The sequence below is a fragment of the Ambystoma mexicanum genome, chromosome 1p (genome assembly GCF_040938575.1).
Source record: "Ambystoma mexicanum isolate Mex_15411 chromosome 1p, UKY_AmexF1_1, whole genome shotgun sequence".
NCBI classification, from domain to species: domain Eukaryota; kingdom Metazoa; phylum Chordata; class Amphibia; order Caudata; family Ambystomatidae; genus Ambystoma; species Ambystoma mexicanum.
This window is the reverse complement of record NC_090921.1, coordinates 535,479,986-535,624,164: the sequence shown is the minus strand read 5'-3', so window position 1 is coordinate 535,624,164 and position 144,179 is coordinate 535,479,986. Positions and strand designations below refer to the sequence as shown.

The 144,179-nt window shown below is 47.3% G+C and overlaps 1 protein-coding gene across 4 annotated transcripts; it reads right to left on the bottom strand.

Moving 5' to 3' along the window:
- Nucleotides 1–24,320: 24,320 nt before the first annotated feature.
- On the bottom strand, nt 24,321–138,305 carry SMIM44 (small integral membrane protein 44). Of its 4 annotated transcripts, none has more exons than XM_069649454.1 (3): nt 138,033–138,295; nt 71,464–73,158; nt 24,321–26,123 (listed from the first exon to the last, which is right to left on the bottom strand). In XM_069649454.1, exons 2-3 carry the CDS (start codon nt 71,690–71,692, stop codon nt 25,864–25,866), a joined length of 489 nt encoding a protein of 162 aa, XP_069505555.1. In that variant the 5' UTR covers nt 71,693–73,158; nt 138,033–138,295; the 3' UTR covers nt 24,321–25,863. The 4 variants fall into 3 exon arrangements, with proteins under 4 accessions (XP_069505555.1, XP_069505556.1, XP_069505553.1 ...); XM_069649455.1 differs by having other exon boundaries at nt 137,898–138,034; XM_069649452.1 differs by lacking the exons at nt 24,321–26,123; nt 71,464–73,158 and adding an exon at nt 96,821–106,732 and having other exon boundaries at nt 138,033–138,305.
- Between the last annotated feature and the right edge of the window lie 5,874 nt (nt 138,306–144,179).

Genomic DNA, 144,179 nt, shown 5'->3' with positions numbered 1-144,179 from the left:
GTGACATTGGTTGGCTTGGTGAGGTTCCCATCACATCTTCACTCCCACCCTTACCCTGACAGTCTACTATTCTAGTGGGTAACATTGTGTGGCTTGGTGAGGTTCCCATCACATCTTCACTCTTAACCTTACCCTGCCAGTCTACTATTCTAGTGGGTGACATTACGTGGCTTGGTGAGGTTCCCATCACATCTTCACTCTCAGCCTTAATCTGCCAGTCTACTATTCTAATGGGTGACATTGCTTGACTCGTGAGGTACCCATCACATCTTCACTCTCACCCTTACGCTGCCAGTCTACTATTCTAGTGGGTGACATTGTGTGGCTTGGTGAGGTTCCCATCACATCTTCACTCTCACCCTAACCCTGCCAGTCTACTATTCTAGTGGGGGACATTACGTGGCTTGGTGAGGTTCCCATCACATCTTCACTCTCACCCTTACCCTGCCAGTCTACTATTCTAGTGGGTGACATTACGTGGCTTGGTGAGGTTCCCATCACATCTTCACTCTCATCCTTACCCTGCCAGGCTACTATTCTAGTGGGTGACATTGGTTGACTCGTGAGGTACCCATCACATCTTCACTCTCACCCTAACCCTGCCAGTCTACTATTCTAGTGGGGGACATTACGTGGCTTGGTGAGGTTCCCATCACATCTTCACTCTCACCCTTACCCTGCCAGTCTACTATTCTAGTGGGTGACATTACGTGGCTTGGTGAGGTTCCCATCACATCTTCACTCTGTCCCTTACCCTGCCAGTCTACTATTCTAGTGGGTGACATTGTGTGGCTTCGTGAGGTTCCCATCACATCTTCACTCTCACCCTTACCCTGCCAGTCTACTATTCTAGTGGGTGACATTGGTTGGCTTGGTGAGGTTCCCATCACATATTCACTCTCACCCTTACCCTGCCAGTCTACTATTCTAGTGGGTAACATTGTGTGGCTTGGTGAGGTTCCCATCACATCTTCACTCTTACCCTTACCCTGCCAGTCTACTATTCTAGTGGGTGACATTACGTGGCTTGGTGAGGTTCCCATCACATCTTCACTCTCAGCCTTAACCTGCCAGTCTACTATTCTGGTGGGTGACATTGCTTGCCTCGTGAGGTACCCATCACATCTTCACTCTCACCCTTACGCTGCCAGTCTACTATTCTAGTGGGTGACATTACGTGGCTTGGTGAGGTTCCCATCACATCTTCACTCTCAGCCTTAACCTGCCAGTCTACTATTCTGGTGGGTGACATTGCTTGCCTCGTGAGGTACCCATCACATCTTCACTCTCACCCTTACGCTGCCAGTCTACTATTCTAGTGGGTGACATTACGTGGCTTGGTGAGGTTCCCATCACATCTTCACTCTCATCCTTACCCTGCCAGGCTACTATTCTAGTGGGTGACATTGGTTGACTCGTGAGGTACCCATCACATCTTCACTCTCACCCTAACCCTGCCAGTCTACTATTCTAGTGGGGGACATTACGTGGCTTGGTGAGGTTCCCATCACATCTTCACTCTCACCCTTACCCTGCCAGTCTACTATTCTAGTGGGTGACATTACGTGGCTTGGTGAGGTTCCCATCACATCTTCACTCTGTCCCTTACCCTGCCAGTCTACTATTCTAGTGGGTGACATTGTGTGGCTTCGTGAGGTTCCCATCACATCTTCACTCTCACCCTTACCCTGCCAGTCTACTATTCTAGTGGGTGACATTGGTTGGCTTGGTGAGGTTCCCATCACATCTTCACTCTCACCCTTACCCTGCCAGTCTACTATTCTAGTGGGTAACATTGTGTGGCTTGGTGAGGTTCCCATCACATCTTCACTCTTACCCTTACCCTGCCAGTCTACTATTCTAGTGGGTGACATTACGTGGCTTGGTGAGGTTCCCATCACATCTTCACTCTCAGCCTTAACCTGCCAGTCTACTATTCTGGTGGGTGACATTGCTTGCCTCGTGAGGTACCCATCACATCTTCACTCTCACCCTTACGCTGCCAGTCTACTATTCTAGTGGGTGGCATTGTGTGGCTTGGTGATGTTCCCATCACATCTTCACTCTCACCCTAACCCTGCCAGTCTACTATTCTCGTGGGTGACATTGTGTGGCTTGGTGAGGTTCCCATCACATCTTCACTCTCACCCTTAACCTGCCAGTCTACTATTCTAGCAGGTGACATTGGTTGACTCGTGAGGTATCTATCACATCTTCACTCTCACCCTTACCCTGGCAGTCTACTATTCTAGTGGGTGACATTGGTTGGCTTGGTGAGGTTCCCATCACATCTTCACTCTCACCCTTAACCTGCCAGTCTACTATTCTAGTGGGTGACATTGGTTGGCTTGGTGAGGTTCCCATCACATCTTCACTCTCAGCCTTAACCTTCCAGTCTACTATTCTAGTGGGTGACATTACGTGGCTTGGTGAGGTTCCCATCACATCTTCACTCTCAGCCTTAACCTGCCAGTCTACTATTCTAGTGGGTGACATTGCTTGACTCGTGAGGTACCCATCACATCTTCACTCTCACCCTTACGCTGCCAGTCTACTCTTCTAGTGGGTGACATTGTGTGGCTTGGTGAGGTTCCCATCACATCTTCACTCTCACCCTAACCCTGCCAGTCTACTATTCTAGTGGGGGACATTACGTGGCTTGGTGAGGTTCCCATCACATCTTCACTCTCACCTTTACCCTGCCAGTCTACTATTCTAGTGGGTGACATTACGTGGCTTGGTGAGGTTCCCATCACATCTTCACTCTCACCCTTACCCTGCCAGTCTACTATTCTAGTGGGTGACATTGCTTGACTCTGTGAGGTTCGCCTCACATCTTCACTCTCACCCTTACCCTGCCAGTCTACTATTCTAGTGGGTGACATTACGTGGCTTGGTGAGATTCCCATCACATCTTCTCTCTCACCCTTACCCTGCCAGTCTACTATTCTAGTGGGTGACATTGCTTGACTCGGTGAGGTTCCCCTCACATCTTCACTCTCACCCTTACCCTGCCAGTCTACTATTCTAGTGGGTGACATTACGTGGTTTGGTGAGATTCCCATCACGTCTTCACTCTTACCCTTACCCTGCCAGTCTACTATTCTAGTGGGTGACATTGCTTGACTCGGCGAGGTTCCCATCACATCTTCACTCTCACCCTTACCCTGACAGTCTACTATTCTAGTGGGTGACATTGCTTGACTCGGTGAGGTTCCCATCACATCTTCACTCTCACCCTTACCCTGCCTGTCTACTATTCTAGTGGGTGACATTGCTTGACTCAGTGAGGTTCCCATCACATCTTCACTCTCACCCTTACCCTGCCAGTCTACTCTTCTAGTGGGTGACATTGGTTGGCTTGGTGAGGTTCCCATCACATCTTCACTTTCACCCTTACCCTGCCAGTCTACTATTCTAGTGGGTGACATTCGTTGGCTTGATGAGGTTCCCATCACATCTTCACTCTCACCCTTACCCTGCCAACTATTCTAGTGGGTGGCATTCCTTGACTCTGTGAGATTCCCATCACATCTTCACTCTCACCCTCACCCTGCCAGTCTACTATTCTAGCGGATGGCATTGCTTGACTCGTGAGGTACCCATCACATCTTCACTCTCACCCTTACCCTGCCAGTCTACTATTCTAGCGGGTGGCATTGCTTGACTCATGAGGTACCCATCTCATCTTCACTCTCACCCTTACCCTGCCAGTCTACTATTGTAGTGGGTGACATTACGTGGCTTGGTGAGGTTCCCATCACATCTTCACTCTCACCCTTACCCTGCCAGTCTACTATTCTAGTGGGTGACATTGGTTGGCTTGGTGAGGTTCCCATCACATCTTCACTCTCACCCTTAACCTGCCAGTCTACTATTCTAGCGGGTGGCATTGGTTGACTCGTGAGGTACCCATCACATCTTCACTCTCACCCTTACCCTACCAGTCTACTATTCTAGTGGGTGACATTGGTTGGCTTGGTGAGGTTCCCATCACATCTTCACTCTCAGCCTTAACCTGCCAGTCTACTATTCTAGTGGGTGACATTGGTTGACTCGTGAGGTACCCATCACATCTTCACTCTCACCCTTAACCTGCCAGTCTACTATTCTAGCGGGTGGCATTGGTTGACTCGTGAGGTACCCATCACATCTTCACTCTCACCCTTACCCTGCCAGTCTACTATTCTAGTGGGTAACATTGTGTGGCTTGGTGAGGTTCCCATCACATCTTCACTCTCACCCTTACCCTGCAAGTCTACTATTCTAGTGGGTGACATTGGGTGGCTTGGTGAGGTTCGCATCACATATTCACTCTCACCCTTACCCTGCCAGTCTACTATTCTAGTGGGTAACATTGTGTGGCTTGGTGAGGATCCCATCACATCTTCACTCTTACCCTTACCCTGCCAGTCTACTATTCTAGTGGGTGACATTACGTGGCTTGGTGAGGTTCCCATCACATCTTCACTCTCAGCCTAAAGCTGCCAGTCTACTATTCTAGTGGGTGACATTGCTTGACTCGTGAGGTACCCATCACATCTTCACTCTCACCCTTACGCTGCCAGTCTACTATTCTAGTGGGTGACATTGTGTGGCTTGGTGAGGTTCCCATCACATCTTCACTCTCACCCTAACCCTGCCAGTCTACTATTCTAGAGGGTGACATTGTGTGGCTTGGTGAGGTTCCCATCACATCTTCACTCTCACCCTTAACCTGCCAGTCTACTATTCTAGCAGGTGACATTGGTTGACTCGTGAGGTATCCATCACATCTTCACTCTCACTCTTACCCTGCCAGTCTACTATTCTAGTGGGTGACATTGGTTGGCTTGGTGAGGTTCCCATCACATCTTCACTCTCACCCTTACCCTGCCAGTCTACTATTCTAGTGGGTGACATTGGTTGGCTTGGTGAGGTTCCCATCACATCTTCACTCTCAGCCTTAACCTGCCAGTCTACTATTCTAGTGGGTGACATTGGTTGACTCGTGAGGTACCCATCACATCTTCACTCTCACCCTTACCCTGCCAGTCTACTATTCTAGTGGGTAACATTGTGTGGCTTGGTGAGGTTCCCATCACATCTTCACTCTCACCCGTACCCTGCAAGTCTACTATTCTAGTGGGTGACATTGGGTGGCTTGGTGAGGTTCGCATCACATATTCACTCTCACCCTTACCCTGCCAGTCTACTATTCTAGTGGGTAACATTGTGTGGCTTGGTGAGGTTCCCATCACATCTTCACTCTTACCCTTACCCTGCCAGTCTACTATTCTAGTGGGTGACATTACGTGGCTTGGTGAGGTTCCCATCACATCTTCACTCTCAGCCTTAACCTGCCAGTCTACTATTCTAGTGGGTGACATTGCTTGACTCGTGAGGTACCCATCACATCTTCACTCTCACCCTTACGCTGCCAGTCTACTATTCTAGTGGGTGACATTGTGTGGCTTGGTGAGGTTCCCATCACATCTTCACTCTCAGCCTTATCCTGCCAGTCTACTATTCTAGTGGGTGACATTGGTTGACTCGTGAGGTACCCATCACATCTTCACTCTCACCCTTACCCTGCCAGTCTACTATTCTAGTGGGTAACATTGTGTGGCTTGGTGAGGTTCCCATCACATCTTCACTCTCACCCTTACCCTGCAAGTCTACTATTCTAGTGGGTGACATTGGTTGGCTTGGTGAGGTTCCCATCACATCTTCACTCTCACCCTTACCCTGCCAGTCTACTATTCTAGTGGGTGACATTGGTTGGCTTGGTGAGGTTCCCATCACATCTTCACTCTCAGCCTTAACCTGCCAGTCTACTATTCTAGTGGGTGACATTGGTTGACTCGTGAGGTACCCATCACATCTTCACTCTCACCCTTACCCTGCCAGTCTACTATTCTAGTGGGTAACATTGTGTGGCTTGGTGAGGTTCCCATCACATCTTCACTCTTACCCTTACCCTGCCAGTCTACTATTCTAGTGGGTGACATTACGTGGCTTGGTGAGGTTCCCATCACATCTTCACTCTCAGCCTAAAGCTGCCAGTCTACTATTCTAGTGGGTGACATTGCTTGACTCGTGAGGTACCCATCACATCTTCACTCTCACCCTTACGCTGCCAGTCTACTATTCTAGTGGGTGACATTGTGTGGCTTGGTGAGGTTCCCATCACATCTTCACTCTCACCCTAACCCTGCAGTCTACTATTCTAGTGGGTGAAATTGTGTGGCTTGGTGAGGTTCCCATCACATCTTCACTCTCACCCTTAACCTGCCAGTCTACTATTCTAGCAGGTGACATTGGTTGACTCGTGAGGTATCCATCACATCTTCACTCTCACCCTTACCCTGCCAGTCTACTATTCTAGTGGGTGACATTGGTTGGCTTGGTGAGGTTCCCATCACATCTTCACTCTCACCCTTACCCTGCCAGTCTACTATTCTAGTGGGTGACATTGGTTGGCTTGGTGAGGTTCCCATCACATCTTCACTCTCAGCCTTAACCTGCCAGTCTACTATTCTAGTGGGTGACATTGGTTGACTCGTGAGGTACCCATCACATCTTCACTCTCACCCTTACCCTGCCAGTCTACTATTCTAGTGGGTAACATTGTGTGGCTTGGTGAGGTTCCCATCACATCTTCACTCTCACCCTTACCCTGCAAGTCTACTATTCTAGTGGGTGACATTGGGTGGCTTGGTGAGGTTCGCATCACATATTCACTCTCACCCTTACCCTGCCAGTCTACTATTCTAGTGGGTAACATTGTGTGGCTTGGTGAGGTTCCCATCACATCTTCACTCTTACCCTTACCCTGCCAGTCTACTATTCTAGTGGGTGACATTACGTGGCTTGGTGAGGTTCCCATCACATCTTCACTCTCAGCCTTAACCTGCCAGTCTACTATTCTAGTGGGTGACATTGCTTGACTCGTGAGGTACCCATCACATCTTCACTCTCACCCTTACGCTGCCAGTCTACTATTCTAGTGGGTGACATTGTGTGGCTTGGTGAGGTTCCCATCACATCTTCACTCTCAGCCTTATCCTGCCAGTCTACTATTCTAGTGGGTGACATTGGTTGACTCGTGAGGTACCCATCACATCTTCACTCTCACCCTTACCCTGCCAGTCTACTATTCTAGTGGGTAACATTGTGTGGCTTGGTGAGGTTCCCATCACATCTTCACTCTCACCCTTACCCTGCAAGTCTACTATTCTAGTGGGTGACATTGGTTGGCTTGGTGAGGTTTGCATCACATATTCACTCTCACCCTTACCCTGCCAGTCTACTATTCTAGTGGGTGACATTACGTGGCTTGGTGAGGTTCCCATCACATCTTCACTCTCAGCCTTAACCTGCCAGTCTACTATTCTAGTGGGTGACATTGCTTGACTCGTGAGGTACCCATCACATCTTCACTCTCACCCTTACGCTGCCAGTCTACTATTCTAGTGGGTGACATTGTGTGGCTTGGTGAGGTTCCCATCACATCTTCACTCTCACCCTAACCCTGCCTGTCTACTATTCTAGTGGGTGACATTGCTTGACTCTGTGAGGTTCCCATCACATCTTCACTCTCACCCTTACCCTGCCAGTCTACTATTCTAGTGGGTGACATTACGTGGCTTGGTGAGATTCCCATAACATCTTCAATCTCACCCTTACCCTGCCAGTCTACTATTCTAGTGGGTGACATTGCTTGACTCTGTGAGGTTCCCCTCACATCTTCACTCTCACCCTTACGCTGCCAGTCTACTATTCTAGTGGGTGATATTACGTGGCTTGGTGAGATTCCCATAACATCTTCACTCTCACCCTTACCCTGCCAGTCTACTATTCTAGTGGGTGACATTACGTGGCTTGGTGACATTCCCATAACATCTTCACTCTCACCCTTACCCTGCCAGTCTACTATTCTAGTGGGTGACATTACGTAGCTTGGTGAGATTCCCATCACGTCTTCACTCTTACCCTTACCCTGCCAGTCTACTATTCTAGTGGGTGACATTGCTTGACTCGGCGAGGTTCCCATCACATCTTCACTCTCACCCTTACCCTGCCAGTCTACTATTCTAGTGGGTGACATTGCTTGACTCGGTGAGGTTCCCATCACATCTTCACTCTCACCCTTAACCTGCCAGTCTACTATTCTAGTGGGTGACATTGCTTGACTCGGTGAGGTTCCCATCACATCTTCACTCTCACCCTTACCCTGCCAGTCTACTATTCTAGTGGGTGACATTGGTTAGCTTGGTGAGGTTCCCATCACATCTTCACTCTCACCCTTACCCTGCCAGTCTACTATTCTAGTGGGTGACATTGGTTGGCTTGATGAGGTTCCCATCACATGTTCACTCTCACCCTTACCCTGCCAACTATTCTAGTGGGTGGCATTCCTTGACTCTGTGAGATTCCCATCACATCTTCACTCTCACCCTCACCCTGCCAGTCTACTATTGTAGCGGATGGCATTGCTTGACTCGTGAGGTACCCATCACGTCTTCACTCTCACCCTTACCCTGCCAGTCTACTATTCTAGCGGGTGGCATTGCTTGACTCGTGAGGTACCCATCTCATCTTCACTCTCACCCTTACCCTGCCAGTCTACTATTCTAGTGGGTGACATTACATGGCTTGGTGAGGTTCCCATCACATCTTCACTCTCACCCTTACCCTGCCAGTCTACTATTCTAGTGGGTGACATTGGTTGGCTTGGTGAGGTTCCCATCACATCGTCACTCTCACCCTTACCCTGCCAGTCTACTATTCTAGTGGGTAACCTTGTGTGGCTTGGTGAGGTTCCCATCACATCTTCACTCTTACCCTTACCCTGCCAGTCTACTATTCTAGTGGGTGACATTACGTGGCTTGGTGAGGTTCCCATCACATCTTCAATCTCAGCCTTAACCTGCCATTCTACTATTCTAGTGGGTGGCATTGCTTGACTCGTGAGGTACCCATCACATCTTCACTCTCACGCTTACGCTGCCAGTCTACTATTCTAGTGGGTGACATTGTGTGGCTTGGTGAGATTCCCATCACATCTTCACTCTCACCCTTTCCCTGCCATCCTACTATTCTAGTGGGTGACATTGTGTGGCTTGGTGAGGTTCCCATCACATCTTCACTCTCACCCTGCCAGTCTACTATTCTAGTGGGTGACATTGCATGGCTTGGTGAGGTTCCCATCACATCTTCACTCTCACCCTTACCCTGCCAGTCTACTATTCTAGTGGGTGACATTATGTGGCTTGGTGAGGTTTCCATCACATCTTCACTCTCACCCTTACCCTGCCAGTCTACTATTCTAATGGGTGACATTGCTTGACTCGGTGAGGTTCGCCTCACATCTTCACTCTCACCCTTACCCTGCCAGTCTACTATTCTAGTGGGTGACATTACGTGGCTTGGTGAGATTCCCATAACATCTTCACTCTCACCCTTACCCTGCCAGTCTACTATTCTAGTGGGTGACATTACGTGGCTTGGTGAGATTCCCATAACATCTTCACTCTCACCCTTACCCTGCCAGTCTACTATTCTAGTGGGTGACATTACGTGGCTTGGTGAGATTCCCATAACATCTTCACTCTCACCCTTACCCTGCCTGTCTACTATTCTAGTGGGTGACATTGCTTGACTCGGTGAGGTTCCCCTCACATCTTCACTCTCACCCTTACCCTGCCAGCCTACTATTCTAGTGGGTGACATTACGTGGCTTGGTGAGATTCCCATAACATCTTCACTCTCACCCTTACCCTGCCAGTCTACTATTCTAGTGGGTGACATTACGTGGGTTGGTGAGATTCCCATCACGTCTTCACTCTTACCCTTACCCTGCCAGTCTACTATTCTATTGGGTGACATTGCTTGACTCGGTGAGGTTCCCATCACATCTTCACTCTCACCCTTACCCTGCCAGTCTACTATTCTAGTGGGTGACATTGCTTGACTCAGTGAGGTTCCCATTACATCTTCACTCTCACCCTTACCCTGCCAGTCTACTATTTTAGTGGGTGACATTGGTTGGCTTGGTGAGGTACCCATCACATCTTCACTCTCACCCTTACCCTGCCAGTCTACTATTCTAGTGGGTGACATTGCTTGACTTGGCGAGGTTCCCATCACATCTTCACTCTCACCCTTACCCTGCCAGTCTACTATTCTAGTGGGTGACATTGGTTGGCTTGGTGACATTACGTGGCTTGGTGAGATTCCCATAACATCTTCACTCTCACCCTTACCCTTCCAGTCTACTATTCTAGCGGGTGAGATTCCCATAACATCTTCACCCTCACCCTTAACCTGCCAGTCTACTATTCTAGTGGGTAACATTGTGTGGCTTGGTGAGGTTCCCATCACATCTCCACTCTTACCCTTACCCTGCCAGTCTACTATTCTAGTGGGTGATATTGTGTGGCTTGGTGAGATTCCCATCACATCTTCACTCTTACCCTTACCCTGCCAGTATACTATTCTAGTGGGTGACATTACGTGGCTTGGTGAGGTTCCCATCACATCTTCACTCTCACCCTTACCCTGCCAGTCTACTATTCTAGTGGGTGACATTGGTTAGCTTGGTGAGGTTCCCATCACATCTTCACTCTCACCCTTACCCTGCCAGTCTACTATTCTAGTGGGTAACATTGTGTGGCTTGGTGAGGTTCCCATCACATCTTCACTCTTACCCTTACCCTGCCAGTCTACTATTCTAGTGGGTGACATTACGTGGCTTGGTGAGGTTCCCATCACATCTTCACTCTCAGCCTTAACCTGCCAGTCTACTATTCTAGTGGGTGACATTGCTTGCCTCGTGAGGTACCCATCACATCTTCACTCTCACCCTTACGCTGCCAGTCTACTATTCTAGTGGGTGGCATTGTGTGGCTTGGTGAGGTTCCCATCACATCTTCACTCTCACCCTAACCCTGCCAGTCTACTATTCTAGTGGGTGACATTGTGTGGCTTGGTGAGGTTCCCATCACATCTTCACTCTCACCCTTAACCTGCCAGTCTACTATTCTAGCAGGTGATATTGGTTGACTCGTGAGGTATCTATCACATCTTCACTCTCACCCTTACCCTGCCAGTCTACTATTCTAGTGGGTGACATTGGTTGGCTTGGTGAGGTTCCCATCACATCTTCACTCTCACCCTTACCCTGCCAGTCTACTATTCTAGTGGGTGACATTGGTTGGCTTGGTGAGGTTCCCATCACATCTTCACTCTCAGCCTTAACCTGCCAGTCTACTATTCTGGTGGGTGACATTGGTTGACTCGTGAGGTACCCATCACATCTTCACTCTCACCCTTACCCTGCCAGTCTACTATTCTAGTGGGTGACATTGTGTGGCTTGGTGAGGTTCCCATCACATCTTCACTCTCACCCTTACCCTGCCAGTCTACTATTCTAGTGGGTGACATTGGTTGGCTTGGTGAGGTTCCCATCACATCTTCACTCTCACCCTTACCCTGCCAGTCTACTATTCTAGTGGGTAGCATTGTGTGGCTTGGTGAGGTTCCCATCACATCTTCACTCTTACCCTTACCCTGCCAGTCTACTATTCTAGTGGGTGACATTGTGGTGCTTGGTGAGGTTCCCATCACATCTTCACTCTCACCCTAACCCTGCCAGTCTACTATTCTAGTGGGGGACATTACGTGGCTTGTTGAGGTTCCCATCACATCTTCACTCTCACCCTTACCCTGCCAGTCTACTATTCTAGTGGGTGACATTACGTGGCTTGGTGAGGTTCCCATCACATCTTCACTCTCACCCTTACCCTGCCAGTCTACTATTCTAGTGGGTGACATTGCTTGACTCGGTGAGGTTCGCCTCACATCTTCACTCTCACCCACCCTTACCCTGCCAGTCTACTATTCTAGTGGGTGACATTACGTGGATTGGTGAGATTCCCATAACATCTTCACTCTCACCCTTCCTCTGCCAGTGTACTATTCTAGTGGGTGACATTGCTTGACTCGGTGAGGTTCCCCTCACATCTTCACTCTCACCCTTACCCTGCCAGTCTACTATTCTAGTGGGTGACATTACGTGGCTTGGTGAGATTCCCATAACATCTTCACTCTCACCCTTACCCTGCCAGTCTACTATTCTAGTGGGTGACATTACGTGGCTTGGTGAGATTCCCATCACGTCTTCACTCTTACCCTTACCCTGCCAGTCTACCATTCTAGTGGGTGACATTGCTTGACTCGGTGAGGTTCCCATCACATCTTCACTCTCACCCTTACCCTGCCAGTCTACTATTCTAGTGGGTGACATTGCTTGACTCGGTGAGGTTCCCATCACATCTTCACTCTCACCCTTACCCTGCCAGTCTACTATTCTAGTGGGTGACATTGCTTGACTCTGTGAGGTTCCCATCACATCTTCACTCTCACCCTTACCCTGCCAGTCTACTATTCTAGTGGGTGACATTGGTTGGCTTGGTGACATTACGTGGCTTGGTGAGATTCCCATAACATCTTCACTCTCACCCTTACCCTGCCAGTCTACTATTCTAGCGGGTGACATTATGTGGCTTGGTGAGATTCCCATAACATCTTCACTCTCACCCTTAACCTGCCAGTCTACTATTCTAGTGGGTAACATTATGTGGCTTGGTGAGGTTCCCATCACATCTTCACTCTTACCCTTACCCTGCCAGTCTACTATTCTAGTGGGTGACATTGTGTGGCTTGGTGAGATTCCCATCACATCTTCACTCTTACCCTTACCCTGCCAGTATACTATTCTAGTGGGTGACATTACGTGGCTTGGTGAGGTTCCCATCACATCATCACATCTTCACTCTCACCCTTACCCTGCCAGTCTACTATTCTAGTGGGTGACATTGCTTGACTCGGTGAGGTTCCCATCACATCTTCACTCTCACCCTTATCCTGCCAGTCTACTATTCTAGTGGGTGACATTACGTGGCTTGGTGAGGTTCCCATCACATCTTCACTCTCACCCTTACCCTGCCAGTCTACTATTCTAGTGGGTGACATTGCTTGACTCGGTGAGGTTCCCATCACATCTTCACTCTCACCCTTACCCTGGCAGTCTACTATTCTAGTGGGTGACATTGTGTGGCTTGGTGAGATTCCCATCACATCTTCACTCTTACCCTTACCCTGCCAGTCTACTATTCTAGTGGGTGACATTGTGTGGCTTGCTGAGATTCCCATAACATCTTCACTCTCACCCTTACCCTGCCAGTCTACTATTCTAGTGGGTGACATTACGTGGCTTGGTGAGATTACCATAACATCTTCACTCTTACCCTTACCCTGCCAGTCTACTATTCTAGTGGGTGACATTGTGTGGCTTGGTGAGATTCCCATCACATCTTTACTCTTTCCCTTACCCTGCCAGTCTACTATTCTAGTGGGTGACATTACGTGGCTTGGTGAGGTTCCCATCACATGTTCACTCTCACCCTTACCCTGCCAGTCTACTATTCTAGTGGGTGACATTGCTTGACTCGGTGAGGTTCCCATCACATCTTCACTCTCACCCTTACCCTGCCAGTCTACTATTCTAGTGGGTGACATTGTGTGGCTTGGTGAGATTCCCATCACATCTTCACTCTCACCCTTACCCTGCCAGTCTACTATTCTAGTGGGTGACATTGCTTGACTCTGTGAGGTTCCCCTCACATCTTCACTCTCACCCTTACCCTGCCAGTCTACTATTCTAGTGGGTGACATTACGTGGCTTGGTGAGATTCCCATAACATCTTCACTCTCACCCTTACCCTGCCAGTCTACTATTCTAGTGGGTGACATTACGTGGCTTGGTGACATTCCCATAACATCTTCACTCTCACCCTTACCCTGCCAGTCTACTATTCTAGTGGGTGACATTACGTAGCTTGGTGAGATTCCCATCACGTCTTCACTCTTACCCTTACCCTGCCAGTCTACTATTCTAGTGGGTGACATTGCTTGACTCGGCGAGGTTCCCATCACATCTTCACTCTCACCCTTACCCTGCCAGTCTACTATTCTAGTGGGTGACATTGCTTGACTCTGTGAGGTTCCCATCACATCTTCACTCTCACCCTTACCCTGCCAGTCTACTATTCTAGTGGGTGACATTGCTTGACTCGGTGAGGTTCCCATCACATCTTCACTCTCACCCTTACCCTGCCAGTCTACTATTCTAGTGGGTGACATTGGTTGGCTTGGTGAGGTTCCCATCACATCTTCACTCTCACCCTTACCCTGCCAGTCTACTATTCTAGTGGGTGACATTGGTTGGCTTGATGAGGTTCCCATCACATGTTCACTCTCACCCTTACCCTGCCAACTATTCTAGTGGGTGGCATTCCTTGACTCTGTGAGATTCCCATCACATCTTCACTCTCACCCTCACCCTGCCAGTCTACTATTGTAGCGGATGGCATTGCTTGACTCATGAGGTACCCATCACGTCTTCACTCTCACCCTTACCCTGCCAGTCTACTATTCTAGCGGGTGGCATTGCTTGACTCGTGAGGTACCCATCTCATCTTCACTCTCACCCTTACCCTTCCAGGCTACTATTCTAGTGGGTGACATTACATGGCTTGGTGAGGTTCCCATCACATCTTCACTCTCACCCTTCCCTGCCAGTCTACTATTCTAGTGGGTGACATTGGTTGGCTTGGTGAGGTTCCCATCACATCTTCACTCTCACCCTTACCCTGCCAGTCTACTATTCTAGTGGGTAACCTTGTGTGGCTTGGTGAGGTTCCCATCACATCTTCACTTTTACCCTTACCCTGCCAGTCTACTATTCTAGTGGGTGACATTACGTGGCTTGGTGAGGTTCCCATCACATATTCAATCTCAGCATTAACCTGACATTCTATTATTCTAGTGGGTGGCATTGCTTGACTCGTGAGGTACCCATAACATCTTCACTCTCACCCTTACCCTGCCAGTCTACTATTCTAGTGGGTGACATTGCTTGACTCGGTGAGGTTCGCCTCACATCTTCACTCTCACCCACCCTTACCCTGCCAGTCTACTATTCTAGTGGGTGACATTACGTGGCTTGGTGAGATTCCCATAACATCTTCACTCTCACCCTTCCTCTGCCAGTGTACTATTCTAGTGGGTGACATTGCTTGACTCGGTGAGGTTCCCCTCACATCTTCACTCTCACCCTTACCCTGCCAGTCTACTATTCTAGTGGGTGACATTACGTGGCTTGGTGAGATTCCCATAACATCTTCACTCTCACCCTTACCCTGCCAGTCTACTATTCTAGTGGGTGACATTACGTGGCTTGGTGAGATTCCCATCACGTCTTCACTCTTACCCTTACCCTGCCAGTCTACTATTCTAGTGGGTGACATTGCTTGACTCGGTGAGGTTCCCATCACATCTTCACTCTCACCCTTACCCTGCCAGTCTACTATTCTAGTGGGTGACATTGCTTGACTCGGTGAGGTTCCCTTCACATCTTCACTCTCACCCTTACCCTGCCAGTCTACTATTCTAGTGGGTGACATTGCTTGACTCGGTGAGGTTCCCATCACATCTTCACTCTCACCCTTACCCTGCCAGTCTAGTGGGTGACATTGGTTGGCTTGGTGACATTACGTGGCTTGGTGAGATTCCCATAACATCTTCACTCTCACCCTTACCCTGCCAGTCTACTATTCTAGCGGGTGACATTATGTGGCTTGGTGAGATTCCCATAACATCTTCACTCTCACCCTTAACCTGCCAGTCTACTATTCTAGTGGGTAACATTGTGTGGCTTGGTGAGGATCCCATCACATCTTCACTCTTACCCTTACCCTGCCAGTCTACTATTCTAGTGGGTGACATTGTGTGGCTTGGTGAGATTCCCATCACATCTTCACTCTTACACTTACCCTGCCAGTATACTATTCTAGTGGGTGACATTACGTGGCTTGGTGAGGTTCCCATCACATCATCACATCTTCACTCTCACCCTTACCCTGCCAGTCTACTATTCTAGTGGGTGACATTGCTTGACTCGGTGAGGTTCCCATCACATCTTCACTCTCACCCTTATCCTGCCAGTCTACTATTCTAGTGGGTGACATTACGTGGCTTGGTGAGGTTCCCATCACATCTTCACTCTCACCCTTACCCTGCCAGTCTACTATTCTAGTGGGTGACATTGCTTGACTCAGTGAGGTTCCCATCACATCTTCACTCTCGCCCTTACCCTGGCAGTCTACTATTCTAGTGGGTGACATTGTGTGGCTTGGTGAGATTCCCATCACATCTTCACTCTTACCCTTACCCTGCCCCTGCCAGTCTACTATTCTAGTGGGTGACATTGTGTGGCTTGCTGAGATTCCCATAACATCTTCACTCTCACCCTTACCCTGCCAGTCTACTATTCTAGTGGGTGACATTACGTGGCTTGGTGAGATTACCATAACATCTTCACTCTTACCCTTACCCTGCCAGTCTACTATTCTAGTGGGTGACATTGTGTGTCTTGGTGAGATTCCCATCACATCTTCACTCTTTCCCTTACCCTGCCAGTCTACTATTCTAGTGGGTGACATTACGTGGCTTGGTGAGGTTCCCATCACATCTTCACTCTCACCCTTACCCTGCCAGACTACTATTCTAGTGGGTGACATTGCTTGACTCGGTGAGGTTCCCATCACATCTTCACTCTCACCCTTACCCTGCCAGTCTACTATTCTAGTGGGTGACATTGTGTGGCTTGGTGAGATTCCCATCACATTTTCACTCTCACCCTTACCCTGCCAGTCTACTATTCTAGTGGGTGACATTGCTTGACTCGGTGAGGTTCCCATCACGTCTTCACTCTCACCCTTCCCCTGACAGTCTACTATTCTAGTGGGAGACATTGGTTAGCTTGGTGAGGTTCCCATCACGTCTTCACTCTCACCCTTACCCTGCCAGTCTACTATTCTAGTGGGTGACATTGCTTGACTCGGTGAGGTTCCCATCGCATCTTCACTCTCACCCTTACCCTGCCAGTCTACTATTCTAGTGGGTGACATTGTGTGGCTTGGTGAGATTCCCATCACATCTTCACTCTCACCCTTACCCTGCCAGTCTACTATTCTAGTGGGTGACATTGCTTGACTCTGTGAGGTTCTCCTCACATCTTCACTCTCACCCTTACCCTGCCAGTCTACTATTCTAGTGGGTGACATTACGTGGCTTGGTGAGATTCCCATAACATCTTCACTCTCACCCTTACCCTGCCAGTCTACTATTCTAGTGGGTGACATTACGTGGCTTGGTGACATTCCCATAACATCTTCACTCTCACCCTTACCCTGCCAGTCTACTATTCTAGTGGGTGACATTACGTAGCTTGGTGAGATTCCCATCACGTCTTCACTCTTACCCTTACCCTGCCAGTCTACTATTCTAGTGGGTGACATTGCTTGACTCGGCGAGGTTCCCATCACATCTTCACTCTCACCCTTACCCTGCCAGTCTACTATTCTAGTGGGTGACATTGCTTGACTCTGTGAGGTTCCCATCACATCTTCACTCTCACCCTTACCCTGCCAGTCTACTATTCTAGTGGGTGACATTGCTTGACTCGGTGAGGTTCCCATCACATCTTCACTCTCACCCTTACCCTGCCAGTCTACTATTCTAGTGGGTGACATTGGTTGGCTTGGTGAGGTTCCCATCACATCTTCACTCTCACCCTTACCCTGCCAGTCTACTATTCTAGTGGGTGACATTGGTTGGCTTGATGAGGTTCCCATCACATGTTCACTCTCACCCTTACCCTGCCAACTATTCTAGTGGGTGGCATTCCTTGACTCTGTGAGATTCCCATCACATCTTCACTCTCACCCTCACCCTGCCAGTCTACTATTGTAGCGGATGGCATTGCTTGACTCGTGAGGTACCCATCACGTCTTCACTCTCACCCTTACCCTGCCAGTCTACTATTCTAGCGGGTGGCATTGCTTGACTCGTGAGGTACCCATCTCATCTTCACTCTCACCCTTACCCTGCCAGTCTACTATTCTAGTGGGTGACATTACATGGCTTGGTGAGGTTCCCATCACATCTTCACTCTCACCCTTACCCTGCCAGTCTACTATTCTAGTGGGTGACATTGGTTGGCTTGGTGAGGTTCCCATCACATCTTCACTCTCACCCTTACCCTGCCCGTCTACTATTCTAGTGGGTAACCTTGTGTGGCTTGGTGAGGTTCCCATCACATCTTCACTTTTACCCTTACTCTGCCAGTCTACTATTCTAGTGGGTGACATTACGTGGCTTGGTGAGGTTCCCATCACATATTCAATCTCAGCATTAACCTGACATTCTATTATTCTAGTGGGTGGCATTGCTTGACTCGTGAGGTACCCATCACATCTTCACTCTCACCCTTACGCTGCCAGTCTACTATTCTAGTGGGTGACATTGTGTGGCTTGGTGAGATTCCCATCACATCTTCACTCTCACCCTTTCCCTGCCATCCTACTATTCTAGTGGGTGACATTGTGTGGCTTGGTGAGGTTCCCATCACATCTTCACTCTCACCCTAACCCTGCCAGTCTACTATTCTAGTGGGTGACATTGCGTGGCTTGGTGAGGTTCCCATCACATCTTCACTCTCACCCTTACCCTGCCAGTCTACTATTCTAATGGGTGACATTGCTTGACTCGGTGAGGTTCGCCTCACATCTTCACTCTCACCCTTACCCTGCCAGTCTACTATTCTAGTGGATGACATTACGTGGCTTGGTGAGATTCCCATAACATCTTCACTCTCACCCTTACCCTGCCAGTCTACTATTCTAGTGGGTGACATTACGTGGCTTGGTGAGATTCCCATAACATCTTCACTCTCACCCTCACCCTGCCAGTCTACTATTCTAGTGGGTGACATTACGTGGCTTGGTGAGATTCCCATAACATCTTCACTCTCACCCTTACCCTGCCTGTCTACTATTCTAGTGGGTGACATTGCTTGACTCGGTGAGGTTCCCCTCACATCTTCACTCTCACCCTTACCCTGCCAGTCTACTATTCTAGTGGGTGACATTACGTGGCTTGGTGAGATTCCCATAACATCTTCACTCTCACCCTTACCCTGCCAGTCTACTATTCTAGTGGGTAACATTACGTGGCTTGGTGAGATTCCCATCACGTCTTCACTCTTACCCTTACCCTGCCAGTCTACTATTCTATTGGGTGACATTGCTTGACCCGGCGAGGTTCCCATCACATCTTCACTCTCACCCTTTCCCTGCCAGTCTACTATTCTAGTGGGTGACATTGCTTGACTCGGTGAGGTTCCCATCACATCTTCACTCTCACCCTTACCCTGCCAGTCTACTATTCTAGTGGGTGACATTGCTTGACTCAGTGAGGTTCCCATCACATCTTCACTCTCACCCTTACCCTGCCAGTCTACTATTTTAGTGGGTGACATTGGTTGGCTTGGTGAGGTTCCCATCACATCTTCACTCTCACCCTTACCCTGCCAGTCTACTATTCTAGTGGGTGACATTGCGTGGCTTGGTGAGATTCCCATAACATCTTCACTCTCACCCTTACCCTGCCAGTCTACTATTCTAGTGGGTGACATTACGTGGCTTGGTGACATTCCCATAACATCTTCACTCTCACCCTTACCCTGCCAGTCTACTATTCTAGTGGGTGACATTACGTAGCTTGGTGAGATTCCCATCACGTCTTCACTCTTACCCTTACCCTGCCAGTCTACTATTCTAGTGGGTGACATTGCTTGACTCGGCGAGGTTCCCATCACATCTTCACTCTCACCCTTACCCTGCCAGTCTACTATTCTAGTGGGTGACATTGCTTGACTCTGTGAGGTTCCCATCACATCTTCACTCTCACCCTTACCCTGCCAGTCTACTATTCTAGTGGGTGACATTGCTTGACTCGGTGAGGTTCCCATCACATCTTCACTCTCACCCTTACCCTGCCAGTCTACTATTCTAGTGGGTGACATTGGTTGGCTTGGTGAGGTTCCCATCACATCTTCACTCTCACCCTTACCCTGCCAGTCTACTATTCTAGTGGGTGACATTGGTTGGCTTGATGAGGTTCCCATCACATCTTCACTCTCACCCTTACCCTGCCAACTATTCTAGTGGGTGGCATTCCTTGACTCTGTGAGATTCCCATCACATCTTCACTCTCACCCTCACCCTGCCAGTCTACTATTGTAGCGGATGGCATTGCTTGACTCGTGAGGTACCCATCACGTCTTCACTCTCACCCTTACCCTGCCAGTCTACTATTCTAGCGGGTGGCATTGCTTGACTCGTGAGGTACCCATCTCATCTTCACTCTCACCCTTACCCTGCCAGTCTACTATTCTAGTGGGTGACATTACATGGCTTGGTGAGGTTCCCATCACATCTTCACTCTCACCCTTACCCTGCCAGTCTACTATTCTAGTGGGTGACATTGGTTGGCTTGGTGAGGTTCCCATCACATCTTCACTCTCACCCTTACCCTGCCCGTCTACTATTCTAGTGGGTAACCTTGTGTGGCTTGGTGAGGTTCCCATCACATCTTCACTTTTACCCTTACTCTGCCAGTCTACTATTCTAGTGGGTGACATTACGTGGCTTGGTGAGGTTCCCATCACATATTCAATCTCAGCATTAACCTGACATTCTATTATTCTAGTGGGTGGCATTGCTTGACTCGTGAGGTACCCATCACATCTTCACTCTCACCCTTACGCTGCCAGTCTACTATTCTAGTGGGTGACATTGTGTGGCTTGGTGAGATTCCCATCACATCTTCACTCTCACCCTTTCCCTGCCATCCTACTATTCTAGTGGGTGACATTGTGTGGCTTGGTGAGGTTCCCATCACATCTTCACTCTCACCCTAACCCTGCCAGTCTACTATTCTAGTGGGTGACATTGCGTGGCTTGGTGAGGTTCCCATCACATCTTCACTCTCGCCCTTACCCTGCCAGTCTACTATTCTAATGGGTGACATTGCTTGACTCGGTGAGGTTCGCCTCACATCTTCACTCTCACCCTTACCCTGCCAGTCTACTATTCTAGTGGATGACATTACGTGGCTTGGTGAGATTCCCATAACATCTTCACTCTCACCCTTACCCTGCCAGTCTACTATTCTAGTGGGTGACATTACGTGGCTTGGTGAGATTCCCATAACATCTTCACTCTCACCCTCACCCTGCCAGTCTACTATTCTAGTGGGTGACATTACGTGGCTTGGTGAGATTCCCATAACATCTTCACTCTCACCCTTACCCTGCCTGTCTACTATTCTAGTGGGTGACATTGCTTGACTCGGTGAGGTTCCCCTCACATCTTCACTCTCACCCTTACCCTGCCAGTCTACTATTCTAGTGGGTGACATTACGTGGCTTGGTGAGATTCCCATAACATCTTCACTCTCACCCTTACCCTGCCAGTCTACTATTCTAGTGGGTAACATTACGTGGCTTGGTGAGATTCCCATCACGTCTTCACTCTTACCCTTACCCTGCCAGTCTACTATTCTATTGGGTGACATTGCTTGACCCGGCGAGGTTCCCATCACATCTTCACTCTCACCCTTTCCCTGCCAGTCTACTATTCTAGTGGGTGACATTGCTTGACTCGGTGAGGTTCCCATCACATCTTCACTCTCACCCTTACCCTGCCAGTCTACTATTCTAGTGGGTGACATTGCTTGACTCAGTGAGGTTCCCATCACATCTTCACTCTCACCCTTACCCTGCCAGTCTACTATTTTAGTGGGTGACATTGGTTGGCTTGGTGAGGTTCCCATCACATCTTCACTCTCACCCTTACCCTGCCAGTCTACTATTCTAGTGGGTGACATTGGTTGGCTTGGTGAGGTTCCCATCACATCTTCACTCTCACCCTTACCCTGCCAGTCTACTATTCTAGTGGGTAACATTGTGTGGCTTGGTGAGGTTCCCATCACATCTTCACTCTTACCCTTACCCTGCCAGTCTACTATTCTAGTGGGTGACATTACGTGGCTTGGTGAGGTTCCCATCACATCTTCACTCTCAGCCTTAACCTGCCAGTCTACTATTCTAGTGGGTGACATTGGTTGACTCGTGAGGTACCCATCACATCTTCACTCTCACCCTTACCCTGCCAGTCTACTATTCTAGTGGGTGACATTGTGTGGCTTGGTGAGGTTCCCATCACATCTTCACTCTCACCCTTACCCTGCCAGTCTACTATTCTAGTGGGTGACATTGGTTGGCTTGGTGAGGTTCCCATCACATCTTCACTCTCACCCTTACCCTGCCAGTCTACTATTCTAGTGGGTAACATTGTGTGGCTTGGTGAGGTTCCCATCACATCTTCACTCTTACCCTTACCCTGCCAGTCTACTATTCTAGTGGGTGACATTGTGGTGCTTGGTGAGGTTCCCATCACATCTTCACTCTCACCCTAACCCTGCCAGTCTACTATTCTAGTGGGGGACATTACGTGGCTTGGTGAGGTTCCCATCACATCTTCACTCTCACCCTTACCCTGCCAGTCTACTATTCTAGTGGGTGACATTACGTGGCTTGGTGAAGTTCCCATCACATCTTCACTCTCACCCTTACCCTGCCAGTCTACTATTCTAGTGGGTGACATTGCTTGACTCGGTGAGGTTCGCCTCACATCTTCACTCTCACCCTTACCCTGCCAGTCTACTATTCTAGTGGGTGACATTACGTGGCTTGGTGAGATTCCCATAACATCTTCACTCTCACCCTTCCTCTGCCAGTCTACTATTCTAGTGGGTGACATTACGTGGCTTGGTGAGGTTCCCATCACATCTTCACTCTCACCCTTACCCTGCCAGTCTACTATTCTAGTGGGTGACATTGCTTGACTCGGTGAGGTTCCCATCACATCTTCACTCTCACCCTTACCCTGCCAGTCTACTATTCTAGTGGGTGACATTGTGTGGCTTGGTGAGATTCCCATCACATCTTCACTCTTACCCTTACCCTGCCAGTCTACTATTCTAGTGGGTGACATTGTGTGGCTTGCTGAGATTCCCATAACATCTTCACTCTCACCCTTACCCTGCCAGTCTACTATTCTAGTGGGTGACATTACGTGGCTTGGTGAGATTACCATAACATCTTCACTCTTACCCTTACCCTGCCAGTCTACTATTCTAGTGGGTGACATTGTGTGGCTTGGTGAGATTCCCATCACATCTTCACTCTTACCCTTACCCTGCCAGTCTACTATTCTAGTGGGTGATATTACGTGGCTTGGTGAGGTTCCCATCACATGTTCACTCTCACCCTTACCCTGCCAGTCTACTATTCTAGTGGGTGACATTGCTTGACTCGGTGAGGTTCCCATCACATCTTCACTCTCACCCTTACCCTGCCAGTCTACTATTCTAGTGGGTGACATTACGTGGCTTGGTGAGGTTCCCATCACATCTTCACTCTCACCCTTACCCTGCCAGACTACTATTCTAGTGGGTGACATTGCTTGACTCGGTGAGGTTCCCATCACATCTTCACTCTCACCCTTACCCTGCCAGTCTACTATTCTAGTGGGTGACATTGTGTGGCTTGGTGAGATTCCCATCACATTTTCACTCTCACCCTTACCCTGCCAGTCTACTATTCTAGTGGGTGACATTGCTTGACTCGGTGAGGTTCCCATCACGTCTTCACTCTCACCCTTCCCCTGACAGTCTACTATTCTAGTGGGAGACATTGGTTGGCTTGGTGAGGTTCCCATCACGTCTTCACTCTCACCCTGACCCTGCCAGTCTACTATTCTAGTGGGCGACATTGTGTGGCTTGGTGAGGTTCCCATCACATCTTCACTCTCGCCCTTCCCCTGCCAGTCTACTATTCTAGCAGAAACATTGCTTGTTTTGGTGAAGTCCCCATCAGGTCCTGTGTCAGGCCTACAACCCAGCTCTGGTGAGAAGTACTGGTTCTGCCCCATGAAAATTACACTAGCCCTGGTGTACAGATACCTATTGGAGTTTAGGGATTGTACTCCAATAGGTATCGCAAACCCATCTGTAAAGGTCTGTGTCTGACGCTATTACCCATTACTCCCCAGATCTACCTAGAGTAATATAGATGGCCACATTGTTTGTTCTATGAAAAAATGAGTTGTTAGGAAGTGTGCGCCATTCATGCCCAGTCTCTCCAACTGAGTGAAATAAGAACAAATGGCTAATGGGAATGCGGCCATCCTGGATGGTGTGTTGCGCTGCACACATTTGCCAACATGAAGAGATTCTACCCTCCCCATCTTTTTTTGTCATTTACTGTTATCACCCACATGTGCTAGTAGATGTGATTACTGCAGCAGTCATGAAAAACAATACTCATTTAATAATAGTGTGGTATAGCATATATGGTGAGTCATTGCTCTGTCTGTCGCACTAGATTCTGATAATACATGATAAAGACGCCGCCTTTTCAGTCCAATTAGAAGTCAGGGCAGGTGATTTTCCTTTTCCCTCGCCACACTGCCCAATCACCTTCAGGACGCCACACATGGCCCAATCGCCTACAGGGAGCCACACACCGACCAATCACCTTCAGAGTCATCACTCGCGTACAGGACGGAGCTCAAGGGGAACACTTCTTCAGGTTTTGAGGAGATCCTCAATAAGAATGTACTAGAAATGACATGCAATGACATCAGTAATATAAAGACTATCTTTTTTTTCTGACAGTCCAACTAGATTTGACGAAGTGATGGGTCAGGGGTCAACTGGCCCATCCATAGCCGCATTGCATTCCATCCACGCCTAGCATCCATTGAGGAAATGTCGCTTTCCTGGCAAAATGGGATCCATGCTATCTTTGAGGGTTGATTTACAAGACTCGTGAACTAGAGCTTTGATGAGAAAACATTTCACAGGATGGACAATAACCTTACAGAGGAAACAATAGCAAAGTGATAGCAGAAAACCAGCGGCAGCACATGACCCCCCCCAACACATCATAGACAAATAAAATCAAAGAGACAAAAAAGAAAGGAAGAAAGACAAAGTGGATCTGGCCTGCTTTGTCACAGTCCTGAGGAAAGATGGATATGTGGCTGCAGGGGCTCAACCCACACCAGGAACCCCTCCCGGCTTGGAATAGACGCGGCCAGTAGCATATTGCACATAAAGTTTGGGGCTAAAGCAGAACGCACCAACATTACATGCCAGGGTGTATTTGAAAGGTGATCTGGACTGAACAGGTGCTTCTACCATGGTTGGGCCCTCTGCTTCTGAACATTCTGAGCGTTTTCATCATATTAGTCACCATCCTACAAAAGAGCATAGCCAATCAAAGACACTGGCAGGGGAAATGGCTAGGGGTTGCTTACCAGAATTCAGAGAATGCTCTTGATACATAACACAGTGCATGGGGCGCTTACTATCCAAAAGAAGGTTACAGCACATTGTAAAACTCTGGAGGAAGCTGTGTCCCAGGCAGCAGAGTACATGTCGCACGGTTCCTTATCATCCTGCTTCAATATACATTCTTAGCTGGCTCAAGGCCTGCCTTGATGACTTTCAAATGTTTGATCTGGGAATGAAAACTGCAAATGTGTAGGTAGAACGTGCCTGATTGCTCCGGAGCTTGACACATACCTTCATGAATCTCTGGCAATTTTTAATTCTAGATTGCCCTTCCTAACAGCAAGGGCTCACGCTGGCACACTGTTCTGAACTGTCCCTCTGTATTAACCAAAAATGGGTGCATGAATCAACAAACATCAAGGGAGGCCACGCACCCTTCCTCGCTAGCTTGGACTCTCCAAAATGTAATACTGAGCGGTTCACTGGGTAGATAATTGTGTGCACAGTCTGAATTCTCCTGATGAAGTCGTATTCCCATTCCCCCTTTTGTGCCTAGAAGAACTTGTTCCGGCTGGTCTCCTTGGCAAATGAAATGGAGGCGCGATGGCCAGAGCGGCGCGGCAGGGGATCGCTGTCCAGGAGTGGTAGGAAGCTGCTGCTGTGGGGGAACTCTCCCATCTGATCCCCCATGATGATCGAGATCTCCTCGCCTCTCAGGTTTTCATGCGCCGCCGCGCTGTGCGGCTTATCCTCAGAAGAACTCAGAGCAGTCGGTGCTTTGCCCTCGCCGGCCTTTGGACCAAACGCCCAGTCTGAAATTGTATGGGAAAAAAAAGAGGACAATGAGGGCTGGTGCTTTCATGCTGAGAAAATCTATGTTACTCATGGGAGGAGCTGAGGGGGTACAAGTGAGCAGGCATGCTTGCAAAGGGGTCAAATGTGGTGGTGCGCGTGAAAGGCATTATGTGAAGGTGTGCAGGTGTCGTGGGGCGCATAAGAAGGTGCATGTGAGAAGACGAAAGTGAGGAGGATTCAGCAGGAGACACACATGAGGAACTGCGTGGGGGGATGACTGCCAGACATCAAATGCAGTTCACCCGACCCTTCTTTCAGGCACAGCCTACTACAGTCAGGGGAAATATCAGTGCACAAACATGCGCAGAAAGGACGTGCGCGGTATCTAGGTAACGGGAGGGGTCACTGAACAGAGTAAAGGACCATGAGGTATCTGCATGGATTGAGGAAAGAAGTGCGTGTAAGGTATCCATCGGGGGTTGATGTGTAACTGCACAGATCCTAGCTGAGGTGGTGCGCACGAGGAATGCAGTTCCATGGAGGAGCCCCCTCCATCGATCAGAGGGTGGGGTTTGCATGAGGGATTTACTGCAAAGATTGAGGCAAAAGTAGACATGAAGTATCCTTCTCAGGGGAAGAGTCTCTGCACAAACTGGGGGATGATGTGCACATTAGGTATGCGGCAATGTAGAGGAGTCGCTGTATAGAGTGGGAGGTGGGAGATCATCTGAGGTGTCCAGCTCAGAAGGAGCAGCGACTGCACATACAGGCCAGGAACACAGGAGGTGTCCAGCTCAGAAGGAGCAGCGACTGCACATAAAGGCGAGGAACACAGGAGGTGTCCAGCTCAGAAGGAGGAGTCACTGCACATAAAGGCCAGGAACACAGGAGGTGTCCAGCTCAGAAGGAGCAGCCAATGCACATACAGGCCAGGAGGACAGGAGGTGTCCAGCTCAGAAGGAGGAGTCACTGCACATACAGGCCAGGAACACAGGAGGTGTCCAGCTCAGAAGGAGCAGCCAATGCACATACAGACCGGGAGGACAGGAGGTGTCCAGCTCAGAAGAAGCAGCGACTGCACATACAGGCCAGGAACACAGGAGGTGTCCAGCTCAGAAGGAGCAGCGACTGCACATACAGGCCAGGAACACAGGAGGTGTCCAGCTCAGAAGGAGGAGTCACAGCACATAAAGGCGAGCAACACAGGAGGTGTCCAGCTCAGAAGGAGGAGTCACTGCACATAAAGGCCAGGAACACAGGAGGTGTCCAGCTAAGAAGGAGCAGCCAATGCACATACAGGCCAGGAGGACAGGAGGTGTCCAGCTCAGAAGGAGGAGTCACTGCACATACAGACCAGGAACACAGGAGGTGTCCAGCTCAGAAGGAGCAGCCAATGCACATACAGGCCAGGAGGACAGGAGGTGTCCAGCTCAGAAGGAGGAGTCACTGCACATACAGGCCAAGTACACAGGAGGTGCCAGCTTAGAAGAAGTTACTGCACATACAGGCCAGGTACACAGGAGGTGCCCAGCTCAGGAGAAGAGTCACTTCACATACAGGCCAGGTACACAGGAGGTGTCCAGCTCAGAAGGAGTCACTGCACATACAGGCCATGTGCGCAGGAGGTGTCCAGCTCAGAAAGAGGAGTCACTGCACATACAGGCCAGGTACACAAGAGTTGTCCAGCTCAGGAGAGGAGTCACTGCACATAGAGACCAGGTACACAGGAGGTGTCCATCTCAGAAGGAGGTGTCACAGCACATAAAGGCGAGGAACACAGGAGGTGTCCAGCTCAGAAGGAGGAGTCACTGCACATAAAGGCAAGGAACACAGGAGGTGTCCAGCTCAGAAGGAGGAGTCACTGCACATACAGGCCAGGAACACAGGAGGTGCCCAGCTCAGAAGGAGCAGCCAATGCACATACAGGCCAGGAGGACAGGAGGTGTCCAGCTCAGAAGGAGGAGTCACTGCACATACAGGCCAGGAACACAGGAGGTGTCCAGTTCAGAAGGAGCAGCCAATGCACATACAGGCCAGGAGGACAGGAGGTGTCCAGCTCAGAAGGAGGAGTCACTGCACATACAGGCCAGGTACATAGGAGGTGCCAACTTAGAACAAGTTACTGCACGTACAGGCCAGGTACACAGGAGGTGCCCAGCTCAGGAGAAGAGTCACTTCACATACAGGCCAGGTACACAGGAGGTGTCCAGCTCAGAAGGAGTCACTGCACATACAGGCCATGTGCGCAGGAGGTGTCCAGCTCAGAAAGAGGAGTCACTGCACATACAGGCCAGGTACACAAGAGTTGTCCAGCTCAGGAGAGGAGTCACTGCACATACAGACCAGGTACACAGGAGGTGTCCAGCTCAGAAGGAGGAGTCACAGCACATAAAGGCGAGGAACACAGAAGGTGTCCAGCTCAGAAGGAGGAGTCACTGCACATAAAGGCAAGGAACACAGGAGGTGTCCAGCTCAGAAGGAGGAGTCACTGCACATACAGGCCAGGAACACAGGAGGTGTCCAGCTGAGAAGGAGCAGCCAATGCACATACAGGCCAGGAAGACAGGAGGTGTCCAGCTCAGAAGGAGGAGTCACTGCACATACAGGCCAGGAACACAGGAGGTGTCCAGCTCAGAAGGAGCAGCCAATGCACATACAGGCCAGGAGGACAGGAGGTGTCCAGCTCAGAAGGAGGAGTCACTGCACATACAGGCCAGGTACACAGGAGGTGCCAGCTTAGAAGAAGTTACTGCACATACAGGCCAGGTACACAGGAGGTGCCCAGCTCAGGAGAAGAGTCACTTCACATACAGGCCAGGTACACAGGAGGTGTCCAGCTCAGAAGGAGTCAATGCACATACAGGCCATGTGCGCAGGAGGTGTCCAGCTCAGAAAGAGGAGTCATTGCACATACAGGCCAGGTACACAAGAGTTGTCCAGCTCAGGAGAGGAGTTACTGCACATACAGACCAGGTACACAGGAGGTGTACAGCTCAGAAGGAGGAATCACTGCACATACAGGCCATGTGCGCAGGAGGTGTCCAGCTCAGAAGGAGGAGTCACTGCACATACAGGCCAGGTACACAGGAGGTGTCCAGCTCAGGAGAAGAGTCTCTGCACATACATACCAGGTACACAGGAGGTGCCCAGCTCAGAAGGAGGAGTCACTGCACATACAGGCCAGGTACACAGGAGGTGTCCAGCTCAGGAAAGGAAAAGAGTCACTGCACATACATGCCAGGTACACAGGGGGTGTCAAGCTTAGAAGAAGTCACTGCACACACAGACCAGGTACACAGGAGGAGCCCAGCTAGGGGAAGAGTCACTGCACATACAGACCAGGTACAAAGGAGGTGTCCAGCTCAGAAGGAGGCGTCACTGCACCTACAGGCCAAGTACACAGGAGGTGTCCAGCTCAGGAGAAGAGTCCCTGCACATACAGACCAGGTACACAGGAGGTGTCCAGCTCAGGAGAGGAGTCACTGTAGATACAGGCCAGGTACACAGGAGGTATCCAGCTCAGAACAAGGAGTCACTGCACATACAGGCCAGGTACACAGAAGGTGTCCAACTCAGAAGAAGTCGTCACTGCACATACAGGCCAGGTACACAGGAGGTGTCCAGCTTAGAAGAAGAAGTCACTGCACATACAGACCAGGTACACAGGAGGTGCCCATCTCAAAGAAGAGTCACTGCACATATAGACCAGGTACACAGGAGGTATCCAGCTCGGAAGAAGAGTCAGTGCACATACAGGCCAGGTACACAGGAGTTGTCCAGCTCAGAAGAAGGAGTCACTGCACATACAGGCCAAGTACACAGAAGGTGTCCAGCTTAGAAGAAGAAGTCACTGCACATACAAGCCAGGTACACAGGAGGTGTCCAGCTCAGAAGGAGGAGTCACTGCACCTACAGGCCAGGTACACAGGAGGTATCTCGCTCAGCTGAAGAGCCAAAGCACAGCCTGGGGGAGGAGGTGCACATTACGTAGCTATCTGATGGGGAGTCTCTGCACAATGGAGCAGTGGTGCACTTGAGGGGAAAGAGGTGCTCGGAAGAAAGGGTTATTACACATACCAGCTACACATAGCTGCACACGAGGTATCTACCTAAGGGCCAGAGTCAATACCTCCCTCGGCAGGAACGCTGGCCCAATTCTGGATATCATTTCCGATCCTCCAAGGGACAGGATGCTCAGCAGGGCCTAAAGCCTGAATTTCAGGGCAACCCCATACCTGTCACACAACCTTAATTCATGTGCAATCAAACATTATCAGTGAATTCGCATGCTGTCTCTCAAGCAAGGATAACACACACTTGTGGGGCTCAGAGGGCCCCTTTTCTCCATCTAACATCTCTTTCTCCCTAACATAAACAGGGAAAATAAGACCTTTTCTTACATATCACAGAGCTAATCTCTTCCGGTAAACCTTTGTTTTGCAACTAAAATGCCACTATTCTATAGGAAATCAAAAACACAGCAGTTTTCCACAATTCTATCCCTCTATACTTTGCATTTTTCTATAAATAATCTGCCTCACACATGTGTCTCAAAATATGTATTGCTTTACCTTCCCCTGCTGTTTTGTGTTGTTCTTCACTATGATTTCTGATCTTTCCGAAGCCAGTCATCTCATTTGTATTCCTTCAGATTATACAGTGCTGTGCTCCATGCTTTATAAAAAGAGGTTAAGTAAAAATAAATAATGTATCGTATTATTAACCTTAACAGTGGCTCCTCATTGGCTCATTGTGTTATCACTTCCTACAGTTGCATTATGCACCCTGGTGGGCGAAGTAGTAGACCATTTTAATTCTAAAGCAGTTCATTGGGCTGTTTGGGTCAGGCCAATTTATTTAAAGGCAACCGCTGTCTGGGTTTGATTAAGACATGAAATTAGGAAGTATTATCTTCCCAATAGTATTTTTCTTTGTCTTTTCCCTGAAAGGAATACAAAAATGTGGGTGGACCAAACTTTATTCAGACTTCCAACTTTTAGCATTGTGTACGCTGAAAGCAAAAAAGTGCAAATTAAGGTTTTATGAATGTCTGAAAGACACAAATAAGTGCACGTTATGCATACTCCATTCACTTGTGCATGACTGAAGGATAACTCAATGAGACTTTTGGATCTGTGACGACAAACCAACCCCCACTCATGGTTTCCATGGCGCGATAACAACTTAATTTCCATCAGACTGGCTCACTCAGGGTCCTGGCAAAGCAAGTATACAATGTTAATTGAAGTTCAGGTTTATAAAAGCATGATTTCTTTCCTTTCTGAAAATGTAAAAACGAGCTCAACTGTATCCTGGAGTTTCTCACTTCCCCCTGTCATTCAATCATCTGCCCTTTGGGGCAAGCGTGGAGCATACAGCATTCAGGTTCAAAAGAGACTGCGTTGACTATTGCTCTCACGATATTACTAAATCAGTCCCCTCCTGTCTTCTATAGATATCATATTGTCTTGCCTTGAATTATCATATGTATAATATTTCAGGGAAATTGTTTAAAAAAATCTGTATATGTCATTGAGCATTTTCCAAAACCAAAAAAGGAAGGCCATCGTGGAAAGGAAGGAAACACAACTGCTCAGTGTGTAGGAGAGTTAAGCCTTAAACATTACACAGTTAAGTAACCTCGCAGTGAAGGGTGTGGAAAGAATGGGAAGAGGAGTAAAGGATGCAGGGAAAAGGCAGCGAACATAAGTGGGGAAGAAAAAGAGAAAGTCCTAAGGAACACGAACTGTACAAACAACGATTGCATAATCCCCTGATACAGGCCCATTTCTATCAGCCCGCATTCCCGTATTGCTAACTTGCAATCGAGAAACATCGAGAACGACTACAGTCTGCTGGGCCAGTTCCAAGAGCGCACGCTGAGCACTGCTAGTCATCAGAACAGGGTTTTGGCACAAACCGTCTATGGAGATTTTTAAGACACTCCAGCATCTGTCAAACCATATCTCTTGCTATTATAGAGACCCTTAAATTATTCTGGGGTCCAAGCCGAGGCCTAGACCTCTGGAGGGGCCATGCTTCTCTGCACCTCTAGAAGGGGTCAATGGCTGTGCATAGACTCCAGATGAAGTCTGTGAAGAGAGGTCTCTCCTTCTGTCCATGTACAACGCCACTTTAGCAGAAGTTCTCTTTAAAATCACTCCCAACTCATCAGGGTTTCAAAGGACCATTATGACTACGGCTCCACTGTCTTTCCCCATCGCTTTGGCCACCCTAGAGGCAGATCACACCCTTTTTTTCATAGAAATTGAACTCAGATTCCAATGATAGGTCAAAGTGGAGCCCAGCCAGGAATACAATCTGGTGCACAGGTCTGACACAATAGCCCCCGGCATCCATAGCAATCGAATGTTTGCAACATAATAAACAGTAAAAAAAAAAGTGACTCAAAGTAAAAGTAAACGTTAATGTCGGTTACGATAACCTGAGAAAGCCTAAGCCATGGGAGAGGTCACCGAAATTATTATACATAACACATCAAGAGGGTGAGGAACGCCCTACCAGAGACAGTGTGAAACTTAACGAATCTGAAGCATTAAGAGTGAGAAAGAGAAGACAGAAAGAACTGTGTGAAAAGGGGGTGAGAGAGGGGTGCAAGAAAGATGCCTATCCCAATATAATGGAACCGTTGAAATATATATTATAAGAAGTGTGAAGTTGTACGAGAAGTATTCTGAGAAAATGAAGAGCCTTTTTTTTATTGTCTTTAACAACTTTTCGGAACAACAAGAGACTTTGTTTGTCTTAGTCTTACCCTGAGAAGAAGCCCAATGAGTCCAGCTAAAAAGGGAAGTTATCAGAAGCTGAACATTCTGGTCTTTTTAGTTTATTATTGTGGGGTGAAATAGCCCTGGATGCGAGAAATAAAAAGGTCTGAGTCAGTGGTGGACATGCCCCTAAGAAAAAAGGCCTTCCCTGAATTAATGTGGAAAACGAGGACTAGGAAATCCAAGCAAAAAGGAGTGAAAATGGGCCTAAATAAATCAAGAGAACTTAAAGATGCCAACTGCCTTGCATAAGGGAAAGACATAGCAAGGTTTGACAAAGTCTTGGAGAGCTGAAGTATCAGAAACAGCAGTGTCCAGAATAGTAAAGAAAAATGCCGGGTTTGTGTTTCCAACCTTCGCAGCAAAATGAAGTAATTTTACTGTAAAAAAAAACCAATGCATGAATATTCGTTTTCCCCATTAAACTAAAGTAATGTTTATGTCGTGCTGGGAGTCTGAACTGGGTTTAAAATGCTGTAGTAAAATGAAGGCCTTTCACGGCTGAAATCAACCAAAATGACATTTCGATTTTGCCTCTAAAGTGACACTCTGCCAAGCCAAATGTGCACCAAAGACTTTAAAAATATAATTATGATGCCCTCATTTAAACCCTGTAAGCAGGGGACAATTTTACAGTGGCTCTTTTATGAGTTGTAACTGGTTGGTTTCTAAAAAAGCTTATTTAAGGGTAAAGTGCAAGTTAAAAGAACATTTTGGCTAAGTGGGGGAAGGCTTTGGGTTTTTCTCTCTGCTTGTGGTTTCTTCAAATTTGAAACTAGATCCCAAGGCCCCTGGTGCCATGGGGATTTAGGCCTGGCTCACTTCAAACATGAGGGCCTTCTCTTACAAACACAACTTTAAATTCCATCATAGATCGAATTTGCTGGCTGGACAAGATAAAGGAGGTCTGTTCCCCAGTCTTTATGGCCACAGGTCCCCAAGCTGCAATAAAACAGTGCATTAGTGGTATTTAGCCTTTGGAATTTGCAGGCTAACCTAACTACAGGCCTCTCTGCTGATGCCATGTGCTCCAGGAAAGTGGGGCCAGGGTCAGGGAGTGGCTTGACTGTCAATTGTGTAATAGGGGAGAAATGGTTTTCATCGTGTAAAATCAATTATATTATCCCACACTAGTCATGGCAGGATTTTTGAAAAAGTGAACGTTAACCGCTTCTCGCCACGATATTGGTGGTAGCTATACAACCCAAATTATTCAGGAAAACATAATGTGTCCCTCCTTGTGTGGTTTAGAGATATGAAAAGTTGATTTAAACATGCAAAATATGATCCATATACCGCCCCCACCAAGGGCCAAATTGTTAGAAAGTTACAAGGTTAACTATTTCATGCATAACATAGGCAAAATGATACTCGGCACAATGAATTGCATGATTTAGTGAAGTGAACAAATGTAACACAGTCAATTCCTGGATCCAATCAGTTTTTTGACAATATATGCAAGGATTTTTCTTATTATTTGCACAATGGTTTAATTATTAATAAGATACTCTGTCTTGATAAAGATCGGATGGTCGAAACACGTGTCGGCAGGAATGTTATTTAGTTAAAACAGATTTCTAAACACAGTTTTCGTGTAATACTTAGAGACTTGGAGTGTACTAAAGATTCAATTATATTTCCTTGAAAATTTATAATTTGTGGCAAGCAAAAATAGAAGCCCCTGATGAAGGACCCACGGGCCGAAATGCATAGGCCTTTTCTCGGGATGCTAGACATTTCATTATTTACCGAAATAAACTTGTGATTTACAGACCATTAAATGATTCAATCATTTGCAACTTGGAAAATATTGTGTATAACATGATCTATAATTACGCTTAAAGTGAATAAACCCCCCGTGGGTATTAGGGTGTGCTGCCCAAACCGATGGCTAACTGGCCTTGGTCTTTTTTTTTGTGGCTCATGGAGTTCTGTCTCCATCCACTCCCACACAGGAGAGGTTTGGGAGTAACAGTTTGAATTCCAATGGTCCTGGGGTATACATTCCCTTTGGGAAGTTGGAATTTCCTGCAAGAGAGTGGAGAATGCAGGGAAGTCCCTTCCCACAATGACATCTTTGTGGAGCCCAGGAATGATGGCTGATGATACCAAATATGACTCCCCCCTGATGTTGATATACAAGGTATCTTGGGGTATATTTTGTTATCCTTGTGTACACATGTAACTCTAACTAAGGTTGCATTCTCGAGGTCTGTTGTTGTAATCAAATTGGTCCTTCTAGCGGTCTGTTTGCTGCCTGAGTCAATAAATGCCTTCCCTTGTTTTCCATTTACCATGGCCTTTTCATACGTAAAGTCAGCAGACGTCTGACATAAACATATACTAAAGGTTTGCAGATCTTCATTGAGTTCCTCTCATTCTTCCCCTTTTAGACAGCCTATTTCCATGGGTTCTTTCTTTAGATTTTTAGGACAGTTTCTGGCCAGATGGCCAGTTTCTCTACATGAAAAGCAGAGAGGAGGAGAGGATTGGATTCCTTTATGTTCTTCTCTTTTGTTTTCCTTTCTACCCCTTGGGTCAGTTCTTTTAACTTCCATTCTTTCTTTCGGTATCCATTCCTTGGATTTATAGGATGCTCCCCCTCTATCTAGTACCTGGTGTTTGGAGTGGAAAGTAAGTTTGTGATCTTTCCGCTCCTCGCTTTGATGTACCAAGTGAAAGTGTTTGACTGCATCCGAGTGGTTTTGGGCAGTCTCAATAGCCATGATTAGAGTGGGTCGATTCAGCTGTATTACTGCCTTTTGCAAAAAGGGTGGTAAAGAATTGGTGAATTGCTCCAAACTTATATTTTATACCAATTCTTTAATTGTTGTGTTGTTAATCCAGAGGATGACTGTGTTTTTAATTTGTTCTCCTAGTTCAAGGGGGGTTTCCCCAGGGTTGAGTCTAATGGCCCTTAATTTCTGCCGATAGAAGTTACAGGTTTATGATATGATCATTTATTTATATCACGCTCATACAAAAGTGTTTCAGAGCACGACGAGGGAAGGGAGAACAAAAACAATGATCTTACTAGGCCCAGTGACATTGAGAATGCGCAAGTGCAAGGGAGATATAGGAGGGAAAGTGCAAGGGCAGGGGAGGAGTGGAATGTGCTGGACACATGATCAAAACAACAACAGGTAGTGAGGCCAGCAGGTGGTAAGTGCAAGAATAAGGCACAGACAACGGGTGTCTAATAAGTGCAGGAGGGGGACTGTAGGTTTACAGATACAGTCACAAGTGCAAGAGTTGCCAGGAGGCAGTGCGGGTATGCAGCCGGGTGGGCAGGGATCTGGGCCCAAAATCAGATGGTAGCCAGGTTCCCAATGCCGACGCAGACAGAGATCAGCAGGGGAGAGGAATAGCGAAGGCAGAAGCAAAGAGAAAAGCTTTGAGGTGCTTACGGAACCGAAGATGGTTCTCCTCAAGCTTCAAAGAGGCAGGAAGGCTGTTCCAGAGGGATGTCCCAGCTGAAGAAAGAGATCTACCCCCAACTTGTTGCTTGGAGAAGCAGCTGACCCTGGGGGAGTTGGAGGGGGAGGAGCAAAGAGCTCGAGTAGGAAGGTAGTTCCGATGGGAGAGTTGAAGGTATTGTGGACCCAGGCCCAAGAAGGCCTTGTGGACAATTCAAAGGGTCTTGTACTTAATCCTTGCAGCCACGGGGAGTCAATTAAGAGGTTGCAGGGCTGGAGAAATACGATCCCCGGGCTTGAGGGCAAGGACAAGTCTTGCAGTGCTGTTCTGGATGAGTTGAAGAGGGCGGAGCGTAGTTGCAGGCAGATTTAGAAAGAGGCTTTTCCAATAGTCCAGCCTAGAAAGAACCAGAGCTCTAGAGACAGTGAGCTCCTGGGGGAAGGAGAGGAAAGGAAGAATACCTCTAAGGAGGTGCAGTTGATAGTTTGACTTAACCTTTGGCCTACCCTTTTTAGAAACCCCTCTTTTATGGATATAAAGGTAGCCCCCTCGGCAAGGTTAAGTAGCTGGTAGGCTGTCTGTAGCTCATCTTTCAGCAGAGGCCCCAAATAACATTTGTTTAGGTTTCATTCCCATCCTAATGGCTTGGCTAATCGCTGAAAATTCAAAACAAAATTCCCTAGGTCTTCGCCCTCTTGGTATGGTTGTAGTAGCCCTTGAGGTAGTAGGGGTCTTGCCTGTAAACCAACCAATTTCATTAAATTCTCTTGAAACCGGGCTTCGGCTTGAATCCAATGGGTGGCCAGCTGGGCCATGATGGCTGTCGTGTCTGCCATGTCTTCCAGCGGGATAAGGCTTCCTACTGTAGTATTTTCTGAATCAGAAAAAACAGGTCTCGACTCCTGATAGGGTTTTGAAGTTTTCTGATTCCTCCGAGTCTGATTCCAACTGAAAGGAAGATCTGGATAGGTTAACTGCTAAACCTGATGGACCAGGGACCGAAGATAATTTGGTATCTAAAGGAAACATTTCGGGAAGAGGTGGATTTAGAGCGCTGGGTCTAATAAAGATGTGTGTTGGTCGTATTTTTAAGATTATTCGATCCCATTGTTGGATGCTATAGCGGGAAAGTGGAAGGGTATCTAATAACAGCTGAGATTTGAAAAATAACTCTTGTTGACCAGTTGGGACGTGAAGCTTGGAAAACAAAACCTCTTTAGGAGTTGATACACAATCAGAATCGAGGAGTTCAACAATTCTATTTTCCCCTTCTGGTGGTATGACGATTTTCAGCATGGATTCTGAATTCTTGCCAATTGAATCAAATCCCACCCCTGACACCACATGTAAGGAAGGCATGGTATTAAACAGTGAACACAGACACAAATGATCACAGTTCAAGGGTGTTTATTGAACTTCAATTGGGTTTGAAAAACACCTATCTAATCCTAAGTCTAAAGATGGACGCAAGCTAAGACCATCAAATAATAAAGAACTCAGTCGTATTAGAGTGTGGACAAAATAAAAGGGACTATACTAATAAACCCAGTGCTAATCCTTACTTCTAAATACAAATGGTGTGGGAACCAATGTTATACAAAAGGAAAGTGTTCAAGAAATATGTCAGGATAGTTGAGCTGTTAGCTTCCCTTACCCACGTTTTGAGCACGGGACAAGGCAGCACACTCTAGCTCAGCACATACTCTGGCTTTTCTAGCACAAGGATGCAGTTCAGAATCTCAGCACTAGCACCTTCTGTGACAAAGTCTCTTTGCCATTCAAAGTCTCTTATTTCAAAGGGCCTGATGCGACAAACAAACATTCAAAGTTCCTTTCATTTCAGAATTCTCCTATGCACAACTTCTCTGGTGATTCACTGTTCACCACGGGTACCCCTCCGCAGGGCTCAGACCCACTTTAACACAAAACCTTCAATTTGGCTCCCTCCGCCTGGCTTGGGCCAAATTTCTCTCATTTTCCAAACTTTCTCTACAATATCAAAATTGAAGACTTTCCACTGTGCGCAGGATTTTGCATGTCATGTCGCAGGACCACTTTCGATTCACAATTCTTTGTTCTCTTCTTAATGTGTCCCTTTTAACTTTCACTTCTGCCACTTCTCAGCTGGAGACCTTACAGAGACCTTTGATGGAGCACCCTCACTGTGCCGGACCACTATGTCAAAGCTATCATATCAAAGTCTCTTCTAAGTTAAAACACTCATCAGCAGTTCAAATTAACTTGCGTCTTTTATCACACGCGTTTTAACAATGCTCACACCAGCGCTCGCCCTACAATATTGCTGCTTGGAACAATGGCTTCAACACAGACCAGTCTTGTATCGGTCTCCCCAACTCATCGCCTGTGTTGATTTCAATGACGCTGGTTTGTTCGTGGAGCCAAGGACGGTACCAGGGCGGCTGCTGCTTCTCCCCGCCTTGATTAGTGACGATGGATGGCCAGGGGTATCACAAACACCCAATACATTATTATTCCGCTTCTTTTCCTGGTCTTATGCTTTCTAATCTCAAGGGCTCTTGAAAGTAACAGTTTCTTGTTGGAAAGGTCAAGGGAACGTCCCTCCTTGCGATCCCCTCCTGTTTTGCCATCTTTCCTCTCTCGTTCAGCTGTCACCTCAAAACTGCTGGTTCCTCGTGTGCTTTGCCTCGCTCAACGTGTGCTTTCGTGCTCTGCATTTTATCTGTGTGGGGCATCTCAATGGAAGTCAGGTGTGAGTAATGGTCAGTAATTCCCTGACCTCACCTGACCATTATATTGGGACACGTCAGGTATACTGTTCGGGTGTTAGTCTGTTTTCTCCCAGAGCGGCCTGTCCATGTGAAGTGTTTGTGCAGGAAAGGGAGGTGGGGTAGAGTTCCTACGTATACTATCTGATAGGATGGGGTAAAGGTCTTACAGGAAAGAAAGGCATACAGCGTCTCACCATCCAGTGTCCCACTGCCACTCCCTGAGGACTCCTCACCTAGGTGATCCTTCAGCACTGGTCCACCCCCAGAAACTTGATCCAAAAGCGATGGCCGTGTCCTGGTCAACTGGATGACAGATCCTCAGGGACCAGTGGGTGAGACAACTTCTGGTTTCTCACACCAGTTAGCTAATTACAGTTAGCAGGACTGCTTTATCAGAGATACCCAGTTAATAAAAGTCAAGCCAAACTAAGAAATGACTAGACTGGCTGCCCCAAAATGCCTCTCTAGCTACTAATACCACATATCATGCCTGCTTACCCTGGAGATGGATTACCATTATGATTTATCGCACAATCCCCTCCCCATCCCCACACATCCCCTCTCCTCCTGACTCCCTGACCCCTTGCCCCCAAAATCAGCACATTTGCCCAGAATTCCCTCCACGTCCCTCTTCTTTGTCCCAGTGCTGACGTATGAGGCACCTTGTGTCATAGGTAAGTACTGGGATGAGTGGAGCTAGGAGTAATGAAGATTACAGGTAACTAAGCCAGGCATTACCTCCATGTCCCGCTACCTCATCCCAGTACTTGAGTATGGGGCAAAGTGCCTCATACACAAGTACTGGGACAAGGAAGAATGGGGCTACGATTAATGAAGATTACCAATAACTAATTATGGTATAAAACACAAGCAGTTGATCTGACTGGGCTTCAGTCCTCTCCCCCAACCCCTGAAATTTTAGGTTATGTTGACTTGACCTGGCTGACCTACAAACCCTTAGCCAGACAGAACGGAACACAAATGTTAAACGGCACCCGTGTTTTCGCCATTAAAAAAGGCCCAGCAATGACTAACGTAAAGCATTTCACTGTTCGTTTTTAGGCAGTTGAAATCATGAAGTGGGTTTAGTACTTGTATGCCAGGAGAGTGATTGGAAGGGTAGAAAGGGGACAGGATATCGCTCATTCTCACAGCAGTCCTACCACTTGTGCTTGTGCTACCACTTCCTTTGAAAAGAAATCACCCTGGAAGGAGCAGGAGCTCCCCTGATGTACACTGCAGGAGCAGTGCAACCACCATGAATCCGTTGGAAGCAACTATCCAGTTGCAAGGTAGGCCAATAGGCTTATTGTGCTACCACTTCCTTTGAAAAGAAAGAAATTAATAATTATCCCGTGACGCTGGAATCGCGGGCATTATTTTCGCCATAAGACCACAGTAGTTTCTACTATAACCTTACTGCCTGCATACTACCAGTAACTTCCATCTGCAAAGTGATCCTCCATTAGATGCTACGAGGCTTCCACCATTCCAAGATGGCCGCCTGCCGGATTGAACCTTCACCATCACTGTTTGCCTAGTGCTGCTGCCTTTTGTGTCGCCGGATTGGCTGCTGCCCTGTTATTGTCAGCTAATCCAAACCGGGAGGCGAGAGCCAGCCCTCTCCACGAAGGCTCGACTCACAAAGGCTCCCTGTCCCTTGCCTGTCCTCAGCCTTCCTCGCCGTTCGCCTATACTCTCTGCCCGTTCTCCTGGTGTTACCTCTCCGACCACTGCAAGCTCCTCGTGTCTGTGGCACGGATTGGAAGATAACGACCTTCCACCTTCAAAACTGTAAGACTTTGCACAATTGTAATGTTATTTGAACTGCCTGTACATCGCATTACACCGGGATGTTCCGCTTGATTCTCGGACATATCTTCGTCCGCATGTACCTCTGTGCTTAACTGAGTTCTTACTGCTCGCCTTTGTTCTGCCTGTTTGTGAAAGCGGCATTACCGACTATTATTTGCTAACCGGTAATATATTACCTAACATTATATTTTGCAGCCACCTTGCCCCGATGTGTAATCGCCTTGCCTTCACACGGACTAGCCGTGCGTGCTCACTGTGCTTACTGCTAGCCAACTGCCTGTATTTCCTCACCTACTCCTTTACGCAATGTGTTATTTCTCTCACCTACCCCCACTTAGCCTCTAAGCTGTGTACACGGCTTGCCGACCTGCCCATATTGCCCTGGTACAATCCTCCTCTTGTGTCTCTTGCCTTGCTGTACCACCAATTAACGCGGATGTAGCTGCTCCACGTGTGTCTATGCCCTCTGCTCTGCGCCTTTTGCCTGATGCTCATGCCTGCTCGCAAACTTCTCATTAGCCTTGCCGTATGGTAGATTGCTAATTTACGTGCATGCAGCTGACACACATATGTTCAAACCTTTTGCTTTGCTGCCCTACCGCACTGTTAATTGCGAACTCACGTATATGCAGCTGATTTACATATGTTAGATCCTTTTGCTCTGCTGCTCAGGCCTGTATGCAAACCTCTTAGGAGTCCTGCCTCACTGCCAACTTACACTTATATGCTTATTTAGCCCTCGCTCTGCACCCCTGCCACATAGCTGTCACTGCCCTATATGGCAATAGCTTTAATATCTTGGCATATACAGTTAAATTGAATCTACCCACCCTTGATCCATTGCAGAATACTCTGTATACAGTGCATATTGTACTAGCCTCAGCCAGAGTTCAACCTGCCCACCGAGACCCTCCTTTCAATACTAATATGCAAGGCCACTGCATCTCACTTATCCTTAGGTCTCTTAACACTTTTCAACTGCTCATCAGTGCAGCATCGTACCCCAACACCACCTGCCCAGTTGAGAAGAAATCACCTCTTGATATTCCCTTTAACATGACACCGAATCCGAGCAATACTGTCCAGCCTAACTACCTACATACAGGAGATTATACTATGATCCCATGTACTACGCACATCAGAAATCTTAAACTACGTAGTAGACTTCCTAAAATCTATGAGCCACTGACCAGATCTCTTCCTCCTTCTAATAAGAAAACATATGGCTACCATACTACGGCAACTACCAATGCCAAACAGCCCATCACCCTACCCACCTGCAGGACTTCTGTTACTCAGACTCCCATACCCATCTCCAAGTCAACAGTCCCCAAGAGCTTTGATACTTTTGAAGCAAATAATCAACCCCTCAAAGGAGCTCTCCTGAACACTAGGTCGCTGGTGGCCCACGCCATCGATATAGCCGATCTAATCTCAGAAGACAGCTTAGATTTAATTGCCATAACAGAATCATGGTTACACAAGGCCGCAGGACCGGCACTCACGTTAGCCATCCCAGAAGGATATACTATCCTCAGACAAGACAGAACTGGTTCCCGAGGCGGTGGGATAGCTATCATAGCCAGAGTCAGCTTATCTTTTAGACTAGCAGACCCACACAACCTACAATCTTGGGAATCCCTCTCTATTAAATTACCATTAAAGAACTCCCAATCACTCACCATGCATATAGTCTACAGACCCCCTTACCTATTGGTACTTTCGAAGAGGACTTGCATAACCTAATTGCTGGTAATCTCAAACACACCTCGCAAGTTTTGGTGCTTAGTGATTTTAACCTAGGCCTGAATGATCCTTCAGATAAACAGGCTGTGCAAATAGCAGATTCCCTCAATGCATTAGGACTAACTCAAAAGGTGAATGCTTCCACCGATACTAAGGGTAGAACCTTGGACTGGGTGGCTGACCACAATTGTACTGCCACTATCACCTCTATCTCTCCATTATCTTGGACCGATCATTACCTTGTGTCCTTGACACTCTCCACTACCAGACAGAAACTGATAGCACAAGTAGCCCCACCCAGTCTAACCAGGTTAAAAAAGAATATAACAGTAGACAGTGTGATCCCCAACATTCTACCTATCGTAAATCCTCTGCCAGACAACCTTGACCCAAGTACCATGGTACAAGAATATACTAAGATTATGTTCTCCACCTTGGACAAAGTCGCCCTCTCAAACTGAGAGCTAGTAAAGCTAAACTACATCTCAACAAATGGTTCACCCCACAGTTAAAGGACATGAGACTTTTAAAAAGAAAATGTGAAACTGACTGGCGTGCCTGCCCCTCCCACGAGAACAAAAAGAAGCTAGCGACCACTGCATCACTCTATAAAAAAGAAATATGCCAGGCTAAAAGAAATTCTTACAATGAACGAATATCAAACTCTAATTCTAGCATGAAAGAATTATTTACAATCCTCAAAGAACTAGAGTCCCCTATCTCTCCCCCAGATATCTGCATTAAAGATAAGAATTGGTGCTCAGAAATACAACAAGCACTAACTAATAAAATTAACACTTTCCAAACTAAAATAAAAAACAAGAAAGATTCTCTGAACCTATTTCAACCCGACAACCACCACTCCCCTATAAATCAAACTGTCTATGACACAAATACCACATTCTGTTTCACCAAAACAACAATCTGGGAAGTGGAAAAAAAACATCCTCTCTCTCAAACCATCTAATTGCAAAGGAGACATCTGCCCTGCGCACATCATAAAAGAAGCTGCTAGAGACCTCTCCCTCTTTATCTCTAAATTGATTAATGCTTCCTTCGCCTCTGGCACCGTCCCAGATAATCTCAACCAATCTTGGGTGCTCCGGCTCCTCAAGAAGCAAACATTACACCCACTTATCGCTACCAATTACCGCCCCATCACAACGGTACCATTTTTACTCAAGATCTTAGATGAAATTGCTTATCTACAGATCCAGAAACACCTCGAAAAGCACAAACTTCTTGGAGTCCGACAGTAAGGTTTCCGACCACTGCATGGGACAGAGACTGCACTGATAGACTTGAAGACTCGGATCGATGAGCTGAGGGATCAAGGGAAAACAGCACTATTGCTGCTACTTGATCTTTCGGCTGCATTCGACCTGGTCGACCACAAGGTCCTCTGTAGGGACCTAATTACAGCAGCCCACTTCTCCACAGGCACTGTTAAGTGGATAGAATCATTCTTGAGTGATAGAACTAGTAGAGAATTCTCACCCTCTGCAGCTGCAGATCCTACCCCTATTATGTGTGGGGTCCCTCAGGGCTCTTGCGTGTCCCCTACTCTCTACAATATATTTACCAAGCCATTGTTCGATTATCTGGACCTTCTGGGTGTCACCTACACTAACTATGCAGATGACACTCAGATTCAGCTCCCTCTTTCTGGGGATCATGGCAGGGACCTGGCCTTGGTGAATAGAATGTATCTCATCATTCAGGCATGGATGACCACCCACGGCCTATGCCTGAATGATGATAAGACAGAGTTGATAATCCTCGGCTCTCCCTCCAACATCTCCAAACTAGGGCAAGAATATGCCTCCTTCATTATTGACGGTAACAATACCATTGTCTCTAAGGAGGTAAAAACATTGGGTTTCTACCTTGACGCAACTATGTCCTTTACCAAACAACTAAACTCCCTGGCGTCTACTACAGCATACGCTTGTAAACTGATTAGAGCAGGTAGACCCTTCCTTTCTAATGACAACTGCCTCATACTGGCCAGAGCATTAATTCTATCAAGACTAGACTATTGCAACGCCCTCTACAGTAGTGCCAATAAAACTATTATCCAAAAACTCCAAATATTACAAAATAATGCCATTAGAGCCGCTCTAGGCATTAACAAAATAGTTCACATCTCCGCCATCAGACGTCACCACAAATGGCTATCTACCCACAACAAAATACAACTAAAAATCGCCTCTCTGACTTATAAGGCACTACATAACGCGGCACCGAGTTACCTAATTGACAGATTATCTAGAAGAACCTCCAGTAGACCGTCTAGAACCATTAACACAAACTGCCTGGTAGTATCCAGATTTAAATCCTCCAAGATTGACAGCAATAGTTTCCCTGTTAAGGCCGCCAAACTTTGGAACTCACTACCTCACCAGTTGAGAGCTGACCTCCCCTACTCTGTCTTCAGAAAAAACCTCATCACTCACCTCAACCTGACTGAAAACTAGCTCTCCTTGTATCTGTGCTACGCTAGCTTGACTGTAGCTAGATTGTATATTTGTTAATTGTGTACATCCTTTAGTTACTAAGATATAATTAACTTTGCCCTTTTGCGCAATTTAAGCCTGTATATTGTATTATTTCCTGTGTAATGTGACTTTTCATTTTTGCCTGTACACTATGTAACACTTGTAAGCTTCGTATATCCTTCGGCGCCCTGCTACTCTCGGGTCTGGCGCGCTTTATAAATGCAATAAACAAACAAACAAACAGTCCATAAGTGGGTGCTTTCAGACTTAAAGGGGAGAGTTAACTGCTTGTAACATTGAAGCTGCACTAGAATAGTCTCACTAGAATGCGTAAAGAAGTTAGATCTGCCTGGAACATCACTACAAGACTCCTAGCCATTCTTGTTTACCTTCATTCTGGCCCACGGGTTAAAGTCAGACTGGACCAATCCGGCAGCACCACCACATGGATCCCACCGACCTGTGGTCTGAAACAAGGGTGTAGATTAGCTCTCTTCTTTTTTAACTTGTATATGGCAGATATGGGTGAAGCCTTGTCTAACCTTGTGTCGATTCCTCCCAAGTTGGGCGTAACCCCACTCCAATAGATGGGATACATGGATGATATCATCTTGCTGGACATGACTCCCTTTGGTTTGCAGGCTGCCCCCGAGTCATTGAAGCAATACTCAGACTCCTTGGACCTTGAGATTAATATCCAGAAAACGAAGGCCAGAAAAAGGTCATCATCCCATGGCATTTGGAAGGTGAAACCCTGGAGGTGGTCAGGGAGTATAAATACTTGGGTATCTTATTTGACGAGGCCTTACATGGTGGATCCCATTGTGATCAGATTATATTGGGGTGCTCACAGGCCACTTGGGCCCTGGGTAAAATGTCTCAAATTGGAGGAGGTTACTCTCTTGGGATCCTTGCTAAATTATTTCAAACTACAATTAGCCCCATTATAATGTATGGGGCAGTGCTTGGCACCTGGGAAATTTGGCGGATATCTCCAAATTGGAGGCTTTCCTCTTTAAAAGGTTGTTTCGGCTCACCAAACGCAACCCTGTCCAGTCTTTCCTGCTTGAACTCTGCAAAGTCTCATCCACGGCAACGCTTAAACTTATTTCTTTTTATATTCTATGGCAACTTAACAACTCTGAGGCTGGTTCTTTGAACTCCCTTATTTTAAACGCTGGTTTGACCAAGGTTCATCGTATGCAGGGCAGTGCCATTCATCATGTCCTTTCGGCTGGCGATGGATGCACTTCTCTGGCCTTAGATGGACTTGCTCGCGATTTAAAGTTTCTATGAAAAGGAGTGTCCACTGTTTTTTTAGGGAGAAATACATTATACAATTGGCCGCAGTGTCAAATAGTGCCTTGTTCACTGGTCATACTCTCCCCAGATATATCAACAGCTCTGTGGCTAACTCATTGGTATGGGATTACCTAAAAATCAAACTCAATGCTGTTAAGACTTTTGAAATCACAGGTGCCTGGTTCAAGATTGCAAGGCCTAGCCGCACGTGTCGTATTTGTGATGATGGTGTTCTCGAGTCTCCTCAGCACTTGTTGTTTTATTGCATGTCATTGCAACCCTTCAGGAATGTGGCCCTTGTTGCAGCTGGGTTGAATACGCAACTTGCCACCCCTTTGCGACACATTCATGGGGGGAAATCACAAAGCTTGCATCATATACTTCATTATATTTTGGGGAAAAAAAGTTATGCCCAGTCATGAGAACATTCTATAATTGTGTGTTGGTGGGAGGATGAAGTGTTATTAGCTTGGAATCTGCTTCCTTTTTATCTTGTTGTCAAAAAGCTGTTATTATATACTGCTCTAAGACTTGAAATAAAACAAAAATAAGTTAGATGGCCCCACACAAATAAGTTTGCCCCCCCCACCGCCCGTGATGTTAGCGCCTCTCCCAACATTTGAAGGGTTAGCCCCCCCGAAATGTAGGTTTTGTTGAGCCCCTGAACATAAGCACACACGCCATTACCATGCACATACACGCACACACATCGACACCCAGTCACCCATATATTTAAGTGTGCACCCTTTCACCATACAGGCACACCCAGGCAGCCATCCATACATTTGAGTGTGCACCCTTTCACCATACAGGCACACCCAGGCAGCCACCCATACATTTAAGTGTGCACCTTTTCACCATACACTCACATACGCACACCCAGCCACCCATACATTTGAGTGTGCACCCTTTCATCATACAATCACACAAGCATACCCAGGCCTCATCATGCACGCACACATTAATGCACATTACATTATATGCATATATATATCCCCGCAGCAGCCAGGAATGCTTGTTCCTGTCATCTGCAGATGATCTGGAGGCCTCTGTGGTATAGAGTGGAGGGGAGCCCCATTACGTCAAAAAGAAACCATTTCTTTTTGACCTAATGGGGGTCCCCTCCACTTCATAAAGAAATTATTTCCGTTAAAGGACTGAACGGAACAGAAATAATGGGCTTCATTAGGAGTTTGCCAGTCCAGAAACAAAGATGCTGGTAAGCTCACCAGCACCCTTGTTTCCAGATCGGCAAACTCTGAGTCTGCCTGGCGTGGCTGCTGTGCCCGACAAGTCTGACCCTGCTGGGCTCAGCGGCCACCGTAGGCAGTCCGGTCACGGAAGCACCAGCACTGGTAGCAACGGTGCCATTGCTTCCGTGTCCCCACTCCGATGGAGTCCTTTGAGACTCTTTGGGAATGGGGACTTATATTTTACCGGCGTCTGACTTCCCGGGCCGCCAGAGTTGTAATCTCCAGGTGGCACCAGGAAGTCAGGTGCCGGTAAAATATTACGGTCCAGCGGCAACCGCCGGTAGCACGGGCAGGGTTACTGCCGAACCCGTAATGAGGCCCAATGTCTTTATGAAGGCAGAGTGACTTCAAACAAATTATTTCTTTTTGAAGTCATAGGGCTCTCCCCGACCCATGACATGGAGGACTCCAGCCTGTAGGGTGGGGGAGCCCTCGGACCTCATAAAGAAATCTTTTTGTAATCACTGCCTTCATAAAGAAAGTATTTCTGTTACCCTGTAACAGAAATAATCTCTTTATGAAGGCAGAGTGACTTCAAATAGAAACAATTTTTTTTCTGTTTATTAATTTCTTTTTTAAAATGTTTGTTTTTTGTTTTGTTTGAGGGGCCCCCTCCCAGGACTTATGCGGGCCCCCCATTATGCTACTGCTGTTACCCCCACAGAGGGCTCCCTGCTCAACACCCCAAGGCAGCGTTCACTGCCAGGGAGCAGGCCCCCAAGGGCAAGAGGACCAGGAAAATACATTTGGGCACTGCATGTGTGTACTGATGGCGGTTGATTGGGGAGGGTGATTTTGTGGGGAGGGTGATTTTAGGATTTGGTGTTTTGGGGAGGGTGATTTTGAGGGTGGGTGTTTTGAGGAGGGTGATTTTGAGTGTGGGGTTTTGTGGGGGGTGATTTTGAGGGTGGGTGTTTTGGTGAGAATCATTTTGAGGGTGGGTGTTTTGGGGAGGGCGATTTTGAGGGTGGGGTAAATGGGGAGGGTGTTTTTGAGGGTGGGTGTTTTGAGGTCAGTGTGTTTGAGGGTGGGTGTTTTGGGGTGGGTGGTTTTTAGGATGAGTGTTTTGGGGAGGGTGATGCTGCAGCAGGGATGGTAGTTATATGTTGCACGTTGCAAGATTTAAAAAATGTCACTTGAAGCAATGACAGGCCATTCCTTATTAATGTGCACAGAAAAACTTTAAAAACGTGCAAGGGGAGTGCAATTTGGTGGCCTCATCCAGAGAAGTTGTCAATATGTTCCTGAGCCTGGCCTCTACATGCTCAGTGCGTTCATGTGTGGCACCTGCAGCCATCGAGTCATCCTCCTCAGGGGGTGGCATTGCCACAACCAGTGGTAGGGAAATGTTGCGCAGGATACATATGTTGTGCGACATTGCACATGTCAGCACTATCTTGCCCACCTTATCCGGCCTGTACATGAGCACACCCCCAGTCGAGTGTAGACATCGGAAACAGGCCTTCCACAAGCCAAAGGTAATTGACACCCTAGTGCGGATATGGGCCTGGTTGTATGTCACCTCCTGTGCCATCAGGGGAGTCATCAGAGGAGTCATGAGCCATGGAAGATGTGGGTTTTCAGAGTTACCTGCAAGGTGGATAGACATAGGTGCACATCGTAGGGATCTGTGGAAGCATTGCATGTAACAGCAGCATCTCAAATGACAGTCCATGCATGTAGTGGGATGTGTGATGTTGCATTCTGGTACCTGTAGTCCATTCTGTTGGACTGGCCTGTTAGGAAGCATGTCATGGACATTCAGTGATGAATTGTGGGTCATGCCCTACTCCTCTGGGTTGCTGCCTGTCATGTGTTGGGTGTGTGCAGGGGTCCTGCATGTATGGAACATTGTTAGGGCATGCAATCTCTATGTGTGCGTCTCCCGCCATTGCATTTCTCCAGTTCAGCAAGGTTAGTGTGATGATACATGTACTCACCCAATATTCAGATCGGTTGGCCTCTATGCCCCTCTATGTATGCTGGCAGCATGTTGTTCTGCAGGGCAATGGCTTTATTGGTTGCTCCTGAGAACCGGGCACGGGAGCGGGTGATCGTGAGGTCAGAATCACAGGTGACCTGGACATTTAGTGAATGAAACTGCTTCCAGTTCCGGTAGACTTCTTCCGAGGCCTGGGGTGCCACCAGTTCTACATGGGCATGCGGGCAATGGTATGAAACCATGCCTTTGTGGCATTTACCTCTGCCAGGGTGGTGGGGAGTGCAATGTGCTGTCCCACATGTCCAGCACATGGGCATGAACTCTGCAGAACGCAGGCTATGAAATGCCATGCAGCTGGCACACTGTGTGTTGGAAAGTGCCTGTGCCGAGGAGTGCTGGACCAATATCAGCTTTACTAGCAATGGTATGGCTGTCCTGATGCCAATCCTGCTCCCTATGTCTTCCTGGATCAGGTTGAGAAGATCTGCAATGCTCTCCTTGTCGAGGCGGTACAGGTTGAGGATTTGAATGTCAGTGAAGGTCCATGGTGTGGCACTTACACTAGGTATGGGCACACACCTTGTGTTGCGTCACCTCCTCGCAATCCTCCTCCTCCTCTCCAATGCTGACTGCGATCTGTGGAAGTGTGTTTGGGGAAGGTGTGGCCCCTTTTGTACTCTTCCAGGGAGAATTGGTTGCACCTGGGCGCATTGGGTGTAACTGTGGCCTCATTCTCCACACCTGTATGCATTTACTGCCTGCTTTCAGGTGTAGGTATCTCTGCCTTGGTTTTGCCGTTATTACTGGCAAATTTCAGCTGGTATAACCGGCAAATCCAATCTCGTAATATGCCGTATGTGCCAGTACTACCGGTGCAGTTTTCCAGACCATTCGATATTTTCATTGGTGGTATTAACAACAACAACGGTAATTCTGGATGAGGTGATGCCGGCACAGGTAATTCTGGCAGCTGTGTTCTGGCATACCTGTACTTGAACCAGTAAAAGTACCAACACATTTACCGTATACTGGCCAACTCATAATGAGCACCAATGTCTTCTTCCATTATAAACAACCAAGTTTTGGACCAAGCAGAATAAAAAAACAATACTGCTGGATACCAGAGAAGATGGCCTCCAAAATGTAGATGCCAACCAACCTTTAATCATCGTCCTATTGGATCCATCAGTGGCATATGACACTGAGGACCACAGCATCCTCCCAGCCAGACTGGAAACCTAAATGGGCATCTATGGTATGACCTAAAATTCATATAATCGTTCCCCAAAGACTGTTCAGAAAGTATGACGAGTGGTCATTTCCGATGGAAATCCTTCAACATGATGTGTGGGATTCCCCAGAGATGATCTCTCTCCCTCCCTCTGGCTCTTTAATGTGTATATGAACCCTCGTAAATGTCCTCAACCAGTGTGGAATACACTTCAATATATGCACTGAGTATACCTAACTAAGAATACAACTGGACACCCAACACCAACCCTACAACCTAAACTTTACCAATAGTCTATCAGCTATCCAAGCTTGGATACTGTAAAACGACTATGCCATAACCCAGATAAAACTGGTCTATGATCCTGTCATAATCCCAACCACCCCAAATGGTGGCCTAGTAATGTCAACACAGCACCAACCCATTTGGCAACTATGAAGAATATGGGAGAAAACCATTTGACCAATCCCCATCCCTCTCCAAACACAAATCAGCAATGCTAAATTAAGATCTATTACATGAGGCCTTTCCACTACTGGACTTCTCACAAACGATTCCAATGCTACTGGTATCAATACTCCGAAAACTGTATTATTGCATTAGTCTTTTATCAGATCAGCCAAAAAAAAGAGATTAATATACTATTGTCACTACAAAACAGGACAGCTCACATAATCCTAAACTTGAAGAAACAAGATCACACCTCATTAAGAGCCTCGACTGGCTACCCATGCAATGTCGAGGAGAGCTCAAGAACCTCTGTATCAGCAGAGAAGCATATTTGAATATGGTCTTAAAGTATCTTGGACACCAGCTTTCCAAGTTCATTTTGAAGTTAATCTTCAGGGTCAGCACTGCCAACAACCTGGCCCCCAACCTGTTCAAGCATACCAGATTCGGTAAGAGAACACTAACAGTGCCATGGTCGACAATGTGGCATGTTCTCACACAAGAAAGGGAACCGGACCATATGAAATTCAGAAAACTCTATGTAAAAAATCCTACCAAGACCGATAATGTTATGTTATTGGGATTTGTACCGACCACTTCTGCCATTTTCACGGTCTTCTGGTGCCCCCGTGGATCTGAAAGGGGAAAAGGGGCACAGGGGGAATGGTTAGAGGAATAATAGCAAAGAATACAAGGGGCCTCATTCCGAGTTTGGTGGTATCTGGGTGGTAAATCCACCCAAATGCCACCAAACTGTTTTACCGTTACTGCCACTTGGTTCTGTGGTATTACCACCAGATTACAAGTGGCGATGTAAATACCTTTTTCTTAGTCCATAGGACTCAATGGAGCATTCTTGCTGGAATTACCACACCAGTAATTCTGCTGAGGTTATTCTAGCAACATTTGGTGGAAAGTAGACTGATTTACCTCCAATTTATAGCTGGAGGTGAATCCTCCAACTTTACACCAAAGTTGTAGTTGGCCAGTGGTATATGGTAATACCACTGCATTTTACCCACACCGCCCAACTTGTAATGTGCAGCACAGCGTTTTGCTCAACCCTTGGTACTGATAGAGCCAGGAGGTACTGGCTTCTGTGTGAGCCTGTTCTCTAGGTAGTTTGGTGTTTCCTGGGAGCTCTATGTTTCCAGATGAGAGACCTGAGGGTGCACATAAATCTGTGCATTTTGAGGAGGTTTTAACAGTTGGTTGGAGAGGTGTAGAGTTTTTACTATGTTGTGATGGGTCGAAGTGTAAGTATATGTTTTAGCCAAATATTGTGCCCGCTAATAGATGAGTGTGTGTTGAGTGAGGTGTTTGAAAAGTGAGAGTTGTTAGTCAGTTGGATTATTTGAGTCTCGCGCTATCTAGCATTGACGGCTCTGGGGAGAAAACGCTCGCTTGGATGCATTTGTGGCATCATTGTGGTGGCCCATTGTTTCCTATCTTAGGGTTGTGGCTATATCTGTGGCTTGCTTTGTTGAATAGGCAGGTTTTTAACAGTTTCTGAAATGTCAGATGTTCTTCTGTTCTCCGGATTTCTTTTTGGATTGAGTTCCAGAGTTTTGCTATGAGGAGAGAGAAAGCAGTACCTCAGTACTTGTTTTTCTCTTAGCCCTTGATTCTAAAAGTATGTTGCGGCTTGTTCCCAATGTCCTTCTTGGGTGATAGGGGTGATTTTTGATTGGTGTAATTCCACTCCCTGTCCATTCAGTGGACTGTGAGCAATACAGATTGCTTTGAAGCAGATTTGTTTTGTAGACAGTGTAGGCTTTTCAAGGCTGAGGGAACCTCCTGTTTATTCTTACTGGATGTCTTGCTGCCATGTTTTGAATGTGTTGTATTTTCTTGGATGAGGTAGTCAGGCATTCCTAGGTAGTTTCCTTGACACAGTTTGTGAGATTATGGCGAGTGCCTGGTGTGGAAAGCGTAGTTATGGAGAGATGCATCTGATTGACCGTAGGTGGTAGAAGCATTTTGATATTGCATTGTTCTGTAGTTCTAGTGTAAGGCCACTGCCCATGAGTATTCCTAGATTTTGTATTACTGTTGATGAACAAGTTACTTACCAAACTGGTAACGTTCTTTCGACTGGATGTTCCTGCAACATATTACACATCTTTGACATGTAATGTCCACAGCTGTGAACTTCGGAAACTTTTTCGGCAGAGGGCGTCCTGTGTCGATGACATCGGGTCGATGTCCCTCGAAGGCCTCTGTTGAGGGCGACGTGACAGCATGTTATAAATAGGACGCACGGCGACCGTAGCCTCAGTTTAAGTTTTTTCCCTCAGAACGTGTGGCACCAGTCTCATGCCTGCTTGACTGCACTTAGCCTTGCGGAAACGGAAACTGCAATCGCATAGGAAATGCTCCAGAGGGGCATGCCGGTTGTCTATGTGGAATACGTTGGAGGAACATCCAGTCGAAAGAACGTTACCAGTTTGGTAAGTAACTTGTTCTTAGAATGGATTGTGTCCTCCAACGTATTCCACATCTTTGACAGACTCCCAAAGCAGTACCAGTAAATGGAGGAGAGAAAATAATTTAGACTACCCAATTAGATTGCGGAATAAAGAACCGCCTTCCCAAAGGCCATATCCTGACCATGGATTGTATCCAGGGAATAATGTTTGACAAAGATGTGTATTGAAGCCCATGTAGCGGCATCACAAATATTCCTAAGAGGAACACCCCGCTGGAGGGCGGTGGAAGTAGCTACGCCCCTAGTGGAGTGAGCTTGCTACCCTTCAGGAGGGTCCTTACCCGCCAATCGGTAACACTCCGTAATGGTGAGGATAATCCACCTGGACAAGGTCTGTTTGGTAACAGCCAGGCCCAATCGGTGTCCAGCATATCCCACAAAGAGCTGATCGTCGACTCTGACCCTGGACATCCTTGAAATGTAAAAGCTCAGAGCTCTCCTAGGATCCAACCGATGGAGTCGCTCCTCTTCCTTAACAGGATGAGTAGGAGGGTAGAAAGATGGAAGAACCACCTTTTGACTCAAATGATATTCAGAAACTACCTTAGGTAGAAAAGAGGGATGTACTCGCAGTACAACCCTGTCCTTGTGAAACACAGTAAAGGGTGGCTTAGATGAAAGTGCCTGCAATTCACTCACTCGAGCGGAAGTAACTGCAACCAAGAACACAGTCTTGAAGGACAGTAATCTCAAAGGACAAGAGTGCAAAGGTTCAAACGGGGCACCCATGAGAAATTTCAAAACCAAATTCAAATCCCAAACCGGCAACTGGAAAGGGGACGGCGGGAAAACATTAGTCAGTCCTTTAAGAAACTGAGAAATCAAAGGAATCTTAAAGTAAGAACATTCTTCAGACGAGCGCTTAAAGATAGACAGCGCCGCCAGGTAACATTTAATGGTACCCATTTGAAGGCCTCTGTGGGCCAAAGAAAGCAAGAAAGACAAAACCATAGGAATGGAGCACTGAAAAGGATCAAAATTGTGACCTCTGCACCAGTCGCAGAATTTATGCCAACGGTACAGGGATTTTGTTGCAGGCCGCCTGGCCGAAAGCAACACCTCCATCACGTCATCAGGCAGGTCCCAATCCTTATAGCTCAACCTTTCAGATACCAAGCGTGAAGGTTGAAAGTCTTGACCTCTGGATGGAGAACCTGACCACCCCCAAGCCCCTCGTGCGAGACCAGATCCAGCGTGGAGGGCAGATAGACATTTCTATAAGGTCTCCTGGCCCAATCCGGAGCAATGAGGATCATGTGTGAACCAAACCTCCGTAACCTCCGCTAAAACTTGAGGAATGACGGGGGCTGGAGGAAACGCGTACAGCAGAGGGAATGACCAATCCACCACAAACGCATCCCCTAAGGCTCCTCTCGGAGGAAATTCCCTTGAGCAGAATCTCTTGCACTTCCGGTTGACTCTGCTGGCGAAGAGATCCACTTGCAGGGTTCCCAAAGGGCGAAGATCTCCTGAAGGACTTCCTGAGCCAACTCCCACTTGTGGGAGACCGTGCTCTGCCTGCTTAGAGCATCCACCGCTGCATTTCCGTCTCTGGCCAGATGAACTGCCGAGATTGAAATTTCCTGCTGGTTGGCCCAGAACCAGAGCTGCATTGACTCTCTGCACAACAGATGTGACCCTACCCTCCGCCATTTCTGTTGAGGTCATTCATGGCCACTGTGTTGTCCGTCATGATCAGGACACTCTTACCCCATACAGAAGGCAGAAACGCCTTCAGGGCTAGCCTGATGGCCCTCAGCTCTAAAAAATTGATTTGAAGTCTGGACTCTGACGGAGACCAACGACCGCTGGCATGAGCGCCCCATCCTGTGAGGGAAGCATCCGTCACTATGTCACCTCTGGCCACGGTTGCCAAACTGTTCCCCCCTCATCAGGTTCACTTTGTTGGGAGACCGAGAGTGGAATCTGAACGGGATCTGACATCTTACCGAAGTACTGTGACCACTGCATCTTGAGAGCCCACTGCAGGGATCTCATCCGCAGCTGAGTCTCTGGCACCAGAAAAATGCAGGATGCCATGAGGCTGAGCAAACCTAAGAATTCGAAAGCCGGGAGACTCTGGGCATGTTGAAACTTGTCCACCATCTGCACAATGTGATGAGCCCTTACCTTGGGAGGCGAACAGTTCCCCAAGGATGTATCTAACACAGCCTCAATGTACTGGAGCTGAGGGGAAGGTGTCAGGTGCGACTTCTTGAAATTCAGGGAGAAGCCCAGCCTGTGGAGGGTGCGGCAGGTGACACAGAGATGATCCAACGCTAGCTCAGGAGAGTGCGCCCGGATCAGCCAGTCGTCCAGGTAGGGGTAGACGTGAATTCCCCCTCACCTGAGGTACGCTGCCACCACCACCATGAGCTTGGTGAAGACCCTCGGCTGGAGGTCAATCCAAACGGCAGGACCCGAAACTGAAAGTGCGAGTCGCCAGCCGCAAACCTTAGGTACTTCCTGTGCGCGGGATGGATTGGCACATGAACGTAAGCATCCTTGAGGTCCAGAGACACCAACCAATCCTGAAGTTGACGGGCCTGGAGGACTTGGGAAAGAGTGACCATCTTGAACTTGTCCTTCCGGAGAAGTTTGTTCAACCAACACAAGTCCATGATGGGTCTCAATCCCCCGTCTTTCTTTGGGATCAAAAAATAAGGGGAATACCATCCCTTGTTCCACTGTGCTACAGGCACGTTCTATAGTGCCTTTCTCCAGCAGGGAAAAGATTTCCTGAGCAAGGAGCAGATCCAGAAGCTTCAAAGAGAGTTTCCCCGGTGGATTGTCATGAGGCCGCTGAAGGAAGGGAAGGCAGTAGCCGTGGACGATGGTATCCAGAACCCATGCATCTGAAGTAATGGGCTGCCACTCTTCGAGATGCTGAGACAGTCAGCCCCCAACCGGCAAACCATTGGACATGGCCTCATGACTGTTTGGAAGCGGCTGCGGCAGTGCCTAAAGGCAAAGGGGCAGCTGCCTGAGCGGCTTTGGCACCACGATTTCCCCGACCACCACGGGTAATTTTTTCGCTGGCCCCTTTGACTGGCGGCCCCTCTCGTTCTACCAAAGGAGGAGTAGAAATGAAAAGAACCTCCCCTCCACTGCTGTCCCCTAGGATGAAAAGGCAGAGGTTGACGCACCGCAGCGCTTAAAGATTTCACTGCAGCTTTTGAGGTCTGCAACCTCTCAAGGCTTTTGTCAGCCTTGCTGCCAAACAAATGTGCGCCATCAAAGGGCATGTTCAGAATACGGGCCTGCACATCGGGAGCAAACCCCGACTTCCGCAACTACGCAAATCTGCATATAACGGTGCTCGCAGCCATGGATCGGCTAACACTGTCGGCCATATCCAAACCCGACTGAAGGAATTTGCACATGGCATCCTTGCCGTCCTACACAAGAGCAAGGAACCCATCCCTTTCTTCCCCCTCGCGAATATGCTCAACCGCCAAAGAAACACAATTCCACAGAGTGTGTGAAAACCTTGCCAAGGCACACGTGGAGTTGGCCAATTTCAAGGCCATGCTCTCAGCAGAAAATACCTTCCGGGCCAAACCGTTAAAGCGCTTCTCGTCCCTATCCGCAGGGATGGTAGGGTACGCCGCCTGCCGCAAGGTGGCCGTAGCCGCCTGAACCACCAAACTCTTGGGAGTGGGGTGAGTAGATAAATAGCTGGGGTCGCTAACGGAAGGGCAGTATTTCTTGGTCAAAGACCTATTAACAGCTGGAAGAGATTCCGGGGACTGCCAAGCAGATGCCACACTTTTCTGCAAGGTAAGATGAAATGGCAAAACAGGGTCAGAGGACGGACCTTGATCTAAGATGTCCGTTAGGTCATCCTGCACAAAGTCTTCAGGAGGACTGTACCAGCACAGATACTCCGAGACCCGTGCCATGAGCCTCCTGTGCAAAGACTCCGCATGAGCCCCAGGCTCAGGTCTACCAAATTCCACTTCTGGGGAAGTGTCCAACCCACCGGCATCATGGAGGGTTTGCCATAACTCCTTGAACTGACTGTCTCCAGAAGAAAAGTGGAGCCTCATCAAGGTCACCAGGGTCTTCAACCTCAGACCTTTCTTCCTCTTCATGAATGTCATCCAGAGGGAGTTGAAACCCAGGTCTGGGGACAGACAGAAGAGGGCCAGGAGGCCATAACTGGCCGCACAGACTTCCCAGTAGGCTTCCTTGGAGGATCCATGAGATCCGGGTACTCCAAAGGCAAATTTCGAGAAAAAATCCCTGAAGGCGCCGATAGCGCCAAAGGCTTCGACGTTGAGAGCGTCGTCAACCTCGACGTCGTGAGCACCGAAGGTTTCAGCGTCGATGTCAACACAGGTGCCGATGGCACCGTGGGCTGGTACGAGGGTAAAGCGTCAACATCCGAGTCGGACGGACATGGCGCTGACCGAGTCGACACCGGCACCTCAGTAGGTAACTGCGGTCTCGCTGGGGACGAGGACCGAGACCTAGAGACACGTCTCTTGCGACTCTTCGAATCCGGGTCCGTACGGAACCTCAAAGGCTCCCGATGCGAGTCACGTCGTGGACCCGAGCCCAAAGGCATGCGAGCCACGGTACGAGACCAATCCTGGCCGGCTTCGTGAGAAGGCGCGACTGGACCCGTGCCCTGCAATTGAAAAATCGCTAACATGGATTCTTTAAACGCTGCACATTCCTCTGGAGTCGAGGACTTCGTTAGGCACGTAACCTTCCTCGAGGCACCCTCCTCCGAGGAGGACGGGGAAAGCGACCGGTGTCTGCGCTTCCTAGAGTGCCGGGACAAGGAAGACGAGTGGCGGGAACCACTCCGGGACCGAGATCCCCAGGACTCCTTCCAATGCAGAGAGTCACCCCTCAAGTCGTCGGTGGAAACCCCCTTGGACATGGACTTGGAAGTCCAGACTTAACAGGCTTAGAGCACCAACCTACCTGGAGCTTCCCCTTCCACTCCCGCAAGGCATGGGCAGTCAGCGACTGGCATTTCGAGCAGTCAGTGTCATGCGACTCGCCCAGGCACCACAAACAAATGCAGTGTGGGTCGGTAAGCAACATTTTCGACTTACAGTCCCAGCAGGTCTTGAAACCAGACCGTGGAGTCGGAGGGGTCGAAGAGAAATACATCGTAATGATGAACACACAAGGTGCGCCGAGTCTCACGAAGTTAGCACGTTCGCGGAAAAAACAGAACTGATGCTACGGGCGCCGTGCATCCTATTTATAACATCCTGTGATGTCGCCCTCGACGGAGGCCTTTGAGGGACATCGATCCGACGTCATCAACGCAGGACGCCCTCTGCCAAAAAAGTTTCCGAAGTGCACAGCTGTGGACATTACATGTCAAAGATGTGGAATACTTTGCAGGACACAGTCTATTCGGAATTTCTGTTCTTATTCCCACTTCTAGGGGCTAAGGAAGTGGAGTCTGAGATTCGTTGTCCTTGCTTGGGGAGATCAGTATATCTGTTTTGTTTGGGTTTAGTTGTAGGTTTCTGTTGGTCATTCAGAGGCTTATCTCACTGAGGCATGTGTTGAGGGAGTTATTTGTGTCAGTGCTAGCAATCGTCTTGTAACCTGTTAATCTGTATGTTTAGATTCATTTAATAAGATCTGTCATGTATATATTGAAAAGAAGTGGTGAGAGACTTCATCCTTTTAGGCCACTGCAGTTGTTTGTTCTGGTTGTTGAGGTGTAGGGGGGTAAATTGACAATTTCAGTTCTGTATGAAAGGAAGGATGTTTACCATTGTAATGCAGAGCCCTGAATACCAGATTATTGGTATGGGAGCGTTGGTAGGGCTAAGTCCATCACTGCAGAAGATCGCATGTAGAGTGTGTCCAGCCAGGTGGGTTGCCCCATTGACTATTCATTTTAGATGAAGGCTTGCCAGGTGAGTGCTCAGAGAATTTGATGATGTTTCATTTTCTTTCTCAAACCAGATTTTAAAATCTTCCAGTACAATGATATAAATGTGTTTCACCGCTAAGATGGCATTGGCATCTGTCAGTTTCATAGCAAAGTTTAGGTTGAATATGGGTGTTCCATACATAAGTAGGAAAATATGTTTGCTTGCTCGCTGAGTTTGAAGTTTGCAAATCTCTTCTTGTCAACTTCAATGTCCATAGAGATGAGGTGGACATGTGATTGTTGGGGGCCATAGTCAAGCTTCCGCCTCTTCTACCTTCTCTGTTTGCTTGTAGAAATGTAAAGTAGTTTGTGGGGGAGCTGTCGTTGGCTATTACCTTGTAGTCATCCAATAGCCATGTTTCTGCAGTGTATAGTGCTCTTTTCGGAAGATGCATTGGTGAATAGTTCTCTGGCTGGCATCAGTGGGGTGGAGTTCATGGGTTGTTGGTCGGTGGATTGAGCATTGCTTCCAGTGGTTGGGGTCGTTTCCCCCGTTTCCTTGTTGAGAAGTTCCAATATAATGTGTGTGGGATCAATATGACTTGGATTGTTGTCTGTGGCGTCTATGGCATGGTTTTTCCAGTCTCTTGTTATGAGTGGTGTATTTGCTGTTCTATTTAATGTGCCTAGATCAAAGCTGTGGGGTGATGTGAGATTAAGAGGGAGATTGTCAGGGTTCATCAAGTATCTTGTGTTTCATTCCTTTGAGGCAGAGCTGAAGGTCCTTAGCGTAGACATAGTTCTGTCGTTTGTCGGCTGCATCTCTTAGTCTATTATTGGTTGCTGTTGTTGCAGTGAAAGAAATTGCACTACTCTCTGTTTTTTTGCAGTGTTCCTGTTTTGCGAAGAAGGTATCATGTACACCTGCAATTTGTATGGGGAATACTGAGTTTCCATTGCTGTGAGGAGTCGATGTGGATTGGAGGCAATTGGGGTGTAGCTTGCCCTGTTTGATGCTGTTTGGTATCTCAAAGTTTAGGCTAATGTGAGGTTCATGCTATACTGTGGCAACGCGATGCGCTTGAGTCTGGGAAGTTATGGCAATGCAAAACACTTGAGTCTGGGGAAGGACTTGGTTGGGAACCTAGTTTGGAACAACCATTGAGGCTGGGGTAATGCAGGGGTTATAATAGAAAATAGCCCAGATATGTACAGGGTATGTAGACAGATTCTGGTAAAGTAAGCCTGCTGTATTCTAGGTGTTGAATCGTTACAATGCAAGTGCCCAGCTATGTACTTGGTATCCAGACATTGGGCCTCATTACGACCCTGGCGCTAAGGGGTCTGCGCCAGCGTTAGCTACGCGGACCCCTTACCGCCAACTACGAGTTCCTGGAGCGCCATGGTCATTTTTCCGCCCGCTATTGCGGGCGGAAAAATCCATGGCGCTCTGGGACCTTGGTGTTAATTACGCCACCGTATTTTACGGTGGCGTAATTAACTCCTTCCCCACTCCCATTGAGCCCTATGGGGCCGAAATGGGAATGGGGAAGGGTAAATGGGTCAATGGGGACTTACCGCCCCGCCGACCTCGGAATGGGGCGGTAAGTCCGCCATCCGCCATGGCGTAAAGGGACTTTGCGCCATGGCCGGAAAGTCCGTCGATGGCGGAAAAAATCTGCCAGGGTCGTAATGAGGGCCATTGTGTGAAAGCAAGTGAGATGTGAACAGCCAACCTATGGACTAAGTTTACATACAGATTATGGTAGGTAGCACAGCTATGTGGTGTGAATGCAAATGGCTGAGATAGAACAACCCAGATGTGTGCTGGGTATTGTAAGGAACTCATGGTGGCAAGAGTAAAGACAGACACAAATGATCACAGTTCAAGGGTGTTTACTGAACTATAAATGCAGGGTGGAAAAAAACCTAACCTAAATCTAAGATGGGAGCAAGCGTCGACCATCAAATGAAAAATAAGGTAGTCCTAGTGGCGCTGTGTCAAAATAAAAGGGCCTATACTAAGCAAAAACCTATTGGCAATTCCTTACAACTATTTACAGAAAGAGTGTGGGATAGGGTATCAAAATAAAGGTAACAGTGTTCAAATAATAAGTCAGTATGTGAATTCCATGAGGCCTCCCTTCCCCTCGTTTTTAGCATGAAACAAGGTGGGACTTTGGAGCACAGCACACGCTCAGGCTTTCTTAGTACGAGCCAATAGTTCCGTTCCAGCTGGCACAGCACACGCTTGAGATTTCTCGGCACGAACCAACAGTTCCGTTCCAGCTATCAGGTTCTTCGATGGTAAAGTCTCTTTTCATTAAAAAAAAGTCTCTTGCCTTCGAGGCCTGATGTGTTCCACAACAAACAAACAAACAAAAAATTATTTTTGACAGTTAACGTTGGGTGATGGCTTCACCCCTAGGTCCCCCTGTTCCAGGCATAGACCCCTAAAACAGTTCTTTATCGATATCAGAACCTTCGGGGATGGAGTCTCCTGCTTCCGAGCGTCTGATAGCTCCAAAAGAAATGAAACAAAACAACAAACAAAAGCTCCTTTTGGATTGTACTTGAGGTGAGGATTTGTCCCCCCTGGACCCCCTCTTCCGGGCGTAGACCCTTTCTAAATCTCAGCCTCCCTCTGCCGGGTTCACTATCACTTATTCTCTCTTTCTAGGGTGATGGTTCTTCACCCCTGGGTCCCCCTATTCCGGGCATAGACCCCATTCAAATATTTGTCTTGGCTATTAGCCTCCCTCTTCCGGGTTCACTATGGCTTTGCACAAAGGCAGTTCACCTTTTAACTTTTTAGCAGTCTTAATGTCTTTATAAACAGTTCACCCTGGACATCCCTCTAGCGGGTTCACTCTTGCTACTTCTCAATTTCCTCTTACTTTTTATGATTGCAGGATTCACTTCCCTTACTTTCTCAACAGCTTGACGGTCAAAGACTTTCGATTGTACAGGGATTTTGCTAGACCTAATGTCTGACCACTTTCGCCTATCTTGGCGGCTCTCCAACAGCCTTCTGGTATCTGTAGTCATAATCGACATGGGATCGTCCAGGGTTTCTCCAGTTAGCACCCACGTGGTGCTGGTTCCCTCTGCAGATGGTCTTACCTTAACACTTTTACAGTTCTTTGAACTCTTCTTCATATGCCAATTTGCAACTCTCATTCAACACAGCCCGGTTCTTTTTGGTTCTTCCTTTGACTCACCGCCTGTGATGAGCCACTTGGCTTTCCCTGGATCCAGGGTCAAGGCCGGTACCACGGTAGCAGACGTTTCCCTCGCTCCGGCTTATCAGCGTAGGCACGCTGTGTGTACCATTGTCATCTACTGCAAGACACTTGGGCTATTGTCCATGGCCTTACGATTCCCTCTGCAGAGGTTTCGCGAGTCTGAGTCGAAAAGGGCAAGGGTGCGTCGCTCCTTGTCAGCCTCTCGATATTTGCCACCTTTCTCCTCCTTTTGAATTGCTGGGTCTGGATAGCTGTCTCTTCGTGCTGTCTGCCTCGCTCTCACGGTACTCTCGTGCTTCACCTTTTATCCCTGTGAAGGGAAAGGGACATCAGGTGTGCGTGTGATTTTGGTCAATTGCCTGACTTTGGCTGACCCTTGTATTGGGAAATGTCGGGTAAACGGCTCTTGTGTTAGTCCGTTGTCTTCCGGGAAAGAGGGGTGCAGTGTTTTCAAGTATTCTATGTGACAGGAAGGAGAAGAGGTTTTAAGTTAAACACTTGTGTATAGGCGCGTTATAAATGTCATATCATATCATAGGGAATTATAGTGTTTGTACCAGGAGGTTTGATATACTTGGAAGGGTGAAACTGATAGGATTTGTGAGACAGATGGGAATGACCAGATTTACCATCTTGAAATAAACAAGGGGGATTGTGGGAAGTGTAGTTTTTCATCTGAGTAGACTGGGTGTTCAGGAAAGAATACCCAGAGGGATTGGCAAAAGAATGTTCGGGACTGTTCAGGTAGGGAAAAGGGAAACAGGGATTCTGGGAGAGATGGTTTCTGGGTGAGATAGATTCAACGGGAGGAAGGGGGGTATTCCTCCAAGCACAACCCCGGGTTCCCCTACAGAGTAGGGATGTAGCGGTATTACGGTATACCGTTAAAGATACCGTGAACCACTTAATTGAACAATAATAACCGTCACATTGTTTATACCGGTATACCGTTCATACCGTTAAGTGTGCTTTTCAATCTGATTTGGAAAGGCTGCAGTAAGCAAGTTCTGCGCAGTCTTGGTCTTGCACTGTTGGATGTGCCGTCTGCCAAGTAGTTTCAGTTTGAGCAGTTTTTAATGCTATTCCATAAACTACACGTGCCTGACACAAAATCAACATGTTAGCAATAGGAAGAATAAATACAGTGCCAAGAAGGAAAGGGGTTTACTTTTTTTTATTTACATTTTTTTTTAAAGCGCTCACACAGCCCCAGGGCATCGAGGCGCTGTTAAAGAAATTGGTTTTGTTTATTTTGTTGCGTAATTGTTTTTGTCTTAGTTGCGTATTTATAACATGCTTAAACACCCAGAGGTTTCTAAGCGCGGACCCAGGGACCGAACCTGTGTTGCTTCGTGGGGTCTTGCTTCCAAGGCACACACGTTGCCACTGAGCTATCCTCCCGGGACTTTGGGTTGGAGGCTTTGGGGTTTATATATTTATAATGGATAATGTTTTCTAAACATATGACAATGGCGGATTTCCCCGGTTCTATCATTGAATTTACATATAATAAGTCACACTGCGAAATTGAATCATCTCTGTGGGTATTCCCTGCTGCCATACCAAAGGGTAACATGTCCGTGATTACTGAACACCTTTTGGCCCAGAAGTAAACTGAAGGCTGTAACGTAAAGAGAGAGTGTGTGTGTGTGTGTGTGTGTATGTGCACAAGCGTATACTACCATCAGACTCCATTGATCTGTGGCATGCAGATTATCAATTTGGCAACATGTTCATCTTCACCAGTAGCCAGTGGGGGAGCTAAAAGCCTAAATGACCACTTAAGAAAAGCTATTCAGTTTGCTTTGCCAGTCGCAGCAGGGCCCCACCTCCCCCTCCTCTCCACACGTGCGTTTGTGTTTGGTGCAAGCAAGGGGTGGCATTTCAGTGGAAAGTATGTTGAAAAGCCCAATTCTGGCCCTGGGTGCCTGGTTTTGTTTGTGATGATAAATCTGACAATTTATGACCTTTTAGAAAATATTTGTTAAGATTAGTTAACTCCACCTGCTATACCGCGATAACCATGATATACCGTCATTTGGCAAGAAGGTTATTGTACCGTCATAAAACTAATACCGTGACACCCCTACTACAGAGGTGATCCTCCGTAGCTCGTCCGCCCCCCAGGGTTGGGATCTGAGAGCGCCAGCCCTTCCCTGGCCACCTGAATAGGGGATTCTCAGGGTCTACTCGGAGAATACCCTCAGGTTTCGCACATTTTTGCAGTCGGGTATGGGAGAAAAACAGTCCAGCTAAGTGCTAGGTTCGCTAAATTCTAGTTGCTAGTTATGCAGATAGGTTATGATAAAGGAGTGCAGCTATGTTCTAGATATGAATATTCTCATTAGTATAGAGAAGTGTGGCTATATGCTAAATATGCAGAGGGTTACAATAAAACTGCCCAGCTAGGTGTTACGCATGGAAGCGATTATGGTAAAACAGCCCATCTATGTGCTAGCTTTGCAGACGGTTACAGCAAAATAGCCCAGCTATCTGTTAGGTATTAATTTAGTTGTGGTAGAGTAGCCCAGAAATGTACTAGGTATGAAGGCAGTTATGGTATGATAGCCCATATGTGTGCTAGGTATGCAGACAGTTACGGTCAAACAGCCTAGCGATATGTTAGATATGCACACAGTTATGGTAAGAAAAACCAACTATGTTCTAGTAATGCAGACAGTTATGGTGATAATTATTTCTTTGGATCATGACCTTACCCTGCACTTATGTCTGTACCATGTTCGTAAAATGCAACTTCTAGCCAAAGTCCTGAATCTATGTTCCCGTCACATCATTAATAAAGTCTTCATTATGATGATCTCCTGACCGAACCCTTTCCTCAAACCCCCTCTTTCTGTAAAATCATGGGAACTAGCTGCACGCTATAAATTACCAAATAAAGATGCGGTTAAGCACAAGCATGATCCGTTTAAGGGACCTGCTGATTTCAGGCAGGTGGTGGGTTCAGCTGTCATTCTTAAGCAAATACATCTATTTGGTGAAAATAACCAAAGTGGTGGAAGGATATTTGTATGGGATGTGTGAGTGTTGAGTGGGACAGTAAAGCTCCATCTGGGGAGGGTTCAGCTGGTTGAAGAAGGAGTGACAAATAAGCAGTATTTTATAGAAAATGTTCAACAATAAGCAATCTTATTGGCTGTTAGGTTTGGCACAAGGGTAAGAACTAGGGGTGCCTAGTCAAGGGTTGTGTAGGTAATCCAGAGAAGAAACAGAGATAAATACCCGTCTGCCCATGGGATTTGAGACAAAAAGCAGAATATGAATATCATTAATGTTATTATTTATTGAGCGCAGAGCTAGCTTCAGTAGGCAACAGAACGCTGGACAAGTCATGGGGGGAAGGGACCGGAGAGTGAAGCCGAGAATACAATTGGAAAATTAATCTGCCCTGAATAAAGCGGCATTTTTTAAACTAAAAAAAGAATCAGAGTGCCGTCCTCCCCCAAAGGGCACTGCAGGATGGATACGCATCTGCGTCTGGTCTGCAGCGGGAATGTGAACATGATGATACGAAGGGGGTGACGCACTAGTCTTCGGATCAGCTCACTGACTGACGAACGACTCCTGGCATAGCACGTTAGCACTAGGGGAAAGATATTCTTGACAGGGTGGCAAGCAAGATTTCCCGCCACCACCCTGTGGCTTAAGAATTAGGATCAGTTAAGTATACACATGGAGCTTTGGAAAGTTGGGGTTATACTAAACTAAGGAAAAGGGAGTAATTGCAATACCTTTCATTAGTGTTTTATTGTTGCTAAAGAGAGCAGTGACTGAAAACCACAGTTTTATTTAAAAAATAATATCAATATTAAAAAAAACTTTTAATTGCTGGAAACAAAGTGGAGAAGTTATGTTATACCATGTTATTGGGATTTATATCATACTCCACTACCGTTTGTGTGGTCTCCAGGTGGTGGATCTGAAAAAGAAGGGGTGGGTAATATGAGAAACCTGAAGGTGTCTCACTCACTAGTCCCCGGGGATCTGTCATACAGGTGGCCAGGACACGGCCATGGCTATTGGATCCAGTTCCTGGGGGGAACCAGTGCGGGAGGAATACCTGGATGAGGGGTCTTCGGGAAGTGGAAGTGGGACACTAAAGGGTGAGACGCGGCATCCCCTTCCTTGTGACACCTGCTCCACATCCTGCCCAGTAGGATATTTAGAATCTCTATCCCCCCACTTTCCAACATGAACACTGTCTCACACTGTGAGCGACAACGGACTAAAACCAGATCCGTTTATCTGACATGTCTCAACACAAGGGTCAGGCAGAGTCAGGCAATTGCCGACAACTACACACACCTGACTGCCATTTCCCTTCCCCATAGGGATAAAAGGTGGAGCACGAGAACACACTCTGAGCAAGGCCGAATGCACGCGTAAGCAGCTATTCCAGGATGTCAGTTCAAACGAAGGCGAAAGGCGGCGAGACCTGAAAGGACATCAAGAAAACATTTGCCATTGTTCAACCCAGACCCGCAAAGCCACCTACAAAAGAAACATAACACCGGGAATCGCAGCTGGCGAATGTTGTGACGGATGTCAGCTGTACATGGAACCTTCAAGCACTGATAGCCAGGGCAGGGAGACACGGTTACCATTGTGGTACTATCCTTGACTCCAGCGGCAAAAGAAACACCAACGAGTTCAGCACAGCCGGTGAGTCAGAAGAACCTGATAAGTGGACCAGACGGTGTTAGGCTCAAGGTTGCAATGGAAACATTAAGAAGAATAGACAGAGTTCTTTTTGTGAATGAACTTGGTACCAGAGATAGAGTGGTCTGGCGTCACGTGGGCGCTCATTCGAAGGTCTAGCTGATATCCCTCTCCTGAACAAAGAGAATGTGGAGTTACAAAAGTAGTGACACTACAAGTTCCAAGAGGGCATAGGGAAGGCCGGCGTGAGGAGTCAAGGTGGTTATACAAGGGTAAAGCCAAACCCCTTCTACAATCGAAAGTCTTTGACACGTTGCAGAAGTTTTCACTATTGTGGAATTGTGAAACAGGCGTTTGCGCCCGGCTCAGGGGAATGCCTTGTTTTTGTGAAGCCCGCACTTGCCATGGGCTAACAAAGTGACCCGGCGAATCATGATAACCCTTCGGAAGTCTTTGTTTAAAATTGGCAAGTGCTTTGGAAGGTCTGAGCCCCGATGAGGGGGACCTAACTAAAATTAAAAAGACATTGAGACTTTTGAATATTACAAATGAGGAGATTGTAATTGAAAGGCAGTAGTGAACCCGTCTGAGTGATATCAAGAGAAAAGCTAAGGGAAGTGACTCCCACATTGTGAAGAAGCTAAGTGAACTACATTGTGATGACAAATATGAACCCGAATGAGGAATGTCCACAGTGAGTAGTTGGTCTGAGCCTGACTGAGGGAGGCTGACGATTGAGAGAAGGATCGGAGCCCGGCTGAGGGGAATCCAAGGGTGAAGAGTAATCACCCGATGTAACAGAAGGAACTTTTGTTTTGTCGTTTATGGCATATCATGCCCTCTGAAGCAAGCAACTTTGCATGAGAAGAGACCTGGACACAGAAGGCCCCGATATAAAGAAAAGGAACTGCAAGCTCGTGCCAGAGGAGGCCAGGAGTGTGCTGTGCTCAAGGGTCCCGCCTTGTCCCATGCTAAAAAAGGTGGAGAAGGGAGACCCCGGCCATAACCTCCTGACTTATGTTGTGAACACTCCTTTCTTTTCTTGTGAACATTATACCACACTATTTTGCAGCATAGCAGTAAGGATTGGCAATAGGTATTTTTGGTATAGACCCTTTTTATCTGACTAGAGTCCACTAGGACTGGATTATCATTATTTGATGGTTGTAGCTTGCTCCGATCTTAGATTTAGGTTTAGATTAGGCATTTATCTCGCCCATTTTACAGTTTAATAAACACCCTTGAACTGTGATCACTTGTGTCTGTCTTACTTTGATACCATGCCTTTCTTACATATGGTGTCTGCAGTGGGAGTTGACTCAACTGAAAAGAATTGAAATCCATGCTGATAATTGTTGAACCACCAGAAATGGAAAACAGAATTGTTGAACTCCTTGACTCTGACCATGTATCCACATTAAAAAAGGTGTTGTTCTGTCAACTTCAGGTCCCGACTGGTCCACAGGGTCTGTTCTTTAAGACTCAAGTGTTATTGGACATCCTTCCTCTCTTGCATTATAATATACAACAGTGGGATCAAATTATACTGAAAGTACAACCCGTCTTTACTTTTATTAGACCTAGTGCTCTGAATCCCCACCCCCTTTCTGACCTTTTTTTGGTACTCAATTGTCATCCATCACAGGGCCATCAGGGTTAGAGATTAATTTACTAAAGCCCATTCCTTCAGCAGACTCAGAATCAAAAGAATCAGAGGAATTCGAAACCCTGTCCAAGGGAGTCGAGAGTTGTTCCTTTTCTGATTCAGAACCATCCAATGAAGGAACCCTTACACCCCCGGAAGAAATGGCTGACCTACCTAATGTCATCGCCCTGTTACTGGCCCATCAGATGCAGGCCCAAGGTAGACTCCAAGGAAATGTAACTAAATTGATTGAATTGAAACCAAAACCCTTACTACCACAGGGGGTACTTCTACCATATCTTGAAGGTGAAGATTTAGGAAACTTTTTCTTGAACTTCGAACGCCTAGCTGAACAACTAGGATGGGAAGAGAACCTCAAAAGGTGCTGCTATTTGGCCCCGTTGTTGAAAGCCGAACTACAAACCTCCTATCAACTACTTAGTGTAGCACAAGGTGCCACCTTTCTATCCATCAAAGAGGGGCTGTTAAAAAGAGTGGGGAAAACCTGATATAGAGAAAAGGAACTGCAAGCTTGTGCCAGAGAAGCGCAGGTGTTTGCTGTCTTCAAGAGCCCTGCCTTGTCCTGTGCTAAAAAACGTGGGGAAGGGAGACCCCAGCCATAAAATCCTGACTTATTATGTTGTGAACACTTCTTTCTTTTGATGTGAACATCAGAGGCGTTGCTGGGGGGGGGAGTGGGGAGCTGAGGGGGCTATAGCCCTGGATCTTTTGATTGTAGCCCCGGATAGAAGCTGAGAGGCTACAACCAAAAGGCTATAGCTAGCCCCGAGTCACGCCAGTACCTAAATTAGCTTAGCCATGATCTTTTACAGACCTACCACCATCCCTGGTGAACATTATCCCACACTATTTTGTAGCATAGCGGTAAGGAGTGGCAACAGTTTTCGATGTCCCGAAGGATCAGCGGGGTATCTAAAGGAGGATACAGCCTATTTGTGGGACGGGTAGTGTAAGGAAGGGGGATGTAGGATATCAAATGTATTAGAAAAATGACAGGGCCTGGATAAAAAGGAAGGCAAAACCTTGATGACAAATAACTTTGGAAAACAAACCTTCCTTGAATAAAGTGGCTGTTTATGAAACTAAAGAAGAGTGTCATTCATGCCATCCTTCCCAAAGGATATCCAAGCACTACCTGGTGAAACAAGAACTGAATTTCAAGGAAGCAAGCCAAACAAGAGCATAGGCCATCTGGGCACTCTTAAAACTGCTTAAATACACTCCACCCAGGTTATTAAATTATAAAATATTTCAATGGCACTTAGACCACCATTCAGCAATTTCTAAATGCTGAAGGCTAGTCTCAGTACCGAGGATTACCAGACTGAAGCAAACTGGTCCTAGAGGATAGTAGTAGGTTTTTATCAAGAAGTGGTGGGGAGAGGTGAGGCCGGAAGGAAATCTGGGATAGAAATAAGTGAGTCTGCAAAGTCATAGTTCATCAAAGGTTGCTACACTATCCAAGTACTCTTCCTAACTGGGAAAACAAAAACAACATGTGTGCACCTTTCAGATCTCCCCCTCCCAAAGCAACATACGGGGTACCCCAAGGCACCAGCCTCTCACTTCTTCTGTTAAACATATAGATGGCCCCTTCCTGGAGCTAACCAGCAACAAGGGCCTCACACTCTTCAACTATGCAGATGGCATGCAACTTGCTTTCTGACTCACCAATCAACCAGTAACAAATACAACGTCCCTTCAGGCTTGGCTCACACGTGGATTCCTGAATGACTACTAACACACAAGCTCAACGCTTACAAAACTGCTGTTCAGCAACCCAGTGTCATCAAACACTGCAGAAATCCCATGGCTGGAATTAATGGTGCCACGCTTCAACCTTCAAAATATTAAACTTGTGTTACAATCACTAGACGTTATTTGTTGTTCAAGTACTGCAGTCTGTGCTTTTAACATGGAGGAAATTTTGTTACCACGTGGTGTCTGCATCTGTAGCATACCCTAGCTCTGTTTGATTTGGTTGTGTGCAGGAGAGAATGTGGATGTGGCAGAGATAGGAGGGAATGCAGTGGAATATGCCATGTCTATGACTTTGAAGGGAGGTTCAATCCCATAGCCTGGCACAGTGGTGAATTGTCTCTGTGAATTGATTGTTGGCAGCTGGATTGGCAACACGCCTGTCCTGGTGATCAGCCATACTTGTGGGCACTGAAAGCACTAAAGACTAACACATCACAAACCATGCTTTGCAAGCGGCAGGTGCCAGGGTCTTACCTGCAAAGTCATGCATCAAGTCCTTAATTAGGTGGCCCACAATGGCATATGCCACCGCCACCACGACCAGTGCCGCCATGAGCAGGTAGATGAGGTACTTGGGTAGACGGATCGCATCCAGAGCTGGGGGCTTGTAGTCTGTATACAGGGGTTCCTCCTCCTCCTTTGCCGACTGGAAAAGGCGTTGCGCCTCTGGTGTGTGGCTAGCACCCCAGCTGTGCAGGTCCATTGTTCTACATTAGCTGCACCACCCTCAACCCACAAGCTGGAGTCCTTCCCTGTCACCTTGTTGCTCCGTCTAGGCACCTTCGAGTAATGCCAATGACCTTTCAGTGTCCCAATGATCAATCACACATAAAATGTTTGGGGTTTTTAGTCCACATATATTCCAGTTCTCCCGATCAAAAGGAGTCCAGGTGATCCTCAAGCTCATGTATCCCTGCCCAGTGTTTCAAAGGTCAGTTATGTGGGGCATCATTCCAGATCCATAAATATTTATTGATGTCTGTTGCCAACTGCTATAGGAGCCTCGCCAGAGATGGGGAAGTGGGTCTCTGGGAGGTGAGGATTGTTCTTGAATGCTAGTTCAATGTGTACAAATATGTACTTCATTATTTCTATCTTAGTTTAATATGGATGTTTTTTATTGCTTTTTCATTGCCATTTTCTCTTCTCCAATTCAGCCGTTTAGTCTTTTAGTGGTTCTCCTTCCTCTCCTTGTGAGCTTTCTAACCCTCGCCCTATTTGCCTTCTTTTTCTTCCCTCCTCTGGTACCTTTCTGTTGATCTCTTCTTTAGTTTGATTTGTTCTTCCTGTTTTTCCTTCTTTTTCTCAGTCTTTTGATCTCTTGCTTTCCCGTCCTCCCTGCTTCCCTCCTTCTCTATTGTTTCTATTACCTCTCCATTTCTGAGGGATGTGGTATATTAACACATTGCATAATTGCAGATTGAACTGCCCCACACTGTCCACTCTTTTTAACATTCACTATTCCACATCCTGTTTTCTGTGAAACCAAAATCTCACAGCCAAATCTTTTCCAAAATGATTCAACTTTCAGCTGTTCTTGGGTGCGTTGGAAGTCATTGTAACGATGGTTCTGTGGGGATCTTGGAAAGAGAATTTTTGAAAGGATCTGGGGATTTAAAGGTTACTCGAAAGATCCAGTTTATGTGACTTGGAAAACTTGTTCGATCCAAATGTCATAGGAAAAGTGAACAATGTGACAACGCCCAATTTTGGGAAATGTTTCAATGAGACGATATAAGAACATGAGTACGGGATTATGCAAAATCTTGCGGTTCGGGACCATGCAACGATATGGAGATGCTTCGAGGACTTGAAGAGGAATGATAACTAAAGATCCCTAGAAGCTGGGCAATAGACATTTTGAAGTGGTTGTAACCTTAAAAGATCTCGAGAGTAGCTGAGGATCATCGGAAGACAGATACTGAAAGGTGCTAAGAAGCTCAAAATGGCGGCATCCTGAGGTGGCTGAAAGCTGAGAAGATCTTGAGCTGAAGTGGCCAGCCGGGAGACCTTAGGGTGCTGTATTCTGGGAAAACAAGTGCTGGGGAGACGTTAAGGAGACTTTTGGCAGCAAAGCACTTGGGGGGGTGTTGCAGAAAAATTATGCTCTAAAGGTCTTTCCTTCCAAAGGAATGTCACTGGCAGAGAGAGTCTACCTTGAACTTTGCTCTGTGATGAAAATGGAGAGAAAATGTGTTATGAACAAAGCCATGCAAAGACATTGTGAAATGCAAAACACTACTTACATTTCGTATAAGAGGAAATATATGAATGTTAGGGTTTCCATTTTTTGCCAGGCACAAGAGGAGCTTGCAATTCAGGTATAGAATTTCTCCACCCAAGCAAAGGATTACATCAGTCTCCGATAGCTATGCTATCAAAAGGCCCCCCACTTCAATGGCTTTTTAGATCTTAAACCACATGGTTTGTTTTTTAAAACATGTTTTAGAAATTCACTCGCCCTCTTTTGGGCCTCTATTTACAAACAGAAATGCACTTCCCAATGAAGAAAACCCCAAAGCACCATTTCTGGCCATATCTATGCTGCACCCACTTTTCTGATGTCATAAGATCGACCTGCCTCTTTCAAGCCTTTTCCCTGCAAGTAAATGCAATCGGCTGAGATCACATGTACTATAATGAAAACATGTATTTGGTTATGAAATTATTTTGAAACCTATGCTTTTAAAACTGTACAGAAATCCACCCTCGTCTCCTACACAAGGCACTTCCCGGTGAATAGAGGGTAATCAGTTGCCCTTCTCTTGGTCAGAAGGCAGAGGGCTTATAAGACCTCTTAAAGGGCCAAGGACGAGTATGCTCGTCCTTTTTGCATAGATTTACATAATAGTCTGGCACTTAAGGGGTTAAAGTGTCTTCATTGTGTTGCAACTTGCATTCTGTGCAGTGCTGATTTAGTGCTGTGCTGGAGCAAGCGTATGTCGTGTTTTAAGAGGTGGGGTTCCTCGTTTGCACATTAATCGTGTAATTGTCCCTGTGGTAATTTTGGGTGGATTGTGTGTTTGGAGGTAGAGGATTGTGGTGTGGGGGGATAGATAAGGGGGCTGGGGGAACCTCCCCTTCGACCAAAACGACACATAGAGTAACATTCACGAGTAATGTGCATACGAGAAAAGTGACCTTGTTTAAAACACGTACATCCGAAAAATTGAATAATTTGACTACTTCGAGCAGCACTCACATTTGTGCATGATGTTATTCACCAAATATTTGTAAGAAATTAACATATTTATTTCATAGTCTTTATTGCTTATAAATTAATCACTTCCTTCAGGTGCAATTTAATTCCTCACCACCATCTGTCGTCAAAATGGATGACAAATTGAATCAATTTCCATCTGAGGATTTAATTTCTCCCAAAAAGCTGATTAAGCAATTGTACCTCAACTATCTTGGGTCAGACGAGTATTTTTGCAGGTCATGTTTTGTTGGGGTTATCCTACTTCGGATGCTCTAGAACTGAGAAACTAAACATTAAATATTCATATGTATGCACCTATCAGTTCACTTCATTAAAATGCCATGAACACTGGCACTGAGGGCATCAGATTGCTACATCAAACAAACAAACTTACAATAAAAACAATAACACCAGTTCGGTATTAACAATCTAAATTCTATGTCAACACTTCAGGTGACTTAAATAGCTACGAAACTGTGGACATTGATTTATCACTGGTATATTTAGAGCAAAACTGAGTTTGGTGTGCAAAAGATAGAATAGAGGAATAAAACAATGGTTAACAAATAATTAATAAACTGGTAAGTACTTTTTCTTTTTTTTTAAAGAAAAAACCTTCCAATGCAAAGCTTTGTGTTTTTGCCTTTCCCTTTCCTGGGGGAAAGGCAAAAACACAAAGGCAGAGGCAGAAGAGTCTCTCATGGAGCCAGGACAGTCAATGTTAGTTGAACAAAGTCTAGGGGAGCTGAAGATCTTCTTTGCAGGTAAGTAAAAGTCTTGCACAATGTTTTTAGAAATGTTTGTAGAAATAAGATTCACTTGAAGGGCTAAAAGCTGGGAGGGCTGTGAGGGGCAAAGCTGCAAGCAACTGTGCAATGGCAACCAAGATAAGTCTCCACCGAAGCAAGTAAGGCTACACAACAAGAGGTAAGTCCTCATAGGTTTACAGTACCTTTGGTTAGAAGAAATCGTTCCAGCTTGGTTCTGTTCCTGAGTGGATCTGCAGATCCTGCTGTTCCTGAGCCTCAGTCGTGGGGACAAGACGGAGGCCTTCTGGCGACTCCTGCAACACAATGGGAAGGTTGGCGACAGTAAAGGTCAAACTTCAATTCAGCAGCACTTTGCGGTTTCAGCTCCTTGGGTCTACAGCAAATAGCAACACTGCAGTTCTCGGATACCACTTCAGACTTTCCTTGCATCTGGGGTCCAGCACTTTGTTGAGGTGGCTCATGTTTGGTCAGTTCTGCTTCAGGGAAGCCCGGAGGATCTTCCTGCGGCTTGGGTCCCACTTAAAAGTGATGCACTTGATTCGGTGTTCCTCTCCCTGGCACTTCGGTTCCAGCAGAAGCACCAGTGGAAGTACAGCCAGCTTCGAGAGGATGTCCCGGCGAGTTCACTTTGGGGTTGATTGGTCCCACCAACCCAAACGGAGAAGTCGTCCTTGCAGGGCTTCTCTAGTCGAAACAAATTCGGAGCTTCAGCACAGCAGCAGGACTTCACCGGGCAAACCAACGGTCCAGGAGTTGCAGCAGGCTTCTCTTCCAAGTTCTTCTTCAGATTCCTTCATCCAGTGGTCGACTCTACCTTCCAAGCCAAAAAGCCTCGCCTTTTTTGCAGGTTTCTCCCATTCATTCCATCCTAGCTGTCAATCACACAGCAGGGTGGCTGTCCTCCAAAGACATCGAGCCAGCCAATCACCTGTGGGTGCATTCCTGTAACCAAGGGAATTAAGCACAGGGAGTTTCGGGCACCTCCCTCACTTCATGCCCCTGCCAGACATAATGGAGCCAGAGGTGGGCTTCACTCATGAATCCCAGCAAAGACAAAATGAACAAAGGGACCAAACATGGTTTGGCGCGCAGAGTAAATCTCAAGAAAGACCTTTCCAGCAGGAAATGGTGAAAAAACAAGACCAGGGCCATTTTAACAAAATGGGCACCCATGGGTACCTTATTGCAGCTGTGAACGCAGCCAGTGGAAAAAACACACAACAGTAGTAAAAATAAACTACTGCCACCAGCCATTAAAGGGATAGTCCTGTAAAAAATTCTATTTAAAAAATAGATAGTCAACATTAAAAAAAAAATACTAGCACTTTTTTTTTAAAACTTCCTATGTAAAGTTTTGAGCTATTCAAGCTCAAAATTCGCAAAAGCAAGCACATGGGCGCATCCATTTTGTGAAATGAATGCCTGCCTGTGCTGGCTTTTGCTTTTGCGGCACTAATGAAGGAAAAGCCAGCCAGCTGTAGTAAACAAAAGCTACCGCTGGGTGGCTTTTCCTTCATTGGTGCCGGGACTCGGAGGACGCGGACCGGAGACCAGAGCAGGAAAGCTGCAGCTGAATCTCGGTAAGTGCTATTTATTTTTTTTTAAAAATAAGCACTAGCTGCGTTTTTTTTTCTAAGTTTTCCGGGCTGGAGGAGCCCTGAACACTTAGAAAAAAAACGCAGCTTTAAAAACGTTGTATTTATGTTTGCGGTCGCTTTTGAAGCGACCGCAAACATAAATACAACGTTGTGTTTGAAAACGCTGCGGTTTTTCTTTCCAAGTTTCTCAGGCTCCTCCGGCTCGGAGGAGCCTGAGAAACTCGGAAAGAAAAAACGCAGCGTTTTCAAACACAACCGCGTTGTGTTTCTGCCTGCTGTGCTTATCACTTTGGGTCTCCGGTGCTCCCCGAGGGGAGCACCGGAGACCCAAAGTGAAAGTTAAGGCAGGCAGAAACACAACGCGGTTGTGTTTCTGCCTAAATCTGCTTTCCCATTTGGGGCTCTCGGGCTCCCGGCCCGAGAGCCCCAAATGGGAAGGCAGATTTAGGCAGAAACACTGCAGCATTTAGCATTTCCCATTTGGGGCTCTCGGGCTCCCCACAGGGGGCCCGAGAGCCCCAAATGGGAAAGCAGATTTAGGCAGAAACCCTGCAGCATTTAGCATTTCCCATTTGGGGCTCTCGGGCCCCCCGTGGGGAGCCCGAGAGCCCCAAATGGGAAATCAGCTGGAGGCAGAAACACCGCGGCATGTAAACACAACCGCGTTGTGTTTCTGCCTGCCTTGGCTTTCACTTTGGGTCTCCGGTGCTCCCCTGGGGGAGCACCGGAGACCCAAAGTGATAGCCACAGCAGTCAGAAACACAACGCGGTTGTGTATGAAAACGCTGCAGTTTTTCTTTCTGAGTTTCTCAGGCTCCTCCGAGCCGGAGGAGCCTGAGAAACTTGGAAAGAAAAACCGCAGCGTTTTCAAACACAACGTTGTATTTATGTTTGCGGTCACTTCAAAAGCGACCGCAAACATAAATACAATGTTTTTAAAGCTGCAGTTTTATTTCTAAGTTTTCCGGGCTCCTCCAGCCCGGAAAACTGAGAAATAAACGCAACTAGTGCTTATTTTTAAAAATAAATAAATAGCACTTACCGAGATTCAGCTGCAGCTTTCCTGCTCTGGTCTCCGGTCCCCGTCCTCCGCGTACAGCACCAATGAAGGAAAAGCCACCCAGCGGTAGCTTTTGTTTACTACAGCTGGCTGGCTTTTCCTTCATTAGTGCCGCAAAAGCAAAAGCCAGCACAGGCGGGCATCCATTTCACAAAATGGATGCGCCCATGTGCTTGCTTTTGCGAATTTTGAGCTTGAATAGCTCAAAATTTTACATAGGAAGTTTAAAAAAATAAAAAGTGCTAGTATTTGTTTTTTAATGTTGCCTATCCATTTTTTAAATACAAATTTTTACTGGACTATCCCTTTAATTGTAGACAGGGTAACATAAAAATGTTACATGAGAAACTAGACAAGGGGATTCTAAGTAACCCCTCCAGCACCCTATGGTAAAATAGTGTGTGTTGGGTCTAGATAGTTGCAAAATGTAAGTAAAGTCAATTTCACTTCACTGCTCTTGGAAACCGTAGTTTCACCAAGAGAAAGTATTTAAACCTTTGGGAAATTTTAGAGACTTCCCTGTGCCACTGCACTGAAGGTGCTCTGTGTCACAAAGTAAAGATGGTGCCTATGGAGTTTGTCAGACTCCAAAGTCAAAAGAAACACAGAATCCAATTAACAGAAAAAATACATGAGAGAGTGGGAAAAGGGTCTCTCTCTCTCTCCAGGTTAGAAATTAAAAGTCCTAAAGATCAGCAAAAGAACTTGTGGTCTCTAAGGTAGAAGGGAATTAGCACATTTCTGAGAATTCTCACTAACACTAGTCCCCCAGACTAAGGGACAGGAGGATTTAATCCACTCCTGGATGAATTTCCTTACTCTAGTCGGTCATACTTTCTGGAGAGACCATCTGTATTTTGGTGATTACACCCTGACCTGTGTTCTATGGTGAAATCAAACCCCTGAAGGCTGATTGACCATCTTAACAATTTAGGATGGTCTCCCTTCATCTGCATTAACCATCTCAAGGGTTGGTGTTCTGTTTGAATTACAAAAGTAGATCCATACAAATATGGTCTAAACTTCTTCAAAGACCACACAATGGCAATACATTGACATTCTATGATTGCCCACCTTGTTTCTCGGGCCTCCAGTTTCTAACTGATGAAGCAGAGAGGGTGTTCCCTGCCTTTCTAATCCAGCTGACTCAGAACTGCACCTATTCCAGTATTTGAAGCATCAGTTGGTACAATAAAGGATTGGTTGGAGTCAGGAGCTTCCAAGACTGGAGCTTGACAAAGGGCTTTCTTAAGTCCTTCAAATGCCTTAGTGCACTGCTCATTCCACCTGACCTTCTTGGGGAATTTGGGTGAGGAGATCACATTCACGGGAGAAGCAATGGTCACATAGTTCTCTATGAAGTTCCTATAGTAACCAGTTAGACCTAAAAAGGCTCTCACCAGGGTTTGAGTAGTGGGGGTGGCCCCGTCCTGTACAGCTTGTACCCTGCTAGGCAATGGGCTTATTTCTCCCCCCCTAACTCATGTCTAAACATGTCTAAACATGAGGTAGGGGGGAGAAATAAGGCCACTTTACACTGGCCAATTTGACATTTGCTTGCCTTTATGGTCAGATGAGCCTGCTCAAGAGCATGCAATACATATCATATGTGGTCAATATGCTCTTCCCAAGTAGGGCTGGACACTGCCATGTCATCCAAATATGCCATGCAGAAGTCCTCCATCCCATTTAGAACATGATTTACCATCCTTTGGAATGTAGCAGGTGCATTCTTTAGTCCAAAAGGCATTACCTTAAACTGGTAGAGGCCGCCTGGGGTGGAAAAAGCAGTTTTCTCCTTGGCATGGTCTGTCAGAGCTGTTTGCCAATAGCCTGAGGTTAGGTCAAATGCACTGAGGTATTTGGCTGAACCAGGTTTATCCACCAGTTCATCTGTCCGAGGTAAAGGATGGGCATCAGTTGTGGTGACTGCATTAAGAGCTCTATAGTCCTCACAGAATATCAATTCCTTGGATCCAGCCTTTGGCACTAGTACAACAGACCTAGCCCATGAACCTGTAGATGGCTCTATTACCCCGAGAACAAGCATCTTCTTGACCTCTTCCTTTATGTGGGTTACATGGTCTGACATTCTGTAACCCCTGCTTTTGACAGGGAGACAGTCACCTGTGAGAATATCCTACTGGACCCAAGGGGTCAAGCCTGGTGTCAGTGAAAACAGGGAGGCAAACTGGTTCAACAGCACTTTGCACTCCTGCAGTTGTTGCAGAGTCAGATCAGAAGAGAGATTAACTCCTTCTATTTTTCCATCTAAAGGCTGGTCCCTGAGAAGGTCAGGTAGAGGTTCACTCTCCTCCTCTTTATCAGATGCTAAGAGCAAAGCTCCCAGTTCTGGTCTGGATACATATGCCTTTAGGCGGTTGGTGTGAAAGACCCTGGGGGCCTCCTTGGGGTTCCCCAAGTCCACCAAATAATTGACCTCTCCAAGTATGCCCACAACCTTAAAAGGTCAAATCCATTTGTCCTGTAAGGCCCACTGCCTTGTAAGTACCATAACTAGAACTAGCAGGTCTTGAGTAAACTCAACCATGTTGGCCTTCTGGTCATGCCAATGTTTAACCAGAGCCTGACCTTGCTTTCAAGCTATCTGAAGTTTCCGTCATGTGTGTCATTCTCCTGCGGAGATCTAACACATTGGGCCTCATTATGAGTTTGGAGGCAGCCATGGAGCTGCTAGCTCCATGGCTGCCTCCAAACTGGGCTCCTTTTCTGGGTTGCTGCAGTGGGAACTTACTGGGTCACTCCGACATAGGAGGCCCCGGTAAGTCCTCCTTGCAGGAACCATTCCCCATTCCCATTTGAGCCCCCACAGGGCTCAATGGGAATGGGGATGGAGGTAACAACAGGCACATTATAAGTGTCCCGTTGTTATCTCCCTCTTCCCCTCGCGGTACCTAGAAAAGCTGCCTGGTTTTACCAGGCGTCTGATCGGGGTCCCGCGATGGGAAGCTTGTAATCAGCCCTGACGGAATGAAGGGGGGACTCTCACTGGCTTGTGGGAAGGAGCACTTTCCAACGATTCCTTGATTAGGGCCAATGGACCTCTAAGCGGATGACCATTAAGGAGCTCAAAGAGGTTGAAGACAACCCCTTCTTGAAGGACTTCTCTATAAGCAAAGAGAAGGCATCTCAGTAGAAGGTCCCACTTTCTTATAAGGGGCTCTTCTAAAGCACCTATCATGCTCTTCATAGTTCTATTAAAGCTCTCCACCAACCCACTGGTTTGAGGATGGTAGGTTGTTGAGAACTTGTAGGTCACTCCACAGTTTTTCCACATGGCTTGCATGTAGTGGGACATACGATTGGCCCCCCTGTCTGAGATAACCTTCTTAGGAAAAGCAACAATGGTAAAAACCCTGGTAAAAATACCAAGGAGCGCCTTAGCCAGTGCCTGAGCAGTAACAGTCCTCATAGTTATAGCTGCAGGATACCTGGTAGCATGGTCTACCACAACCAATATAAATCTGCTGCATGAAGATGTGGGAGGGTCTAGGGGCCAATAATGTCAATCCTTACCTTCTCAAAAGGAACTCCCACCACTGGGAGGGGCACCAAGGGTGCCACGTTCTTGGCTCCACTCTTGCCAGATGTCTGACAAATGTGACAGCTTTTACGGAATATATCTACATCAGACCCCATCTTGGGCTAGTAGAAATAGAGTGAACTCCTTTCCTTGGTCTTCTTAAAACATAAGTTACCAGCTAAAGGAATCTCATGAGCTAACTGTAGAAACTGGGGTCTCACCTCCTGAGGCACTACAAGTCTTCTGTAGTCCCCTGGGGTTGACTCTGTAGGATCACTGTAAATGCGGCCATCCTCCAAGTACACACTGTGCTTCCCTGGCTCTTGTCATGCAGCTGGGAAGCTGCCAGTTGGTCAAGTCCTTCAAGAGTAGGGCACTCTCTTTGCTGAAGTCTGCTCTACAGGGGCCACCTTGTGCAAGCAAAGTCTGCAGCTCAGGATGGTCTTTAGGATCCAGATCTCCAACAGGGGAAGTGTTAAACCATATTCACATAAATATCATCTGATCATGAATATTGTCCTAAGCCATTTCACATTTGTATTAAAACCTGCAGTTAATTAGAGTTGACTTCAAACACCATTTTGGAAAATATCCTCCATCTTGATTCTGACTCTTGCTCTCTGTTCAGTAATGATTAACCATGTTTTCAGCTGCCAGAACAGAAACAACCTTTGAGCCTATGTCAACACTAGGGCTGGCAAAGCAGACTATTTGTCCTGTGCAAACAGACCCTGTGGTCAGAATGAACTCTCATTCAAAGTGTTATCTATGTCTACAAAACTCATCCTCCCTCAAACAGTGATATACAATGCATGTAAACTAATGCTGTGTGTTTTTGAAGGAATCCTTTGTACAGTTCTTGAACAGGATTTACTCTAAATAGCTAAAGATCCACAAAGCTGACTACAACACAGTTTGTCAGTATGTTTAAGGAACCTTGGAGCCAAAGTGAACTTCAATTTAAAGTGTTGTCTGCATCAATAGCCTCAGCCATATTCAAACATAAGACCTGAATGGTAGACAAACTAGAACTATGTACCTTAGCCATAAGCAATTGAATTTGTTCTTGAAATTAGGATCAACCTAAACTGGAGAACCAACAACACCATTGAATCTTCAAGGATGGGACAACATGTCAAAAGTACAAACCAATATTGTATATTTGTTAGGTGAACTGGGCACGAACCCAAATGTATAACCTATTAGTTTGGAGATGGGCTGAGCTATGCCCAGGACTGTGTATAAATATTGCATGTTTTGTGATGACCAGGACACACTCCCCTCACAGTGTTTTCCGGTACACACTGCAAGGTGTTGGAAGCAGATAGCTATCTGCTTTGATATTTGAATCTGTACAGAATAAATTTATATTCATGACTTTGTGACTGGCGGATACAATTTCTGGTGGTACTAAGCCTCGATGTTCCTTGTTTGATCTTACAGAAGAGTTTCTTTCCAGCTCTGCTTCACCAGTAACTGGTTCACCATCATCTGGTTGGTCCTCCCTCCCAGCCTCAGCTGGTGGAGGGGTCATAGGTGTGACCTTGGACTGTCCTCTCGGGATGTCCTTGTTTTATGAACAGGGGTGATACCTTTCTTTGTTCCTGAGGCCTGGGGTTGCTCCTTTGTCTCTTTCCTTGTCCTGAAATTAGAAGGGTGTCCTTCCTGTGGACTGGGAGTTATAGGTACTTCTGTAACTACCCGCTGAGAGTTATCCAAAGTTGCCTCTCTGGCCAGTGTACTCCGCTCCTGCTTTATTTTACTGGGAGGCCTGGAGGTGCTTCATACAACTGCAAGAGCTTTTAAGTCATTCCCCAACAGGAATCTCCCAGGCATCTCATTTTGTAGACTGACAGGTATTCTTACAGTCATATTGTTGAACTAGATGAGATCTAGTAGTATTGGAACCATCTAGATAAGGCCTCCAGCAAGCTTAGTGGGGCCTGTGGGTGCCAACATCCTTGGGTTTGAAAAAGGTTTCATCCACCACTGTAATGCTGGCCCCATTGTCTAATGGCAGGGGTTTCCTGACCATTCACACGTACACTGCCCTTGTAATATTCTTTTGTGTTATCTTGAATAGAGTTATACACATCTACATTCTGCTGTTCCCACATCCCCAGGGAAACTAAAGAAATACTGGCTGAGATGCCAATGGGGTCTTCTGCCAATAGATTAAAGTTTCCACTTGCCATAGGAACTTCTCCATTAGGGATGAAGGCTATGGAGGCAGTGTTGACCCCTGAAGGTTTACCCTTACATCTGGGATCCCCTTTCACATGGGCAGTTGACCCACAAGCATAGCATTTACCAAATGTTTTCTGGAATGGGGGTTTCTGCTGACCTCCCTCTGGTTTAGCACAAGAGGTTTCACTAGACTGACCTGGTTTCCCAAATGGCGTACCCTTCTTATATGTGTGGCCCTCTTTTGGGTGGTTGGATTTAGAATTCTCCTTGTCATCTTTCTTGTGCTGCTTCCCCTCATCCACTGTTACGCTCACCTGGTATCCACAGGGATGCCCCCCAGCCGGGTTACTCGCTGGTATGCTTCTCAGCTTTGCCCTGATGTGGTCTGCGGGGAAGGTTCTGCCTTGTGGTAGAATTAGGCATGCTCTCCGTCATGCCTTCTTTGCAGGGGCGCGTTGTCTTTCATGGGCGAGTGCGGTCCAGTTACTTCATTGACGCCGGACCGTTTGATATTGTTCAGGTAGATCTTATTGCTGTTCTTTAGTTTTGTTGCTATCCTGCATGCCTTTCTTTGTTTAAAATGTCTCTTTTTTCTCCCTTAGGTATGCAGAGCTTCACCGTGGCGAACTGGCTTGGTTGAGCCCATCTGGTATATGATGGCGCATTAAGAGCGCTATGATGCAGTAAGTAAGCGCTATGCTCAGCGCTGCAAAGTCTTGCCTCTGCTAACCTGTGTTTTCCTTCCTTGTAGGTCGCATTGTTCTTCAGCGCGAGTGAAATGTCCGGAGTGGTGCCAGCCGAGAGGCGACCAGCCAGGTAAGCCTTTTGAGCAGTTCGTAATTTGTAAATGCCTCTACAGCTTTCTTTTATTGTTGCTTCTATCTTCCTCTTTCAGGTTGTTCTGTCTGGGAGGCATGCAGATTCGAGGAAGCTGTTCTCAGTAGCTGTGAGTGTTTAAAGATGAAGACTGCAGGTAAGATGCTGCTGCTAATGATGTTCCTTTTGTCTCCTTGCCAGTTCTGCTTCTCCGAGGTTCGAGGGAATAGCTGGACACGGTGAGCGTCACGTTGCAAGCTGCAAAGTAACACGAAGCATGTTATGCAGTCAGGGTGTTGTTTATATAGCCCAGGTAAAGTAGCACCAGGGAAAGTAGTTCCAGGCCTGTCACCCCCAAAACACTAGACCGCAGAGCTTGGTTCTTAGGGAACCAAGCTATGTGGATGCCTCCATGTTGGCTGACAATACAATAAAGTAGTTCCCAAGCACATTGTTGTTCATGGTGTATGAGCCTGGCGCCATAGGCCCCAGGACTGGCCCCATGAGGGCTTTTGAAGAGGATGCCAGGCTCTAGAGGCCCGAGTCCTGACTCCACCTGGCCAATGGGTTTGCCAGAGGGGGTTTTGGGCGAGGGTTGTGACATCCACGAGACTTGAGATGGGCTACTGTTGCGGTCACAAGCTGTGCTGTAAGCCTTATTATTTGTTTACCATTTTCTGACCAGTTACATAGAGGTCTTTATAGAAGATGTATTTCACCATCTGTAAGGGAAACCTGAGATTTACATTTCACTTTCAGGAATATCTAGAATCCTGCTGGCATGGAGTAGGATTTTGAAATTGTCATTTTCCCAAGAACATAATAGTTCATGTGCAGAAAGGTAAGATGTGATACTACTGAGTGTGCACAAGCTGTTCTTATGACCACAAAATACTTAGTGCAGACATGTTTTACTCTTGAATCTATAGGGAAGGAGAGATGAGCACATTGACAACTAGAAAGGGGCTCCATTGACAAAACGTATGAGTCGGTCAGAAACCATGGTACATTTTGCATATTGAGAAGCTTTTATGGGAAACCCTAAATATTACTTCTGGTACTTGGGGATCTGATTTGAAATTATTTTTAATAGGTTAAGCTGAGAAAAAGAACAGTGCGTTTGATTTCCCAACTTTAGGTAAGGAAAAGTTGTTCGATTTTTAGTTACAGAAGCAGAGTAAGGGGAGCGAGATTTGTTACCATCTCCTCCTTATCCAGCAGGTCTGGATTCTAGTTTGATAATAGTGCAAAAGATACCCGATTATTCAATGATCTGAGGTACACCAGGTGAATGGATTTACTATGGGCCATGATAGCACCTTAGTGATGGTAGTGAAAGGAGAGTTAATGTTCAATAGATACTAAAGGAGTATATATATATATATATATATATATCTTAGAACACTTGAAGGAAGGAAATAATGAAGCTTTTGCTCCTGATGAAGCGATAGAAGACGCAAAACGCGTTGAGCACAGATTGAAGCTCTGAAATGAGGAATTATTTATAACAATTTCTGAATTTATTGTCACAACTAAGTGTAGTGACACAGACCATATATTGTAAATTAAATATGGAATACAGTCATATCACATTGAATTTGTTTTATATATAAACAATTTGTTTCTAATAACATAATCATTGTTTGGTATACAATATCCAAAGATGTGCAGGGGACGTGAGTGTTCCACGGTCTGTGGACACAGCTTCTTTCCTTATTGTCTGTGAACAACCCAGTGCCATGCTTGTTTCTCTCCCCTGCACCCACCTACTATCCCATAAGTCGACTTACCATTGTAATATTCACTGGGTGTGCTCCTGTACCTTAGTTTGTTCTGAACAATCTTAACTTCTGTCTACCCATGAGATACATGGGGGGTTGGGCTGCAAACCCTGGGGATTGTAAACTCTCCACCTGGATGGCAAGATTTCTAATCAGTCATCAAACAAGTACTTTTTGCCCAACACTAGAAATGAATCACAAACTCGAGGCCTTAGTTAATGGGTTGCCCCCACCCACATTTGCTCATCTCAAGAAACATATTCTTAAAGAAATACATCTTTGCATTCCAATAGAGCCAGATCAATTGTCCCTGAGCTGATAAAAATCTAAGCTGACCATGTGCTATAGAGGCCTGGCAATTCATTTTCAAAGCATCAAAGGCAGGAATGCAATGAAAATTTCACCTCTTTAAATTAGTTTCGATAATAAAATCCGCCAGATTGCCAAATAATAGAACAAACGGGGGCGTGGCCTGATGGCTCCGTGAAGGGACGTGCCCTCGAGGAGCTCCCAGTGATCCGTCACAGATCCTGAAACATACGTTCATATTCCAGATGAAAAGCTTGCTGGCAGCGCATCCCAAGACACGGGAATGACTATTGCACGAGATGAGCGACCCACGAAGCGGATCCGTGACAAACTGAAGGAACCGCAGCTGCCGGAAAGAAGCTGAGCTCCCGAGACCAGGAGAAACCAAGATGGCGTCCCGTGGACAAAGGGTCATTAATTGACCAAAGTGTCCCGTTTGGGAGCGCAGGCAAATAAGACTGGGCTGAGCCTGCTGAAGCTCAGAGAGGAAGAAAGCTGTGACCGAGCGTGGTGCGTGGACCCACCCGGAGGGAGACTTGGAAGAAGATCGTTGGGCCCCGTGCCCGTGAAGAAGGGTTGAGTGGCAGAAGCGTCCGGCACATCCCGTCTCCCTGACACGGAGGGAGGCAAACTTGAAGCGCTCCGGACAGGACCGCGAGCGTAGGAGCCGTAAGACGAAGCGGCCGACAGTGTGCTCGCCGGGCGCTGGACCCGGACTGCGGAGCACCCAGCGGAGCGGGGGCCAGTAGGGTGTCGGGTCTTGAGGGGCCGAGTATGCTGATGGTGAAAGCCTCGGCGGCGACCCTGGCCAACAACCCCCCCCCTTTTTTAGTTTTAATCCACTGAGCCGATGCACGAAGCACAGAGCAGCGAAGCGGGGGTAGAAAGCCTCCTAAGACACAGAGGTCCCGCTGGAAGCTGGAAACGTCCCTCGATTGCGCATAACAAGGCAAAATAGAAGCAAATACAGCCTTGGAAAGGGCTGAGAAGCACAGTACGCCACCGGCTGCATACGGGCTATTGGAGCAGCACAAACAGGCTGGCGAAGCACCTAGTTTACATACCTTGGCCAGGAGATAAGAGTGGAGACACTGAAGCTGGCGCCACTCACCAGCGCAGTGGCCCCCGCATCACGGCCCAACAGGAACACACGACTAAAAAGCTGTAAGCTGGGCTGCCTATGATAGGGGCGGTCGCTGGAGTTGTGAGGAGGGCTGGATGCAGAGGACCAGGCACGATCCAGAGGGCCACCTCCTGGAAGCACTGGAGATACTGTGGGACCCAATAGAGATGGAAAACACTTGCTGGGCCCTGGACACAACATAAGGCGGCCCCCCCCTGAGTCTGGATGCGGGAGCGTACACTTGGGATGGCACAGTGGACTGGATGGCCTCGTGATCGACAAAGCGCAGTAAAGGAAGTGCAGTGGGTCAGAGAGTGCAAGCAAACACCGGCCACTAAAGGAATAAGACAGAGACCGGAGTTACGACCCAATAGTGAGCGAGTACGTAGGAGGACACAGCCCATTCTGGAGGTGAGGTGAACAACAAGGACACACTTGGACATAGTCGCAACGGCCCTGAACCGTTGAGAGTGGCCTGATGCCACGTGAACATTTGTGCGTGGGGAGGCGCAGCTGGCTCACGCCTAGACTACATAGCAGGATGTCCTCTAAAGTTGTTAGACCCAGGACCAAACAGCCCACGATGGAGGCCTATGCCAAGTCTCCCCCAGGTGCGGAGGAGAACAAGGAGACTCCTACGACAGTGGCGGAGATACCGGGCACGATCCAGGAGGTACTGGCAGCGATTGCAGACTTGAAAGTGGCCTGGGAGACCAAATTGGGCCTGGCAATGAATGAACTGAAGGTGGGCCTGGACCTCAAGATTGGAGCGGTTCAGGAAGAAGTGAGCCTGCTGAGACAGGATGAGCAGACGATCGCGGAGTGCATTGGGAACTTGGAGGAGGAGATGGCCCCAAACACGGCAGCGTGTGCCGCACACGGAGTGGAGCTCCATGCCCTTGTGCAGCGGGTGGGCAACCTGGAAGACAGAGCAGAGCAGGCGTAAGGGCGCGCCAGACGCAATAACATTCGTATTGTTGGCTTGCCGGAAGGAATGGAAGGGCCTAACCCAACAGAATATGTGGAAACCATGCTCCCGCAGGAGATAACAGGTGGGGCGCTGACCCAGGGGTTTGCTGTTGAAAAGGGCGCACAGGGCCCTGACAAGGAGACCACCCCCAGGAACCCCCCCCCCGCGGCTGCTGATCACCAAGATACTGAATTATCGAGATCGGGAGAAGATACTCGAATTTTTTCGGAGGGGATGAACGATCGAAAGGGGGTCGGCAAAAATCACGGCATCCCCGGACTACACACTGCAGGTACAGCGTAGCAGGATGAACTTTGTTTCGGTGAAAAGGAGGCTAAAAGAAGCAGGCCATCGTTACATGTTGCTCTACCCGGCCAAGCTGAAAGTGTTCTACAAGAACAAATCCCTGTTTTTCGAGACGCCGAAAGATGTGATGGAATGGCTGGATATGCAGGGCCGCCCTCAGGAACCGGATATCCAGATGGGAGCTGCGAAAGATAAGTAGCACGCAGCTATGTCATCTTTGGAGGCATGGCTGAGACATTGGGACTTGAATATAGAGCTAAATTAAAATTGTGGGAAGTGCGCTGCAGCATAGGCTGACAAGATCCGTTAGACGTATTAATCCTACAAAAGACAAAGAGGAGCAACTGGGAGGCATCCCTTGAACCCACTGTTAGATCGGTGACGCCCCGCAGGGTCCTAGTCCTCGGACTCGAGATAGGGCCTGATGCGGGTGAGCCTGAGATCCAGGGATGGAGCTGGGCATTTGTCGGGGCAGGGTAGGGTGCTCGGAGGGGTTGGGTTGTGTGCAGTGAGGTGGAGTTGGGGAACAGAGGGGGAGGGAATTGTTGAGGTTGGGAGGGGCAAGAGTCGGAAAATGGGCTGTCAAGGGCAGCATCAAAGGGAGGGGTGGATTGGGATTACACCAAGCAGATGGCATCAGGTAATCTCAGAGTGATGACCTGGAACGTGCGGGGCCTCAATAATTACCTTAAACGCAATAAAGTGATGTTGTACCTAAAAAGGATGCGTATTGACATAGCCTTGCTACAGGAGACTCACCTCACAAAGGAGAAGTTGGAGGTGGTCAGGAGAAAATGGAGGGGCAATGTCACAGGGGCCACGTATTCGGCATATGCAAGAGGGACGATCACATGGGTGGCGCCGCATGTGCCGTTTCAGGTACTCAGTTCTACAATAGACCCGGAGTGCAGAATGGTGGTGGTGACGGGACTCCTGGAGAACCGGGAAGTGCACATCATAAATCTGTATGTCCCTAACCCTGATAAGGCAGCTTATTTTAGGTCCCTTTACAGCAAGATTAGTCCCCTGATGGGTGGCGCGACGGTGTGGGGGGAAAACTTTAATTGTACCCTGAATCCTAGGAGGGATAGGTCAGATGATAAATCAGGGAAGCCGGCGCCAGCGGCTAAAGCGCTGGGGACAATTCTGAAAGACCTAGGCCTAGAGGATGTGTGGAGAAGGATGCATCCAATGGACAGGCAATATTCGCACTATGCAGCACCACACTATTTACACACAAGGCTGGACTATGTGTTTGCTACTGCTGATATGGTGGGAGAAATGGTGGGAGCGGAATATAAGGCCCGGGTATTATCTGACCACTCGCCATTGGTCGTAGAGTGGCGACATCAACCCCCCAGAGCGCGAATCCCAACATGGACACTTAGAACGGAGTCATTACAAGATGCAGGGTTTTGAAAGGATTTGAGGGAGGCCATTGAGGAATATTTCGAAATAAACACGGGCAGTGTGCGCTCTGTGGGCACAGTATGGGAGGCTTTTAAGGTGGTGGTGCGTGGGGTAGCTATTTCGAAATCTAAAGGGCTCCAGGGAGGCATTGAATGGGAACTTCAGGAAACAGAAAGAGAGCTGGAGGGTCTTACACAAAATGCGGAGACCGCCCGTGAGAATAGTGCCAAGATAAAGGATTTACAGTTAACCTGCAGTAGACTCTGGGACAGATTATGTAAATTAAATTACAAAAAATACAGAGAGAGGCTACATGCAGGGGGGGACAAGCCGGGTAGATTGCTGGCCTGGCTGTACAAGAGCGAGACACCCCGCTCGGTGATTAGAGAGATTAAGGATGAGGAAGGTCAAATCCGCAACACCCAAGAGGGGGTAAACAAAGAGTTCCTCAAGTATTATAGACATTTATATGAGGACACAGGGGAGGATAGGTGTCCAGACATACTGGATACAATAGAGGATATAGGGTTGCCCACCCAGGATTACCTAGAACGTGCAGAGTTGGACGCCCCCGTAACCTTGGATGAACTGGAGGTGGTAATCCAACATCTGCCCACATGTAAGGCACCCGGGTCGGACGGGTTGCCTAGCGAGTTCTACAAGACATACAAGCAGGAGCTACTACAGCCATTGCTTGCCATGTTTAATGAAGCCTATGAGCAGGGGGAACTGCCATCGTCCCTCTGCGAGGCAGTGGTCATCCCACTCTTGAAACCAGGCAAGCCGGTCGTAGAGTGTGGGTCCTACAGACCCTTGTCCATGCTCAATCAGGACAGTAAAATACTCACGGCAGTGCTAGCCAATAGATTGAAGAGGGTGATCGGTAAGCTGATACACCCAGACCAGACGGGCTATGTCCCTGGCTGGAACATTACAGATAACCATAGGAGGCTGCACCATATCATTGATTACACCGAGGAAGACATGGGTGAGTTGGCTATCGTGTCGCTAGACGCGGTCAAAGCCTTTGACTCAGTGCGGTGGCCATGGTTGAAAGCGACCCTGAAAGGATACGGAATGGGACCTGGATATATCAGGTGGGTTCAGATGTTGTATAGCACCCCGATAGTGAGAGTTAAAACAGGATCCACAATTTCAGACAAATGGCAACTCAGCAGGGGGACCAGACAGGGATGCCCCTGGTCACCCATGTTATATATCCTGGCATTAGAGCCGCTGGCAATATGCCTATGACAACAATACGGGGAGGTAGGGATTCGTACGATAAGTGGTACACACCTGGTGTCGCTGTATGCAGACGACATGCTCCTCTATTTACGCCACCCGGAAGAGAACCTGCAATATGTGCTGGAGGTAATGGACCGTTATACCACCCTTTCGGGCATATCGATAAATCCCGGGAAGTCTAGTTTGTTCCCCCTAGGAAGGTATAAGAATGTCCCATTAGAGAGGTTGCCTATTCTGCCAATACCCTGGCGGACTATGACATTCAGGTATCTGGGAGTAAACATTTATCATAAGATCGAGACAGAGCACAAACATAATACAGAGAAAGCAATTGAGGGAGTTAAGAATAGCATGGTGTTCTGGTCTAGGCTACTCCTATCTATGACGGGGAGAGCAGCCCTGCTCAAAATGGTGGTTTTGACCAGACTTTTGCATTTTTTTTTAATGTCCCGTATTTGATTCCCAGAAGCCTCTTTGTGTGAGACTTCATGGCATGTGCAGGAGCTTCATATGGGGTAACTCCAGGAATAGAGTGGACCTGTGGAAACTACAGAACTCAAGTGACAGGGGGGGGTATAAGCCTGCCAAACTTTGACCTTTATTATTTGACGGGGCAGCTGCTGTTCGTGGCTAGGTGGTTGTTGGCAGAGGACTCTGCAGAAACTAGGCTTTTGCAGAGCGACTCGGCTCCATACTTTTTGAGGGAGATAGTGTGGCTACAAAAGAGTTAAATGGTGGGAAGAGGGAGGCTATTGGTGCTGGGGTGGGAGGTCTGGCGCAGAACGTGGCGAACGGTGGGCGACCCAGATCTGCTTTCTTGGCAGGCCCCGCTGGTGTCGCTATGCGGGAACGACTCAATTGTTTGAGGCAGTCCGTAAATATTGGGAACTGGTAGGCTTGGCCACCCTCGAGGGGAGGCATTGGACTTTCAGAGGTTGCAGGATGAGACAGGGGTGCATAGAGGCCAATATATAACTCACACCAGGCTCATGAAACGGGTGAGGGATAGATGGCCTGAGACGGTGCTGGCGGATGACCCTGATGCCGCCCTGGAAAAAATGTATGATGTTTCAGAGGGCGGGCACGAAATATCCAGGATATATGAGCTCCTGAGAGCAAAGGCAGGGAAGGAGCTGCTCCAACTGAGGCAGGACTGGGAGGATGAAGTGGGTGGACCCATGAGAGCGGGGCAGTGGGAGAGAGCCCAAAGATACCACAAAAAGGTGTCCCGGAATGCAAGACTCCAGCAGATCCAGTTGTATGTCACTCACAGGGCTTATCTGACCCTCGGGAAAATAGCCAGGTTTGGAGGCTCGGCTATACAGAAATTACCCAGGTGTGGGGATGTGGAAGCGGGACTGCTGCATATGTTCTGGGCTTGCCCCGAAGTGCACAGGTTTTGGGATGAAATAAAAACTTAAATGGCCGGTGGGGTGTGGTGCTAGACATGGGGTCGGCCTGGGCATGCATGCTCGGGATTTTTCCCAGGCCACGCAATCTAAAGCACATAAGCAAGATGAAGGACCTGGCTTATATCCTGGCCAAGCGCAGGATTGCAATGTGTTGGAAGGCGGCCCATAGACCTAGGTTGGAGATTTGGTGGGCGGACCTCCTGAGGTGGGCGGAAGTGGAAACTGCAGTATGGTTTGAAGCTGTTACCAAGGGGGGAGAGGAGGAAGTAGGGCCCCTGATAGCCTGGCGACAGTTGGTGACCTCAATGGCAAATCCCCACCAGGTCAATCATGAAACAGAAGACTCAGATGAGTCCACAAGCACTGTGATTCCCTAAAATGCTCCCGAAGATGACACGGATGAGCCAGCTCAAGTTTGTGGGGTGGGAGGGAGGAGGACGAAGAATAACACTGTATAATGTGATGATTTTATATTGATTATGCACGTCCTGAAAAGTTGTATTGTTTGTTGTTTTGTTTGGTCAAAAAAAATAATTAAAAAAATAAATAAATAATAGAAGAACAAACAAAGGAGCCTCTTTCAGCTAACCATATTAATCACTGACTGAAGGCTTCACAACGGGGCCTCTAAGAGCTGTTCACTCGTTATGCTAGCATGAGGTGTCCATGTGGACAATTGAGACTTTTTCAAATTCGTATTATTTGACAAATGTAAACATTATTTTTTACATAGCTCCACAACGACCAACTTCTGAAATTTAGGGTTGTATTTTTATTTTCCTTTATTAAGCATTCGTAAGACGCTTTATACAGCAGAATAGTGTTTCAAAGTGCCATGGGAGACTGGATGATGCCAGGTGACATTACAATAGCTGACAAACGGTGAGCACCTCTATATATGTTGCTAATGGGCAATTGTGCGAGTGAGACTGGGAGACTGGTAGTGTCAGCCTGTCCAGGAAGCCAATGAAAACACTTGAGTGAGACTGCTACTCAGACACCTAAGGTAAAACCAATAGACATCTTGCTTAGACTACACTCATATTCCACCAAGGAGAACATACAAGGTAAGGCCCATATTGTGTATGAAGGCAAATTGGTACAAATCTTCCAAGATATTTTGACAAGAACTTTGTTGAAAAGCATAGAACACAAACTTGTCACAGAATAACTGCATAAGAATGGATTTTCCTACAAATTGACATTTGCCTATGGATTAAGCTTCTTAGGGGAAACCCATCATATAGCCACCATAAACGAGGGATGCAGTCTTCCAGGTATTGAAGCATCAGTGGTTCTTCCAGAGAAGTCCATTCTTCCAGAATTCAGGAAAAGAGGTTGGTCACATTTGGTTCCGAAAAAGACTGGACATCTGGTAGGGAACCATCAGGCTGACAGTTGGTGAGTTGCAAAATATGGAGTCAAATGGTTTGATGCTTTCACCGTCAAACAGTGTTTTGACAGGCTCTCTGAAATGTTATTAAAATACATTGAATACACTGGGGCCAGATGGAGATCGGACGGCCAGGTGGAGGCTGGGTGCTGCGTTGGTTCAGCACAGTTGCACTCCCAATTTTTAGGTGGTCTTTGCAGGTATATAAGATGATTAGGGATGTTTGGGAAGGGGACGGACTAGTAGTCTGTCATTATCAAGAGGGACTGTTTGTGTGTGGGTCAACAGGCGATTTGTTAGGCAATTCATTTTACATTCTATAAATGGTTAAATATAGTGATTAAACGGCACCAACAAAAGTATCAAGCTGTTGGATTTGCAAAAAGAGGAAGAGATGAGGATTGCTTTCATACAAGAAGCTCACTTGCTTGGGAACTACCAGTTTCACCCTAAGCACAATAACATTGTCCCAGGTTGAAATGGACTGGCATCACTATTCTGATTTGGCAGAAATACAACCTGTTAGCTTGAAACCTATGCATATTATGAGAACAGGAGGTGGTTAGGGGAAATATAGTGAATGGGGGAGATTTTATCTCTCGAATGACACCAGCAGTGAGCCACTCAGGGAGAGAACCATCAAGAGGCAGTGTAATCTTGGAAGAGGCAAATCGAAAAATGAACATGGTGGGGCCGAGTGGCACTTTGAGATATCAAAATCCAGGGACGTGAGAGTACAACATTTTCTCCCACTCTCATAGAGTGTATACCACAATAGATTACTTTCTAAGACATGCCACTGTTCTACCCCAAGTAGAAAATATTAAGATGTTTCCACATATAACGTCAGATCTTTGCCTGATAAGTATGATATGCAGCTTAAGCACACACAATTTCCTCAAACCTAGACCATTCTGCAGTATTTATGTAGAAAGAGCGTATGTAAGGAGGAAATATCTGTGTATATTTTAGAATGAATTTCCATTAACTTCCCACAAGATGCATCACAAAAGAATCCACAAAATGCTTTTAAGGCATCAGCCTTGGGACACAGAATAGCAGCTGCATCTAACTAAGTGAAAACTGATAAGCACAACAGGGCACACATACACATCGAGTTGCGAGGCTTAGAAGACAAATATCGAGAATCAGGCTCCAGACGAGCATAGAATAAAATGCAAGGGGTCAGCAAGAAAATCTCTAGCATGCATCGGAACAAGATAGAACACCACATTTTGAATTTAAAACGTTTTTATTATGAACATAGAAATGAATTGGAAAAATGCTGGTGAATATGTAAAAAGTTAGACGACAACAAACATAATCGTACTACTAACGATTCTCTGAGCAGGAGATAGTTTTCAGAGTCACAATAAAGCTAATTTCTTTAGAAATATTATAGCATGTAGCACGCTATAGAAAATGATAACCATACCAGCAATTGGAGTGTTTTGAGAGCACAAATCTCCCTAAACTCTCCAATGAACAAATTGGACTCCCCTATAACAAAGGAGAAGGTTATTACGGCAATCTCCTCCTCAAAGGCCAAGAAGGCCCCAGGTCCAGATGGTTTCTGTGCCCTATTTCATAACACTTCCACTACAGAGTAGTTACCACCTTATGGAGCTGTTCAATTGTTTTTACAGGTCAAACATGGTTACAGATTCAATTCAAGAAGCAATTGTGAGCATGATGCCCAGATCTGGGTATAATCCTGAGCTCTGCCGCTTGTATTACATTAGTAATGTAAATATAAAATGTTTTCTACGTTTCTAGCCATGAGCCTTGAATGTGTTCATTCTACTTCTCATTAATTCCGTCCAAGCCCGATTTGTTGCAAGTTGCCTGACCTTCAAAAGTATAAGGAAAGTTACACACCTCTTGGGTAAAAGTTTATAAAGTTTCCACAGACCGAGCAATCCTTACATTAGACACTGAAAAAACCTTTGAAAGAGTGGACTGGTCCCTTATCAATTGAATCTTGAGGATTTGTGGGTTTGGAAATAATTGCCTACAGGGGGTGCATGCATACAACACCAATCAAAACAAAAGAGTAAAAGTGAATCGCCTGGTTTCAAGGGAACTAGAAGTTAGGCGAGAAGTTAAGCATGCCTACCATCCAACCCCACTGTTTGTTTATCATCACAATAAAATCCTTAGTGTGAAGGGTGAGAGCAAACACTCGAATAAGAGAAAATAAATGTAACCACGAAAAATATAAATTGTCAATGTTTGCAGACCACATCGTGGCCTCTCTCTCAAATCCACTGTCTTCAATCCCAGACCTACAAAAAGAAACTTAGGAATGTTCTGAAGTCTCAGGTTTTAAGACAAATTTAACTAAATCTGAACGGTTGGGTTTGAATTTGGGGGAGTGATAGACAAGAGAAAGATGTCTGAAGTGCATGACTATACATGGGCCAAGGTTAGTGTGAAATACTTGGATTTTCAAATTCCAACCAAGGTGAAGGATCTTTACAGGCATAATTACTGCAAGCTTTTCAACTCTACTAAAGCAGATCTGGGAATTAGAGACTAGCCGTTTCATTTTTCAGAAAAATCTACACACTAAAAATGAAAATTCTCCCCAAATCATTATGAACTGGGTGACCACCAGCCCTTTAAGATGAGTAGCAATACCCTTGAGATGGATGAGGATGCAGACTTTATTCATACATCAATAATCGAAACGACTCAGGTAGTTGGCAAAAAGGATAACTGTTTTAATATAAATTATCTAAAACATGTACAACGGACATCAACGGGCGTCTCAGCGCAAATTCTCTCAATGCATCTTAGAAAAAAACATTCTTTTATAGCATAAAATCATCATAGGTGACGTCAACCTACGTATTTACTAACGTCATCCTACGTGGCAAACTACAAAACCTATTGAAGAAAGTGATAGGGTCTAAAGGGATATCTAAACATATGTTCTATATTAGTATGTGACAGTGAAAGAAAATGATTTGTTTCTTAACATCAGGTGGGGCAACTAAGCCCTCCCCTTAAACAGGTCACTATGAACATCACTAAATACACAACGTCCTATTGGCTACACAAACTATAGGACCCTTGATTACATGGTCCCGTACAATTGGTTGGCACTCTAACCTTCGTCAGTACCTTTCCTCCTACGATATCAGCATGCAGGCTTGGCTTCCAGGTGCTGGTGAGCTTGTCTTAACAATAGCTTCCCACCAATCAGCATATGCATCTATCATCACCTTAGTGGTCTGCTGTCAATTAGGACATTGAACTTGTCCTTGGGAGTGTTCTTAGCTCAGGATAATTCAGGGGAGTGAAGGCATGCTCTGCCCTCATGCGTAGGTGTGACCACCATGTTTTTCCAACTTCATCCTTCCATGTGACTGAAGACCACAAAATCGAGCCTCTCGTTTATTAAAAATACTATTTTCTGAGAGCCCTGATGTCTTCCTTGTTTTGTTCATGCCTCCTGAAGAGGAGTTTTGTTCTTTCACACAATTTGTATCCAATGTCTGCTCACTCCAGCCTGATAAAACCTTGGCTTCTTGGCTTGGCTTCATAGCTCATCCAGCCTTGCCTTTTTGAGATTCACTTTGTAATTCATTTGTTTTCTTACTGCAACACACTGGAAAAGAGGCCTTCCTTTTTTTAGCCCAGCTCTGCTATAGTTTGTAGTGCAAACATCCAATTTTTACTCACTAATGCATATATGTATATGTTTGTGCATGCCACAATCTATTCACTATAAAGCTAGCCTCAAGTATACTTCATCTGCTTGCATTTCTTTGCATCTGTACATGTGTAAACTGGCATGATATCTTGGTTTGTTCTGTGGCACAAGCTTCTTCACCTCGGTCCCAAGATGTCACTTATTCTTGATACTTTCTTGATGCCTTATAGAATATCTGCATTCTCTTGTCTCTGCATCTCTTCTATGTATGTCAGCTTGACTCTGCATGACATCACCATTCGTCTTGGCCGTTCACTTGCTCTACTTCTTCCAGGATTTCATTCAAATGGCCATCTGTTGTATAATCTTGCACAGATGACAGGAGGCGTGGTGGCAGGCAGGATGGCTTTATTCAACAATTAACAAACTGCCATCAACATATAAGTAGTGCAAGGCCTGGGGGCTAGGCAGGGTTGCCTAATAATAGTTCCTGGGCTGAGAGACAGGAATGTCCAACATTAGTGATGGCCCCAGGCCCAAATCTCGGAGGAGCCGGCAGGACGCGTCTTGCCACGTCCTCTGGTGCTCCCGTAATGCGCGCGAAGCGCGCGGGGGCGGTCCTAGCCACCTACGCGAGATCTCGCGAGAGTAGGAGACTCTCGCAATATCTCTACACACCTCCCTTTGATAACGAAAGAGGAGGTTCATTGCATAACATAGTCAGTGTATCTCACCGGTCTTCTGTGCTCTCTTCTCGGCCGGTCACCCTTCCCAGTGCGATCTTCCTGCTGCTCCTGTTCGGGTTCTGTCAAGGGTGATCCCGGTTCCATCTCTGTTTCTTCCCTTTCTTTGTCGTTTCTCTCGGGCTCCCGTGGTTCCCTTCGCTCGTTGTCTATTCCTTCTTCGGCAGGTGTTCTCTCCGGGTTTCTTGATCTTTCTTGTCTCTTCTGATATAGGGCTACTCTTTCCAGATTCCATGTGCGCCCGTCCTCTGTGCGGACATGATTGGTTCCCCTGTGGACCACTTTGGTGGGTCTGCTGAACCGAGAGCCCGTGATTTGGTCCTTTTTTGGTAGTCTTATTTTAACCCAATCTCCCCCTCCAATGTCTGACGCTTGCCGGGTTCTTCTTCTTTGGTCACTCCATGTTTTCATGCGTGCCTTGCTGTTTTCAATTCTCCACACCACTTCTTACATGTCCACGGCTTCATCTTCGCTCACTTTGGATAACCATGGTGGTATGAGCGTGGAGGCTGCACTCCTCCCTCTCAACATCCGAAACGGAGATATTTGCGTTTTTCCGTTAGGGGTGAGTCTGTGGGCCGCTATGGCCTCCTTGGTAGTTTTTGGGGGGTCCATCCCCGAAGCCGTGGCTAGTTGTATGGCTCCCTTAATGAACCTGTTGGCCCTTTCAACAAGCCCATTTGCTTGGGGGTGGTACAAGGCCGCCTTCCTTTGGCCTATATTGTTCTTTCTTAGGAATTGTTCCATGTCCCGTGAGATCAGTTGCACCCCATTGTCTGTTACCACTTCCTTGGGGAGGCCTTCTCTTTGAAAAATTTCTGTGAGGACTTCAATTACCGTCGCTGTGGTAATGTTCGGGACGAACTCTGCCTCGACCCACTTGGATAGGTAATCAACCAGCACTATGCCGTACCGATGTTCTGGTGCCATCGCTTCCAGAGGTCCTATAAAGTCTGTGCCCACTTTTGACCACACCGCTTCTGGTATTTCTGTGGGAATTAGGGGTGCCTGTCTGAGTTTCAGTCTTTTGTCACTATTGAGGCACTCATGACAACGCTCTATCATGGTGCGAATATCTTGGTCCATGGACGGCCACCAGTAGGCCTCCCGGACTCTGCGCCGGGTCATCGTGTTTCCCAGGTGACCAGCGTGGGCTCTGCATAGGATGGTGCTCCTCATGCCTATAGGTGGGATTATCTGGTCCGTCTTCATTATAATTCCGTCCGTTTCCGATATCTCTTCGGCCACCTTCCAATAGGGTCTCATACCTTCCGGCACCATTTTTTCCCCTGGCCACCCTTCCTTGATCCACTGACGGATTTTCGCCATGGCCGGGTCTTTCTTGTCCTCTTCCAGCCAATGTTTCTCGCTGAGTTCCATATACTCAGGTGCTTTTATGTCAGTGATCGATGCTACTATGCATTCTCCTCTTAGAAACGTGGTGGCCTTGTCTTTACCTTCGGGCAATCTAGACATGCAGTCAGCCTGCGAATTCTTCCACCCCGATATGTGCTGCACTTCAAACGTGTACTCCTGCAGTTTTGCTGCAATGCGTGCCAATCTGGGTGTGGACACTTTGGTACCTCCTGGGCTGAGCATGTGGATGAGGGGTTTGTGGTCCGTCACCAACTTGAATTTCGTGCCCCACACATATGTTCTAAAATGTTCTACTGCCCATGCGCACGCCAACATTTCCTTTTCTATGGTGGAGTAATTTTGTTCCGCCGAGGACAAGGCCTTCGAGGCAAAGGCTACCACATGCTCCGTGTCCCCCTTCTTCTGCGTAAGAACTGCTCCTAGCCCCTATGCACTGGCATCCGTGGTGATGACTGTATCCCACTCCGGGTTAAATGGCTGTAAACACGGTGCTTCCATGATGTGCCGTTTTATACTTTCAACCGCCTTCCTCTGGGGTTCTTGCCACGAGAATACCGAACCCTTTTTGAGTATGTCACGGAGTGGTGCTGAGGTTTAAGAGAACAAGGGAATAAATTTAGCGTAATACTCTGCCAGTCCCAAAAATGATCTTACTTCATCTTTGCTGGTCGGTTCTGGTGCTTCTATGATTGCATGCATCAGATTTTGTTTCGGACTTATCCCTTTTTCGGAGATTTTGTACCCCAAGTATTCGACCTCTTTCACTTTAAATGCACATTTTTCATGGCATAGTCTCACCCCTGCATCCTGCAACTTGGTCAGGACCGTTTTCAATGTGGCGTCATGCGTTTGTTCATCCCCTGCATACACAAGGATATCGTCCTGGAAATATGCGACATTTTTGACCTTTCGTAACAACACATCCATCATGCGTTGAAACGCTGATGCTGCCGATGATAACCCAAATGGCATCTTGGTGAACTGATAGGTGCCAAATGGTGTGATGAACGCTGTGAGGGGTTTTGACTCTTCATGCAATTGTATTTGGTGGTATGCGTTTCTCATATCCAGTTTTGAGAAAATCTTGGCTTCCTTCATCAACAAAATGAGTTCATTTATGCTCGGTAGCGGGTAGTTGTCGGTGATGACTTCTAAGTTTAAGCTGCGAAGGTCTATACACACCCTTAACTCTTGCGAGTTCGGTTTCTTTATCAGCACTACTGGGCTCAGCCATTCTGACGCTTCAACTTCTTCAATGACCCCCTCCGCTCTCATTTTGTCCAACTGATCCCTGAGAGTGTCTCTTGCGGTTGCTGGCACAGGCCGCACACGATGTTTGACCGGGACGGCATTTTTTTTTAGCATTATTCTATGGACAAAGCCCTTTATGTGACCCGGCTCCTCCGAGAAAAGTTTTGGGTAGTCACTCTTGACTATGGGCCCATCCCTCGCGCAGACAGACAGTACCTGGTCTTCTGTGCTGGGGTCCAATTTGATTTTGAGCTTGTCTTGGTCGTCCCATCCCAGTACTGCTGGGCCTTCGTGGCTGAAATAAACTCTGGTGGTGGTTTCTCTTCCTTTAAACTCCACCTTCCCTTTGATATATCCCAGCAGTTCAACTGACGCCCCTCCAAATACTGTGGGTTTGTGGCGTGTGGTGCGAACTTGGACCTTTTCTTTTCCGACCATTTCCTTGTATGTTCGTAGAGGTATTATGGTGAGATCCGATCCAGAGTCCGCCATAACTCTTGTTTCGCAACCGTCAATTTTGATTGTGCAATGGGGCTTTTCTCTTCTTGCCCTTTGCTGTTTACCATGATGACTGTGGGTCTCCCCTCATCTTCTGAGGACGATTCTTGTTCCCTGGTGTGATCGGTGTTTACACTGGTGACCTTCTTGTTTCTCCACCGACATACCAACGAAAAATGGCCAATGCGTTTGCAGATTGAGCACTCCTTATCTCTAGCTGGGCACTCCCTATCGAATGCCAGGTGTTTCGTGCTGGTGCACCTGTGGCATTTCAGAGGTTCTTTCTTACCTCCTCTCCCCTCTCTTGTGTCCGGTGTATGTCTTTCTTTCTTTGAGTGAAATGTGACAGCTTGGATTTCAGCAGAACCCTGGGTTCCCGTGAGTTCTTTTCGTCTTCCCGCGGTTTCTTCAACCGCCCTGGCAATTTCGATCGCCTTCTCCAGTTGTAATTCTTTCTCCATGATGAATTTATCTTGAACTTTTCTGCTGTTGGTGTGGACTGTCAACATGTCGCAGATGAGGCTCTCAGCATTGTTGCCGAAACTGCACAGCGCTGCCAGTTCTCGCAGCTTGGTGACGTAATCGTCGACCGGTTCGGATACTTCTTGTCTGCGAGTGTAAAAGCGTATTCTATGCAACACCGTGTTCTCTTTACTGGCAAATCTCTTCACTATTCTCCTAACCGCCTCCTTAAAGACGTCATCGTTGTCGCCAGCCACCGGGATCGGGGTAAGACTCTCAAACACCCGCTGTCCTTCCACTCCCAGGGCATTAAGTAACATAGCCCTACGCCGTGCCGCTGAAAATCCTGCCCCTCCTAGTGCCTCTACATACGTCGTGAACAGGGGTTGCCATTGCGGCCACGGAATTGCCGGTTTACCTGGAGTTTGCAGGAAGGGGGGTGGCGGCGGCGCTCCTTGCATGTTCCCACGTGGGTTGTAGTGGTGATCCTCGTCGCCAAATTATGTTGTATAATCTTGCACAGATGACAGGAGGCGTGGTGGCAGGCAGGATGGCTTTATTCAACAATTAACAAACTGCCATCAACATATAAGTAGTGCAAGGCCTGGGGGCTAGGCAGGGTTGCCTAATAATAGTTCCTGGGCTGAGAGACAGGACTGTCCAACATTAGTGATGGCCCCAGGCCCAAATCTCGGAGGAGCCGGCAGTCCTCTGGTGCTCCCGTAATGCGCGCGAAGCGCGCGGGGGCGGTCCTAGCCACCTACGCGAGATCTCGCGAGAGTAGGAGACTCTCGCGATATCTCTACACCATCATACTTTCTCGTATGAAAATATGGTTTTCTCAATGGGAACCTTGCTTCCAGGATTCTCTTTGGTATCGGTATTATTAGTGGTAACGCACGTGTTTCACCCTCTGACTCCCAACATATAGGCAATATGGGTGACGTGGTTGAGGTGGGGGCACTTGGCTCCTTCTCTACACTCCCCCCTCTAGGCGATTCATCAACCACGTTCCCATCATCCTTCATATCTAGACATCCTTGTCTGAAGAAATGCTTCTTAGGGATCCATATTTTTATGACTCCATTCAGGCATCCAGCTGATTTCACATGCTCATCCTTGCTCTAAGTCATGAGCATGCACTGTCCACTTGGGCTGCAACAGATCCATCTTCCCACATACTTCTTATGGTTCTTTGCATACAGGAACTTCGTTCCCTCAGGTGCATGGATCCTGGCCTTCACAAAGTCTCTGATTTCTTCATCTATTAAGTCTCTGGCCTTCAATCCTGATTCGACATCGATCATTATTTTCATCCCTGTGGCTTTCTTTGCTGTCTTCTTACATTGTGTGATTATTATCTTGATCAGACAGAATCCGAGCAACATGAGTACTATCAGGGCTCCAAAGAATTTGAACATATCTGCCATCCATTGTGGAACGCAAGAAAAGAGTGATCCAAACCAACTGTCATCAGCAATGTCTTCTGCTTCATCTATCATCTGGACATGTATCTTCATTAGCATATCTATGGCCTCAATTAGAGTGCCATTCTCGTCATGAAAAGATATGAATGTGCGAGATGATTCTCCGATTTTTGCACAAACACTTCCATCCATAGCTGTGATCATGCCAAAGACGTGTCTGTTCTGAAGAGTCATTAGTCGTATGGCTCTCATCTCTTCTCTGATAGCATTGAATCCCTTTATGGTTGTGTTGATAGTCTGCAGCTATTCCCATCTGGTAATCTGCAGCCATTGGGTATTTGCTCCAACCTGGATTCTCTGCATAAAATTTATTGTGAAGACTGACGAAGTCTGGCTGAAATGTCTGTGCTCATATCGAATGGCATCAAACGTTTCTATTGATTTCGCTGAGAAGTAGTTCTTGCTCTTCATTCTTCTGATCAGCTCCACAGATCTCTTCTTCCTCAGGTGAGCCTCTGCTTTGGAAAAATTGTCAAGATTCAAGTCACTTTTAGGAATCACCAACGCTGGAACATGAACATTCACCAAAGTGCATATTCCTCCCCAATCTGTAGGCAATCTCATATAAGCTCTGGCTCCACACGCCCAATAGTGATCTATGATCACTGCTGTTCCAAGGTTCATTCTTGGTGCATCAAAGATCAGACTACAGTTCTGGTTTTCTCTGACTTTTCTTGTGCCATTATTTCTGAAGCACAGCTTTGAACTTTCCAAAGGCACTATCTGCAAGGGTCCTCCTCTGTCTTCGACCCAGGTCAGTAGCTTAGCACGTTTCAGCTATAATGGCTTGCACAGCACCTGTGCATTCCACACAGTTTATTCAGGACGATCATATACCACCTAGGCCCTGCAGATAACCACTCCTTCTTCCCAGTCATCTGGTGATAACACTGTTCCCCAAATCTGCATCTGGACTCTGTTCTTCCAGTGTAGGATGTCTTCTTCAGTTTTTCCTGGACTCTGAAGTCTTCTGTTTACTTCCCATCTGATTCCAGCTCCTTTTAGTACAGGCTTTTCATATCTGATCACGTGATTCTTGGTATGATCTCTGTCTCTTGTCTTTGTGTCTTGTACATAGTCATCTTCATCTGGATTTGTCCATTCAGTTGCTTATTTGAGATAGGCATCTTGACCCATAAACTGGCCTCTTGTACGGCAAAGTGCTATGTGTGATAGACAATGTTCTGCCTGGACGTCTATTTCAACAGCTATAAAGATTTCACACTTTCCCATACTATAAGGGAGAAGTGCACATACAAAGCATTCCTCCTTGCAGGTCCTCCTTCCCACTTTTTTCATTTGCTGATACCATATGTCATTCCCCAAGTGTGCTGTACTATCCAGCTAATCATTTAGCTCATGATCATCCTCCCTAGCATTTCTCTTGGACCTCGTTATTTTCTTGTGATCTGTTATGATCATTTCATAAAGCATATCAGCAGAACTCCTTCTTACTGGACCAATCATAGGCACATTCGTCAGTGGACTGGGTGCGTTTACATGTACTACCTGTGTAGGTTCACTCATAGACAATCTCTTACTCTGTCTCTCCTTTTGAGCTTGTTTCTGGTGCTCAAGAACAATCTCCACAACACTTTTTCTCAAAGAACGAGGACTAGTGACATTTGCCACAGGCTCAGATCATTTCTCATCATACACTGGGACTGGGATGATTACATAGGGTATTGATTGCCTAGTAGTTGCCACATGGGTATCTTTCTCTTGAACAGGAGGTTACACAGGAGTCTTTGCTCCACTTACGTCTATATAGTAAGCAGTTCGTACTGTAAGTGAGAGCAATATATGAACAAAATGCAAACATAAATCATGCAAAGGTACGACCACTTGCAGCAATGGCTTTTTATACATCGCGGACATCTCTCAGAATCTGGCGTGACGATATTGCTACTAATGCTGCCTACCTTTCTTTTTTAAGGAGGGAAAAAATGAGTTTTAATAGACCAACATTGTGCACTACCTCTGGAAGCTGCTGAATCAGCTCTGTAAATCTCCTCGATCAGTACACTGCTTACTGGAAGATGAACACAAATTCTCAATGAATGCCACAAATTGGCCTTTCACCAGATGACATGATCCTTTTTCAGCATGAAACAAAAGTTTTTTAACCAGTAGACCTCGGATCTGTCCCTCGAAAGAAAGTCTTATTCAGTTCTTAGTGTTCTTGCAGAGTACTCGTTCACTTGGATTATAATCTCTCTCAATATTCTATTGAGTGCTGCATTGTTTCCTTGGGTCCCTCAGGAACGTTTGGACGTCGGTTTGCCTTCCAACAAGATGTGGGAACTCCTCAATCAGGTAGTAGAATACTAAGCTGACCAGTCTATGAGCATTATCCGGTGACAGGGGCATTTGCGTTTTCCCCACTGAACTCAGGAAGCTGGAGAATCTGCTCAACAATGGCTATGAGCAATCTCCTCATGATTGGACCATTCTTAGGATCTTGCAAGAAAACATGAACACTAGTAGTTCTCCCCACAAGCGCAGGTTATGTGCGCAATATGAATACGAAAACTGCAAGAATTACCTGTGAAACATTGTCATTGGCCATCACCATGCGTGCCTCTGAACAGGAACTCACTGAGAAACGAATCTGAGTATTGCTCCCTCTTCCAGTCGTCGAAAAGGAACTCCAGATTTGCCATATCATTGTTTTTCAACAAAGGCTTAAGCATGCCTCAGTCAAATGTCAACAAACTCCTGTGGCTCAAGAACAAATGGCTTCCTTTAACTCCTTTTTTTAAATGACTGAAAAGAGTGTCCACTGAACTCTTTATCTTTATTCCGCTGGTTCTGCGTCCTTCTTCCTCACCATAGATCTAGTCTGCACGTGCTGTGGTTCTTCCCTGATGCTTGCTTCCGATGGGTGTGGGGGTCAAGAGGGTTCTCCAGCATAGACTTTCACGTTTCCAAGGAAATTCCAAGCATGTCTGCCTTGCACTTTGACTGCAGATGGCGTGACACCCTCCACGATCAAGGAGCTGTTGAAACGAGCCTCTTGCCACCTTCTAGTGAAGTCGCGGATTAGGATGTTTGGGAAGACATAACTCTTGAATTCCACTTCTTGAAGCATCTCCTTCTGTATTCTATGCAACCCCACACCCTTTCGCTTGAGCTGATCTGAAATGACAGAGATACTTGAAGTCATACAAATAAGGTGATCATGTAGCTCCTTTCCTAACAATTCTGTAGTTGACTGGGCATCACTTCTAACCCTAGCCGGAAGTGTGAGAGGTGTCCACATTCGCCTCCGTGTCACTATTTCATGTGGGGTAAGATTGTAATCTGAACCTGGCTGATTTCTCAACGCGTACAATGCCAGTGGTAGGCAATGCAACCATGCTTTCTTAAAAGTAAGCTTCACTTTGGCTATTCTTTCTTTAAGCAAGCCATTGAGTCTCTTTCAGATTCTGTTCACTTGTGGGAGATAAGCCGATGAAACCTTGTGCTTTATGCCAAGCAACAAGCTTATTTGCTCAAAGACTGTGTTAACAAAATGAGGGCCATTATCTGATCTCAATATTTCACATATTCCCCCATCTGGGAAACACTTCTTGTACTAAAAGCTTTGATGCACAGGTGGAGTCCGGGTGTGTACACGGTCCATCCTCAATCCACCTCGAGAAAGGACATACCACTACAATCATATATCTATATCCATTACATACTTGCAGAATGTTGACATAGTCGAAAAGGAGCCACTAGGTCTAGGAATAACTCCCCTAATTATGCACAGTGTGTGCCCAGCAGTAAACTTTTGACATACGATACAATTTACTACATAAAATGCAATGTGTTGTACCAAATTTGGAACAAACCATTCCTCTGCAATAGTTGCAGCAAAGTACTCTCTAGTTGTGTGCACAGGGTAGCGTAGCTGTTCCAACGCCACCCTTAATAAGGCTACAGGCATCACTGGTTTACCAGTGCTGTCTTGCCGCCACATCGCTTCAGAGGGGTTTAAAGAACACACTCTCCGCGTCCACAAGGGCTTCTCATCTTGGGGAGCTTCCCCTTGAATCTCTATCAATTGGGTCCTAGATAGGTTATTATAACAGTTAAACACGCGCATCATCACCACCATACTTTCATTCACATTCAGTGTTTCAAACGGCATAATGTCATCTGAACATGCAACACGTTTGGCTTCCTCGTCTGCTTTTTGATTTCCACGTGAAATAAAATCTACCATTTTAGTGTGAGCTGCGCATTTAATGACTGCGATGGCTAATGGGAGTTGGAGTGCTTTAATAAGCCTGTCCAATAGGGCTGCATGCTGTACAGGCGTGCCATCCGCTCTGAGGTAGCCCCTCCTTTTCAAACATGCTAGCCCTGCGTGCACTGTCAAAGTCACATAGGCAGAGTCACTGTACACCGTTACTTCCTGGTCTGCATGATTCTCAAGCACGACAATCAGCGCCACTAATTCTGCAGCCTGTGCTGAAATGTGAGACGGTAGCCGTGTGCTTATGAACACTTGAAACTCCCCGTTAGTCATGAGCTTCACAACAGCGGCACCTGTATATCTTTGTCCATCGTTTTTATTGATTCTCAAAGAACCGTCAATAAAGAGAATCTCCCCAACTGCCAAAGCATTGTCTTTTACCCTCGGGAGTTCATCATAAAACCCTTCATAGTTCGAGCAATCATGTGCATGCTCGTCCTCTGCCAGTGGTTCAGCTATAAACATGGCAGGATTCACCATTCTGCATCAGACTCTTTTAATCGCCGGATTCGATATTGCTACTTCATAGGCAGAAGCCCTTTGAGAGGTCAGCGTGCCCATAGGTTTTTCCAAAATTGCAAATAATGCATGCTCAACAAATAACATCATGGAACATCCCATCACTATGCTATCAGCTTTCTCACTGGCGAACACGGTGGCTGCCAAAGATTGTTTGCATGGAAAATGACCCCTCATCACTGGGTCTAGAATCCCACTGTAATATGCAAGGGGCTTGTACCCCAACGTGGTTCTCTGTGTGAGGACTACTGTCATAATAGTGCCATCCGTGTGCGAAAACAAAAATAATTCCTCAGCATAATTGGGAATCCCCAAAACTGGAGCTGGGCAAATTGCCTTCTTGATTACAGTTCATACATAAGGCCCTTATGAATTCATCAAACCCTTCTGCCATTTCCTCATTACAAACTATTTTCTCTTGGGTTGCCTGTGCTTTCGTCAGAGCTTGCAACAAGGGCCTTATGTATGAACTGTAATCAAAGACCCCTGCTCTCACATAATTAAATAGTCCCAAAATTGTCTTCATGTGCTTTATCGCCTGTGGCTTTACTGTTTTCAAAATAGCCCCATCTCTCTCAGGAGTAACCTTCTTTCCTTTGTGCGAGATTAACTGACCTATATATAGTACTTCCTCTTGACAATACTGCAATTTCTCTCTGTCAACTTTGTATCCTTTGTCTGCAAGGATAATCATTAGCTGGATGGAATTGCGTCTGCACTATTCCTCTGGGTTGCTACAGTCCAATAGGTCATCCACGTACTGCAACACAACACTTTTTAAATCAATATTACTTAAGTCCCTCTGTAGGACTCTATTGAAATTCGATGGAGACTCCCAGTACCCCTGGGGTAAACAAGTGCTTTTCAGGCGAGTTTGTCTGAACGTAAATGACATCAGATCTTGCGAGTCTTAATGCAATGGGATTGAGAAAAACACATTTTTAAAGTCAATCACAGTGAGATATCGTACCTCTACCGGTATATTACATAAGATTGTCGCAGGATTAGGAACTAGAGGCAATTCGGCCTCTACAATCTGGTTAATTGGGTGAAGGTCTTGGATTAAACGCCACATACCCCTTTTCCATTTTTCACAGGATAAATCACAGTATTACACGGTGACTCTGATGTCACTAAGATGCCTAGTTCCATCATGGCTTATTGCGTCTTAAAAATACCTTCATCTACCTCTCGAGACATAGGATACTGTCGTGCTCGAGGTAAAATTGCTCCTGCTTTCAATTTAATTTTCACTTCTACAACCGCCTTCAATAGGCCTACGTCATAGGGGCCCGTCGTCCATAATGAAGCAGGCAATTATGCCATGTCTTCCTCAAAATACTTGGGACATTTTTGCGCTAACATCATTTTCTGAGGAACCTTTCGTTTAATTGCCCTTACCCAATAAGTAATACTCATCTCAAATATTACTTTGTAATCTGATGATCTCCAAACATATCCTCATCAGTGACATCAGTCAATCTGTAACCTTCCCCAATGGCGATCACTGTGCTCCATCATCTTCCTTCATAATCATTTCCATCAAGCAGAGCCATTTCTCCTCGCACTATGGCTGCTTGCAATTCTAAAGGAAAGATGTGCCCTTCCTCTTCATCCAGAGATATCTTTGGCCTGAATAAAAACTCATCAGGTATTCTCATAGTTCTGCCCACTAAGACTGGTAGACATGTCAACAAAATGCATACCCCCCATAGTGAAACACTTCTGGTTCTAACGGCATTCCTCTTATGGCCACTTGTCCTGCAAATGCCATAATAAATTCACTAACATTTAAATAATGCATTGCTGGTGTTGAACAAACTATGTCTTTATCAGTGAACAAAATCGTCATGTTTAACGTAGTCATTAAATCTCAACCCTATATATTAACAGGTGTCTGCCTTGAATATAGCAATGGCACCTACATGTCACACTCTCCTATAGAGACTTGCAATGTGCCAGTAAAAGAAACTCTGCTTGTAGCTCCTGTAAATCCTTGAGTATTCATGGCATTTCCAAACATCGAAAATGTCCCCTCTCGTATACAAGAGCGTGTTGCACCCATGTCTACTAAAAATGAAAAAGATTTGCCTACTATATTAACGTCAACCCTCGGTTCCTCTTGAGGATTTGGCGTTATCAATAGTATTGAACACATCAAGTCTCCCAGTGAGCTGTCCTATTGTGGATACATTCTCATCCCTGTACCCGTGCTCGTTCTTTGCTGTATCTGCATAGACAAATTCTGTGATTGCCCTTGTGGCAGATTCATTGTGGCCTGTTGTGTCTTTAAATCTTGCTGCACTCTCTGTGCTTGTGTCTGCTGCACTGTTTGATTCTGAAGAAACCCATCTCCATTCTGCTGTGAATATGCAGGTGGATTTAAAGTCCCCCCTCTCCAGAATTGATTATTTCATCACAAATCCTTGACTTCTAAATACGCGGGAGAAGTGTCCTGTCATACCACATGTCCAACATATAGGAGGAGGTCTCCCCATCTGTCCTCCCTGCATGCCTTGATTATCATTGTGAGTGTTCTGGAACCCACCTTGATTATTCTGGAAGTTCCCCTGATTATTCTGAAATCCTTTTCCTCAGAAACCTCCTCTTTCCTGTGGTATAAACCCATTATTACCCTGTTTAAACTGCCTTTGGTTATTCATTTGTGGCATGTTTACTGCTTGCTGTGAGCCCGATCCATCTCCACTTGTCAACATTGCCCCTTCAATGGCGTACTTGGATAATTTTTTCTGCACTAACTTTGCCTCTTCACCTTTCCTAACATTGTCTTTTTTATGATTTTTTTCTTGTAAGAGTCTGCAATAAGGCGCAATGGTCGGCTGCATCTCTGACCATGGTTTGGCTTCCATACTCACTAACTACTTAAGCTGCTTCTGTATTAGGTCTGGCAACCCCTGACATAGTATATGATAAAACACAGGTATAGATTTCCCCCAAGCCTCGCATGTCTCCAAAGCACATTCCTCTTGAAAATTCTGACTGTAAACAAGCGGATCCTCCCCTTCCTGCATCTTTTTTGTCATAATATCTCCCATATCTGATGTGTCCAGATACAGCACTCTAAGCACTTTCCAAACTGCTACTCTGCAGTTGTTGAACGGTGCTCCATCATGAGCAGTGTTTACCATGGTAACACCAGAATATCCTGCTCTTGACCAAACATCAACAGCTCTTTCCCCAAGAATAGCAATTAGGAGACCCTTAATGTCTCCTATGGCTAACGTGTTACCTCCTGTCATTTTCTCTAATTCATGCATCTATTTCCCAGCACCAGAAGTTAAACTCTGGAGTTTGCACCTTAAATTATCCTTGTCCACCTGCGGCCAAGGTATATACTGTGGTCTGGCCCTTCCCTTCTCGAACAAGGGGAACTGTGAAACCCCAAATCCGCTCTCATCTCCCATTGTTTACCTATCCGTAATAGGGAAAATGGTTCCTCACCGCCTTCTTCCTGGCAGTGACCTTAACAAGCTCACATCAGGTGGCGAGTCCCCCCTCTGACCATGGGATCTCCCTTGATCTAGTCACGTCAATAATTATGACGCCCGAGATATAAGTGGATCTATATCCAACCACCTCTTCTCCATCGGAAAAACACACTTCTGGGCCACACGCATCACCTTCCTCTTCCCCACGGAAGGTTGCTCTGTCTTCGTCTGACATATCCTGTGCCCAACTCGTGTGACTTCTCTCCTCTTCGTCTCTATCCAGAGTCAGTTTATCTAAAGACAGTTCCCTTGCCTCAAAATTACATGAGGCTCCTTCTTTATCGTACAGCTGCGTACTCTCGAGTCGATAATTTTTACCCTTCCCCTGCAACGCTTTCTTAGTCTTCATATCATGACAGACTTGATCGATAGCATCCCCAATGCTTCTTAAGTCAAACTCACCCTCTAGATTTGCTCTAGATGGACCTGCTATTGGCTCATGTGCTGGGAAGAACTCTTCTATGTCTTCCCATGACACTACTGGATTAGGATCCATTACTTCCTTTTCCATGCGATCAAGATCGCGTGCTCTCTGCCTTCTCTTTCTTTCTAATTCATCGTCCAATTCTCTTCGCTTTCTTGCTTCCTCTCGTACTCTGTCTTACTCTCTTCTTTTCATATCTCTTCTCTCATTTGCACTTCGTATCTTTTCATCTCTGCATCTTTTCATTCTTTTATCCCTTCATTTCTGTTCCTTCTCTTCCATTCTTTTCCTTTCTCGTCTTTCCCGCTCTTCGATTGCCCTCTGTCTATTGTCATATTTTCTTTGCTCCTTTGCTCTTTCCCGTTTCTTCAGTTGCTCATCTTGATACAACTGTTCCCGTCTCTGCCTATCCTTCCTTTTTGCCCCATCTTCTTTCAATCTTTCTTCCCTTTCCTTATCCTTATCCTTTTTAGCCTGTTTGTCTCGATCTTCCTTTTGCCTCACGTCCTCAATGCTCTTACCATCAAGTTTGAGCAAAATATGACCACCCGTACATTCATTCTGTATAAGCGCTAACTCATCAGTTTTATCTTTTTCTCCTGTCCATCTCTTTATTTCTCGTCCCATATCTAAGGATGTACTTGGTCATTCACTTCTCTCTTTATCGCGTCTCTCCTTGTCCCTCGGGACCATAGAGATTACATCTCTCTCAGTATTTTTCTCTGGGCCCTCGTCCCTCAATGGGTACAGCCCGCCATCTTTCTTGCTATCGCCGTCTGTTGCAGGCACGGCGGGTGGATCAGAAGGCACCTCACCCCACTCTTTGTATACATTAGGTATCCAGTCTACAGGAGGCGGCTCATCTCTCTCCTCCCGGTACATTTTCCAGAGCTCTAAGCTCGCTAGTCGCTTGTCTACCTTTGTCCCCGTATATGCATCATGCACATATGTCATCATATGCTTCAGAACTGCCTTTGATGGTGATCCCCCCCTTGTGGCCATGGCATGAACATTTTATCTGTGGTTCCTTTAACCCAGGCGTGCACAACTGATTTTGACAGAGGGCCGAAAGTACCTTACATGAGGGCTATAGTGGGCCGAAAAGTAAATGTGGGCGGGGCGGTAGGCGGGGCGTGGCAGGAGGCTTTTTAAACCCCCAAGTTGTACTAAACACATGGAAAAAGAATGTTTTTGAGGGGTAACGATTTTTATTTGCATTTCAAACTTACATTTTGTACTACACATTTTCCATTGTTGTAATTTATTTCTAATTAGTTATTGTATCTGGCCTGTTTAATTAACTTATATATATTTTATTGACCCTAGATTGGACATGCCGTTATTTTGGACTGCTACAGTTTGCTATTTGGATTGCCCAAGAGGAGTATGGTCTTCGTTGAGTCAGGTTTCCTCAAAAAGCCAAAGATGAACATCTCCTAACTGTGCCTGTTTTAGCTTTATTATTGGGTTCACTCTTGGAGTGCAACACTATGCCCCATGGCCCCCTCACCCCCAACCAAACACTATGCCCCAGGGCCCCCTTACCCCCAACCAAACATTATGCCCCATGGCCCCCTCACCCCAACCAAACACTATTCCCCATGTCACTCACCCCCAACCAAACACTATGCCCCATGTCCCCCTCACCCCCAACCAAACACTATGCCCCATGTCACTCACCCCCAACCAAACACTATGCCCCATGTCCCCCTCACCCCCAACCAAACACTATGCCCCATGTCCCCCTCACCCCCAACCAAACACTATGCCCCAAGTCCCTCACTTCCAACCAAACACTATGCCCCATGGCCCCCTTACACCCAAACCAAACACAATATCCCATGGCCCCCGCACTCCCAACCAAACACTATGCCCCATGGCCCCCTCACCCCCAACCAAACACTATGCCCCATGTCACTCACCCCCAACCAAACACTATGCCCCATGTCCCCCTCACCCCAACCAAACACTATGCCCCATGTCACTCACCCCAACCAAACACTATGCCCCATGTCCCCCTCACCCCCAACCAAACACTATGTCCCATGTCCCCCTCACCCCCAACCAAACACTATGCCCCATGTCCCTCACCCCCAACCAAACACTATGCCCCATGGCCCCCTTACACCCAACCAAAAACAATGCCCCATGTCCCTCACCCCTCACCCCTAACCAAACACTATGCCCCATGGCCCCCTTACTCCTAAACCAAACACAATGCCTGACTAATAACCCTACCAACTCTCCACCAAATAATATTAGCACCAGAGGTGAAACCCTCACCTCCCTCCCACGCACCTTACTACACAGAAATCTTACACTTCGCGCAAGACTCACACAACTTTATGAACCACCTAGAAGAACCTTACCATCAACCAACCTAAAAACAAATTACCCACATAAACCACACCAGACGGTAACAACAAATATCACTACAATCAAAACACAAAAGTCCAAAACTTCAGATACCAACTCAACTACCCCTAGCCAAGCAAACATGCCCAAAGAGACGCTAGTACTCAAAGGAGCACTCCTGAATGCGAGATCCCTTGTCGCCCATGCCCTCGACATAGCCGACCTCATTACAGAACACAATCTGGACTTCCTGGCAGTAACCGAGACCTGGCTACATAACGCAGCTGGACCATCTCTAATGCTAGCCATTCCAGAAGGCTACACCATAACAAGACAAGATAGGGATGGCACACGAGGTGGCGGAATTGCCATCATTTCCAAATTGAGCCTCTCTCTCAGAACATCCCCTCCTCAAACCCTACAATCCTGTGAAAATATCTCGGTCAAATTCCAGATAAATAACATACAAACCCTCACCATCCACCTAATTTATAGACCCCCAGGTCCTCTCGGTACCTTCGACGAGGACTTGCATAGCCTGATCACCAACAACCTTAAACCTACCTCCCAGCTTCTATTATTAGGAGATTTTAACCTTGGCTTTAATGACCCCACGGACAAACAAGCCTCAGACATAGCCAATACCATCAATGCATCAGGCCTGTCTCAGAAAGTCAACAGACCCACTCACTCCAAAGGGAGAATACTAGACTGGATAGCAGATTACAACTGCACAGCCTCCATCACTTCCATCTCTCCCCAATCATGGACAGATCACTCTCTTGTAACCTTTAACCTATCTACAGCCAGACCCTCTCCGACGGTCCCATTGCTAGCCCCGCCTTGTCTAACCAGAAACAAAAAGAGTATTACAGCGGAAAAAGTCATCCCTGCCATCCTACCCACGTTAAACGCTCTATCGGACAATCTAGACCCTAGTACTCTAGTTGAAGAATATAACAAAATTATGCTCAACACACTGGACAAAATCGCCCCGCTCAAACTTAGAAAAAGCAAACCCAAAGCGCACCTTAACAAATGGTTCACTCCCCAATTGAGAGATTTACGACTCCTAAAAAGAAAAAGTGAAAACTCCTGGAGACTATGTCCCTCTATCGAAAATAAAGCAAAACTATCCTCCATCTCCTCTCACTTCAAAAAAGAAGTGAACCTTGCCAAAAAGAACTCCTATGATGAACGTATCACCAACTCTAATTCTAGCATGAGAGAACTCTTCGCCATACTGAAGGAATTAGAGTCACCAATAGCCATACCAGACTTAGTTACCAAGGATAAGACCTGGTGCACAGATATTCAAAATGCGCTAGCAAATAAAATCAATACACTTCAAACCAAAATACAACAAAAAAAGATATGCTCAACCTTCAGCACTACCCTAACACCTCTACATATAGTATCCCACCAGAGGCAAACAACAAATTTCAATTCTCCAAAACATCCCCACTAGAAATAGAAAAAATCATTCTCTCACTCAAACCTTCTAACTGCAAGGGTGATATTTGCCCAGCACAGTTAATAAAAGACGCTGCCAGAGACCTCTCACCATTTATCTCTAAATTAATCAATGCCTCCTTCACATCAGGCACTATCCCAGCCAATTTAAAACATTCCTGGGTGCTCCCACTTCTCAAAAAACAGACCTTAGACCCACTTATCCCAACCAACTACCGCCCCATTACCACTGTGCCATTCCTCCTCAAAATATTGGGCAAAGCTGCCTATATTCAGATACAAAAACACCTTGACCTGTATAAGCTCCTAGGAGCAAGACAATCTGGTTTCCGTCCACTTCATGGAACAGAAACCGCCTTAATTGATTTAAAGACGCAGGTCGACGAGCTGAGGGATGGAGGAGGAACAGCACTCCTGCTCCTACTTGATCTCTCTGCAGCATTCGACTTGGTCGATCACAAGGTACTCTGCAAACACCTGGATTCTGCTGCCCATTTCTCTCCTGAGGCCATCAAATGGCTCGAATCCTTCCTCAGCGAAAGAACAATGAGAGTTTTTTCCCCATCGGCCGCAGCTGACTCTACCCCTATATTATGTGGCGTTCCCCAGGGCTCCTGTGTCTCGCCTACCCTATACAATATCTTCACCAAGCCCTTGTTCGATGATCTAGACCTTCTGGGTATCACCTACACTAACTATGCAGATGATACACAGATTCTCCTCCCGCTTTCTGGGGATCATAGGAAGGACTCGGAATTGGTGAATAGGGTATATCTCGTTATTCAAGCATGGATGGCCACACATGGCTTGTGCTTGAATGACGACAAGACGGAGTTGATAATCCTGGGAACACATATGAACACCAAAAAATTAGGTCAGGAATTCTCCTCCTTCAATATTGATGGAAATCCTATCAGGGTCTCCAAGGAAGTAAAAACCCTCGGTTTCTACTTGGATTCCACACTATCTTTCGACAAACAACTAAAATCCTTGGCCTCTACCACCGCATACACCTGCAAACTGATAAGAGCAGGCAAGCCCTTCCTCTCTAATGACAGTTGCATGATCCTGGCTAGAGCACTTATCCTCTCCAGGATCGACTACTGTAATGCCCTTTACAGTGGTGCCAACAAATCTACCATACAGAAACTTCAAACGCTCCAAAATAATGCTTTGTGAGCAGCGCTTGGCATAAACAAAAGAACACACATCTCCACCATTAGACGCCAACACAAATGGTTATCTACAAACCACAAAATTCAATTAAAAATTATCTCCCTGACACATAAAGCTCTTAACAACGCCGCCCCAAGCTACCTCACGAACAAAATGCAAAAAAAAACCTCTATTAGACCTACCAGAGCTACCAATACTAACTGTCTGGTAGTACCTAGATTTAAACTTACCACGGTCGGTGGGAATAGTTTCCCTGTGAAGGCGGCCAAAACCTGGAATCTATTACCCAACAATCTAAGAGCAGACCAGCCGTACTCACTATTCAGAAGGAATGCTATCCAATATCTTATCTCCAACGACCACTAGATTTAGGCTTATAATATTCCCAGACTTGACACTTGTCCCTCTCCTCCTTCCCACGATATGTTATGCGTACCATCCTCTATGTAACTCATCGACCTGCACGATGATGGTCCTGCACATTTGTATACATTTGTATACTATTACTGTAACTTGTATAATTTGTATAATTTGTATAATCTGCACAACTTGTATATTATCTATAATATCCATTACTGTATCTTGTATAATATGTATAACTTTTACTGTATCCTGTATAATCTGTAACAATGTAAGTTTCGCATTATCCTACCTGCTGCGCCCTTCTACCTACGGGTCTGGAGCGCATTAGAAATAAAACAAACAAACAAACAAACAAACAATGCCCTATGGCCCCCTCACCCCCAACCAAACACTATGCCCCATGGCCCCCTCACCCCCAACCAAACACTATGACCCATGTCCCTCACCCCCAACCAAACACTATGCCCCATGGTCCCCTCACCCCCAACCAAACACTATGCCCCATGGCCTCCTCACCCCCAACCAAAACCCCCACCCCATGGCCCCCTCACCCCCAACCAAACCCCCACCCCCCAAATCAGCACACACAAACCAGCACCAATACAGACCTGAACCCCCACCCCACAACTCAGCACACACACAAACATGCATCCATAAAGACCCGAACCCCCCACCCCCCCAACTCCAAACCCCCCACCCCCAACTCAGCACACACACTCTCAAGCATGCACCCATACAGACCCGAACCCCCCACCCCCCAACTCAGCACACACACAAACATGCACCCATACAGACCCGAACCCCCCACCCCCCCAAATCAGCACACTCTCAAAAAAGCACCCATACAGACCCGAACCCCCACCCCCCAACTCAGCACACACACAAACATGCACCCATACAGACCCGAACCTCCCACCCCCCAACTCAGCACACACACAAACATGCACCCATACAGACCCGAACCCCCCACCCCCCCAAATCAGCACACTCTCAAACAAGCACCCATACAGACCCGAACCCCCACCCCCCAACTCAGCACACACACTCTCAAGCATGCACCCATACAGACCCGAACCCCCCACGCCCCAACTCAGCACACACACAAACATGCACCCATACAGACCCGAACCCCCCACCCCCCCAAATCAGCACACTCTCAAACAAGCACCCATACAGAACCATACCCCCACCCCCCAACTCAGCACACACACAAACATGCACCCATAAAGACCCGAACCCCCCCAACGCCAAACCCCCCAACTCAGCACACACTCTCAAGCATGCACCCATACAGACCCGAACCCCCCACCCCCCAACTCAGCACACACACAAACATGCACCCATACAGACCCGAACCCCCACCCCCCAACTCAGCACACAAAAAACATTCAAATCAAAACATTCATACACATCCGACAACCCCCACCTACCCCCGCATCTCAACATACACACAAAATACATTCAAATACAAACATTCATACACATCCGACACACCCCCCCACACCCGCATCTCAACATACACACAAAATACATTCAAATACAAACATTCATACACATCCGACACACCCTCCCACCCCCGCATCTCAACATACACACAAAATACATTCAAATACAAACATTCATACACATCCGACACACCCTCCCCCACCACTGCATCTCAACATACACACAAAATACATTCAAAAACAAACATTCATACACATCCGACACACCCCCCACCCCCGCATCTCAACATACACACAAAATACATTCAAATACAAACATTCATACACATCCGACACACCCCCCACCCCCGCATCTCAACATACACACAAAATACATCCAAATACAAACATTCATACACATCCGATACACCCCCCAACCCCGCATCTCAACATACACACAAAATACATTCAAATACAAACATTCATACACATACGACACACCCCCCACCCCCGCATCTCAACATACACACAAAATACATTCAAATACAAACATTCATACACATCCGACACACCCCCCACTCCCGCATCTCAACATACACACAAAATACATTCAAATACAAACGTTCATACACATCGACACACCCCCCCACCCCCGCATCTCAACATACACACACAAAATACATTCAAATACAAACATTCATACACATCCGACACACCCCCCCACCCCCGCATCTCAACATACACACAAAATACATTCAAATACAAACATTCATACACATCCGACACCCCCCCGACCCCCGCATCTCAACATACACACACAAACATAAAGCAAAACAAACCCGACACACAAACAGAGCACTTACCGGAGACGTGCTGGAAGGCTGGAAGGCAGGTAAGCTGGAAAGCTGGAATCGTACTACGGCTGGCGTGGTCCAAGGCTGAAATGCCTTCCGGCATCAAGCCTTATGGACCACGCCTGCCGTAGTGCTGGCCCTCCATTGGTGCAGCACACACGCATTACGTGGCTCGTAGGAGCGACGGGGTGCGTGTGTGTGCTGAGCCAATGAGGGCCAGTGTTTTGTCCGGCCCGGAAGACAACAAAGACTTTCCTAATGGAGGGCGGCAGGCGGGCCGCCCTCCATTAGGAAAGTCTTTGTGCCTCGCGGGCTGGACAAAAGAGCATGGCGGGCCGCAACTGGCCCGCGGGCCGTATGTTGTGCACCCATGCTTTAACCCGTTCTGCGCTGTACTGTCTATGTTTAGGGGTGTGCATCGGGTGCTGCTTGCAAAGGTGTATAAGCGGGCGAAAATCCTCCATTTTGACTCATCACTCTTTGAGTGTCAATACTCACCTTTACTCTTTGCAGATTTTTTTTTTAAATACGTTTCAGAAAAATAAAACAATATGAGCGTGCACCAATCGTTACAGGCTCCAAACCCTCTATATTACGTTTTTTACTTTAATCTGCTAAATATACCATCAATCCAAATTCATAAAATGCACTTAATCCTTTAACTTTCGTGTTTCTTCTCTTTATATTTTATCAATTTCGTTTAGTATTTTGTCATTATTACACAATCACATAAAACAGACAGACAGATGAACATACTCGGCCAGCCACATATATTGCAGCCTTTTTCCTCAAGACTTAACCTGGCTCTAAAAATACTCCTACGGAGTTTTAACTGCCCTCTTTAAACTCATCTTTAACCGGGTTTGTCTTGTATGTCATCCGCTATGGGACTCTAGGTGCTGTTCCTTCTGTTACGTTCTTTAAAACCCAGGTAAACTAGGCATACTCTTTATCGTGGTCTCTCCTCACAATACCTCTTAATTGCTTGGCCTCTCCAAAAGTCAATTTACTCATCATTTAACACTCATCATTCTTAAGTTGGTTTACCCCAGCCTCCTTCCGTTACTCGTTTTCCCCTTATCACTATCTCCACTCACTGCCCATACACAATTTTGACACCTCCCTCAGTTTTACTCACCATTCGTATGTTCTACTTCCGACTCTCGGTATCGTCCGCCTCATTATCGCCTCTTCAATTTTCCATTCGTTCAGCTTCCTGTATATGCCGGCAAGGGATTCCATAGAAACCGGGGGACCCGTCACACCCTAGCTTGCAAGCTTAAAGTTTTTAACTAATACTGCTATCTAAAGGGAGCTTCATGTCCTTTCAGCCAAATGGCAGAGGTTGTACGATATTGCCGGGACCACAAAGCTTACTTATCTCGATATTATTTTTTTAAACCATCCTCTGTTACCACATGAACTGGGTGACCTCCAGCCCTTTAAGATGAGTAGCAATACCCTTGAGATGGATGGGATGCAGACTTTTATCATACATCAATAATCGAAACAACGGTAGTTGGCAAAAAGGATAACTTTTAATATCAATTATCTAAAACAGGGTGTACAACGGACATCAGCAGACGTCTCAGTGCAAATTCTCTCAATGCATCTTAGAAAAGAGCATTCTTTTATAGCAAAAAATCATCATAGATGACGTCAATCTACATATTTACTAACGTCATCCTACGTGGCAAACTACAAAACCTATTGAAGAAAGTGATAGGGTCTAAAGGGATATCTAACTATATGTTCTATACTAGTATGGGACAGTGAAAGAAAATTATTGGTTTCTTAACATCAAATGGGGCAACTATGCCCTCCCCTTAAACCGGTCACTATAAACGTCACAAAAAAAACGACGTCCTGTTGGCTACACAAACTATAGGACCCTTGATTACATGGTCCCCTACAATTGGTTGGCACTCTAAACTTCATCAGTTCTTTTCCTCCTACGATAGCAGCACGCAGGCTGGGCTTCCAGGTGCTGGTGAGCCCGTTTTAACCATAGCTTCCCACCAATTGGCATATGCATCTATCATCACCTTAGTAGTCTGCTGTCAATAGGACTTTGAACTTGTCCTTGGGATTGTTATTAGCTCAGGAGAATTCAGGGGAGTGAAGGCACGCTCTGCCCTCATGCGTAGGTGTGACCATCAGGTTCGTCCAACTTCATCCTTCGGCCCGCCTCAGGGCCCTCTGCATGGAGTTCTCCGTACTGACCATCGTGAGCCGTGCCTCTTCTGCACGCTGCCGCTCCGCATCTATAGCATGGCCTAACCGCTGCCACACGGAAGACACTTCCATTCCTGGGTCCTCCTGCCCTCTGGCCGATGCCTGCCCCTCTGATGTTGATGGCCCGAGCCATCATTTCTCCCACCTAGAGCCTGCTCCTGTCCATGTGCCGTGTCTGATGGTGCCTGCACATCCTCCATCAGCTGGTCTCCAGTTGTGGTGTCCACCCCTGCTGGGCCGCTGACTCTCGACTGTGGCAGGGATGTGAGCTCCACCAAGCTGGCTGTGTTGGTCGGGCCAGGTCCACAAGGGGCCCTGGTGGAATCTGGGCCAGAAGACGGTGTGGAGAACAACTGGCGCATAGTCTCCACAGAGGAGGAGAGGTCCGCCAGAGTGCGCGACACATGTAGGAACCCACCAACCAGGACGGAGCCCATACGTTCGTGGGACCCCTCATCCGCAGGTAGTGGAGAGGCAGATGACATGGCACTCTCCCCTACCTGCGGACGGGCCTAGGACGGGGCCTCCCTGCTGGTGCATGGTGATGCAGTCACAGGGTCAAGGACAGGGACATGCACCGGCCCCTCCGCGGTGACCTGTGCTGCCTCCTGAGCCTGGCCCTGGACTGCACCACTTGCACCAGTGGTACTACCCCCACCAGGCCCCATGTGCGGCTCAGTAGCGGGCTCCTCCTCCTCTGTGGAGACCACCAACCTGGATGTCTCCACAGCGTCTTCCGCCATTGGAAGCCCCTGTGGGAGCTCACCCAGCCCTTCCGCCACAGCCGTTGTGGCAGACGCAGCACCAGCCCCCTCGGTCCCGGATGATTGAGGCTGCGTAGAGGGAGACATAGAACACAAGCATCAGGGTACAGTACAAAATACCCTAGACAGGAAGCAATAACACATGAGTGGCACTGTCAAATGTCACTTCCATCCTGTCATTCCACAACACATGGGTGAATGCACACAACACACATGCAGAAACAGTCTCGGCGCCTACAATCAACATCAACATCCATGTAGAAGGGCCCCTGTAAACCAAGATGTTGCCTTCAAAGTCACAGGCATCCATGGCGTTTCAAAGTCACAGGCATCCATGGCGTTTCAAAGTCACACACACACTTCTCAGGCACACACACACACACATGTGCACCATACATGTACATAATATCAGCACCCATTCCTCACCCCCCCCCTTCATGTCCAGGAACAGAGACAGCCATGCTTTCATGTGTGCATTCTGCATAGAGCTCCCCATGTTGCATTACAACACATGCACCAACCATGTGGTTCACACATAACTGGTCTCACATGCATGACCATGATGTCCCTGCACACACACATCCATACATAGCCTATGTCACACATAAAGGCAAGCATCAGACTACCAGCACACTGCAACATGCCCTGTCTCACACAACAATGCTTGGCCACTTACCGCTCAACTCGAGACGGGTCTGCCTCCGAAGGATCTGGACATGGAGCGCTGGGCCTACACATTCCAGGACCCTCATCTGGATGTTAATCATGCGTGCCCGGCCCCCCTCCATGAGGCGGCGGGCCTTGTGGAGGGTCCTGGACCTAAGTCCTCCCAGCGCTTCTTGACGTGCTTGATGTCGCGGGTTACCACCCCCTCCGCATTGATGGCAACCACTACGTCGTCCCAGATCCTCTCCCGTCCTTCCTTGTTGGTGCGTGATCATAATGCCCCAGGACATGCTCCACCAGGACATCAACTTCAGCGACAGTGAAGCTGATGACCCTCTGCCTCTCTGGCTGGGGGTTGCCAGTGGTGCCAGATGGAGATGTGCCCGACATGGCAACCCCAGAGGCAGGAGTGGGTGGGCAACTGGGTCCTGGGGCTGGGCTGTGGAGCGATGGTATCCCAGTCGGGAGTCTTCTGTTCCAGCAGGGGTGGACACAGCAACTACACCCCTGGCTGACGTGCAGGCAGCAAATGGCAGGGCACGTGGGCAGCAGGCAGTCAGGCAGCAGCAGATGGCAGGTGAGAGCATGCTCGGGGGTCTGGGGGACAGTAATTCGGCCTTCTGGGCAGGAGCGTGGTCTTCCGTATGTTTCCGCGTGGCCAGCTTGATACGGAGTGATTTGGCACGTGAAAAATTGCACGTCAGCGTGTAATTCGAGGAAAGGGCCTTAGCGCGTAAGTGCGTCAGCACACGCACGCGATTCCATTGGACCAAAGGCCCTTAGCACGTAAGCGCGTAAGTTGCATTACGCGCGCTGGCATTTCCCTCATAGCACGTGATGACAGAGCACACGTGGAAAAACTGCACGTCCGAGTGTCATTGTGTGTAATTGGAGGAAAGCGCCCGCGTACACGCGTATCTGACGTGTACGTGTGGGCCGGTTTAAAAGCTACGTGTAGGACACCATTTCCTTGTACGTGCTTTTCGTGGAGAGCGAGTGGGTGAAATCTGTACTTCTTGTCGGTTCACCGCGATTACTTCACAGCGTTTCTAGTTCGTACTCCCTGTTACCTCTGACAGCTCTTTTCTGAATTTTTGTTGGGCCTGTTTCCTCAAACAGAGTTCACTTCTCCTTTTGTCCTGTCTCCTCAGACAGCGTACAATTCTTCTTTTGGCGGAGGTGTTGCCAACGCACACACACGCGTATTTTTCACGTTCTTTTTCCAGGCAAACGGTGCGTTCCACACGTACTTAGCAACTGTGCTTGCCCCGTGTGTCGCGTTCCCCTTCAGAGGTCATTGTAGGCTGCTTGTATTACGCGTACGCTTATTTTTGTGTTTCTGGGTGCCACAGCGTAGTGCGGGTTCATTTTTTCATGCACGTGGTCTACGATGGGTTGCCTGCACGTTAATTTTTGATTTTGGGCTGCCTGTGCGTTGCGTGACCCGTCATCTTCCCCCAGGGGTCACAGACATCCTTGTTAGAGCAGTAGGGTATGAATTCCATCAGGTATCCTACCCCTTTAACCCCCAATTGCCCAGGACAATAGTTTACTGCAACTCCCATATGCACAACAACATCAGTGCCATGGTTGGGAGGCGACCAAGCGGTAAGGGAGTCAAAGGTGGCCGACCCTCAAAAGGTGGGCGCGGTGGGCACTGTAGGGGACGTGGCTGGGATTTGCAGGGTGCCCCTATACCCCATGTGTGGAGGAACAATCAGGGACACCCATGCCCCCCCCCATGGTTGAGGGAAACGTGGCTGACACCATCCAAGCTCAGCCCCTGTTGAACCAGCCCATTGTGGCACCTGACCTGGCACAGGATGACTCCCTGGCTGACTTCCAGGTCAGCAAGTCTAGGCCACGTGTGGCGGTGCAAGTTGTTGTCACCAAGCCACGTGGATCTGGGGCAGCTATGTCATCTGCTGCCCCAACTATGCAGGGTGGGGAGGCTGCAGGGGCAGCTGCAGCTCCATCCGCCCCAGCTCTGACTCTCCCAGCCAGGACAGTGTCAGTCCCGGTCCATCAAACTGACGTTCCCCCTGCCAACATTACCCTGCAACCAATGCCTGCATCAAGACCTATGGTCATTGTGCATTCCCACACTCCTACTACCCAGTCCACCTGTGATTCTGCCCATACTGACCAGAGCGGCGTAAGCCACTCTGGCTCTGCTCCATCTTTAAAGAAGAGGAAGAAGGGTGGCACGACAGGCTGAGACCCCAGACACGGCTACATACTCCGGTACCTCAAGGAAGCCTTGCTTTAATGATCCGGAACTTGATGCACTTGTGGCCTATGTGTCGGCACATAGCCACGAAATGGTGGTGACTGCAGGGTGCAAGACCACACCTGGTCAACGTAAGGCACACTGGCAGACCATCGCCGAACGCATAAGTGCCCTTGGATTTGTGAGGCGCACAGCTGATGATTGCTACAAGCGGTGGAATGACCTGAAACGCAGAGCAAAGAACAAGCTGGCCTCAAATCATGCTGCTACTCTGGTGACTGGCGGTGGGTCTCCACAAGAGGACAATGAACTCACTGAACATGAGTCTGTTGCTGGGGCCTTCGTCACAGAGGAACAGATCCAAGGTGTGGGAGGACTACCTGATTATGATGAATTGTCCGGTGAGTGCCCATGCATGTGTGTGTAATGCATGTGTATGTTGTTTGGGTGACGTGTTCTGATTGAGTGCCAGGTGAGGGTGTGTGTGCCTGAGTGGTATGAGTCACCCATGTGCTTCATCCCAAACATTTTGCGGCCTTGGATTTGAGTGTGACAGTATCCCTTCTGCCCACAGTAGTAATTTAGCGCAACATTACGGCAGTTGCCCTTGAAGTGGCATCTTGCAACAACATTGTTTGTATTTTCAGTGTTTGTTCAGGCTGATTGTTTCAATTCTCCCACTTTTGCTACGCATTGCTCAGCCCTATTGTCACATTTGTGACATGCTTCTGTCATTGATGAACCCCACATTGGCCCACATGTGTTACCTTGTAAGGTGAATGATTTGACCATTCAGATGATTGTGTATTGGCCTGATCACAGACATTTTTGGGGCCTGTTTGAATGTGGAACATGATAGTTGTTTCCTGTCATGTTGAAGTGCACAACCATTGATGTGTACATCGGCCTGGAATCACTGTATTTTTGTACACTGGATGTGTTGCAGTGTGTGGCACATGCCTATTTTGTGACACTATGTAGCATTTTCCATCTCATCATGTCCATCTCACATGGATGGCTGACAGTATTCATTCACGAACGCATGGATGTACTTGTGTAATATACCATGACTATGGTACATGCCATCTGTGTGATGGCATGTGTCATGTATGTGTATTGGACATGCCACTCACAGGCCAATGTGTGATGGCAGTGCTACCCAGCATGCAGCAAATGTGTTGCTCTTCCATCTTGGTGTCATCAGTGTCTGCCTTTTGCCTCCCCTTCAAACTCAGTGACAGTGCATGCATGGGAGGGTTATAGTCATGTGGGACATGTGTAAATCATGTACTGGTTCTGTAGCTTGTCAGGCCTATTTGTGTGCTATGGTGCTAATGCCTGTTTCCATTTTTTGTCTTTCGTGTTTTTGCAGGGGATGACGCACTTGATGATGTTGAGGTTGAGGAGATGGTGCAGACCCAGGAGGAATCTCAGGCACGACCGGGCACCAGTGGGGGACGTGGTGTGGTAGTGGGCGAGAACCCAATCTTGCTGCAGACCATTCTGTCGAGGGGTGCCTCTGGGTGCACCTCCCCAGACCTCTATTCAGGAGCTGATTCGGATGATGAGACCTATGTGCCGTCGCAGGTAAGTGTTTCTGGCAGGGATTCTATTCTGTCCAACCCACCTGCACGAGGGGTAGAACCCTCTATGGGGATGTCAGTGTTGGTAAGTCCGCCTTTGGCGGTTACGGATGCAGGGTCACACTCCACAACATCTGATCCTGTTCCTGGGTCAGCAGATCAGAGGGGGAATGCAGTCCTGCAGCCTCAGGCAGTGCCGGCACAGCAAGGCGCAGATCGCCTTGCCCCAAACAGGTGTGGTGCCCGCCGACGCGGTGGCCTTACGCCACCAGGCAATACCGCATGGGAACAATCCATGTACGGTATGGCAACCCAACAGGCAGCATCAGTTGAGATGATGGCTCAAGCAATGAAGAGGGTGGCCACTTCCATTGTCCACCCCTGAAAGGCAGATGGAGCAACTACAGCAGGCAACAGACTCCATTTGCCAATCACACAGGGAGGACATGTTGGCGTCCAACAGGGACAGACGGGCGGCACTGGACACTCTACGCCAATCGATCTCAATAGAGTCCCAGGGTCACAGGGAAGCCCTGAGGGTAGAACTCCATCACCTGAGGGAGACTCTTGTTGCCCTTGAGGCGTCCACTAACTTGAGGACAGAACAGCAGCTGGAGCAGCTCACAAGTTCGCTCTCAGCTGAGATGCAGGCAACTCGGGAGGAGATACGGGCATCACGTCAGGTGCTGCATGGGGATCTCCGCACTATAATCCTCCAAGACGAGACCTTCCACACCCGCATGCTTGCTGCCATGGAGGACCATACCAGGGCTTTGCTTGGGCTTCCTCCCATAGCACCACCACCTCCTGTGGCAGCAGCAGAGGGTGATGAGAGCGACAGCAGTAGTTCTCCCACAATGGCATAGCCGTGCAGGCCATGAGCCCATGGAGGTGTTTTTTTTCCCCAACATCCACACAGGTGGCTGTTGGTGCGCACCATGTCCTCGGACCTCCTGGGTGGCCTCCCCCCCCCCGGCCCCCACATGGCCATTTTTGATTTTTTTTTTTACAGTGTGTTGCCTTGTGTGGCTCCCGTGGGCATCCACTGTATTCCAGCTGGGCACATGCAGGCTTGTCCTGAGTTTGGGTTAGATGCTTGGGTTTGTGAGACACACACCCCTCCTGCTTCCCGTTTCCATGGGCTTGCAAAGGGTGTGCCCAAATGACAGTGACTTAGACAGTGACGTTGGACTCCCATGAGCTGTGTGGGCAGTCAGTAGTCAATACTGTGTATACATTCCTAGTGGATATTGTTGTTGTATTGTGCACTGCATGGTGTATTGATATGTGCTTGTGCATCGATGTCTTCCTCCTAATTTGCTGGTTCATTCCTCATGTCTTCACAAGGCTGTCTACTTTGGAGATGGAGTTCATGTTGTAAGCAGGGCACTTACACATTTGCGTGGCAGCAGCACTGTACAGTTGGAAGTGGTCGGTGTGCTGGCATAATCAGGTTGTAAGACTACCACTACTTTAACTTAGTACTGTCATGTTTATGCTATGTTTGAGGTTGTGTAGCTGCATTGTATTGTTCGTAAGTATTTGGTCATGTGTGTTGTTAGTTCTACATTACTGGGAGCATTTTGTGTGTGGGCAGTTTCCATTAGGGACACTGTACTTTGACACTTGTGTCATGTTTTGGGGATTGCTTTGTTTTCTCTCACATAGCATGACATGCCATGGTGTGTTGGGTGGCGGTGCTGGGGAGGGGTTGGGTGACATGGCATTGTCATATTGTATTTTGCAAGGGGGTAATGAATTTAGCAGCATAGAAGAGTGTCTTTTGATGACACAGCATTGGTGGTGTTTGTGTAGGTAGGGATGCACACAATGTAACACTTTCAGGTGACCAATCTCAGGCTGGTATGGTTGTGACAGTTGACTGTCCCTTATGTCATCATCATTGATTGTCAGCTGGTATGTGCCAGGGCTGTGTGCACTCCACAGGGGTGTGATTTTAGGTGAAGTAATTAGCCACCAGCTGCGTATGGGCTGCCTCACCCCGTGCCCTTTACCCTCCCATGTGCAGCGGCCGTGCATGTGGTTGGGGATGTGGGGGCACCACCATGTCCACGGGCAGGCCCTGGCGTGTTGCAACGTTGTGTAGGACACATGCTACCACTATGATCCTGCACACTACTGGGGGAGCGTATAACAGCTGCCCGCCAGAACGGTCAAGGGAGCGAAAGGGTGACTTCAGCACTCCAAATGTGCGCTCCACTATGCCCCGGGTTGCAATGTGGGCTGTGTTGTATCTTACCTCGGGTGGCATGGTGGGGTTCCGAATTGGCGTCATCATGTGGGTGCTCAGAGCGTAGGCACTGTCCACTGGGGAGGTGGTGATGGGTATCATTAGTTGGGTTGTGACATTGCTCTGTATCTGCCATGCATGCATGTGCTGTGGCATTTATACTCACCGAGCAGCCATGTATCACCATGCCGACCAGCTTCTAGGTCCCGGTTTAGGGTTGACATTCTGTAAATGAAACTGTCGTGGGTGGACCCTGGATAGTTGGCATATACTGAGGTGATGATTCCCTTGGCATCACATACTACCTGCACGTTGATGGAATGCCAGTGCTTGTGGTTTCTGTAGATGTGCTCAGATGCCCGGGGGGGACGTAGAGCCACATGGGTGCAATCAATGGCACCTAGCACTTTGGGGAATTGTGCCACCCCATAAAAATCCTGGACGGCAGCCTGCCTTTCTGCTGGTGTTCTGGGCAGGTATATGTGCCTGCGGACTGATGGGCGTGCAGTCATGATGGCCAAGACCTGGTGTAGGCAGCGTGACTGCGTGGCCTGTGACACCGCCCCCACTATAGCAGTTGTCCGCTGAAATGATCCAGTGGCCAAGAAGTGCAGTATATTGCGGCCCTTATGCAGGGGGCTGTGTGCTTGGGAGCACAGGGTGGGTGATGTGAGGTCCTCCTCCCACTCACTGACCAGGTCGAGTATTATGTGAGGTGGAAACCTGTACCTCCCATACACCTGGTCATCAGGCATCCCAAAAAGGCTGGTTCTGGGTGTAAAAATTCTGGGCCTGACTATCCTCCTCCTCCTCCTGCGGTATCCCACGACCACTGCTGCTAGGAACGGTATATTCATCCTGGCGTCTGAGCTTGTTTGTTGTTTGCACGCACTTTTATGCTGCGCGGGTCCATGTACGCCTACTTTCTGCTGGCGTACGTGTTTCCGGATTAGCGCATCTTTTTTGGCGCACGCGTTAGCCCCGTTCCATTCCATGAATACGTGTTTTGAACGTGCGTGTGGGCGTTCCGCGCATTTGCCTCCTGGACTTCCCCCGTGACGCCCACATTTTCACGAGTTGTTCCCCATTCCGCGTGTCACGCCCCCTGTTCCTCCTACTTTTGTTGTGTGCGCCGCGCTATGTGCGATTTCGCTGTGCGCGTGGCGCGCGCTGTTTGGAGATGTGTGCGCCAGCATGCGCCACACAGAATTTTTGTGCACATCCTGGGATTTCTACACGCACGGACTTCCATGTATCGCTGTGCGCGGGTTTCGCTGCGATTTTCGCACTGGCACTGCGATTCACACGCTTTTGCACGCTTGCGCCGAAAATTTCAGCGCACATTAATTCCATGAATCGGCCTGTTAGTCTGGCCTTAAACGCCTCAACTCAGCCTTTCATCCTTCTGCGGTCAATAAATGAGTACCAACACAGGTTGGGTGATATTAGGTGTATATTTTTTCTATATAAAACGCTTAAGCGTAAGTGCTATATAATAACACATCATTATCATTCGGTCATGGACGTCTGTTTGCATTCACAGTAATTTGGTAATATGGGCCTATGCACACTGATCTTAGCAATACATATGGCGATCCATTCTTGTATGAAATGTACATCACATTATAGTGATATCGCAACCATATTTTTCGTAGTGTACAATGCTATGTGATGCCACTTCCTGTTTTGTCAACGGGTTTTAGGTCGTGTTCCATCGCTTCCCTCGATATCACTTCGGGGTGGGGTAAAATGCCATCACTTTCTGTGATGTCATCAGGGGTTAAGGGTCGTGTGATGTCACTTCTGCTACCCCTGACATTTTGATTAAATGAAGTCCCTGGGGCCATGGACAGTGGGTTCAGTTGGAAATACTTGCTGGACCTTATATGATTACCAAAACCACATGACCCACCCTCCATTTGCATCAAACAGGTTACTCAGTAGGTTTTTGAGATACAGGATGTGATATCCGACAGGGGAAAACTCACAGTTTTTCCCCTCCCTCTTCAACCACTTTTGGAAATCCTCACTTCACTCCAAGTACCAAAAAAAATGCTTCTTGAATTGGAAAGAAGGCTGTTTGCACCTCTCCTCGGGAGAATGAAATTGTTCACAAAATATAAGAGGAGTTTGGGTTGCAAAAAATGAACAGATGGGAGTACTCACAATTTAGACAGTGGCCTTTACAAGGTGATAATAGAGAGACTGCCATGAAATCGCTGACAGGGGTTGAACAATCCACAGGCACTCTGTGTGTGTTAGCAGGGTGCGGCAGATTTAGAGTTCGGTAGGTTGACCCAAAAAACGTAGTAGGCTGCCCACAACCTGACAACCTCCACTCAGGTGAGAGTACCGATCTGCAATAACGGGGTACTATTGGTAACCCAGACACGCAGACGTCCAGGGATTATGGGATTTACCTCCAGAAAGGCCACCCTGTTGGGTGTCTGTGGATCAGAGCCCCAAAGGGTAAAGATCAGGTGAAACATGCTGGCAAAAATGCTTTTTTAAAAAAAAAAAAAATACAGAGTGTCTTAGTCTCACAACCAGTACCTAATTCGTCTCCACAAACCCACATAATCAGTGCACAAGAAAAATGGCATCTATGCTCTGCGGGCTGCCAAGCCGTTTGGGATGTGTACGGGAGGGAACCTAGCAATGAGCGTGTCATGTGGTTGCACTGGCTGGCATACCCGAAGAACAGATTAAGAAATTGACAACTTCTTGCAGAAACTACACCTCTATGTTGATTAATTCTATTAATTACAGTGCGGCTGTTCTAGTATGAATCGGTCCCGCATCCCAGGAGGGAATTAAGTTTTGGTTCCATATTCAGCTTGTACCCTTACTGTATGTTCCCACTATCCTCGTTCTCTACCTTCAGTCCCCCTAACCCTCCTTCTCCTGTTAATTCTCCTTCATCTCTTCGAGCTAATTTCCTAGTTTTGCCTCTAACATGGCCTCTCTAGTCCTTGCTTTTTTGTTCCACCATCTCTTTCCTTCCTACAGTTCCCCCTTTCTTTCCCCTTGATTTCTATCTCACTTCCCTTTATTCCTCCTAATCTCTCCATTCGCTTTCTTCAGCTCTTTCTTTCTCCCTTTCTTCCTTTCTATGCTTAACGCCCCCACTCTATCCTTCTCCACCAAAGGCGCTGTAGTGCATAGGCCATACTATGAACACAAGTTGCAAAGGTGGCCGGCAAGTAACCAGCCACTTGGATACAATGGATGGTGAATGGGGAAGGGGGGGGGCTAATGCAGCAGCACTGCCAGGGTCAGAGGTTGACAGTGGATATCATTAGCCATGCCCTCAAAGCTATGCATCGTCTCTGGTAAGAAAGCCCCGCCTCCTTGCTTTATGAAGAATGGAGGACATGTGGTGATCACCTGCACTGATGCAGACCCAAGTTCGAATGGCACCAGCCCAGATCAGACCCTTGCCCAGCGAGTCCAGTGGACACTCCATCCATGGGGACTTCCTCATGGGTGAAGGATGACAAACGTTGTGGTTGCACAATCTTTTCCAAAGGGAGTTGTAGGAAGAAAGACGTACTCACCAGCGACCCCCGCACAGCCCAGAAAGGGGTACCACAAACATAGGCATACCACAATAAGGTTCACCTAGCTCTCCATCATCGCCAAGCCCACCTCTGTTTCCATACCTGCAATCTTCATTCCCACGTGGTTCTCCAAGCCCGAGCTGCTCCCTCACCGGACTCTCTTTTTGTCATGATACATATAACACATTTCTACAGTAAACTCCACCAGATGGGTTGAACACACTGGCCGATCTCTCTGCCCGTTAAGTAGACCACCACCATGGTCGCGCTTGGTCTCACTCCGCATGAGTAGGTGGCCTTTCCTCTTTGTGTCTAAATACTCAACTGATCAGGATTGGTGTTCATGGAATGACAGCACAGGGGAATACCCACCACACATATGTTCGGCCATTAGGTGAGTGGGGGGCTATGGGGAAAGGGAGTGCACAATTGGTCATGTGGATGTGTGCAAGTGTGAGGGTTCATCATTAGTGCCAGATGTCTCTCTAGCCTACTTATATGGCCCAGGTCAGGATGCACTCGACCTAGGACTGTACGGTCTCTGATAACCTGTCTGCACTGGCACACATGGATGCTGGACCCAGGTCCTATGGATTTGGCATCTTGGTTCTTGCCACAAGCTAGCGGGCCAGGTGAGCCTGGCTCCGAATCTAGAGTCACCAGAGTAGATTCAGAGGCTAAACGAGCACAGGTCTAGCTCGATTACCTCGCATACAACTAATAATAATAATAATAATAATAATAATAATAATAATAATAATAATAATAATAATAATTTGGCATTTATATAGCGCTACAAACCCTCAGGTATCTGAGGGCTGCTTATTATTACCCACGGTGTGTGGTGCTCATTTATCGACCTCGGAAGGATGAAAGGCTGAGTTTGGCCCCGCCGGGATTCGAACCTGCGTTAACAGACTCTGCACGGGTGTCAAAGCGAGCGCTCTACTCGTTGTGCCACTTGACCGGCTTAATGATCATGTCCTGCCGTGTGAAGCCATTCCAAACACATGATCTTGCTAACTTACCTGGGAATAGTAGGCTGAGATCACGGGTACAGCTGGCAGCCCGTCTCCTGGATCCCCAAGCAAGGGAAGAGCAAAGCACGAGCTTCTGCATTATGTGGACTGCTAACTCCCAAACGCGCAACTCTCCCTGCCGACAGAGCACCCAGATTTTAGGGCACCATCAGGAGTTCCTGGGTAGCACCCTCAGATACATGCTGAGAAGGCGCCGGGAAGTAAGAAAGGGCAAAAGAGAGGGCAATGTCAGTCGATTTGAGTGCAGAGACGTGAGGGAAGGAGAGTCAGAGTAGTGTCTGTGAATTCAGAGGAGGGCAGCAGCAGTAGCGTCTCCAGAGAGGGGCCAGATGGGGCCCAATACCCTCCTCGTGATATCGGGTCCCCTATTTGCCCCCGTCACCACCAGTGAGCACTGGGAGGCAGTGTCTGGAAATCCAGTCTGCATAGCTGTAGATGTCAACTGAGCATGAAAGTGATCTTAAATGTATAGGCAGCAGGGAAACCGAAGGCATTTGAGGTACACATATTTCCGGGGGTTTAACTGGCCCCTTCAAGAAGAGAGAGAGAGCATAGCACTGCTGCTTGCCTGGAAACTGCTTGAATAAACACTGGATGTCCAGTGTGACTGCCCGAAGATATTTCTGTGCACACATCTGCTCGTTCCGTGAGCGTTTCCCTTGCATTTGACTATTCGGTAGCTTAGAAAGTTCTGCAACTGTTGTGGAGACCTGTAGCTAACCGTGATAGCACTCCAGCTGTTTTAATCCTTGTAGGCTCACACAGTCCCTTCCTTTTTCTGAGGAAGTGAATCATACCCGTTTCAGAAAATCTCTTTCAATTCCAATTTCTTATAGATTATCAGCTTGATTCATCACCCAGCTGGTGGTTTGCAAGTCAGATTAGTTGAAGATAGTCCTGGTTTAGCCTGTGAAAGAAATACACAGCACTGCGTTTTTTGTTTTAATAGTGACGCTGGAACGGTCTACTGTATTGTTTAAATTGTGGAACCATGAACGCAGGGTTCATACCCCAGCTTCCCACATAATGTGATCTTCACTGAATCACTTTATTATATCCCTGTGACTTTTTTTCAGTTAATGTCCACCAAAACTGGGATCACCCAGCAATCAATTAATTCTGGTCTATAGAGAAAGACTCGCTCATGCATTGTTCGACTATAGTTTCAGTCCATAGATCTTATATATTAACTATTTATGCAGTGCACATTGTTATTTGAATTGTCTCTGCTCTCTCATGGCATTGTCACTTTAAGTCGTAGTTATGCCAGAAAAAAATATAGTTAAACAAATGATATGTTACAATGGTTGAGCACCAATGAGTTCGGAACGTATCTATATTCTACAAATGGGCACATACGCTACTCTTTGGCATGGTTTCCCTGCTATGCCAGTATGTTTCTACACACATCCCTAGGCCATATCGGAAATGTTTTTCTCTTTTATTCTGCTCAGCAATTTCACTTCCACAGTTGGTGTCTGAAGTAGTGATATATACCATGGCATTACATTTCTTAGCCTTCCTTAAACAATGTGCTCCACTAGAAAGCACTCACTTGAGGAAAGGCTGGGCACAGTCTTATATTGAGGCACTGCCTACCACAGGAGACCTTTGGTTGGTATTGTCAGGAGTAAAACAAATATTGTAAACAGGAACCGTGATTTCTTTAAAATAGTCTTCACAGATCGCCCAATATATGAATAAACTGCAATGGAAAGTGTCTGTAAAATCGGCGTTATTTGATTTTTTTTGTTTTTATTAAATCAAACCGCATACATTGCAGTGCTCTCAAGGTACCCCATGCCATGCTTCAGCTGGTCATGGTTTTGTTAGTCTCGTATTCTGTCCAATGCATAGAAGGGATTACCGCGTACCGTTTTCCAGCAGGTGATGTGATTGCTTGGACATCCGATTGCCAGTCTATTAAAACCTTAGCCAGTCTTTTCATCTTCAGAGAAGGCCACACAAAAATCATAAACACAAGCACTTCCTTTGCTTGCATGGGGTATGCACAAATCTCCTTTGCATATCCATAACCATTTGGCATGTAGTGTGTTTAAACACAAACACATAGTTTTGTCATTGCCATTGGCCGTTATAGGTGCCCCCCCCCGCTACTTGTTTTCATTTGGTGCCCTGTGTGCCCCATCAAATAGGATTCCTGGAGACGCCACTAGCGTAGCAGGCAAATGGAATGCAGTCATTGGTCATTGCTGAGAAATCTACGAGATCACTGTGCCGCCCTTAATTCCGGCTAAGAAAATGTCGACTGCAATTACAGTGTGGCGCAGTGATCAGATAGACTACTTCTGCCCGCCTGCCCCGGCCCGCAATCCTGAAAACTTCCCCTCCCCCCACCCACCTTTACTGCGGCACACTCCTGTGTGCGCGGACGACATCCTTGTACTCCTGCGGTGGTAGTTCCTCCCACTTACGTGGGGTGGTGCTGACGCTGCAGGGTCCTTTTTTAAAAAAAAAACCTTATCCCTGACCCCTTTTACTGCCTCCATGGAGAGCGGGGGACACCCCCCGCAACCCTTGCTCTGCTTGGGCACAGTAATGGGGGCCAGGATTTTTGGACCACGCCCGGGCATAGTTTTAGTAATGTCGCCACAATCGTTGCGACATTTTTGTACGATTCTGTTGCCGAGATGTGCTTGCATCCTGCGGGTCCCAGGTTTGATTCCAAGTAACCCCCATCAGTCTTTGCTCCTTCAGAGGTCGATATATAGAGGACCACCCAGCTGGGCACCAGTAACAATACTTATTTATAGCAAGACAAATGGAACAAGCTTTGGCAATGCCAGCAGTTTGGACTTTTGAGTAGGCATGGGAAAGGCACTTGCCAGGCACTGCCGTAGTGGTATTAACTGTCTATTGTTGGTAGCAGGTGCAAAATGGTGCAAGTACCTGGGTATTTAAGAGCACTGCATGGCAAATGCCTAAAATGTATACACAAGCCAAAACTGTTGGCTTTGCCAATGCACGTTTTAACAGGAATTCAGTGACGGACCCGCGTAGTGCTTACAATTTGAGTGGCTGAAGGCAGACCTGGTTAAGACATTTTTATTAGACCAGAAGTCTGTTTACAACTCCAATTAAGTCATTAACTCCCAGAAGACTGCTTTGAAAAACCAGTGGCAGGCAGTTTGAGTGCAAAGTTTGATTAAAGGGGGCTCAAAGAGTTCCCATGGGGAGGTGTTTTGGGCGGGGAGGGGCAGTCAATGGGTGGGCAAATAACCAAACAACACCAACAAGCTGTCTCCCTCCCCATATGCCTTTTTGTATTGTTATTGTGCTTTTGTTTGACACATGCCATTTCTCACTAACTGTACTTTAATGCAATAGTTTCGGCACCTAATTCCCCAAACTAAAAAGCAAAGTGGCAAGAACTGCAGCAAAGCAGGAGAAGGCGTTCAAAAGTGCAAACGAATTTGGGAATTTCCAAAATGACAATCTACAGATTGGCCAAACCAGCAGTTAAAGGACCTGTCTTCACTCGGGCGTTTACTTTTTCGCCTCTGAGCTTTAAATGGGGGGTATTGCGCCCTCCTCCCCCTTTGAAGTGGGCTGTATAGCCATCTTAAGCGAAGGAGGAATCCCACCTCATGTCGTTGTACACGTACTCACTTACTTATCAATGGCGCGGACGTCTACATCGAACAATGTGCTTTCTCGGCTATTAATTAGAGCTGATGAATGGCTTTATTATTCGCTTTACGGTCCAAAGATCGCCTGGCGTGCGCGCTGCTCCCGCTCCTTGCGTTACCTCTTGGCGCCACGCCACGGTCTTGCAGCCCAGTTCATCGCCGTCTCGTCATCCTTTTGGAGCCAAGTGTTCCCCGGGGCGCTAGCTGTAGTCCCGCGGAGGTCTGTGCACGGACCCTGCTTTCAGATAGGTGCTCCCCTCTCTCTGCCGCCCGCTGGGTTCGTGTGGCAGGGGGACTGACGCGGGGAGAGAGGGGGGGGGAGGCGCGACCTTCTTCCGCCGCGCGACACTTATGCAACTGCGTGTGATAAACCGAATCCTTCCAGAGACGGAAACGGCAGGCCCTGGAGGACAGGATTTATCACATTAAGAGGATTGGGGCATCACAAAGGCTTTTTAAAGGTCAGCGTGAATGCAGAGCACAGGGCTGGGCTCAGCTGAGCGGGGATCTGGGATTTCCGGGCCTGGCTCTTGTACCAAAAAAGTACAGGCCAGGGATTAACGTTCTCCTCCTTCCACACTACTGTCACCAGGGAGAGAGGCCTGGACAACGCAAGCAATGTGGTAGGCACAGGGCAGGGTGTAGGAATGCCAGGCAGGTGCAGAGCCAACGCTGCAGGTGGGAGTACTAAGAGCGAAACAGTACGACTGTGTGCTGTAGCAAGTGAAGGGTATGAGGGCAGAATAGTAGAGTGGGGGCCTCATTACGACCCGTAGGTTGTCGGAATGAGGGGGGCCGGTACGGGACCGGCCCCCTTCATTCCGACAGGGCTAGTTACAAGCTTCCCACTGTGGGACCCGTCCATGCTTTCTGGGTCTCACGAGGGGAAAAAGGAGGTAACAACGGGCAAGTTGTACTCTGCCCGTTGTTACCTCCATCTCCATCCCCATTCCCATTGAGCCCTAATGGGGCTCAAATGGGAATGGGGAATGGTTCCTGCAAGGAGGAATTACCGGGTCCCCAATGTTGGAATGACCCGGTTATTCCTCATTGCAGGAACCCGGTAAATGAGCCCGGTTTGGTGGCAGCCATGGAACTAATAGCATCATGGCTACCGCCACACTCGTAATGAGGCCCTGTGTCTTTGGTGAATGGCCAAAATGGTGCAGATTGTCAGGGCCGGCTGAGGTGAGTGGGGGCCTCTTTCAAAGATATTCTTTTCTTCTGGGCCCCGCCAACACTGGATCAACCATGCAGTGGCATCACCAGGAATGAACTTATGACAGCCTCCCGGTTCACTATCATTTCTGCACAACAGTATTGTTTAGCTCCTGCGTTATGTTGAGTTGACAGTGCTGAGAGCAGCCCAGCTGAGATGGGGGGGGGGGGGGGAGGGGACACAAGGAGGTGTCCAGGATTTCAGAGGCGGGGGCACAGGCCCCCCTAGCGACACCACTGCAACCATGGCCAAAGGCACGCACACACTCACTCACATCATCCACATCCAGGTGCTCTGGGAGCAGTGTAGGTGAGAGAAGGGCACAATGAACGCTTTTAACCCCCAGTCAGCACCCTATGTGTGTATGCGTATATGTGTGTGTATGTGCGTGTGTATGTGTATGTGTGTGTGTATGTGTGTGTATGTAAAACGCGCCTATACACAAATGTTACGAGGTGCAACAAGGCAAGGGAGGGGAACAGAGGGAAGAGACAACGATCTTACTAGGCCAGGTGCGCAAGTGCAGAGAGGGGAAACATGCAAAAGTGTAAGGGGGAGAGAAGTGCAGTACATAGGATAGTAGTAAATAAATAGAAACAATAAATAAGAACAATAAGAAGTGTAGCCAACTGGTGGCAGGTGCAGGGTAAGTGCAGACAACAGCTGTTAAGTGCTGGTAGGGGGCTGAAGGGATACAGAAACAGCCCCTAGTGCAAGGGTTGCCAGGGGGGCAATGCAGGTGTGCAACTGGCGGGGAAGTGACCTGGGCCCGAGAACAGGGGCTAGCCAGGTGACCAGTGCAGTTCAGTTCAGTTTCAGCCAGGAATTCAGCAAGGGAGAGGAGAAGAGAAAGTAGAAGCAAAGAGGAAGTTCTTGAGGTGCTTACGGAACCGGAGATGGTTCTCAATTTTCAGAGAGGGACAGAGGGTGTTCCAGAGGGAGACCCAAGCTGAGGAAAGAGATCTACCACCAACTTGTTGCTTGGAGAAGCGACTGACCCTGAGGGAGTTGGAGGCGGATCAACAAAGAGCTTGGGAAGGAAGATATTTAGGACCAGAGAGTTGGAGGTATTGAGGCCTCAGGCTCCAGAAGGCCTTGTGGACAATGCAGAGGGTTTTGAACTTAATCACTGGGAGCCAGTGCTGAGATTTCAGTCCAGGAGAGATACGATCCCTGGGTTTGAGGCCAAGGACAAGTCTCACAGTACTGTTTTGGATGAGTTGCAGCGGGCGGACAGTAGAGGCAGGCAGATTTAGAAAAAGGTTGTTGCAGTAGTCCAGCCTAGAGAGAACCAGAGCTCTGGAGACAGTGAGCTTCTTGGGGAAGGAGAGCAAGGGAAGAATACCTCTGAGGTGGTGCAGCTGGTAGTGTGACTTCTTAGAGACGTCAGAGATGTGAGGAGAGAAGGAGAGTGTGGAGTCGAAGATGACCCCAAGGTTTTTAGCCTCACAGGTGGGAACTGGAAGAGGGCCAAGAGAGGTCAACCAGAGAGCGACAGGAAAGGAGGGAGCGGATGTGCCAATGAGGAGAATCTCAGTCTTACTGGCATTAAGGCAGAGATCATTGGCGGTACATCGCACCTTGATAGCAGACAGACAGTCAGAGATGAGAGGAGGAGAGAAGGTGGCTGAGGGGAGCCTGTGTCATCCGCATAGCACTGAAAATTGGGGCATAGAGCAGCAATGCAGTGGGCAAGACATGCAAGGCATTGGTTGAACAGCCAGGGAGAGTGGTTAGACCCCTGCGGAAAACCACAGAGAGGAAGGACCCAAGTTGGACCTTGGAGGGTTGATCAGAGATGAAAGAATTCAGCCAACCCAGGGCCTGATCGGGGATACCCAGGTTATCACAGAGATGGTTCAGCAGGATGGCATGGTTGACTGTGTCAGAAGGGAGATCCAGTAAGGTGAGGACACGGGGGTGTTGGAATCAAGGTTGGAGAGCAGGTCTTCACAGATGTTCAGGAGAGCAGTTTCTGTGCTTCTGGCAGCTCTGAAGCCAGACTGATGGTCATGAAGACAACCAACAGATTCAGTGTGATGGTTATGCTGGGAGATGGCCAGACTTTGCCAAGGAAAGGAGTGATGGAGATTGGGCGATAGTTAGCCGGCAGGACGGGTCAGCAGAGGGTTTCTTAAGAAGAGGGTGCACAAGGGAGTGCTTTAGGGAGGGGTAGGGAAGACTCCAGTGGTGAAGGAGTGGTTGCAGAATCGGCCAGAGCAGGAGCCAGGGTGTCAATGTGGTCATTGACGGTTTTAGAGGAACAGGGGTGAACCTGTTTTGACAAGACTTTCATAGATCAGACTTGTCTAGAAACCTCGTCTGGGGAGAACAGGGGAAAGGGGGAGATGGACGGAGGAGAAGTGGCCGAAGAGGGGCCAGAGGAAGAGCAGGGAGTAGAGGGAGGAAGGGGAGAGGAAAAGAGCGAGGACAGGATGTCCTGAGTTTTGGAGATGAAATGAGAAGCCAGAGCCGTGCAGAGGGCCGGAGAGGGGACAGGAGAGGTAGAGACTGCAGCATGATTGGCCAGTTCCTTGCAGATTTTAAAGAGTTCGGCCGAGTTGTTAGAAGGCGCAGAGACACAGGCTTGAATGTGAGATCTCTTGTTGGTGCGGACAGAGAGCCGCTATTGCCTTTGGAGCAGGCGGCAGGCCAGTTTGTCAGAGGATGTACTGGAAGCATGCCATGTCCTCTCAGCCACCCTGCACTTTACTTTATTGTACTTATATTGCACACCATAAACCCAAAGGCGTGAGGGCGCATACAATACAAACAAACATAAATTACCAACAGTTACATATAACAAAGAAGCGATCAGCATAGGTATATAAGGCACAGTCGGAAAAGAAATAACAAATAAAGGAAACCTCGTCAAACGCGGGTAACGAACAACTAATAACAGCAGTTTACAGTTAGTGAGGAAAGGCCAGGAAAAGTACTCCCTAAAGAAGTACATCTCAGAGGATCAAATTACAGTTCTAGGAGCCTCTGGGGAGGAATTTACACCGTCTTAGAAACGCAGGTAGAGTGCTAACCCTACAGCCCACTAAAACACAATCACTATTTGGTTGTGAGCACCAGTCACTTAGGCCCATCCTACGAAGAATCTTTAAGTCTGGGAGTCTGACAACACCCGGTCCCGTTCTCTGCCGTAACCAGGCAAGAACCTTTTTGCGTAAGGCTTCTCTAGACTCTTTTCCTTCACTTTTCTGAATGTTAATGATGACTAAATTTCTCTGATCCATAACAAAGTCATGAGTACTCAAGTTCTTTATTTTCAGCATTTGTGATTTACTTAATTTCAAGATTCGCGAGGATGCCATCTTGATTTTACCCTTCGCCGCTGTATGTTGTTTAATCGCTTAATCACCAGATTTCAACACGGATACCGAAGAGAACAGCAGTGTTTGGATTCAGGATTTTAACCCACTCGTTACTAGCTGACATTGGCGTAATAGGCACCAAAGACTCCTTACTGCACAAGTCAGTTTGTGAAGCTTGGTCTCTCCTAACCCCTTGTACGTGAGCTTGGCAGGCATTATCCGATTTCAGTGCCTGTAACAAGGCGACTGGACTAGATGGACCATCTATCTGCAATGCTGAGTTCACTCTATGCGGCTGTAAATCCGAGACCCAGTCATTTAATGCATCTGCAAGTAAGCCAAGGTCAAAAGGACTATTACATAAAAGTAGCTCCTTGGCAATACTAGCCATAAGAGCAGGCCATTGCGAACGACCAATATGCTCAGATTGAGATAGGTTGGACCTATCCCCGCCCCTTGCAAAGCAAGGGGTGATGGGTTTAGGTATACCACATGGCTCCCAGCATACTTCTCAAAACCATCCAGAAATGATAATACAGCTCGGGTCGGGGCCGGCACCATGGAAATAACTCCAGATTTGTGTACACTATCCTGGGCTACAAGTCCTGTAGAATCAGTTTTCAGTACTGGGCAGTCCAATTCCTGAATTAGGCATTTACAAGGGGATGCAGGATTCCCAGGGTTCTCAGTTTTATCCACCTCCAAAGTAAGGTGGCAGCCTTGCAATCTCAGTCTCCTTCGAGAACTGAGAGCCAAGACTTCCAAAACGCGGTCTCTATTAGTCAAATGAGAGGGAGCCACTAATCCTGCTACACCCTCCTCTGCATTTGATTTAACACCCAGCCCAAGGTGAGGTCTGTGTGCTCCTGGTTCCTAGTCAATAGGTTACGAGCACTAACCTTCTTAGGTGCAGCCATAATATCGACCAAGGATAAGGAGAATAATCCATAAGCGTAAAACAAGCCAAGAGTAGGACAAATAAAACCAATAAGCTACACCTCCCACAAGAGGGGCTAGCACACCAGTACCTACAGCACGGTGAGAACGCTTACAACATCCGAGTATGCCACATTAAGCTGTCCTTTCTTATAACCTCACAAATAGCCATGCCAGGGTTCCTTACAGCTGCACTGAACGGCTGTGAGGCAGCTGGAGAGCCGGGCGAGGCATGGGAATCCGCCACCGGAGCTGCGCAGAATCTCTGCTTCATAACACTAGGCAGCCGCTGGAAACGCTGCTGGCAATGCCGGAATGCTAAACCTGCGACCAGAGAATTAGAGAAAAGGACCTACACAGAGCATCAAGCCGCACGGCAACCTAGAGTTACCGCCGCCTTCCGACGCCTCATCTGATCTCCAATGATCAAACCAACCAACTTGGCTTCCCTGTATGGCTTACCCAACTTGGCCACTTGCGTGTAAGGGTGACGAGGTCTGAGTTGTACCAGGAATTGCACTTGGCTTTGGGCTTCAGGTGGATCCTCATGACAGGGGCAAGAACATCAAAAGTATCAGATATAGCAGAGTGGAGCATGGAAAGGGCTGTGTTAGGGTGTGAGTCACCCGAAGGTGGAGTGGGGGGGAGTGAGAAAGTGGCGGCAAAAGCCTCAACTGACACACACTTCATGGGTCGGATAACCGAGAAGGTGGGTGGCAGTACTAGAGGTGGCTTGGCCTGAGGGGTAGAGAGGGTGAGCTGGGAGGAAAGGAGAAAGTGATCACTCC

Excerpts from the sequence above, each read along its gene's own strand:
- SMIM44 (XM_069649452.1), bottom strand. The coding sequence starts at position 100,211 with ATGTTGGCGTGCGCATGGGCAGTAGAACATTTTAGAACATATGTGTGG.